The 144,179-nt window shown below is 44.4% G+C and overlaps 3 protein-coding genes across 7 annotated transcripts in view; 1 reads left to right on the forward strand and 2 right to left on the reverse strand.

Annotated features, from left to right (window-relative positions):
• Positions 1-2,188: 2,188 nt before the first annotated feature.
• Positions 2,189-65,425, reverse strand: JCAD (junctional cadherin 5 associated). 4 transcript variants are annotated; one of them, XM_074900060.1, is made up of 4 exons: positions 31,987-32,080; positions 19,204-19,340; positions 8,582-12,234; positions 2,189-4,665 (listed from the first exon to the last, which is right to left on the reverse strand). In XM_074900060.1, the coding sequence occupies exons 2-4, from the start codon at positions 19,278-19,280 to the stop codon at positions 4,631-4,633; spliced, it is 3,765 nt and encodes a 1,254-aa protein (XP_074756161.1). In that variant the 5' UTR covers positions 19,281-19,340; positions 31,987-32,080; the 3' UTR covers positions 2,189-4,630. The 4 variants fall into 4 exon arrangements, with proteins under 4 accessions (XP_074756161.1, XP_074756160.1, XP_074756159.1 ...); XM_074900059.1 differs by having other exon boundaries at positions 18,982-19,340; XM_074900058.1 differs by lacking the exons at positions 2,189-4,665; positions 31,987-32,080 and adding an exon at positions 65,317-65,425 and having other exon boundaries at positions 8,405-12,234; positions 18,982-19,340.
• A 49,282-nt stretch (positions 65,426-114,707) lies between these two features.
• On the reverse strand, positions 114,708-130,467 carry MTPAP (mitochondrial poly(A) polymerase). The gene is made up of 9 exons (XM_074900061.1): positions 130,272-130,467; positions 127,748-127,920; positions 126,959-127,192; positions 126,418-126,642; positions 121,007-121,218; positions 118,807-119,033; positions 117,537-117,629; positions 117,348-117,421; positions 114,708-115,604 (listed from the first exon to the last, which is right to left on the reverse strand). The coding sequence occupies exons 1-9, from the start codon at positions 130,456-130,458 to the stop codon at positions 115,266-115,268; spliced, it is 1,764 nt and encodes a 587-aa protein (XP_074756162.1). The 5' UTR covers positions 130,459-130,467; the 3' UTR covers positions 114,708-115,265.
• Positions 130,468-135,778: 5,311 nt separating this feature from the next.
• The window catches only part of MAP3K8 (mitogen-activated protein kinase kinase kinase 8), a 16,924-nt gene continuing 8,523 nt past the window's right edge, over positions 135,779-144,179 (forward strand). Inside the window, exons 1-4 of one of the 2 annotated variants that reach the window (XM_074897961.1) lie at positions 135,779-135,899; positions 136,816-137,176; positions 139,922-140,086; positions 141,597-141,858. In XM_074897961.1, coding sequence (XP_074754062.1) covers positions 135,865-135,899; positions 136,816-137,176; positions 139,922-140,086; positions 141,597-141,858 — 823 coding nt within the window. In that variant the 5' untranslated portion in view covers positions 135,779-135,864. The remainder of the gene's footprint in view (positions 135,900-136,815; positions 137,177-139,921; positions 140,087-141,596; positions 141,859-144,179) is intronic. The other variant, XM_074897962.1, reaches the window with a different exon arrangement.

Consider the following 144,179-nt stretch of genomic DNA (forward strand, 5'->3'; position numbering starts at 1 on the left):
TGTAAACAGCTTTTTAGTCCCCAGAGGAAGGTGTAGCTGAACATTTTCATGAAAGTTTGAGTAAGAGAATTAAATCACAATTTCCCAACTTCTTTAATGAATTCAATGATATAGTCATCATCTCATGAAATCTTCAGCCTGATCCTTTGTTGGGATTGTGCAGAAGAAACTTTGTGTACTCCACTTGTAGTTAAATCTCACTCCAGTAATTTAGGACTACAGCCTTGAGGTTTACTGCCAGTGGAGGGAAATTAGGGGATGGTTTGAACCTCAACCAAGAAAACAGCAATATCCTCCAAAAGGACAGCTTTACAGAAAACATTCAAAAAGCTGACAAGCTGTCAATCCTTTCCACTCCTTTTTACACTGTTTTCTCTCTCTTCTTTGAACTGATGGTTCCTGTCAAGTAAAGATTCACTTCTCACATATTCTTGCCTCTGTCAGATCTTGAACCTGGACAAAAGCGCCCGCTTTGCAATTGCAAGAACTTCTGCCATTTAAAATGTAAGAGCATTTCACTTCTACTTTTCTCCCAAGCACTCCGTTGGTTTTTCCTTTGAAAAGGGACAGTGAAGAAAATATCAGTATTGCAACCCAAAGAGAAGGTCAGTACTATAAGGCTAATATTCAGCCGGCTGTGCATGTGGCAAACACAACAGAACATTGACCCTAGATAGTAATATTGATTTATGATATTACACAAACAAGCATTTTACTAAATTCTAGTATTTATATGTAAATAAGTTTGATGGGTTTGGTTATTTTTTTTATTTTTTTATAAAGGGTGACAGATTAATTCTGCTACTTTACCACTTAAAGCATATGTTGTCCTACATGTTTTTCAAGAGTTATTGGATGTTTCAGTATACAGACTATTTGCTCCCAACATCAGGAGCTGCGTCAAGGAAACTCAATGGTTTCGATATGTGATGCAGTTTGCAGTAAGACTAACCTGCTGTGAAACCTGCTGTGGGATGAAACCAACAGTCCTCTTACGCCTAGGGAGGGTCTCTTGAGTTAGTAGCTGACAAGTGATGCTTAGGTTTCCCGCCTTTGCTCCCCCATGCCCCCCGTTGAGCTGTGCTGCCTGTGCGACCTGGCACACACCCTGAAGAGCTCTTCCCAGACCACGCTTCGGGCGAGTTCCAAACGCCTCTCGCTGGGAGGCAGGAGCGGGGTCCGGAAACAGCGATTCCTCGTGGAAACAAACTTCGCGGTCGTGCTGTGGGGAACCGCGGGAGGGAGCGCTTCCCCGCCCGGCCGCCACCGACCGCTTCTCGCCGCCCGCCGCCCGCTTGCCTTTCTTCGCCCTCACGGGCGAGCCACGCTGCACTCGGGCCACGCCGTAGCCCCGGAGCTCAGGGGTGACTCTTGTCGCTCAGATGGAAGAGCGTGAAACTTTGGGTTCGTTGATTGTCTTCCTGGCACATGAGCACTGCCACCAGCTGCTGTTCTGTCACTGACCCCTTAGGCTGACAGTCCACGCTCGAGTCCGACCGGGTAAATGGACGGAGGTGGCAGGTCCCATTTAGCTATCCATATCCTTAGGAGTTCCCCTATTAAGCTTTTTTTTTTTTTTTTTTTTTTTTTTAATGTATAAACCAGGGACGGGTTTTTACATGAATTTCTGGGAGTGCTCATGACACCAGTATCTTCCCAACCAAGCCCTTTGATAACCCGCCATCCAAGCCCCGCTTCCCCAGCTGCAGCAGAACAGTGACAGCACGAGCGGGGTACCCAACAGCTTGTGACAGCGGGATTTCTGAGGTTCTAGCTCTGCTCTTCCTCTTGAGAAGAAAGATACATGCACAGTTCATGACCGCTGCCCTGCAGTCCCAGGACCGCATTGCAGGAGGCGCTGGAAACCGACGGCCCCGTCCTCCTCCGCAGCACGGCTCAGCCCTCAGCTCCTGCCAGGACCAGAGACGGCAGCTGCCATGACAGTTTTATGCACCCATTGAGACAGGCACTGAAACTCACCGTTTCCTGTTTTTTAACTACATCTGGTGTAAAAGAAGCTTTCTGTTGACTCCTGTTTGCTACTGGCAAAAGGTTTCTGGAAAGGTGTTCAGCTGTGGTACCATCCAGCGCATACCGACAGCTGACATTCTAATTATGGCACCGGTACTGTAGAAACACTGAGAACACATCACTCATAAAAGTGTACTCCATGTATTTCTTAGTTGTCTGTACCATAGTATCAAATGAAACAACCAGTGTTGTCAGAGGAATACATTTTTTTTATAGCAGTACTAACTCTAGTCTTTTATTCACTGGTCCGTCACATACTACTGCAAAACAAACCTTACTAACTTTCTGGGGTTTAATTTCTCATTCCTAGCCAATCAAACCTTGCCTGCAATATTGCTTCTTCCTTTTTAATTAAAAAAAAAATAAATCTTGGCTGTTTATGTATATTGGAAAAGTAATTACTTGACATGACTGATGAAACAGACGTTGCAGCATCGATTAATCCCCTCCCCATCAGAAGAAAATAAAACACACAGAAAACTCTTGTTCCACAGAGACATGAAATGAAGGTAGCAGGACTGGTTATATGGGACAATTTTCAGTTCTCCAGAAATCAGGCATACTAGGAAGTGGGATGATGAGAGCTGAAGCAATTCTTTTTAAGAATTGGCTTTTTTATGGGCAGAATTGGGATGGGGGGCAAAACATGTTTTGTGGCTATTTACTAGCCCCCAGATGTCCTAGATAGTGATGAAGAAAGGTGGCTATACTGAGTGGTGGGAACAGTTTGTCAACAAGAATGCACAAGAGTTAATAAAATAAATTATACACCACATTTTCTTTCCAAACAAGCTTTAAATATTCCATATGTAACAGAAACGTGTGTTACAGACAAGAACTTCTTGTTGCCAAAACACAGGATGAGTGTTTTTCCCCATCGTTCTTTCCAAATTACAGACTTAGGAAAAAATATTTCAACAAATTAGAAGATTAAAAAAAAAAAATGCTAAAAAACAGAAAAGGCCAGTAGAATAGAGCAGTGAAGTACATGAACAAGTCATCAGAAGAATGTTAGTACACAGGTACTTACAAAAAAATACACAGGAGTGAACATAAAGTCTTTAAAGACACAGATTATGCAGGCTAATTCAGTATCAAAGAGCAGAATGCATAGGCTTTATTATAAACTCTGTAACTCATGCATTTGTGTGTGCAGATAAAATATACTTAAAGCCATGTATTTAAATGCCATCAAGAAGACACTTGAACTCCTCCCCAGCAACATCAGTTGAATTCAAGGAAGAATTAAACCCAGTTTTGTTTATTTTTATACATTGGCCTAATCCAAACCCATAATCTGTAAAAGGGAACAAAGTAAAAGAGAGAAACCAGGTATTTTTCTGAGCTGCTCAGAGTCACCGGGACAAAGATCTAAACCCACTTTGTGGTAATCGCTGTCACTGAAATGTAATGGCAGCAACACCAGTCCGGACAGTTCTCAGCTGTGTTTCAGAAAACGGCTCCAGGAAGAACGATCCAACGGTTGAGTGGGGAAAAAATAGAAATTAACCCTGTAGTACATACATACATACATACATACATACATACATAGATGGCTCTTTTCAGAACAAAATAAGGTAGCACTACTGAGTATGTGGCAATATGGAGTGTGCATTAAGATATACAAGTGAAATCTGCTCAGGGCACCTTCACTCAGAGGGATAAGTTTTCTTAAAATATAATAATAATAATAATACTTCTTTATACTTGCCACTTGTTAGCAATTGTTTACATCGTAGAAAAATAGATAGTATTCTGTAACAAGAAATATAGTTACTTTGTTAAAATGGGCTATTTTAAACCAGCTACTATTCTTTCATATAAAGAATTTCTAAACAGCAAAACAAAAATAGGTAATACTGAAGTGCAAAACAGCCAGTGGTATACTTTGCATTGGTTTGAAACACTAGTTGCCAGCTACTATAAGTACACATTCTGTACACTGTACTAGAAAAGTCTTCCATCTTTTAGAAGCTTTGGGGGTTTTGCTTTTCTTCTCTCTAGGTGGCAAGTAAGCATTTAATCCGAGTAAATTCAAACTCTGGAAGTCAGAAATAATTTCACAATCAGTCTTCGCTACCATTCTCTCACATTCCTTCCCCCATGTAGTGCAGCAGCACTTTCTACTTAGGGCCAAAATCCCTTAAGTTAAACAAAGTTTAGACTGTAGATACTTAGAAGTGTAGCTTATAAATTCACATTCTTTGAAAAATCATTTCACTAATCTCCCACATTTACATTTACACCAAAGAGAAAGCTCAAAAGCCCCACTTCATGCATTTCATCATCTGTGCTGGAGACTGAAATAGAGTTCAGATAAAACCTCTTTGCCAACAGTAGGTATTAAGTCTTAACGCTACAAAGCCAGATGGTTCCAATGTAGAAGTCAGATTTTTCTGTGGTCTCTGCAACAGTTTCAGATACAAATAGCTAATTCCTAGTGGCAGTGGTAAAGGCATTATCAGTACACCATGAACACCACAAATGGAGGCAATTTCCAAACATCAAAGAACAAAAAACAAACAAAAGCACCCAGAAAAAAAATCAGTGGAACATTCTTAGTAGAGCAGAGATATCTCTATTCTCCTCTTCACTCATCTCACACCTTTTCAACTTTAGTGGGGTCATACATATCTGAAAAAAACCAATAAAACACTATTAATAATGTATCCTGAAATCTATTTAACATTGCTAGCTGTACAAATGAGACATCTTTTCCCTAGTTTTTATTTAAAAAAGCAGCTAATACTGGACTTACAGCCTTAAAGGTACATACTACAGTCCTGACCCAAATTCTGTATTTACATTCATGTAATTTGGGAGCAGCTTGGATCACATGCATGGAGATAGAATTTGGGAAGCTGTGGGTAGGTAGGAACAAGCACAGTGAAGGCTAAGTGATTACTCCTACTTTTCAGATGCTTTGACAGGGAGAGAAAGACATAAGATTTGCCCCCCTCTTGTACTGAACATGAGGGACAAGTAAATGCTTTAAGCATCCTAGCAGGGTGTTTAAGGCTGGCCGATGAAGTGATGATGCCATCCAGACATCAGGATCTTTTAATTCGATTGCAAATCTTTGGTTTCAGATTAATTCAACAGAATACAGGAAAGCACAGGTGCTTTGCATCCCTATGGTTAGACTGTCTCACTTCCGTCTGCAAAACAGCAGCTCACGTTTTGAACATTATTCATTAAAGCACTGGACTGACTCTTCATTTCCAGCCTACCCCTTGTCAGTTCACAGGATAGACCACACTTTTTTCTTTTCCTGAAGCCTCAAGGACAGTCTTCTATCAGATTTATCGCATTTACCCCAACATTGGCCATGAAGTGAGCAGATAGGATTTGCAATGAAGGGGCTTTGCCTTGTGAGATCTGCCTGCCCTGTGCCATCATGCACTTGTCTGACTTACCCTAGGCTCTGTGGGATGCACGGTCATGGTGTGGAGGAGACAGGGCTACCTACGGAGGTGTCTGTAGGCACACAGGGGCCTGGACAAACCGAAACTGCAGCCCATGCTACCCTGTGCTACTTGCTGCTCTTATGCAACCTGGGTATCTGTGCTAACCTTAAATGTCTCTCCCGTAGACTGTACTCCCACAGCACTTGTATTAAACAGTTGAGCATGAAAATACTTGTACACATAAATATCACACTTTAGAGTAAAACGTTCACCCTCCGGACTTCTATGTTGATGTGAGTGAATGTCTTCATTCAAACAAGCATAAAAATCCTCAGAGGGAAATTTTTACTCCTGTGTGCAAATGTCCATTTGCAGCATCCAGACTCATATGAAGAGAGGACTGGCTAGGAAAGAACTTCTGGATTTGGCCCCAGTGGGTGGATTCCTGGTGCAGGATCCTTTATTGCTTGTCTTGCTCACTCTCCTCAAACTGCTAGGCCAGCCAAGAAAGGAGTCTGTGCCAGCAACACTTATGTTTTCAGAACTGCTTATCACTTTTCAGCTTCTTCTGGTATTTCCAAACTTCAAGAACAGACACCACATGAATGCAAAAAAATCAAGAGGAAAAAAGTTTTTGAGAGCTAGTGCACTCCAGGATAACACTGCATCTTTCTAAGCTTAAAGCACTGATGGTGTTGGAAGATGCTTCTAAAGCAGTAACATTTTTTCAATTGTAAATAATTTTCCATCTAAACCACTAGAACGTACAAAAATTCTGAACTGTTCTGTGTGAGGTTTGCCTAAGAATAAAAATGGATTCACGTTTCAGCAGTCTGATTTTCCTAAGGCCAGACACACACTAACAGAAGTCCTCACAAAATTGCAGATGCTCACTGTTTCAGGGAGTGTCGGGGGGAGAAAGTCAGGCCACAAGACATGGAGCCTCTGTGTGGCTCAGTTTATTCCTTGAAAACTTACCCACACCCTCAGCACCTAAACCAAGGACATAAGGGCCAGACTGCCAGGCTATATCACATTTCTGGGGGGACAAACATTGGACTTCTAGCTCTGATAGAGAAATGTTTAAGATGATTTGGAATGCTCTCTACAGAAACAAAGCCAGATCAGCAGCCTCATGGAAGCAGGCTTCAAACAGCAAAGGAGAGAAGACATCCAGTGCATTTGGAGACATTCTTCTAATGGCAATATTTGCATAGTAAGATCAGCTTGTTGCACTGAGTTTCGACAGAGCTCTTACTCTGAGGGATGACTGTTCATCTGCCAAGCTGCATTATACATGTGAAAACCTGTTTCTGCTAAGGCCTCTAGCCTCTGCGACGGGCCCAGTCTGCAATTATAAGACTAACATCACCCTACCTCACCCCAAATAGAATGGCCTTTAGCAATATTTACTCTTTAAAAGCAACAAGTACAGTGGTTTTCCAGGACTCTCATTTTGGCTTTCAATGGTACCAGTGAGCTAGTCTGGAAGTTAGAGTTAACAGAGGAAGAGACAATATCAGGCCTTTCTACAAACATGAATCTTCAGTCCTACCCCATTAAGGTAAGGTGAAGCTCTTGTGCCATCAACAAATTGGGGTCTCTTTGGATTGGAAGAAGTCAGTGGAGGAGATGCCTTCCTGCCCCGTGTGAGTGCATGTTACCCTGCGGTACTGGATGTGTGCAGCAGGAAGGGACATCCACGCCTTCCAGACGTGGGGAGGGCTGTTATGTCTGCAAGGCAACCGCTGCAGTAGAAACACACTGCAGAACACAAGCCTGGCATTGTCAGCAAGAGGGATAAATTTAGACCTAATTTACTACAGAATAACTCTCCAATAAAACACACACAATCTGTTTTGATACATCCCTGAAGTCATGTCACCACAACAGTTATTTTCTTCACTCCAGCAGAAATCCCAAGGGAGGAAAGCATATGAAATGCATGTGGGGCATACTAGACCTGATGGGTACAAGAAAGCTGAATTAGCCTGTTTGGAAAATCTGGTCTAGAGCAATACAGTTCAGAGCAGAAAGAGACACAGAGCTGTGGGATACAGAAAAAGACATGAAGGGAAAGGCTGCAAAACTACAGGAGGCAATACTTAGAACTCGTATTTCTCTTCAGATGGAAATATATAAATCCACTTTAAAGTATACTCCATTTAATTTCAGTCCCTCTGTACTGGAAAACTGTGAACAGATTTATATCAATGAGGTTTAATGAGTAACCTGCACATATTTCAAGGTAGTGTCAGCTGGTACAGAGAGAATGGAAAAAGGAAGGAGGAGATTAATATTAATTTAACAACTTTCACACCATATATTTGCTCACTCCAATTAATTTAATGGACTAGACAGGTGGTCTGGGAGATTTATCCCTTTACACAGATCTATGGCAACAACTGATTTTTAGTTGTTCAACACAATGCTGTATAAAAACTCTTTCAGAGATAGAACAGCTGATGTTACTTTGGGGTTGCATATGGACTACACAAGCTTATTCACTTTTGAGAGATGAGGAACACACACACACAAAAAAAAGATGTTCACTGAAGAAGTCAACTTTTCATTTGACCTGGGGATAACAGTTATTCTCAACATCTGATCTGGAAAATATTCATGAGAGAGCGCAAGCATTTTCCAGGTCCCTTAATGCAGCCATTTCCCAGAGGCTTCACAGAAGAACATCAGATGTTTATTTTTAGTTTCTTCTGAACTCTGATATACTACATGTCTACTTAAGTATTAGAAAGGAAAAAATGCATATTCAGGGAGAGGCTATGATTAAATCACCACGTGTTCCCAAATGCTGGCACTAGAGTGACTATCTTTGAACTCTGCTGTTTGAAGCTGGCAGTTCCCTGAAACAATCAGACAGATAAGACCTCAGGGAGCACTCCAGTCTCTGTGAATGAGTTTCAGCACCACAAGTGAATTTTGCAGTAACTTCTGAAATGGGATCAGAGAACACTCATGTTATCTCTTCCACAAGGAGAGCAAAGGGGGTGGCAACCAGATGGGGGTAGTGCCACCTACAGCCTGTTACTATTTGAGTAGCAGTATGTGGGCATAAGCAAACTGATCATGCCCATGACATAAGGAAACAGTACTCATATGGATCTCCAATAATAGGGTCTTACCTAAAGAAAAATCTCTGTTGATCTTCTTCTTGTCCATTCCACCTAAATATCCGTTTTCACTGAGAGAGATAACACGCTTTGAAACAGCCCCTGAGCTTGCCAGTTTGCTTCCTCTTTCCTCTTGTACCCTCAACATCTTCTCCTCATCCACCTCCTCTCCCGAGTCTGCGCTCTTAATGCTCAGACGTCTCATCCGGGACACAGAGTCAACTTCTTTCATTCGCACTAAGCGATCCATGGCAGTCCGGCTAGGTGGAGAAGTGAGCTTGCCTTGGAGTGTCTCTATCACTTTTGAGGTGCTTCTCACTTTCTTTTCTGAATGCTGATATACAGATGACTTGCAAACCAAGTTTTGGTCCTCACCTTGGCTGGGACTCGAAGGTTGTTCAACAACTTGCTTATTTACCCGTGTTTTAGCGCTGGCTTCCTGGGGAGTGGTCTGGCATTCATCAGGGTATAAAGATCGGCCTCCCACTTTGACAAACAGAGCACTCTCTGTCCAGCCGCACTTTCGTCTGCCTTCATAAGAACTCTCTTTTTTTCCTTCTTTGTCACTTATTCTGCTCCCCACTGATGACTCAAAGTCCTGGGTACCATTTGCAGGGCTAGTGCCTGGGTGAGGCCCAACACGGTCATCTGGAAGGAGAGACTCCACTGCTATATCTATACCTAAAATTCTTGCAGCTCTTGCCTGCAATGACTCATTCACAGGGATTTCCACTGCATTTGCATTTGAAGAGTGATCAGAATTGTTAGCACCAGGTCCTGGGGCTACATCAAGTCCCACTGACCTCAAATCTGGCTCAGAGCGCCCTTGGTTCCTCTTCGTTAGTGACAAGCGTACTACTGAGCCTCTCTCTAATACAGTATCATTTGTGGGAGTCGCACCTTTGCTCAGTTTAACGAAGTCTAGGTAATTTTGGTCTTCGCTCATCTCCTGCAAGACAGGGTTATTGAAAGGATTACTGTGACACAAACTGCTTGGGCTACTGGACAAAACTCTCTTGAGAGGCCCCACTCGAACTGGCTGATTGCTTGTTCTGCTCTTGGCTTCCCCTGTCCTCATTTCTGTTATCAGACTTCCATCTGCTGGCCTGACTCCTTCACTGCTCCCTCCTGGCTGCGAGAAGCCTCCAGAGACAATGCAGCCTGGCTCACCACCTCGCTCCATCTCCATGCTCCAACTTTCAGACTTACTTTTAACTCTTCCTGACTTAAATACAGGCACCTCTGGCACAACTATTTCCAATTTCCCACCGTGTTTTGGCTCCTGGTTCAACTTCTCACTTCTGGATGCCCTCCTCTGTGTAAGGGCACCTGCCTGTGGAGAAGCCGCAGCACTTTCCAAATCTTCTTCACTGCTTGTGCTCTCCTCCTGCCCTTGCAGCTCCTTGTTAAAACTTTCTAGCTCACTTATTGCATCCCAGGGACGGCGACTTACAGGCTTCAACAGGAACTGCCCAAACAGCTCTTTACTGTTGCAGGGAGCGCCTGCTTCTCCCTTAACTACATCCCCCTTGGAAAGAAGGCCTGTTTCCCTCTCCTGGGCAGGCACGTGCTGGCTCTGGTGGGGTTTTGGGGAGGGGGCCTGAAGGACTGAGGTAGCAGTCCTGGAAAACGCACTGTTGCTAGACTGGCTGAGGTACATCTGACCCTTCATGCCGTAAGCGCTCTGTCTGCAGCTTCTCTCCTCAGGAGGTAACCCTGTCTGTTTTGACCCCATTGTGGATGTTGTACATCCTGGGAGCTTTGGAGACAGCAGTTTGTTACTATTGGGCTGCCCAGGCTTTGTACCATGGAAAAATTGTGGGCTTTTAGGTTCCTCGGTGAAACTGGTCTGTGTCTGCTGGTCTTTGTACTGATCACCTGGCCAGGAGCCAGAGTATTTGAGCTCTCTGTGTTTTGTAGGCTGAATAAATCTGAGGTCATTCATTTGTTTGAACTCTTCTGGTCTCCACAGCTCTTGTTTTTGTAACTCATTTTTATTGGTCATGCTTCCTGTAAGCGCTTGTAACTCCAAGTCTGTTGAAGACATACTTAAGAGACTTTGTTCTTGCAAAGCCCCATTGTTATCAAACCCATTCTTATCAGGGCTCTGGGTTATGTTGTTGTTCCTATCTGTATCTGGCAGATTGGATTCTGATTTAACTGGGATAGAGACCAAACAAAATATAGTTTCATTCATTTTTTTCTTTGAACTCTTTTTGCTCTGCATCCCGGTTCCAGGTTCAAACTTTTTCACTTTTGTAACAGTCTCACAGGTGCTGTCCATATGTGAATTTCTTACAGAAAGTTTGCCTTTTGTGTACTCAGAGCTGGCTTCATTATGGGGGCTGTGACTAATTGTGCTACAACTGTCTCTTTGGTCCGGCAAGGCACAATTTTCCTGATCTCGGATGGATGGTGCCAACCATCTGTTGCTATGGGTGGAGCTGTCAGAAGTTCTTTCTCCCTTTGCAGAATTGGACAAGTTTGATGCATCCAAAAAGGCACTGTTGTACTGTACTTCAAGATCTCTCCCTTGCAAAGCACCAGAACTGGGATTACATGCATTTTCAGTGTATTTAGCATTGTCCTGCAGACCTTCCGGTGGTGCAATTTTAATATGTCGTATCCGAGGATCATCAAAGGGAATATACTGAACAGAACGCAGGTAGTCAGCAGGGCGCCTTGCGTGGCTTTGTTTCCCGTGAGGAAGATGGTTCTCTTTGCAACGGTCACCTGCTGCTTCAAAAGTATTCATGCCTGGTTGTTGGCAGGGGACAACCCGCTCTGCAGGACCCTGCTGGCCGCTGCTGGCGTGCGTGTTGGTGTTAGGCACTTCACTGAGGGGATGTGGGGTGACGTTTTGGTGAGGTGGGGATTTGTAAGAAGGTGGAGGTACGTAGACTGGGGGCTCCAAACCAGAGTCTTGAATGCAAGCATCTTGCCTTGGCTCAGTTACTTTGGCTAAGTAGGAGATGGGTTCATCTTTCTGGTAGTGGTCCTGGAAAGCCGTGGTTTCCGCAGGTGCCCTGGTCTGCCGCTGCAGTTCATAGGACGGAGGCTTGAGAGGTCTCCCATACTTGGGTTTCACCAGGGGAAGGAAATGGCCTCCCGTTTCATGGTGCTTCGCTGGTTCCACACTCAGTCTGTTTGGGGGATAGGAAGGGGTTTTAGACACACTGAGAGAGTTGTTACTGTTGGTCAGAGAGGGCATTTCCACACACCTCATGCTCTCGGGTGAAAGGACCCTTGGCAACGACTGTGATTTCCCCTTGTTGTGGGTGCTCAGTACATTGTCTCCCAGGGTCAGTGAATACAGCTCTTGAAGCAGCTTCTCCCTGTCACCCTCGGACATTTGCCTCCCAACCTTTTTTGGCTGGTTCCAGCTTTCCATTCCCAAACTTTGCCACTTGCAGTCACCGGGCATTTCACAACTCTCCTGCAAGCCACTTCTTCTGACGTACCCTGCACCTGTCCCCACCTTCAGCTGATTCTCTTTGGGGTGCCGGGGTGCCCCCAGGGCTGCAGCCGGGCCTTTCATTTCCACACCGGCTTTCTGGGAATAGCCCAGGAGCACACTGAAGTCCTGTCCTCGTCTTCTCCAATAGGCGAGATCTTTATCAGTCTTGGGCTGGGAAGACCGTGCTAATTGAGGCCTGTCATAAACCCTGAAAAAGAAATGCAGTGTCACAGCCAGTTTGCACAGATGCCCTTTTCTTTCTCTTATGGGTAAGGCCATTAGGATGTCAAATGTTGAGTTATGCCAATTGGGTTTGTGCAATCTATTTGCAACCAGATGACTTTATGATTTTAATGAGAGGATTTAAAAGTCAGTCATTAACATGAGTAAAGGAAGGGACTGATGATCTACTGGCATGTTATTAGCTATGCAAAGCTGTTAGAAAGAGAAACAAATGCACACAGTTACATGCTGTGCAAACATGCACAGCCCTCCTCGATGGACACCAGAAAACCAGAAATGATTGTGTTGAACTTATTTCTGCACTATGCTTCACCAAAATCTGTAGATGTCAAGGGGACTACTGTGGTACATAATTTTAACAGGAATCCAGAAAGCAGAGGTAGGGAGAATGGGTAGAGGGCTATTTCATAAGATATGTTCTGTAAGAAACATGATTTGCATCCAAGTATAAGAGCTGAAATTAAACATGTAATTTCCAGTGTTGATTCTTGTTCATCTTTCTGAGGGAACAAATTCTTCAAAGTGCTTTGTATGAAATGATACATGCCACAACAATGGTGATGTATCAGCACACTTCTGATTAAGATGGAACCAATATTTAAAATCTAAACCACCTCAAAAGTAGTATAAAATTCTGATACAAAAGAGGGATTAACTCCAGCAATCTATTACTGAAATATGAGAGACATTAGACATTTTATTGTGGATTAGAAATTCAGAACACAGATTTACATGAACAGAATAGTCTCTTTGTGTGTTCTGAACAGAGTGTAAACTGTTTTATGTCTTACTGCAGAACAAAATTGGCACCCTTTTACATAAATAATTAATCTTCTACTTGAACTGTATTCTGCTATTCTTGTACCTAAGGTGTCCAACAATGTAACTGCTTTTACACTATGTGGCTGCCACCAGCATAGGACTGGAAAGAAAAATCGAAATTGACAGAAATAGGACAAGTATGAGGGTAGAACCCAAGAATTTCTTTCTCTTCCCTCCACCCGGAGGTATATAAAGAATGTAATTTGCCTCTTTTTTACTAAAAACAATGATCTAGTAGTTTATGAAAACATAATACAATTCAAAATTCAGAACGAAAATTAAGCAATCCAGGTCCACAGCAATCTTCTTTTACGTATATAAACTTCATCCAATGACTATAAAAGTTTAAAAACCAAACTGGGAGAAGGAGCATCTTGTTCATATTAATTCAGCTGGATTAAGATTTAACATCTGAACAAAATGTTCTGCCTCTGAAGCACAAAGTACAGTTCAATTGCTGAACCCCAGGAAGTAACAGACGTCTTCATTAATCAGTGAGATATAACAGGAAACCTTCTATATTGGAAAGTCGATTGCAGTAACAACGGACATTTCCATGTGTCTCTGCATGTAGAAACATGCAGCTGAACAAATGCTGCTGCCTTCTGAGATTATCAAATCTACCTTTTCATCTCACCCCCATGCTACTATGGCACCATTTGTATATGTGTTTACAAAACAAGGTGAGAAACAGGGTCTAGCAATAGTGAGGAGGGAATAGGCAGATTGGTCTTTCTGTTTGATTTTATCATCATAAAAGGGTCTACAGAAATCGCAGGAAGTACAGAGTCACAGATTCCAAGATCAGAAGAGACTGTTACAATTATTTAGTCTGACATCTCACTCAGTGCAGGCCATCAGACTTCCCCGATATGATTCCTGCTTCAGTGGTAGCAAGTCTTATAGAAAAGCATCTAAAAAACTTGATCTTTAAATTTCCAGAGATGTTGTTGCAATGCTTATCCACGGTTAAAAAAAAATCCAAAGTAAACCCAGATTCTTATCAACCCAAACATAAAAACATTAGGGGAAGGAGGTATGGTAGACAATAATATTGAGATTTGAAACAATTGCAACTGACAGCACAGGAGTGGAATGGGCTGTCTGTTTTAGATGACTTAATAGGAAAGCAGGAATAGGGAAGGAAGCGTTACTGGACTATGTCCTAGGAAACCACTAAAACAGAAGAATTTTGGTTAGTTTGCTTTTTTAAAAACAAACAAAACCCAAGCTCAGGCACTCATTAAAGTAAATTAGCCTGAAGTTAAGACAGCTTCAGTTACAGAAAGGATGTTCCTCCATTTATTAAAAGCTGTTTAAAAGATTAAATTTATTTTTAAAGATTAGAAGATTAATAACTAGGCTCCAGTAATGAACTTCAGAACATGACACAAACCGCCATGTAATCTGTGCTATGTCATCATTGCAATGCGAGTGTAGAAAAGACATTTAAAAGGAGGTATTTATAGGCTTTTAAAAGTGATCTTTTCTTTGATCTTTTCACAAGATGGACAATATCAGTCTCTTCAGCTCCCGGCTCAGGCGCTAGAGGTGGTTACCCAAACAGCCTGTATTGTTGGCCTGTAAACCTCTGGAGAGGATGGCACTGCACTGCGCAGTGGGAAGAGGATGCCTCACGGTCTCCCTAAGGATCCTCCAGCTTAGCTCCAGTCCGAAGACTTCTCTGCTCCCAAGGATGGAGAGTAGCTCCTGCACACCAGCACGCAGCAGGCAGGGCAGGCAGGCAGGCACGGCAGCAGGGCAGCGCAGCACTGCTTGGGGCCAGAACTTCAGTAGAGAGTGTCTCCTTCTGGGATACATGACACTTTTGGGTCTTGCAGTCAATGAAGTGGTGGGAAGGGGAAGCATCCAAGAGCCACCCCAACTGGAAAATGTCTCACTACAGCCTCAGCAATGCTACATCTCTGGATGACAAATGCCAGTCATGCTGCTGTCTTTGTGTCCATGACATATTATCAATGAAGAGACCACACAGTCCCTCTTGGCAGCAGCTAGTTTCTGACTGTGCCACTATGCAGTTCTGTCTCACTCCATGATGCGCCGGTACTGACACACTAAGAAATGCACACCCAGACACAGCAGCTTGCAAGTGCTTCACAGATGGGAGGGGGGACAAGAATGGAGCCGTCCCTTGGGACCAACCAGGAATATTTAAGTGCCAGGGACATAGTGGTCCCATGGGACCAAGGAGGTAGATTTTAACATTATGAACTCTTTTCTAACAGGCCTGCTTCTAATAAATATCACATTTGCTGTCATAAAGTTGAATGTTTGAATAGATTCTATATAAAATTAATCTAATTAAAACTGCTTAAAAACCCCAACTATTGCTAGCTTTCTATGCATTTTAGACTTTTACAAGAAATCAGTCCACCCTGCACTGGCTGCATGGCCACATTTCAGTGGAGCTCAGTGTAGCTCAATCACTCTCAGGGCTATGGGTTGAAGCTGCCCGGTTGCCCTAGGGTGACTCGACCATCATGTGACGCACATAAAGGGCCAAGAAGTGAAGGGGTGTGGCACAGGCTTCAAAGTCAAAGCCCTGCAGAACAAGGCCACTGAAGGGCTATCCAGGGAGTTTCTGTCCCTGTTTCTGGCTGACAGTGTGCAAACCGTAGGTGTTAGGTGCCCAGTAGCTCAGGGTGTGTGAGCTGCAGGCACCAGGACAGACACTGTGCCCAACGAGAAGGCACTGTTAAGAAATTTCCAGCATTTGGCAGCAAGGGGGGAAAATTTTCGGAGGGCTGTTCTGGACACTGGCAGTTTCTGTTCTATTTTGGGATCCTATCCTCACATCCACTTTTCCAAGCCCCAATGTTGGGAAACACCAGTACAGTACATTTTTCTAATTTTTCCAGCAGGTGATCTCATCAATGATGTTATCTATTTATCTCTAAATTTGCTAGCTACCAACATAGTTCCTCCCACACAAAGAGCTAAGCAAAGTACCTCTTCTCTCCACTCAGAAGAGAAGCAGTAGGGAGTTGTCCTTCTGTGAACCCTCTCATCTCTACCTATACGGTCAGCTTTCCCATTTTCTTTGCCTCATCTCCCCTTCCACACCTCCACTGTGTGGCCTCCTAATGCTCAGTTAAGCAAGGACAGCCAGGACAGTCCTCCCACCATCTGCTCACCCACGCTTTTCCTGAAGAACAACGGAATGGGACAAAACATCACTTCCCCACTCTGCTGGGGCGTCACTCCCTCCCTGCAAGCAGCAGCAGCGGGTGGTGTGATGTGCCCACATGCAGTTGCTGTGAAGCCTCTCTCTCCTCCTCCTCAGCAAGGTTTGATCAGCAGAACAAGCCTAGTGAGTGGAGACAACAGCATCGTCCTCCGCTGTCATGAAACACCCTGAGTCCTGCAAACCTGTTTGAGAAGGCAGCAATGAGGTGGGCAACATCACTCACTTCTGTGGTGTTTGGAAGGTGATTAGACCTACACCAGTGGTCTGAACAAGAGTGTGGTGTAGATAATTCCCTGGCTCAGGATCCTGAGTCATGCTCCGAATTGCCGTGGAGCTGGTCAATGTCTGTGAAGGTAGTTGGGGCACACACTGCCTCTTGTGGCCCTCTCCTGCTACTGTGCTGCACTGGGAAGGCAGTATCAGGACATGGCTGCAGGAAGCCTGTGATGCCCAAAGAGCAGCATCTTTGTGCTGGATCTTGCTGGGTGGTTGTCCCCTCTTTGGGCCCAAATGGTTCCCAAATCTCTGCAGCATGCAGATCTTTCCTAGTCTGAGAACCAAGAACCTATTTCCTACACAGTCCAGAAACCAGACAGCAAGATCATAATCCCTGGTGGAGTTCGCTACGGCCCACCTGTAACAGGCCCAAAGACTCCAAAGCGGGCCATCACAAAAGTCTTCTCTTCAGTTTTCACATTTGCACAGCAGCCCCACGCATCAGATGCTTCCCCAGGGCAGGGGAGCGTCTCTGGAGGGGGACTCGTCACCCTGGCGCTCAGCAGCTGAAACACAGGTGCTGCAGCACTGCAGCTGCAGGCAGCCTTCCCGGATGTGGCCCAGAGTGCTCGCTCCTCCCTTCCTGTACCGGCAGGGCCACGGCAGTGTGGCGCTCTGCACCACAGGTACTCTGCACACCCAGGGATGGCAGGAAAGGGACAGCTGATAACAGAGGTTTTCCCTTGTTCATAGCTGCTAGGGCCTCGCAAGAGTTCCCAGTAGGCTCACTGGGAATCAGAGTCTGCTGTAACAATAAGAGTAAGAAAAGATTTCTATTTTTATGAAAGTGCAACAAAGCCATTTCCAGGGCTGTGTTCCCTATTTTGTGTGGAAAAGCCACTTTTTAAACCCAGGGTATAATATTTAACTATGCTATAAACTGACAGGTTCCATCCCTTGCATTTTGACATGTTAGAAGAGGACATTTAAACTGTCAGAGAGCATTATTTTGTATTTAGTCAACACCATTGGTTACACATACCTCTGCCACGTCAGAGATGTGGGGCAGATGTGCGAGGCCCTGCGGATGCACCTGGAGGAGCAGGAGGCAGGGAGGCAGTGATCTTACACATCACCATGGACCCACGCAGGCTTTGCCTTACAGGGCTTCCAACCTTGCACAGCCATATCTTCTTCACACCAGTTTTTCTCCACACTACAAACTCAGCTCCAAGGCGAAGGGCCACCTTCCTTGGCATATCTGCACATTCTCTTCCCCTGCTTCAAAACCTTTTTATCTTTCCTCACTCTATTGCTGTCCAGTTTATATCAGCCAAAACACACCATGACAGATACTCCTTATTACCTTTAAACCTGTGTCCTCTCCTTCCTTCTCCAGAAGGGATCGTTCCACCTGGGGACCTTGACTGTGGCTGGGACTTGCTGCCCTATGACAGCTTTACAGGGCTTACATCTCTTCCTGCCCATTATACTAGCTGGCAGCTGGGAGCCATTCCTGCTCCAGGCATCCAGGTTTGCAAGGGGAAGAGATATGAAGGGAAAGAGCAGCCAAGCCTGGCAGCCTGGGGACACATGCCTTTGCTGTGTGTTACAGAAGGTCTTCGTAAGAGGACAAGCTCCCAAGGCGACAGCGTTTTGCCCTGCTTTCAGTTTCAAGCCCATTCGGCAGGAGGAAGGGGCTTTTCCTCATAAACCCTCGTCACCCTTGGGCTGGCTTCCAGTCTTGCTCTAGCCCCTTTCCTTTGTTCATCTGGAGCACTCAAATAGCCGCAGAACAATGGCCGAGCAGCGGTGTGTACACACAGCTCTTCCTGCCCAGCCTGCCCCAGTCCCAGCACGCACGTACTCCGTGTTAAGCAAGCCACGGTTGTACAAGCACGTTTTATGGAGTGACGGCAAGAGCTTCCACTGGCTTGGAGCTGTTTTAAAAAGAAACTCACAGGCACCTTCTCATGTTTACTCCATGAAAGCAGCCTTAAAAAAACAGTTAAGTCCTCAGTACATGTAGGAACATTCACCAAGAGCTGCACATGGCTGAATCAACAGCAAAAAACAGGGTGTGTATGTGGCAGAAGAAGCTGGGTTCCATTTTTTTTTAAACTTAAGAAAAGGAAGAGCTTTTGCACCTTTTTTTTACTGTACTTGGACTGAGCGTTTCTAAGCCCATCAGGAGGGACTTTCTGATACAGACCACAATCAGTAAATGAAATTTTCCCACACTTGGCCACTTCCCATCACCCCAGTATTCTCAAAGGCCTTGCTCTAGCAGAAGGTGAATGGATGTGCCACTGCTTTGTGTGGACTTGCAGAGCATGGAAGTGGTCACTAGTATGGGAGGAGAAAAAGATCACAGGAAGATGGCATCAAGGGTTAGGGTCATGCTTAGTTATCTGTCAGGACCAAAAGGAAGAGAAAGCAAAGCCATGGCATGATGCTGAAACTTACCCCCCTTCTGAAGTATGAAAAGTGGACAAACCCTGAAGGTCATGGTGGTAACCAGGACCTGCTTGCCTCCCTTGGCTCCCATGGCTGCTTTCAGTGCTGCTCGAGTTGGTTTTCACCAGAGGTTTCTTGCTGTAAGCCCCAGCTCTCGATTCTGCCTCAAACCCATTCAGCGTTCTCTGAGCCGATCTGTTCCCCGTGATTTCATGCCGGTATCCATCATACCTGTTCTCATATGAAACAGTGGGATTTTTTGACAATTTGTATCCATGAGAAATCAGGAGATCCTCAACACTGAACATGTTGTGCTGGTTCCACTCACAGCTGTGCCCTCAGAAAGCTCCTTCCAGCAGGACCCATCACTGAAAAACAAAACCAAAAACAAAGAGAAGGCCGCTTTAAACAAGGAAAGGTATCTTCAGTCAGTTGGTAGGCTGCTGAAGCTAAAAGTCTCATCTGCTGGCCTCAGTCTTGCACCCTTATAATAAAATAGATGAAGCAAAGTGTGTACAGATGCTGCTGAATCTTGTGCTGACCTTCCCCAGACAATACACCTCCACGCACTCAGCCAAGCAGCAGATGCCACACTGCTGCTGACTCAGTCTGTTCCACTGAAGAATTTACTGGTGATTGCAGCTTTCAGATTTCACTAAGTGATCTCAAAAAAATCTTTGCACTGGAGGTAAGCCCACAATTTGATTCAAGCATTTCCTTAAAAAGAAATTTTTCTCCAGTCATAGAGAGGTGTGCTCTGTATTACGTTTTAAGTTGCTGCAGGAGGAGGAGGCGGATTACAGGGCAATATGCCTCTCCCTACAGCTCTGCATATTCCAATTAAGAAAAAATGTTCACATGAACAAGAACAAAATATGCATGAGAACAAAAATGAGTTATGAAACCACATGAAAAACCCAGGTCATATCATGCAATACCCCAGCTAAACAGTCTTTTTTACAGATTACCTTCTTTTCAGCCTGCACTGGCCTGCTCAAAATCAGTAGTTCTCAACTAGAATAATACAAAACCTTAGACTTCAAGTACGGTCTATTTTTACACCATACTTCTACTGCGTAAAGTGACTGGAAACAACCTGAGATGACCACGTCTATTGTGTCTCAATGATTTCCAAGACATGGGGCAGTCAAGATTTTTCTTCCCAGTGACAACCCTCAGTTCTGCACTGACTAGAGCAAAGATCCAGTAAACTGAGTTAGTTGGCTGGACACAATCTCTATTGTTTATACCACTCTTGCAGCTTATCATGGCAATTACAGAATACCCATTCTTCCAGAGTTTTAAAACACATGGAAGGTAATGATCTATTCTGTAGGTTGTGCACAAAAATGGGCCCTTTCTGTTACATTCCTCCTTGCTTGAACTGTGTTACCAGAAGAAAGAAACAAAAACAAAGGTGGATAAAAAAGAATGGAAACACACAGAAACAGTACGTAAAACATAAACCACTCAAGATTATTTTCTCTGCAATCAGAGCTCACTTAACATGACTGGTGAGTACTGTGTGCCCTCAGTAGCAGCAGGTCTACCTGAGGGACAGGAGCCCAGCACTGGCAGCTACTCAAAAGGAGATTGTTTCTGCAGAGATTGTGACAAGCAAGTGTATTTTATATACTGGTCTCTAATGCTCTTCTTGGTCAAGAAGAATGAGACAACTCTGTTCCTTCCTATTTCAATAACTTACTTGAGATGGAGCAACTACTGAGATGGCTGCTGTGTGTTTATCAGTACTAAATCTCTCAGGCTGCGTATACACAGAAGCTGATGGGTTGCCTTAGAATATAAACCAGTTTCTGTGGTGCAGCACTCCATCTATTAGGGCCACTTTTTGCCTATCCATTTTCTGCTCCCGCCCTGTCTCCTGGATGCTCTGCAGACTGCAGAGCCGGTCCAGCCAGCCACTCTGGGCCAGCCTGATGCGCAGCTCCCGGGCACACAGGGCCCCTCCAGCGGCCCCTGCCCTGCACTGCCCACAGCGGTCACGGCACTCGCCCAAAGACAGCCCACAATGTGGAAAAACATGCACAATTTTAATGCAGAACCACAATTTAACTGGTAACCTGGAACGCTGCAGAAGTGGCTTTTCAGCCTGAGAGCCTGCTGAGCGCTGAAACCAGTTTGTCTCTAGAGCTTAATGAATCTCTTCCCTTTTCACACATGTAACACTACACACCCTTTAAAAACAGAGAAATAAAGCTCTGTGCTGAAGATATTTTAGGAGTATCCCTTGCTAGAACAGGACTCCAAATTCCCAGTAAGTGCTCTGAGTAAGTGAGCCAGCAGTAACTACAAGCAGGCAGAAAGCAGGGAGGAGTGGGACCCTTCCCTCTTGGAAGGAAGGGAAGGCTTCATGGGTTATTTTTGAATGCTGACCTAAAAGGCTGATTTTCCATCCACCCACCACGCCAGACTGTGCAAGGAGCCAGGTACGAGCAGAGCAAGGGGAACAGCTGGCTGCTAGAGCTGTTCAGCTTCTAACAAGATCCAATGTGACTACCATAAACAGCAGAAAGCCCATCGGAGCGCTTGCAGGTGCAAGGAAGAAATGTGCTTTTCCTGCTATTATTGTCAGGCTGGCTTGGAGCACAGCTTAACCCCCTCTCTGCTGCCTGCTGCAGCCAAGGCGCCATCAGAGACACAAAGGGGAGTGGGCAAGAAACCTCCAGCCCATGGGGTTTACTCTGATCCTCCTTGTGGCACCAGTGGTGAGGAGCAATGGGGTGGAAATGCACTGCGAGGGTCTGGTGTGACCATCTCCTCCTGCTCTGCAAACTTAATCACATCTGGAAGGGAAAACCCCACAGTGCTACAGGTGGCAGGAAGGCCCAGCTGAGAGCAGGATGCTATCACTGTGCCCATCACAGCTTCACATTGGGAACAAACAAGGTGCAGAAGCCTGAACCCGCTGCCTGCCGCAGTGCCCTCAGCACCAAACCCCCCAACAAGCTCTCCCCAGACCGACCACATGGAGAAATGCTCCATGCCCATGCCACAAGCTCCCAGGAGCCAGTAGCAGTGGTGGCGGGTGGGAGCTCTCAGGACACACGCCCCTGCACGACACCAACCATGTCAGCACCCAACGTCCACAGAGACACTGGCCAGCTGTCCAAACCTGGCTGCAACGCTGGGATGCTCTTCCCACCCTCCCTTAGATAAATAAATCTAAAAAACAAAATCAAAGGAATAGATTGGCAGGAGTAACAAAACCGTTGCTGCAACGCTGTCTTGTAAATAATCTGTCAGACTGGGCCAAAGAGTAAAGGCAGTGCAGAGCTTCTAATTTGAAGGAAGATCAACAACACTGGAAAACAGTTTGTTTTTCCAGCATTCATTTGTTTTGTTTGCCAATGACATCAGTGCTTTCTGATAGGGTTTGCTTCCTGAGGATGCCTGCTATCTTGCCAGCGTTTCCGACTTGTCCCTGTCAGCCGGTATAACTCTGCATTACACTGGAAACAGAGGCCAAACTTGTCTCTGGAAATTTCTCAGCAGCACTCTTCAGATGGAAAGAAACCAGTGCAGGCTGAATGGCGGAAATTGGCATCAGCCCTCATGTACACAGACACAATGGGGACCCACAGCCTCGGTGAGCAGGACACAATGGGACCACCAGACGGAAACATCATCACAGCACCTCGTCTCGGGGTGCTCTGTCCAAGAGCAGGGATCTCATCACTGGCCCTGAGAAAAGCCCAAAGCACTGCTGAAAGACACCCTTACGAAATCTGGTCCTAGAGTTTCCTCTGAGCTGCTTCTGGAGCCCATCTTGGTGGGGGAAACACACTGGTTTCTGTTGATGGTCTGCCTTTATCTGCAGTTTTTTTCAGTGGCAGGGGTTTCCAAGGCTTATTATTTTGGGGTGGGGTACCATCACCTCCCATACTGTGACCAGTACCAGTGATGATGAATGTCAACACTTGCAGCAGTGGCAGAAGCAGCTCATACCTCCATCCTCTGACACGGCTTGCATGCCACTGAATCCTCCCTGCATGGTTTCGAGCAGCCCATTGGCATGTTCCTTCCTTCAGCTCTAGTTCCAGAGAGCATCCTGGCACAGCACCCACGTATTGGGTGGGAGACCAGAAGTGACAGAGAATTTAGCCCTGGCTGCCCTCTGTTACATCTCACCCACCCTCTGCTACTTGAAATAAAATGGAAGGTGGCAACCCTTTAACTGTTTGAATACAAACCCTGAAGTCCTTGTGTGTGATTCATCCTGCCCACCTCTGCAGAACTATTTATAATATTTTTGTAAGTGATTCTGTACAACTTTATAGAAAAGAAAACATCAAAGGAACATGATCCATATTGCAAAATGATGCATACAAATATCATGAATTGCCAAAATCAAGACACCTTGCATGGATGCACAAGTTGCTGCAGTCTGTAATTACATGACTTCAGGCTACTGTATTCTACAGGACTCCTGCCTCAGTTGATGGGCAGGCTAGGTGATGCTAGTCTTCCTGGGCTTTATCTACAGCAGCTATCCAAACACTGTTCTGAAGACAGAGTTACTAACAGGCATCTGAATTACAAAGCCTATTATCTAGATGGGTCATACATTAAACTGGCTTATCTTCACTCACTTCTGGGTGACATTATTCCCATTTTATATCAGACGTGTGCCAGACAGAAGTATTTATGCAGACAGACTAAAGTGAAAACAACCCTCTCCATTCTAGGCGCCCAGTGTGAAGTGCCTATAACATGCTTTTTTTTAAAGCACTTATTCTTAAAAGTGAACTAGGTACACTCAAAGGAACTGCTGCAAGAACCTAGTGACTATGTACATCAACCCAAGTGTGGCAAATCAGCTGTCCACACAATGAAGAGTGGATGAGCCAAAAAATTGGTTGCAGTAATTTGTCTACCGCGCTCTCCTCCATCCCTCTGCCCATCTCATCCAGCACCAACACTTTTGTCCAGGCAGGCCCATATCCCTCCCACCTCTATTAACTCCTCAACATTGTGCACTCCAGCGCCTTCATTTCCCACTTCCCACACCGACCTGTCCTTCTTGCCACCCCCCAGCGTCCCTTCCCTGCCTTCCCATCTCCTGGTCCCACCAGTCCTCTTCCCACACAGCCCACCACTGTGCTAGCCATCCTGCCTTGCCCTCCTGTACCCCTTACAGATTCTCCTGACCTGTCCTCAGTTAGTGTCCATCACCCCAATTTCCTCCTTCCCACCCTGATGACCAGCTTCTGTCCCATCTACATTTCCAGCAGAAGCACCTCTGTGCCCCCTCTCTGCTCCCAGGGCTGAGACCCCATCTCACCTGTGCCTGGAAAAAGCAGGACTCATCTATTACAGGGTCAATCTAGCTCCACTGCCGCAGCCCTGGGCAGGGGCACCACGCTGGAGCTAGGTGGGCAGGCTCTGCTCACACATCCATCAGAGTGGCTAGGGCACAAGAGCTGTCCCTGCGCAGCGCTGGGTCACGAGAGGGCTGCTTGGAACCAGAGGCTGGGGGGTGCTGATGGATGGGAGGGAAAAATCTTTGGAAAACAGAGCAGCTAGAAACAGAGACAAGTCTGCTGAGAACATGCGTAGATGTCTTCAAGCCTTGTCACCCTAGATCCTGTTCCTGCACATGATGGCACCACAGCTCTCAATCAAATATCTGGAGGATTTATTTTCTTTCCACTTTTTAATGTGGGCAAAACAACATTCCTTCTGTCCTCCCTCCTCCCTCCTAATTTTTCTTGGAAATGGTTGAATTGGTTTAGCTGACGATATTAAAATAAATTTAGCTTGAGAGAGACACAACCTGAAAGTCTCAGATCAAGTGATAAAAGCCTGACAGACTACAGCAATGGAAAACAGGTTCTTGTAGTAGAAGTTTTAATACTAGATGGAACTACTCACTCAGTCGAAATATAACCCTGAGCTACATCCCAGCAAAATATCTAAGTCTTTGGCCCTTGTAATTGCCTCTGTTTTCTCACTCTGCTTTTGCATGTGTGCATATGAGACAGCTTAACAAAATAAACACATTAAATGAGGCTTTTACCTTGATCATTTAATCTTTTTTGGGACAATAAAGTCAAATGGCAGGCTGCTGTGCTGCTGTGCATGCAGCCACCCGGTCATGCCATGCCCCTGCCCTCCACGGTGGAAACAACCACTCCCACATTCAGTGGTTTGCAGACACACACTCCATTGGGAAAGTTAAAATCCATGTGCTTGAAGAGCCTTCAGCAGTAATGTTCACTATGATCAAATATTAGAATTTAACTCAAAGACAGTCTAGAAGACAGGAAAAAAGAGATTAGAGAATACTAATGTAAGCCTTGGCAGGGCTTAATTAAGTGGAGGCTAGGAGTAAGGAAGGAGTAGGGAACTAGCCAGGGCAGCCTCCAAGCCATGGGTAAATACCTCCTAGAAATTCCCAAAGGATGGGTGAAGGGCAAACATATTATCTAACTTCAAACAAAAGTGAGAAGGAGACAGATCTGAGGTATTATAGACCAAACAGCCTGGCTTTGATATCAACTCAGACAAATTATTATTCAACCCACTTGTAAATACTTGTAACAGGTGTTGATTTATCGCAGCGTGGAAGGCAGCAAGCGTACAATCCAGGAGGAGAAGTGGCCTTTCCAGCTCCCTGCTGCCCACCCTGCACTGCAGCTGCATCCACTCCCACATGGTAAAGCCATGAGAAAACAGAAAACACAGACTTGTCAGGAACAAATTAAATCTAATCAATTTACTTTTCTTCTTTGACGGAGTTGGGAGCATAGTGACTAGGGAGGAAAAAACAGTAGAAGTTGCACATTGGAACGAGGAAAGGTTTTGATGGAATGGATGCATGTGATAGTCTTATATGCAAACCAGGTGAATACAACTGAGGTATAATTTACTCTAGGTGGGTATACAAATGTTTTGAATCTGAACTCAAGGAATAGCTAGTAAATTCAATGTCAACCTGAAAAGACACATAAGGGCTATGCCTGGGGTCTTGCTCTATTCGGTTATTTCCATTAATGACTTGTAAATTAGAATAAAGATTACAATTACAAATCTGTAGGGAGTGCTGCAAGCATTTTCAGGGATTACAATTAGAATAAAATCTTAATAAATTAGAGACCCAGTCTGAAACGAATGACTGAGATTCAATAACAGGCAGGTGTAAAACACCATGTTGAAGAAGAAGGATGCAATGCAAAACTGAAGCGGTATGGCAAAACAGTCTCTGGGGCTAGAGCTGCAAAGAGAGAAGACATCAGGAGTAGTGCAGGGCTTGGTACACACAGGTGAATATGCCTGGAGATATACTAAGAGGAGCATCACATGTCAGGCTCTTTACTCCTCTCAGCCCTATATCCAGTTCTGGGCCCTAGCTCAAGCAAGATGCTGCTCCCTGTCACTTGCTCACAAGAACTATAAAAAGTTTAGGAAGTGCGACCCCTGGAGAAGAGGGTACAAGAAGTGGGCTTGTTTAGTTGAAGGAAAAGGGAGGAGGAATAAAGGTGAGAGAACGAGAGATTATAAGTTTTAAATATGTCACACTGCTAAAATGCAGTGATAATCATGTCCTGCTCCCTGCGGATGTGAAAAACTGAATGGACTGGCTTAGCACGCAGTGAGGGAGATTCAGGTTAGATATTAGGAGGAACTGTCTAGCTATGATGATAGTCAACCACCGGTTACACTGGAACGCTGTGAATCTCCGTAAGTACAGGTTTTCAAGAATAGGCTAAATGAAGATCTATCAGGAATGGTGCAGATGAAGCAGATCCTGCCTCAGAACCAAGAGATTTGGGATGGAAACTAAACATCTCCATCCCCCCAAAAAAGGTATTGTTTTGTTGGCATGCCCTACACATTTCCAAGAAAATCAAAACTCTTCTGTAAAAGATTCCCAGTCTTGTAAATAACCACCTCACCTGAATTACAATGTGGCTTTTCCCCTGCTACACCTGTCCAAAGTAGAACGACCACTTTATCACAAAATTCCACCAATGACCTAGCTTGCACACCCTTTTCCTGACATCCTCTGCATTGCGGGCAAGAGTGAGGGGGTGCCAAGGGCAGGCAGGCCCGGCAAGGTGGCAAGCACCACTTAGTAGGAATAGAAACTTTGTTTCTCTTCCAGGGATGGGAGGTACAGAGAGACTGAGACACAAGAGACACACTATATATTGAAGGATCCTGAGCAGAGAAGAGGCAGTAGACGAGTTGAGTGGAGGCACAAGAAGGGAGTCCTGACCAAAGGACTCTCATCAGATCATTTGCCTGTGCGCCAGGCAAAGCTTCAAGAAAGTTCCCATTACAGCCAACACCATACTGAGGGCTTCAAAGCCGCTAGTGCTAAATGCATAATCATCTCTGCTGAATACATGGGAAGATGACATGCCACAGTCATTGCTGGAAGATAAGCCAACTTTATGTTGGCTCTGCATGTCTTCCCAGGCCAATCTCTCCCATTCATCTCACAGAAATTAAAAAGAAATCTGTGAATTTTTGTGTTTAAACCTCATTACCTGTGGGCAGGAGATTTCACATTTTTTCTCTAACACAGAGATTCACAGACAGTGAAAATTACAGCTCACATCCTCTTTTCATTCTTTGAGCAAAACATCCTCACTGAAATCACCAAGGAACTGTGCCAGAGAATAAATTAAAGATACAACGTGTCTCCAATAAAATTAGGAAGTGGAGAAGAGGAGCGAGTCTTAAAGAGTTCATTTAACTCTCAGAAGGTAGTTATTCCTGTCTTACATGTCACCAGTGCAAACGCATCAGCAAACCCACTGTGGCATGAGAGAGAGCACAGAGCATCTCCTGGGGGAGACCTTAACGAGTGACAGCTGCTCTCCAGGGGTTGCCAGCCCCATTTGTTAGGAGGTTTCAGGTCATGTTTCAAAGTTTGCCCCCTCAGATTTGCCAAGAAAAAACTGGTAGAGAGATAGACTTTTTTAAAGTAAAGTGGATATTTGAGTACTGGGTTCACACAGTTCTGAAATACGTGTCTGACAGTGCATGAATGAGAGTTTGTATCCAAAATAAGGTTGATTTTTAAATCTGCCAATAAGGTTGATTCTTAAATTTCCCATGGACCAATCTAGCCCCAACTCAGCACTGATTTGCTGAAACTCATAAGCATCCAAACAGAAGTAAACACATAAAAGGGAGAGAGGAAACGCCCAAGCATGCAAAGATACTGCTGTGCCTATTAGCTGGTTTTGAAAATGTCAACGGCCTGCTTCCACAGATGACAGAGCAGCACATTACTCCACTGAAATTGGTCCAGAATTTTTTTAGAGAAGGAGCAATTGTTAAAGAGCACTCACTCCTACTCTGTCCTCCAGATATAACCAGTCCTTAGACCAATTGGCAGCATATGGTGTATTTCCTCAAATGACAGCTTTTGTTTGTCACAACAGGAGAACAAAATAGTACATTTATTAAACAAAACGTAATTAGCCAACTCTTTCCCTCCTAAAAAGGAACTGCAGAAGAGGATATTTTTTAGGACTTGGACAAATGTTTCCATGCTGTTTACGACATTTTTGTACGGAGCAATCCACTCTGGTGGAACAAAACATATGGAACCAGACTTGTTGCTCCTATCTTGAAATCAAGATGTTAAACCACCTATGGGCAAAGTGCTAATAAGCTACTCCCATGCTAGGACTACATGGATCATTATTATTGCTTGCATTTTTTTTAGCAGAAAAGCTCTCCATCTGTACAAACCAAAAAAGAAAGGATCTCAAAAATAACTGTATTATATCTCTCAAAATGCAAATTTTTAATAAGGGATCTATCACATAGTTGAACTTCTTTGAGGTGACAGTGACATGACTTATAAAGCCTGGGCTCTGTGATCAAAAGGATTACACACATTAGCATCCTACTAATCACAGCAGGACAGGCCAGCCCATCAGGCCAGGACTCACGGAGGAAAGATCCGTAAACAAACACTCTCCTGCTCACAAACGTGGCTGGGAGCAGAGGAGTTCCAAGGTTGGTGTGGTCTTCTCCTCTTTCAAAGAGATAAGGATTGTGCCTGCTGGAGTAAGTAAATTCTCAGCACAGTCTTACACATCTGTTTGTTTACTCATTTTCAGACATTACCATCCTCTCCTGTGTTGTTATCCCTTTTATATTACCCTTGTATGTATAATCAAATGCCCTCTCTTCTGGATTGACCCTCTGCTTCTTCCTGTATTATAGACGTCTTTGATCTTTCTTTCTTGCATCTGTGTGTCCTGCCTTGTAGTCTCAGCAGGATTTCCCCCCGACCCCTTGCTCTACCAGAAACTAAACGCCAAAGTAGCATTTGTGTGCATTAGCGTAGACAAAAATAAGACAGACACTCAAGAAGCCTAAACACAAGTGCTGCTGTGCTGCTGAGGCACTGCGTGCTGGGCAGGGCTGCCTGCCGGTGAGGTAAACCCAGGCTGTGAAAGGTGGCCCAGCTCCTGAGCATGGATGAGCCCCCCGGACCAACAAGATGAGCAGCCATCATCATGATGGGGGAAGAGGGATCCTCCTAAAATTTCACATACTTGGTGACTTGAACGGCACCCTTGGCCTTTCAAAAAGCAGAACTCCGCCTTTAACTTTTTAAAAATTTTTTTTTACTAGCTCAGATTTCAAACCCCCTTCCCTTGCCCCACCATTTGAGATGGTCCAAGTTATGGCTGACAAATTCTATTAATATCCTAACTGTAATACACTTGGGTGACAAAGAGGCTGCTGCTAATTTTTGTTCTCTGCAGGCACTGCCAATAGCAGAAGAACTGATGGTTATCTCTAGGTAGATGTGAAAAGATGCCATCAGTTAACATGATCGCATCATGACTGCTGAAAGGCTGACCAACCCCTTCCTTCATAGCTGGAATTGGTGAGTAAGCTTCCCCAGCAAGCCTGAGTCCACTGGCTCTTCAAACAAAACACAATAACAAGGTTGCAGAAAGTGAGATAACCCTTTCCACTCAAGAAGTGGAAAACAACATCTGTTAAAAAACAAATAAACCGGTGTAATGGCTTCAGCAAGAGACCCAGAGGATTTTAGAGATGCAACTCGTGGCTTGGTCAACACATTGTGAACAGCAAATTACAAGAGAACAATTGTTTCATACCAAGCTCTCCCACCCCTGAACTCCCTCAAGGTTAATTAGGATGGCCTCTGGCCAAATTAATTAGAAGATTTGGGCAGGACTTTGCTATGCGCTTGTAACTAGTTCCAAGGTGACCGAGAAGTTCAGAAATGCCTCACCTTCCAAATAAAGCCTGCTTGGCAAAAACCAAGCTCACATGTGCCATGTCATTTCTCCGACAATCAGGAGAAACACTTAAAAGTAATCTTTCTCTAACTAACGGCTAAGGCAGAAGAATTTTCTGCATCCTTCCCACCGAACAATATGCCCTTGTTTATTTTCTGTGTGCTTTTTAGGTCATAAGAGGCCAGTGAAATTATGCATCTAAAGAACAATATACTACTGTAATATGCCACTTGATACACACAGCCCAGCAGAGTCTGACAGATCCATCTTTTCCAAGAGCTGGTGAATATATGCAGGTGAAATCCTGATCACCATAGGAAGAGAGGATGAAGAAGAGGGCCCAGCCTTAGAGACAACAGACTAAATTGGTGTTTTAGTTGGGGTTATAACATTCCCCGGTGGCACAGTTTAGGAGAACATCCTTCCTTGAGGGGGATAGCCCTGCTCTGCTTCTCAACCCTGCAGCAGCAACCTGCCTTGACCTCCTTCAGACTCCTGCTGCCCTCAGCATCCTTGACAAAGGGAACAGCTGGCAGGACCACACTTTTTTCCTCCAAGTAGTACCATGGTGAGTGGTAGAACTGCAAGAGCATAGTAGGATAGGGCAGATCTAGACCCTGTGATTACAAACAGCGCTGGCACAAATTGAGGCTTTCGCAGTGGCTGCATCTCTGAACTGCAGAGCCCTCCTCTGTCATTAATCTGATATTCTTTAGTTTGAAGCTGGAAGGTTGCTATTTTCCATGTGTCTGTTACCCACAAACAGCAACAGCGTTTCTGGGCAGAATTGAAACTTCTAAAATAACAAAGAGAAAATGCTTCAGCTCATGCAAAAAAAGTGTAGCTGAATACTTCTTGGCAGGACACAATTCTCATTGTCACTAGCCAAGATTTAATGTCTTGACTGTGTGGATCAGACTGACTACTCGGAACAGTTATATCGTATTTTCACTTAAAGACATGGGCTGGAGTAACTTAACATGTAGGGTCCATGCCACAAAAAAAGCCATTATTCTCAACTCTTGACAAAAAAGAAAGGGAAAAAAACCCCAACCAACAAATCCTTAATAGATGCAAGAGTCCTTTGGCACAGATCCAGCGGCAGACTAAGGCCATAATTTGTAATTCTGAGGCAATTATGAAATGACATAACAGCACAGATCTCCTTCTGACAGAATAGCTTTCTTCTTTTTTGGTCTCCTTCGCCACAGCACATGCTTTAAAACAACCATCAAAAAGGAAATAACCCGAAAGCTCTATTTGACTGGTGTGTAAATAGCGGAATAATATTAAACACCAAGAGGGGCGGCAGTTGGGTGTTTCAGACCCTGATGCCACATCCTGGTCGGTGTCGACGGGAGCCGGCACCGAGTCGCAGCCGGTGCCCACGTCCCGAGCTCCGGGACCAGCGAAATCAAGGTGAGCGGCTCCCACCAACTTCCCTGGGGCTCCTGCTCTAGGCGAGCTCCCCAGGGGACCCGGACCCTGCGGAGGGGCTCGGGATGTCGGCAGAGAGCCCCTCGACGGACGACGGCGTGGGGAGCACCGAGCAGGTGCAAAGCGGCCGGAGACGGGAAGGGCACCCCGAAGGAACTGTGTGTGCCCCCCGGGGTACCGTGGGACATCTCCGAGACACCCCTTCGCTTCGTTTCTTCTTCTCTCCCCCCCCCCACCCCCCCCGCCTCCCTTCCTACTCCGTTCCCGCTCCTCCTGCTGCCCACTACCCTCTCCACGACCTGCCGGGACTCACCTCTCCGGGCGGCCGCCGCAAGACCCTCGGGGGGCGGCTGGGGCCGCCGCGCTCAGCGGCAGCCGGGAGGCGCCGAGCCCGCGGCGGGGCGGGGGGGGGCGGGACGGGGAGAAGGGGGGGGGGCGGGCGGGGCGGGACGCCCCGCCTGCCCCCCCCCTTCTCCCCGTCCCGCCCCTCCCCGCCGGCGAGGAGCATCCCAGCCGAGAAAAGCTTCGGTTTCTCCACCGAAAAGATTACAGGACTTTTTTCTTTCCCCCCCCCCCCTCCCGTCCCCACCCGTCCCCGTCCCCTTTCTTTTTTTTGTTGTGGTTTGTTGTTTTTTTTTTTCTTCTCTTTTCCACCCCGTCCCCTCACAGAGCCGTCCTGGTACAGCCCGGATGACCGGGGACATCACCCCGCACACAGGGTGGGGGCTAGGGCAGCAGCGCATCAGCCCCCCCACCCGCCGAGCCACGCTTACGGCCTGGGGACACATTGTCCTCAGCGAGCCGCAGGCACCGGCCCTTTGCAGGCATTACACGCTGCCCTCCCAGCCCAGAATCCCGCCATCCTCCTTTAACTCATCTCTGTAAACATATTTCCTTGCACACCGGGGAGCTGGTGTCCTGCACCGACGGTGAAAGGGGTGTGAGGCGCTTGCAAGCTAAAAAAGCCGTGTCTTGGAAAGTCTGGTTAGCTTCAAGCGCCAAAGCCTGCTCCCTGGGCGCTTAGCTGCAAAGCCGGGTCGGGGACATGTCCGACACTGTGGATCCTTCCGGAAAGATAACCCAGGAGGGCCTGCCCCAAGAACCTTTCCCGGCAGCTGCAGCCCTGCCAGGAACACACTTTTACAGGGACCAGGTTGTTTTCCCTGAAAAGTTAAGCAGGCACCTCCTGCCCCCTCTCTCCACAGCTGAGCTCAGCGCATGGCTTGACCAAGAAGAAAGACATTTCTCAGCACAAGGAAAATCTGCAGAAGGGAAGACCAGGGTCCATCAAGGATGGAGAGAGACCAAAGGAGACCCCTTCAAAGCTCACTGCATCTGCGGGCAGCCAGCCGCACGCCCAAAGGGCTTGTCCTCGCCATGGTTTTCGCTGTGACATCCATAAGCATTTTTGAAGTGTTGCTGGTTGCCTACTCCTCCACCTCTCCCCTCCCCGACATTTATTCAGCCTCTAGAAACAGGTGAATAATTTGCAAATCTGTTTTGGTTTAATGACACTCTTAAAAGGGTATGTTTGTGAATCATTTACTTCAGCAATTGCTTGGGCCCAACAACTGCTCGCCATGTCTTAATTGACTTTTACTGTAGGCTATCAAAGTGCTTTACACGTGTTCATAAATTGAGTCCTATTGAATACGTTCTAGTTAATAGCAGGAAAACAAGAGCAGTGAAGTTATGCAATGAGTCCAAGGTCAGGGGAGAAGTCTGCAGGAGAGCCCAGAACTGAGTACAGGTTTCCCGGTGCCCCGGTTTTGTAGGGTTCTGGGAATAATTGTCATTGACCTGCTTTTCTACGGGCATTTCCTTTTGTCTTCCAGCAGCGAGCCTCTGAGCCTGCAGCTGCTGACACACGAAGCATATACCAAGGGCAATGCCACCAGCAGCCAAGGGACCTCCAGCAGGACCCTGTGCAGGGACCTCACACCCCATCCCTGCAGGGTACCTGTGGAGTTCTCTGTGGCTTTGCTGGGTGGGAAACCCCTGTATTTCCCATGGTAAAGCCTTGTAATTGACACAGTCAATCACAAAAAAGTTTAGGTTCTGTTTCAAAGCAGCTTCTTGTGGGTGTGGTAATAGCACGGGTTTCCATCAAGGAAGCTGTGCTGGCACAAGTTACTGTTTATTATTTAAATATCTTGACTCTGATAGTCAAACTGGGAGTTGTGGGTGTCTTTTAATACATGTCCCTACTGTCTTGTATGAAAAAAATTCCAGGATTATTTTCTCATTTGCATGGCTGCAGCTCTGAGCTGTTTGCTGTCCTTGGTTGTAGGAGACAGTCCTGTTTACATCCCTCCTTCCTGAGCCAAAAAGCTTTTGCTCCCTGTTGGGTGGTTACGATGCACCGCACAGAGCAGGTCCTCGCTGCCAGAGCTCTCAGCTCTCCGTTGGGAAAGCTGCTGCGGCACTGGCTTTAGGGGATGGGAAGAGGTGGGGGACAGGCTAGAGCTATCACTCCAGTGAAGGAAATCTGGATCATTTACTGAACAATGTCAAGATGAAGGGAAGGGATATCTTTTTGTCTTCAGGAGGACATAGCCTGCAGAGAGTACAATAAAAGTGCAGAGGACAGCATGCCTCAGAGCTGCCTCTCTGAACCTGGGGGTATTTTTTGTTATACCTCTTCTGAGAGCACTTTTTGAGTTGCAAAGGGAGGTGCAGCCCTTGGAAGGAGGCACTTCTGCAGATTTATTTGGAGTCCTGCAGTTACTGAAGATTTCTCCCGAGTGAAGTCAAAAGGCCTCGAGTTGAGAAACAGAGCTTTCCTCCTAAAAAAAAGAAGACAACCACCCATGCTTCTAGCTCTTCTGTTGCAGAGGAGAGCCTGAAAACCTGAGCTGAACACAGCTCCATGATCAGACACCAGGAAGAAAATTGCATGATTTTTGAGACAATCTGAGGGATCTCTCAGGCTGGATTCACAATAAACGACCATAACAGGTGGCAGCCCCAAGCTGTGTCCGTGTGGGGTTGCCTACGGGGCTGGTGTGACACATGAAGCCGTTAGTTTGTGGCTTGGGAAGTGCGGGTGCTGTGATCCTTGGTGGCTGAGTGGCTTTCAGGTACTCCCATTGCTCCCTCTGCATCTTGCCTTCTGCCTATTAGAGAGTAAACTCTTTAGGCAGATGTTGCTTCTAATGTTGCCTTAGCTCAGTGCCCAGATCGATGGGGTTGTGGTCTGAGGTGGCTACTTCAATGCAGACTGTGACTGTCAGGAGAAGGGCAAAGAGGAAGAAAAACAGAGGAGGCAGGAAAATAATTCTGCTTTTTGATGGTCAGAGTATGTGCACAACTGATGGAACATTGTTCCTCTGCAAAGCCCATGTTCCTGCAGCCACCTGGGAAAATCTCCCTCTTCTGGCTCTTTCCACAGAAGGGGACCATAGCTGGCCATTCTTCAGTTTAGAGCTCCAGCTTCTAAAAGGTTGGAAGAACTAAATGTGGCTGCGAAAGAAGCGTACAAATAGGGCCTGCAGAAGAGAAAAGAGTGCTAAAGTGTCTTCTTTACCATGAAGGACTCCTGAGATGAGTGAAAATCAGTGTGATGGGGCCAGGTGGCATGTTGGGGCAACAGAGGAGAGAGGCGTTATTGCTCCTCTGCTTTGCATGTCTTGCAGGGGGCAAGGAGAAGGACAAAGAGACCATGAATAAAAGCTGACAGTGACTGTGTGTGGCAAAGGTAGGCATCTGGACAGGAGCATGGGGGGGCTGCCCAAACCCAGCAAGCAGTAAAGCCGTCCCCAGTGTCGCAGCGGTCAGCTTCAGCTCAGCATCCCGTGAGACACAGTAGAGCGGGTCCACGTGCCTGGGCAAGTGGGAAACGCCATGGCTCGGCTCCTCGGTGGACAGAAAGCAGCGCCTGTAAGTCTGAGTGAGTGGCCATTATGGACAGAACTAGTGGAAAACAGAAACACACAAACACGAGGGAGACAGGCCAGATGGGGGAAATACAGATGAATTAATGCACAGGGAAGGGAAAAGGAAAAACACACAGGCGTGCTGCACACCAGCCAGCTCTTCAGCAACAGCCCTGCTGTGTGCCATTGCTGTGATGAGTGAATGGGAAGTCCTGCTCTGCTCAGGGCGAGTTATTGCTGCTTTATGCCTTTATAATTCTCTCTGGCCTCAAAACCTCCCTGATCGGGACTCCTCTGTTTATGTTTTATGTCCCATCAGCAGTGTTGCTGCTCAGAGCTTTCCTGCCATTTCTACTGTGCTTGTTGCAGGCTTGGAGTCTCATTTTTGGAGGTGATCCTGCATTAGTGGTTTTTACATTGAAATCAAGCAGATTTCTTCATAATTTGGTGTGGTTTGAAGTGACTAGGTGCATTAATTATTCCCTAAAAGACTATAACAATTTTTGTCTTAGGTCCAGTTGCCGGGAATGTATTTAGGAACATATGCTGAAATCACCACATACCTGAAGTTTACCATAACTAACTAGCCACAGATGTGCTATTAAACCTGTGCTTATTTTTTCATCTTGTCCATCCTATATGGCATGTTACAGCCATGATATATTAAACTTTCTTAGAACAGATGCTAGTCATAAACAAAACAGCTATTACCCGTTTGCAAGAAAACATGTCACATTACCCATCCCGCCAGTAATCACCTGTTTATAGAATTGGCACCTCTTTTTAGTTTGGAACAGAGGATCTTCAGATATTTTATTGCTACATCAAGGGAAACACTAAGCATTGCTGTGGAAAGGGGATGTTTTCGTTTCCCTGTTCTTTGGTGCTCCTTTAGCTGTATTTTGACCTGCTATTTGAAGATTCAATTCTTAAACTACTTTGTCACTTCCTAAGCATCCCAAAAAAGCAGATAGGATGGGTGTGTGTTGAATCAATGGAAATAGTTCAGGATGCTGGGTGGTGACCATTCTGGAAGGATGATTTAATACACAGCAGTTGGTGTCTGTGCAAAGTGTTGGGCCACAGGCTGCTGGGGAGGAGTAATAGTGCACTGATGGAGAATATTTTCCTTTAGATATAAGGACTCAGCTACCATGTCTGTTAGATATACCTCAGAGTCCTAAAGTATTACACATGGATGCGTGCTGGCGGGAGGAAAAAATGGGGGAAAAAAGCTAAAAAATAAAAGACTAGTTAACACAGTGGAAGTGTACACCCATATTGTGTGTGTTTCTGAAGACTGTGAAGACTGCCAAAAGGCTAAGAGGTGTGGCACACAAATTACCCTTCAGAATTTAGCTGGTTTACATTTGGGAAAACTAGGTGGTGCTTCCAAAACTTTTGAAGTGCTAAATATTGTTAAAATAATCCTTACAGCTCTTTCATTCAAGGACTTGGCTCAGGGTACTCAGCAAATATTAATGAGTTTCTCATCATAACACCCAGGAGAGATGGGAAGTTATCACAGTAATTACCCCTGTTGCCCGGCTGAGGAACAGAACAGTTAGACCTCATTTTTCAGGGGAGTTTCCTGACCAAAATATTTTTACAGTTGTTCAGCTGAAAAGCTCTTGAGACGTGTTACGAGTTCCAGCTGGCCTCCCAGCAAGGTGTTGAGATTGGGGAGGGAGAGGGTCATTCCCAAAGGTAGAGGAAGATGAAAGGGGAATAGTTAAGCAGTAGTGAAGCCTATTGGTGTTGGATCTCTTCTTTTTCCTGGTTTAAAATTTGGATGCTTACTACTCTAGAGAAGGCTAATCCCTGCATTCACTCACTAAAGTAATATAAATTTGATGCATTATGTAAAAGGGTACACTAATAGTAGAATACAGATGTTATCACAGCTTCATTGATCTGTACGAGGGTACGTATGGAGGCTGAGCTGTGACTGCCACATCATCATTCCTGCCATCCATGCCAGTGGTATGAGCTTAGCTCTCACAGGCACTGGGAAGTGAGGTCATGGCTGAGAGGTGTGCAGCCGGGAAGTGGTCTTCTTCCAAGCACAGGAAAGGTTTTAGCTTGATTTCTCTAATCAGAAAGAAAGGTTTAGCAAGAGCTGTGGATCCCATTAATAGATATCACTGTATGGACTAGTAGAAAACACTTCAAATAAGGTAGAAGAAGATCAGGCCCTGGTCAGATCTCGTGTATTACCACAGATGTTGATCTCCAGGAAAATGCCCACTTCACCATTACTTGTGAGTGCTCAGCATCTCCCAGGCAACACTCAGCAGCCCATCAGGTCGTGTCTGATGTCCAGCAGTAGGATCCACCGTGTCATCCCACCAGATTTCTAGCTATACCTCAGCACTGTCCACCTGTGACTCCAGATTTATTGTGGCAAGTTCACATACTCACCTGTTGGAGTTACAGTGAAGGATGAGAGCAAACTCGGGTTGCCCACAGGCATTACCTAGAAATTCTTTGCCTTTTTCATGAAATTAATTGCAAATCTACTTTGAAAAAAAAAAAAAAAAAAACAAAACACAACAGACTTCATCTTCAAAACAGCTGCAAACATATTCTTAGTAATATAGATAATTTAACATGAAGACACATAGTATGTGCTGGGCAGCTCTTTATCTGGGAGAACAGAGTCTGAAATAGTGAGGGACCTGGGGGAGGAGATGCACAAGAGGCAGGGTGATAGAGGTATGTGGAGTAATGTAGAAACAGGAGAGGTGGTTTGGGAATGTCTCCTCCCTTTCCTGAACATATATGTATAAACAATTACTGGAAGATGGCAAATACAGTACTGATAAAAGGACTCTTTACTTATTTCCACTGATAGAGCTAGGCTGTGAAAATCACTTCTGTAAGATAGAACTGAATGAGGTTTACAAGGAACAAGCAAAAATATATATGGATGGTAAAAGAACCTATAGTTAGAGCAGCAAATATCAAGAAATAGAGTCTGGAGGGGTTACTCTCTTCAAAGCTTTGGCCAGACTGTAATTATCGAGAAAATAAAGGAAACATGCCCTGGAGCAGGTTAGCCCCTTCCCCCAGCCTTGGTCACTGCCAGTTAGAGAGTCATGGAGGTGCTGAGGGACCTATGCACACCCAGGCAGGGGCATGCAGGGGGAGGGGGAGTCCTGTAGTCCTCCTGCTTGCCTTTAGAAGGTAGGAGATAAACACAGCTTCAAAACTGATAGGCTATCCTTCCCACAGCACTTGTACTTTGAACAGCGTGGCTTTGGGTCCTGCTCACACCGAGCCTCTGCAGCAAGCCCTTCACCAGGGAGTGAAGGTTCACTCTGTTAGAGGGGAGCATCACGTAAATGGTGCTTTTTAATACAAAACCACAGAACACAATAAAAAGGCTCTTTTTTATAAATGTTCTGTGACATTGTTCATATTAATTCTATTAGGATTTAAGTAATAGCTATTTAACTATTAATAACTAAATAACCAATTTCAGCTTTTAGCTGAAATATTAATTTTTAAATCTTATGCTTAAATCTTAGCTGAAATATTAATTTTTAAATCTTATGTTTCAAAAGGCAGCACTGCTTTTTCTGATACGCTGTCTCCGTCCTGTAGATCTACATGAGCTGGTTTTATGAGATCAAGGGGAAAAAACTATAGTATGTTGTTTGGGTTTTTCTGTAAGAAAAGTTGAGCACAGTAGCAAAGGCAAAGCATGAAGAAAGGTCTGTCTGTAACAGGAGTGCTCAAAAAGTTCATCAGGTTTGCAAGACCCCTTCATGCCAGCGTGTTCCCGCAAAAAGCCTCACCCAAAAAGCTGAAATTACAGTCCCTCTCTGTTAAAAGAGAAAAAATGTGAGAATGGCTTGTAATTTTTGAACCAGAAAGCTATGTTTATCTTCCAAAGAACAGCCCTGTGAAGATGTGACTGTCATCCGGGGTTAAAGAGCAGGCAGGAAGCCCACAGAGGGATCGTCCCTCAGCGGCTCAACACCCAGCACCAGGCATCTGTCTCCTCGGGTGAGGGGATGCTCCTGTTATCTAGCTGATATATACCAGAGTGTCACGGCTTTCCATATCCAAACACATCTTGACACTGGAGATTACACAGATCCCAGAGCTCTGGAGTGAGGCCAGGGACGTGCACCCGCCCCGGAGCAGCTCACCGCCACAGGAGCAGGCAGAGGCAGTGTGGAGAATCGTTATCAGAGACCAATGACATGTCACGACCATCTCGAACAGGCCAGGGGGTCAAAGGATTATGACTCAAATCCATTCTTCATAGCAAAATCTTTTCCAAATGCCTGACTTAAGGCTATGAAATCACACAGGGAGTGTGCTGTTATCTGGGGGTGGTACAGACCCACCTCTGCTTCCAGCAGGAATCCAAAAAAAGAAAAATATATCCACGTTGCACAGAGTTATGCTCGCCAAGCTGCTTTCCGTCCCCCTCACACCTGCTGGTGGACAGGTTTAGAGGAGTGAGTGGGGATGTGTCTTAAGGCCCACAGTTATAAACTTGCCTTGTGTATGTATATTTTAGTCTTTAATTTAACTCTTATTTGTTCTCATATTATTTTACAGCAGATGCTGCTGTCATCCCCATTTCTTACCTGCTGAACACTGGAATTGCTTTTGGAGGGATTGGAGAGGAGACATATTTTTTTGAAAACTATTTTTTGCCAGGAACTTCTCTGAGCAGCATTATGGAAACATGGTTTTGCTCGATAACCTTTTAAGTTACTGCAGCTGTGCAAGTCATTGAAATTATTAATTATCTTGTAGAAGTTGATACTGATATTACAAAGAAATCTTGCTTGAAAGGCAGAGAGAGATCCAAGCTCTTACACCAACATGCTTTTCTTGTCAAGCCGAATTCTTCCATTTCCCTCCTTCTATCCAGGCACCAAAATAATAGAAGACTTTTATTAGGCAAAGCCCCATTCAGATTAATCAGAAGGTGTCCATGTGCATTTTACTAGATTATTTTGTCCTGAGGCCACCTTCTGTACAATTTATACAGCCCCCAATTCACTAGAGGTCTTCCAGATTCATCAGTGGAAATTACACCTCTACCTCACCGTATTCTCTGTGCTTCAGATCAGAAACAGCCACCATGGAAGCCTTAATTTATCACATCCTTTCTTTCACTGGCTCAAGCTTTACCCCTGATATTTGGGCCTATTGCAGCATTGCGATACAGAAGTGTCATGCAGGCTTTCCTTAGGAGCCAGGCTCTTTAAAGACTGGGGTGATGCAGGACACTTATACCATGCAGACTCTTTAATCACATCACCACCCTGCCCAAACCCAGTCATCCCCACAGACAAGTCCCTACTCTGAGGGTCCCGCATACCCCTGCCCAGATGGGGTGGGACCTCACAAGATCCCCCTTCATATCATAAAGTCATGAACCTAGAAGGACATCATTCAAGCTGCGTTGGAATGTCTTGTCTGTCCTCAGGAAGGCTCTGGGAGAAAAGCAGCCAGCCAGACAGCCTCTGAATGAACAGCTGTTTGAAAGGAGATTAAACCTTCACCCGCATGTGCAACTTATAGTCAGGTAGATGACAACAGAGAAGCCAAGCTGCATCCACTCCAAGAGAAAAGTTAAAATACAAATGAGTCTTCTTACTTCAGCTCTGCCTTTTGTTGTGCCCTGCAGGCAGTGTACACCTGTGACCGTGTATCTTCCAGAGTACGCTTGCCTAAAGTGAAAAATGGCAGATGCAACCTTTTAATTCCCATCATTTCTAGAAGAGCCTCTTTTTTCCTATTCAACGCGAAATTAGTGGCCATGAGCAGCACCACAAACCGTGTAGGTACTTGACACTTCTCAGAAGGGAAGCTGAAGAGTGAGTTGCGAAGCTCAGAGCCTAGCCTGCCTCCTTACAAGTGGCCACTCCATATTTAAGGAAAGAGGTAAACAATGACTCAAGAAATAGCAATACTACTTTAAGATGCTATCCTCCTCTACCTGCCAGGAGCCACCTTCCTCTTCAACAATGTCAGATGCAGGGACAGTGGAAGCTGCAAACCTGTTTCAACATCAGGTCGGTGGTACTAGCCCAGCTAGGTTTCTAGAGTTCACTAGGCTGATGGTTTTGCAGTGAAGCCAGTGAGGAAAGCTTTGCTGAGGGGTGTTTCCTTGTAGAAGTGATGCAGGAAACAGCTTGGGGCAATGACACCATAACCCAGTACAGCTGTTTCTGCAGTGATCATTTGTTCACATCCTAGAATGCATTAAAAGAGCAGCTTGGAGCATTTCTGTTGCTGCTTATCCTCTGACTGGGCTGTTGTTAATGCAACACTCACTCAATGAAGTGTTTGGGATGAGGTCCAAAAAAGCACTTAGGTGCCTAAATCCAAGACAGCAATTCACAGCTGCATAAGGGTTTAGGTTCCCCCTTTTGTATGTCCCTTCCCAGAACCTGTTTAAAAACCTGGACTTCTGCAATGGGGTGACTCTAGGTGCTGCCATACTAGCTGGTCTTGGCCACCAGCCTCTTGTCTTTCTGCCATCCAGCGCTGCAGATGAGGTGGCCGTGTTCGGAGTCACTCAGGTGATCTGTGGCTATGTCCTGAGCTCTGAATTCAGCAACCACAGCTGCTCTTGCCCAGACTGTGGCCAGTGCTGCTCTTCTCCGTTGGTACAGCCACCATGGAGGCAGTGCTGCTGTGGCTCTTTGCAGCCAGAGTCACAATGAGCATGGCACAAGGGTGACTTGATGCTGATGAGGGAAGAGACTGCCACTAGCCTGGCTTGAGTACATTTTTCCCCATGTAGCTCTCCCCTTCTCCCGCTCCCTAAAAGGGGTCCAGGATAGAAGTGATGAACATACTCATCACAGAAAACAGATGCTCCCTCTTCCACTGCCCTTGCTCTACTGATGGCCTGACATGGAATGGTGAAGGCAGGGGGACTCTGCAGTCTGGTAGTTGCTGCATGTGTGGAAGCTGGCTGGGTCGTGGGATTCAGGCTCAAAGCCATTCATACTGCCACCCATCAATAAAGCTGTACAGGAACGTCTTAAAGTCATTCCTAACACGGTATAAAATTCCTCCAATAACCAACTCTTTAGCTACATTGCAGAGTATATCTGTCCATGTGCCTCTTTCCCCAAGATAGAGCTCAAAATAGTTACGGAAATCTCGTTATTGAACTCCAGTGACTTACAAGGACTGAGAGGCACTGTGTAGTTCCTCTTCTGCCACAGCTTATTCACCCTGCTCCTTGAAAAGCCAATTACTTCCCAGGAAGCTCTTGGGGTGGATGATGAACTGAGGCACGTGTGCTGGGAACTTGTTAGTTTGGATGGCAGCACCCCTTCTCACAGCCTGAGCATCTGTTTGGGTGATCTTTCAATTGTGTTCATGTGTCTTGTCATAAGATCATTAAGCTTTGCCTGGTTTCTCCGCTTGTCTGATAAAGCAGTTAAGGGTCCGTGTAACAGGCACTTGCACTTTTCAAATATATGTCTCAGGTAGGACTCTACACATGCAAGCTGTTTTTCTCATTAGGCCCTTCAGTTACTGCAGTTTACCTAAATCCATGCTGGACTGTAAAAGACTTAATCGATGTAACACATTCTCTTCTGATGATGTCAGGGAGCCACTATACCAATCTAACAGATGAGCTGATCTGATAGCCAGTAAATTTGGGATGACAAGCAGGGTTTATCATCTGAAACCAGATGCCGTCAACACCCTTTAGTCCTGCAAAAATGCTCTAATTCTTCATAAAGCTATTACTGAGACAAGTAAGGAAAACATGAGATCTGAGTTCCTTCCTGCTCCAGCCTTCTGCCTCTGGCTCCTCTTCCTACAATCAGGAAGAGAGACTGATGTGGAAGCATGTTTCTGAAATGATTTCAAAGTTCAGATTTGGTGTCTTCTCTGCCTACACGTGTCCTCAACAGGAAAACTGCAGAGCAGAAGAAGAGGGAAGATGAGGGCTACTGTGGGATGGAAAATGAATCGTCTGTAGGTCTGTCCATGCATGCGTATCTGGCTGGGCCCTGTACTCCAGCCATGCTGTGATCTGTATTTCAAAGGGACCATCATTCCTTCTCAAATTACTGGTGCTGGCAGAGCAGAAGAGCTGGCAAGTGAGCTTTCAGGAATGTCTTTATCCTTCACAATCCATATGAAATAGCTCCAAGTAGTAATATTCTCAGAGAGCCAGATACACAGATTTTGCAAAGGTTGGAAGCAGCAAAGCACACTATTAATAAAACAGTCGCAGTGCTCTTGGATTTGTTCAGATTGTGATAATTATAAACAGAAGGTTTCTTTTGTCTAGGTCAAAGTCTCTGTTGCTTCAAGTTTAGAGATATCAGAGGCAGCTGGGTAAGAGGGCTTCGTTCAGTGGACAGCAGTATCTGATCCAACAAGCTCCATGAATCTTCTTTGGTAACTTCAGTGGAACAGCGAAAAGGAGAACTTGTCTGAGAACCCACTCTCTTATCCACTGTTAACACTATTGTAGCTCAGAGTAGCTTACCAAAGGTGTCTTGGCTTAGAGAAAAAAAAAAAAAGTGGGTATTTCTGCATATGTACAAACACATCCATGACTGTATACAATAGTAAAAGCTAGTATTACATCAATTATCATATTTATTATTTTAGTAATGCTGGCTCATTTTAACAGGATGCCTTCAACAGGGAGAAATAAAGGACATCTCAAAATACTAGGCACCAGATAAAAAAAAAGAAGCTACTTGTGTCTTTTTTTGTCCTCAACCAAATGTTATGAAACAAAGTGGATGCCTTCTGGCAGTATAAGCCTGCTTAGGAGGGGAGATTTTGCTCTGATAGTCAATAAATTTTCCCTACACATTTTCAAAAGGCAAGTCTCAATAGCCACCATTAAGAATCAAAGTCTTTATTCTCAGGAGGCCAAAGCACCCACTATTTCACCTCATTTGCAATTTAACAGGTTTACCATTTACACTGTGGTGTCTCTTTTAAAGGAGATCCCAGTAGAATTAACCAATATTAGATTTCAGGTGCAGCAGGAAAATGTGCAACGAAGCATATTTATGCTAGAGACAGACTTTTGTGCCTAGGTACACTGCAATGGATATTGCTGAAAAGGGCAGCTTTTCTGCAAAGTTCTCTTAGATCCCCCTCAGCAGGAAACAATTATCTGTAATACCAATTTCCTGCAGAATTTCACAAATCCTTCCCTACAGGGATTTCACCTTTCGTTTTTTTCCCCTGCACAGGACAGAAAATCTAGCTGCAGTGGTACAAAATCAGACATGAGTCTTTTTTTTTTTTTTTTCATTTTCTAGTAGCTGAAGGGAATAATCTCATCTTTGACTAGAAGGAGATGGGCAAACAGGGTAAGGGTTTGTTACCTGAGTCCCAAGATAACCTCTGGGCGTCAGTACCCACCTCACCCATTTCATGGTGTGATGCCCAAAAGGAGAGGGGTGAAGGGTGCAGTGGTGGGGTCCTTGCTCTGGGGGCACTCATGCCTTTGCAGCAGAAGAGGTGCAAATCCAGGCATGCTGGGGCCTGAAAACATCCATGGGAAGGAGCATTGCCATACCGGTGCCTGCCAGGAGGAGCCCGTCGCAACACCTGCCATCCCACTGTGTGTCCTCTGAAGGCCACAGCATCCCCTGACTGAGGGAACTGAGGCTGAGCTCCTGGATGCCTTGAACTGTCTTCTTTGTCCTTCAGCAGCAACAGTATGGGGTTATGAGGAGGATTACAGCCGCAGCAACCGGGAGTTTCACACTTTTTCTGCATTTCTTGCCTTTGTCCCTGACCCCTCTCCCAAAGTGAGGTATCTCACCGCACAGTTTCCTGATGGCATGGGTACAGCCCTGCCTGTGCAGGCAGGCCCAGACCCAACCCATGGAGTGTGTGAGGGTCTGCCTTCTACCGTGATGGAAAGAAACTCTGAGCCCAACGTGGGGGTGCTCAGACCCTGTACTGGGCAGCACATGCCTAAGGAAAGAGAATGTGTGGGATGCTCCAGGGAGGTGGATGTACAGCCACAGCGGGGACTTCTCTCTTGGAGGAGTTCGGCACATTCAGAGCTAGTGTATACCAAGGTTTCCTTGTAGAATCCACCTTCTTCCACATCTACAGAAATTTGTGGGGAGGGGGTGGAGAAGGCCTTTGGCTATGTGATTAGGGATGCAGGTAGGATGACCCCAGGAATGCAGGTCAGTCCATTTTGGTGTTCCCAGTACCTGGCAGCCCAGCAGCAGGGGCACCTGACCTGCTGCCTGACAAGTACAAATGACCAGTTAGATGTTTTAGCTGCATTTCCCACTGAGAGGAGGCCTCTGAGGTTGTGCTGCCTGTCCATCTGTCCCCAGCAGCATGCAGCTCTGCCAGACACATTCACCCAGTCCTGACAGGGGAGGTGTTTCAAGGTGATGAAGTCCCCACAGGTTTGGGATATGCAATGAGCTGGGGCTGCGCACCAGTGACCCTCTGCCCAGGCAAGCCCTGGCCACTGGGGAGGGCAGTGGCCAAGGCAGTGTGAAGGGCCAGACTCTGCAGGAAACCAGCCTCACAGGCTCCTATGAGCAACTCCATCGCTGTTTGCTCCTGTCCAGCCCAAGCTGTTTATTTACTCCAGCCCAGATGACCTGACATTCAGGTAAGCTGGATCTGATTTTCTGGCTGAGGGAGCCCTCAGATCTTTATTGTTTCCAAATAGATTTCATCACGAAAAGCACAGTGCCCTCTGAGGCCTGATCTTCAGTGCCGACAGCAGAAAGCACCAAGCATGCCCAGCTGCTGGCTAAAGTGCACTCAGATCTTTGCTAAGTCCTGGCTGAGAAATGGGAGCAGCCCCTGGACACAGCACTGGGGGTCTGACCTGGGGTGCTCCATCAGTGCCTGTGGGTTACCAGGGGCGCAGCTTCTCTGCTGCATGGTTGGCACCCATGGGGTGTTCACCCCTTTCCAAAATGCAGGCTGTGCCAGGGGGCCATTGGTGGTGAGGTCCTGGTGTCACTCAGGTGAAGCAATTTGGCAAGTCATGTGGGAAAGGCAAGAAGCACCTGGGGACCTTGGGAGGCTTTGAGGGTAAAAGACAGAGGGACAAACAGGGGAAAAAAAAAATAGAAAAAAAAAAAAAGAATAGAAAAGACCCTTTTTGATATTTTTCAAGTTGTTAGGCCTGGTACCAGGGATGGAAATGAAATCCAAATTTCTCAAGGTATTTTGTTTTCAAAAATTGGAAACTTAAACTACAGGTGTCATTTTTTAAATCCACTGGAAAAAACTTGTTGAAAAGCAAGCTTTTCCTGCAATGATGACTTAAGAAACCAGTAACAAAATCCCTTATTTTGTGAGGAAAGTTTTTAAGTCACAAAAGTCTGAGTAGCATCCCCACTGCAGATGCTTTAACACGTGCCCATAGCATGTATATGGGGCTGTGATTTGCTCTTCTTTGAAGTGTCTTCGTTGTCGGCCTTGAAGCTGTAGGAGAGCTGCCGTGTTTTCGCCTCAGCAGAGGGGGGATACAAAGTACAGTTTTACTGTCCAAGAAGTGTGAGTACAACTGTGGAGGCACACAGACCCGCAATACTGAAATTAAAGCTATGGAGCAATTCTGCAGTGATGTTAATATCATTTGATGTTCATCCCTGATTATTCATTTGTATTAATGGTGCTAGAATACTCTAGCAATTTTTATCAAAAAAAAAGTTTATTTCCCACTTGAGATTTCAGAGGAATGGGGTAAAAGTGTAATTTACATCATAATCAAGGTCTCCAATGAAAGTGCAGGATCTGGATAAATTAGCCACAACCTGGCAAGAGTGGGAATATATATCAGAAGTTTGTCCACTTAATTTTGGAGTCCAGGTGATCACAAAATATTTGCTTTATAGAAGACAGAAGAGCAACATCCAAGGGGAATAAGTTTGTTATGGTGAGCTCTGTACACCAGAAGGTCCTGCTGAAGTGGTCACAGGGAAAAATGAGAATAATCATAGGCTGCTCTCCCCTCCCGTGGCAGGGGGGTGGTGGTGGTAGGACAGGTTGTGGGGGATTGTGAAGATTTGACAAGCATGGGGGTGAGGCACGTGGAGCTGAGCCTGCCTGGGAGAGGGGGGAAGCTGTTAAGACTCCCTGGGAGCTGGTGATCCTTCCCAGGCTGCAGCTCTCCAAGCATGGAGGCTCCACCTTGCCCTTGCCCTCACCCCACCGAAATCTGGGAAGGGGGTTTGTGGCACCACGTGTCAGCACCTTTATAGAGCATTTCTACTTTTCAGACTCAGTGTTTAGTTCCTATTTTTAGTTGGATTCATTTGGATTTAGTTGGATTTGATTCAGTTGCAGCATAGCCATGATGTCCCATGACATGCCACAACATTTAGAAATTCAACAACACTCCAAGTCCTTCATTGAGTAGGAGAATTCCTGGTTATTTCCGAGTGCAATACGAGAAGCAGGGATCCTGTCCTTCCTCCGCAATATGTCCTTGAGGAGGATGTAATTACTGAATTGGGTTTTGTAGTCTTTCTGCTGGGTGTGCTCTGACTGACAGCCTGGGCCAACCCGCACTTCTCTCCATAATAGTGGAAGCTTATTTGCCTGCAGTGCCAATAAAAATAAATCATCTGGTTGCCTTATGCTCTGTGTGGATGAAAACAGTCATCAGTGGCCTGTGTACTTCTATGCTAACTTTACGCCCACAGCATTCTTTTTTTTAAAATCAAATTGCAGGATTTTGAAGAGGCTACTATGTACTGAAGAAGAACAGAGGGCTGAGGCTCAGCGTGACCGAATGATGAGATTACAATACATTCATTGTTCACTTTAAATAATGGTTTTTCAAATTAGGTTTGCATGTATGAGTGTAATGTTCTCATTGACTAGAGTGATGCACAATAGACCACCCACAATTTGGAAGAGCGCTATGAGTTTGTCCCTCTGTGGGCAGGCATCACTTAGTTTTCCATCCCCATTCTGTCAATATATCTTCAGCTTGGCCTTAATTGTTTCTTCTAGATGAGCTGGAAGAATAGCTGGATCACATAATTTTCCGTGGTGGCCTCATATGCAGTTAAAAGATTATTTCAAGTTGAGAGTCCTCAAAGTCTGGAGAGTTGAGACCTGTACCATTGATCCAAAATACAACTTCAGCATTTTCCACTCACTCAGTGTGGGAGTAAATCAGGATTTATTCTTCTAAAGTCAGAGATTTACATAACTTTAAAGCAGGAATAAGTGAACAGGCCTCATCTGTCAAGTGGGAACCATGTAACAGGTTTGGGGTTTTTTTATGATATACTGGGGGTCTCAGCTTCTCTGCAGTAGTTTTGCCATTTGTCCCTATTACCAGTCCCCCTACTTTCATAAAACGAGTGAGCAAGCAGCTGAATACAATGCAGTTCGTGGAGGAATCACTCCCACTCAGGTTGCACTGAGATAAAATGGTGTAACCTGAAGCCACCGAGGGCACAACCCCCAGCTGTATTTCCATCTGGAACATATGTCCTTCCCCCTTCCCCCAGCACTTGTAGGGGAGATGCTTGGACAGGTTGTTATTTATGTCAGCGCAAACTGGTGGTACCAGGCATGTTTCCACAGTGGTGAAGGAAAGTATTAGCGCCGGCATCGTTGTGCAGCATATGTATGTGATGAGATAATAGACATCTGGCACTGAGTGGCTACTAGGGCTGTAAATCCCTTGTTTTGTAGTTTTGTGCAGAAAAGCTACCTCCAGCACAGTATACGACTATAGTCTGGAGTAATAAAGACTGTGTTGGTCCTTACAAAGCACTGAGCTGTGTAATGCTGCTTTCGAGTCCCCGGCTTAACACGTGTGCCTGAACGCCCCCAAGGACACTGGTGCCTGAAGAAGGACTCAGAGAGCTCTCAGGTGTCTGTGGGCTTGCTTGTAAATCCCTAAGTTTGCTTTGCTTCCTCACACCCCAGCATTTTGGCTGGGCCAAGCAGCGCAGCATTTCCCCTCGGGCTGGATGTCTCCCACGTGAGATTCTGCATGCAACGCATGCTGCCTGGCCGAGTCTTCCTGTGTGAGCACCCACAATCGCAGCCCAGGCACCCCATGCCACCTCCCTGTCCCACATCACTGGTGGCAACTCGCTGTTCAAGATGCGGGCTGTGCTCACTGTTTTCTGGGCCTGAACAGACATGAATGTCACATCTGCCACTTCTGGGACAAGAGAGATGAGCGTTCAGGTTCTTGCTCCAGGTGCAGGTTGTGCATGGCATCCAATTTAGGATACGTGCCATATAACCTGTGTTATTAACCGAAGGTTAACGTATAATTAATCTTATTCCAAATGGAGGGGATTACAAATGCCATTAATATTCACCACTGTTGAGAAGCACAGAGTAAACAAGTCATTAGAGAGCTCTGTGTCTATGGCAAACCCACTGCAGAACATACAGCATGTTCAATTCTGTGATGGGGCATTGCCAGGTCAAAATCCCTCGGGATGGGTATGGGACCAAATTCAACTCTCTCTTACACTGCCCTACAGCTAAACTCACTTCAGTTTGCATCTCTGTGGCTTTATGTGGTAAACTGGTGGGATATTAGATCTCCAGTACCAAGAATAGGAATGAAGTGTCTGATTCCAGTGCATGATATTCTGCAAATATCTGAGTAGCCAGATCTGAATAAAAAAAGAAATCAAATAGAGGGATGTGGAAAAATGTCTTTATGCCTATAAAAGGATCACTTCAAAACCACAGGATTTTGTATAGGAACCTTTTTCCTTAAATAGTAGAAACAGTCGCTGGGTGCATTCCATCAGTGTGAAAAAGGGGGTTAGAGGAGAGCTGCCATGTCCAGCAGCAGTTTCCTCTCTTTCTGTCTCTCCCTTTCCTTCCCCCACCACACATGTACCTTGTCTTAGCCCCAGAAACTGTGCTTGTTGCAAGCATGAAAACAGTGTAATTGCAACATATATTTATGCACATGGATATAATCAAACTCATATATATATATGCTGTGCAGTTAAAGAGGAACTGCATGGTGGTTTTTTTCTCCATTCTTCAGGAAACACCTTTCTGTCCCATTTTCCCACTGAAATAAACAAAACTTGGCAGTGGCTTTTGCTGGGTAGCTAAAACGGCAGCGCAGGCTTCTACTGCAGGCTCACACCTGCAGCCTGTTCCTGCCCACCACTGCCCAGAAGGGAGGGGAATAAAATCCAAAGCTCTTCGGCAGCGCCCATATGAGGGCAGTGGGCCAAATCCTGCTACACAAAACCCTGCTGACATCATGGGGATTAGAGAGGCTGCTAATCAGGGCAGCAGGATTTGTGTCAATCTTCTACTTAGGATGCAATGTCAAGTCCTGCAGTAGTCAGTGTGGGGTGGCTGGGGCTGCAAAGGGAGTGGGTCACCCCAGGGGTGAGCAGCCATGGGGGTTGGTGCTGGGCTCTGGGGTGCCCTGTGTGTGCTGCCGTGGGGAGGAGCAAGAATGTGGGACCAGATCTCCCAGAGTACCCCAGAGTACCCTGGTGCCTCATGGGCTACGAGTCCTGCCGCTGCCCTTTCTAGCTCAGGGCTCCCAAGCCAGCAGAGGACAGGATGGGGGAGAAGATTTCTGTGACTCTGGGGTTCAGTGGCTCCTTTGCATCGGGTTTGTCAGAGGGTGGGATGGGGAAAGGAGTCAAAAGCTTTCCATCTTCAAACTGGAGACAGATTCAGTCCAGACTGAAACTTTTTTCTGGGGGCTGTCTAGAAATCAGGGTGGTGTTTTCAGTACTTTATAAGAGGAGTCTCATGTGTTCACATTAATATGATGAAAATGTCATGCAGAAGGGTCCCTGGGGACTCAAGCTGACTCCAGTCCATCCCTCCACCCCATGCCTAGGTCAGTCCTTACAGATGTCTGGATAACCTGCTCTTAAAAACCTCTAATAACAGAACATTCACAGTCTCCTGAGACAAAGTATTTCAGCGTTTTGCTACTCTTACTATCAAGAACATTTCTTAAATCTTTCTTAACTCCCTGCCAGCCAGACCCAGTACACATTCTCATTGAAATTTTAGCACGTGGCTGCTCTCTACAGCAGGGACAGAGAGCAGTTTATTTACTTTCTTTTTGCTTGGACCCTTATGTGCCTGAAAGTCATTATTTCTCCCTTCAGACATCTTCTTTACTCAAACTCAGTTTATTTAACCTACCTTTCTGCACATACTCGTATATACCTTTCTTGAGAAATAGCATCTCCATCCATAAAAAAATCTCTAGGTGAAGTCTCACACTAACAGGGGTTGTTGAACAGAGGGAAGGGAGATGTCTGGCATGCTGTATTTCTGTTTATGTACTCCACAATGGAGTCTGCGGGATTTTTTTTTGCAACAGTATGATATTATAGGTACGCAGTCAGCCGTCACAACTGCTCCTTGGAGATGACCAACAGCCCAGGCAGCTAGCCCCAGCCTGGCTCAGGGATGCTGGGGAGAGGTGTGCATTCATCCCTCCCAAAATGCATCTTAAGGCTTTTCAGCCCCCATCTCCAGTTTGTCATTACTGCAACCTGCAGCCAGCGCAACACTTGCCATATCTGCAACAAGCACATTGCTCTATTTTCCCATTGCACAAGCTGTCAATGAAAATGCTTGTTAGTTCTGGAATGAAGGGAGACCCCCAGGGTACTATTCAAAGCACTCCCCTAGTCAACAGAGGACAGGTGTCAACAGTATTGACACCTTCCACATACAATTTTGTAAAGGCTTCACCCTTCCCATAAAAGTTTCCCTCCAACTCCATTTCTGTTGCTTGGTCATGAAAGGGATAACACTGTCAGGGTTGGTAAGAAACCAGGAGGAAAGTGTGCTGGGGTGAGAGTGTACCCACTGCAGTCAAAGCCTGGGGAGGCACAGCAGTCAGCACTTGCAGCATGGGGGATGTGGGAGCTGCAGCCTGTGCTGCACCGCACTGAGCAGAGAAGCAGGGAGAAGCCACCCAGAGCACGGGCCCTGCTGTGAGAAAGCTCTGTAGGACCCAGTTTTGGGGTCCCACCAGGCCAAATACAGGCTGGCACAGACAGGGCTTCAAATGGGTCAGGGGCCCTGCTGCAGCAGGGCAAAATGTGTGAGGGGGTGGGAAGCATGAGTTAGGAGCAAGGTGCCTCCCTTTCAGTGCATACAACTCTGTTCTTCTACTGTAATAAATATTAGCATCCTCACAGCGTAAGAGCCATGCATATGGCTGACCACCTCCAGAATGGCTTTGTTACTACTTCAGGGACTCTTGCATCTTTTCCCAAGTCCTACCCTCTGCAGAGGGCACAGACCTTGTGCTGCACACACACAAGTTTCTAGTAAAGTTGTTAGTGCAATTAGAAAAGGACAAAAAGTACCTCTGATGCAATTGCTCAATCTCCTTTTCAAAGAGCAACACATAATACAGCTGGAGACAGACTGCTGGAGAAAGCGTGCTCTATGTACTGGTCTAGCAAACACCTCAGAACATTTTTTAATGTGACCTGGCAGCAGACCAGGGTAAATGGCATGTTCTTTCTCCAGTGCTTTGGCCCAAAGTGTGTATTTTGGAGGCTTAAAAGAACAGTCAGTCAATTAAATGTGATAAACGAGGCCATTTGTCACCAGCATTTTAGTTTTTCTTTTAAAGTATAAAATGAGATAATGAGCAGGGCTTGAAGAAATCCTTTGTGGTGTTGAGAGCCAAGGGCACATGATATACAGAACGGATTTTCTGCCTCTCCCATCATGAGAATGCGATCTGACAATACTCCCCCTCATGACACAGAAATCAGAGACAATGTTAAGAGGGGGGAAAAAATCACTAATGGATGAAAAAACAGTGACATGTTGCAATGAAGATAAGAAAAGAAATGCACTTAGTTAAGGGCAAATCTACCCCCATTGCAAACTTCCCATTGTAGGTCAATAGGAACGCTAACACAGAGATAGCTGCATAGTATCTTTAGCTTACAAAAAAGCCTCAAGTAGCGTAATTACCAACACATGAGCTACTCAGAAATAAGTCAGCAGGGTATTCATCCAGGGGCAGGCAGTGGTTGATGGAAAAGTTGGATCACCCTTCCCCCAGCATGGGAGAGGGGACATCACTGTGATGGGCTATTGGACCTGTGGGATCCTGCACAGTATGGGAGTGCCGGGGCTCTGGGGCTCCAGGTGGTGGGAGGATATTCCTCCTGTAACGTCCACAGGTACATACAGCACACTGGGACACTCTGTTCGTTGACAGCCACGTAGGCAATGCAGTCCAGGTATGCAGTCCATAAGAGTGATGTCACTTAGGTGGTGTCCACGTTAGTGTGGGTTAGTATCCATGGCAGGAGGCTAGAGCTGCATCTGGATCCAGAGCTGGACTGTTTTCAGCTCTCCTTTGAAAAATAGCATATTTCTTTTTGGCAGGTACCCTGAATATGTTTCTTTCTGTGCACTGTCCTTTTCTGTCATATGTCTAGGAAATAGGAAACATTTACTTCAACGTGTGAAACCTCTCTGCAACTGGGGGACATGAACATATTGACTATATTGACTGCATTTCACATTGGCGTGTGTGCCACTGGGTCAATGGTACTTCCGCACCCTTTTCCCATCTCCCCTCTGTGTCTACCCACTTGTGCTACCACAATAAGAAATTACTCTTTTTTTAAACGTGTTTTCTCAATCAGTCATCAGTTTATATTGAAAACATTGAGGCAGGAGTACCAGTAAGTATGGCTGCACACAAACATGAACAGATATGAGAACCACTGACAGTTTGTCTCTACAACCTATGCTTTATTTATGTCTCTACTGTGCTGTCTTGGCAGTATTTGATCTAGTCCTGGGATGAAAACCCTGCCTTCTTGCAAACATGGACAGCCTCACACAAGTCTCTGACATTAAATAAGTAGTGCACACAGTGCACGGAAACATATATTTTAAGAAAACCACTCAGATGCAGCAGCAACAGGAGGTTTCGAATTAACTCAAAAGACAAAAAATTAAAATCTTATTAAAGGAATTGCATGAAAGGAGGTCCCAGTCAGGTACCAAATGAGTAAACACCAAACATGCTGTTTAGCCAATGACTCAGCATCAGGTTAGCCTCAAGTCAATGACTCTTCAGCTGATAATGAACTTTTTAATATGGCCTTCGATGGGGCTCTGCATGGAGGACTGCCCTCCTCAGCACCCCAGCGACCCAATGCCAGCTGCACCCGTGTGGAGGTTTCCAACACTCATGGTGGCTATCACATTAGTGAGGTCTGTGCCCAAGGGGATTTTTCAGATGATGTTTCAACAACAGGACAAGATCCTGTGCTGTATAAAACTGGTAAGAGTGGTCTGTCTGTGCCTGCCTCCCCTGGAAGCAGGGTCAGCCCCAGCCCACGGGTTTCCCCGGCTATGGCTTGCTGAAAGGGTGGGATAATCCTGCTGAAGCCCTTGGTGGGCTGCCTGTTTCCTCTCCTTCCAACTCGCTTGCTTCCAAAACAAATTCCTGTTGCAAAGGCTCAGGTCCTTTCAACTCTGCATTCCTGCCTGTAACACGATCCCTTTTGAAAAGGAGGTGAATTGGTACAACTCAGTGAACTCAAAAGGAAAAAGATCCCAAATAATTGTTGGAAATGATTGGAAAGAAATATCTCATAAAACAACATCCTAAGCCAAACAGAGAGCTGAATGTGTCAGAAGCAGTTAGCTGCAAGATGGTGTGTTTTCAAAAGCGCGGTAACTTACCACGGGCAGGCAGTTCGAGGTGTGGGAGTCGATGCCAACGCCTTTCCCCTCCTCACACGCAAAGCCTGTGGGACTGCTGCCTGCACTGCGAGGCGGTTGTGTAAAGGTGCTGCCACCATCCATTTCACCAACAGTGTGAGAGACCCACCACTTCGATCTCTAGCTATGGCCTAAGGAGTGAACACTCCATAGTTTGCTGGCATCCGTCTCATTTGTCTGGGTTAAGCAAGAAGGATGTGGAGAAGGAGGGGGAGGCTTTGACTCCCATAAGTTCAAATTTACAGCATCAGGAAGATAGTTTCTTTGCAAACACTTTCCATTGTTTTCTTCCTCCTGTTATCTCTACAGAAAGTTCAGCATATTTAAGACTTCATTAGTCTCCCTTAGGGAGGCTTGTTTTCAGATCCCTTCTCAACCCGCTTTGGAGCAGGGTCATCAAAGACAAGGCAAATCTGGTCCTCTGTTCACTTGGATCCACTTGGAGCTGGTCTGGACAGTTGGAGCTTGCCATGGTGTTCACAGTTGTTTGGAATATTTACTTATCTGAATGACATGAGAGTTATTTAATAGGTTATGTAGTCTGCAGTTTTGTGTAAACAATTTACAGTGTCATGATTGATGCTGGGTGCCGTTTGGAGGCAGGACTGACTGATATACTGGGCTTTGGTTTGGAGAGTTCGGCCCCAGGACTGGGCAGTATTGTACCTAATAAATAACAACAGTTAATCATTTGGACTCACGCTGTTTCAGTGCTCATAAAGCCACACAAGCATGGCCATATTAAACCAATGCTTCTTTGAGCAGATCTTAGCCATGCAAACATCGGAGTGCTCAGTACAGCGGTCACAGTGCCCAGCTCTGCTCTTGGCCCATGCCTATGCTGGCCACAGCCCTCCAGCACTTACTGGGCAGGAGGAAGTGGCTAGTTTTGTGGGTAGGACAGCCAGCACAGATGTGGGGCATTGCACTTCAAGCTCCTTCTTCACATCTAGGAGGGTGGAGGTTGGGAGGTGAGTGTCACTGTGTCCAGGAGGCAGCTCCATCTCCAGGAAGAGTAGAGTGAAATGAATGGGCTTGCTTCTTCTGGCACAGCTTCAGGTCATGATACACAGGTGGGTTTCCTCAGTCTTGCATTTTTCAGTGTCTTACCTCAGGTTTCCAAGGGCTTCCAGGGATGGGATTTCTGCTGCAGTACTTTGGGTCACACCACCAAAGTCCTTTTTTTGGTTGCAGACCTTCCATTACAGGAGTGCAGGATCACGAGAAAAGACTGTCCCTTGGTGGAAGATGTGTTCCCACCTCCAGTGGAGCCACACAGAACTGTGAATGCTGTGGCTCATGGGTGCATGAAGCCCAGCTGGTGAGCCAGCTGGGTGTAGGTAAGCACAAGCCCCCATAGGACACCAGAGCAGGAAAGAGAGGGCATGGACTAATGTCAGACTGAGAGGAAGTCAGAGATTTTGGTTCAGTTCAAACAGGAAAGAAGTTTTTTCAGTTCTGAAACATCAAAATGTTTTGTTTCTGGAATTAGGTGACCTGGACATGTCTGAAACAAGATTTTCAGTACCATGCAGCTCTGTCAGATTTTCTGAAATTTGACTTTTATCCTGATTGTGTACAAAGACAAGGGTATGACTCTCAGAATTTCCCATGAAATGGAAACACTGGGCCCAGTGCAGCCATGTGCAATGCAGAAGCTATGCAAGAGCTACTGCTGAAGGGCAAAAGCTTGGAAGGAGAGGAAGAAAAAGCCCTTTCTTCCTACCAAACATCTGCTCAGATCGACTAGTACAGGCAAGAAATAATAAAAAAAAAAAAATAGGAACTTTATTCTGGAAATACTCTTTCAGACACATTCACTGTCAAAGGTCTACAGCAGATGCTGTGAATAAAGAACAGGAGGAAATTAAAAGGAGGGAATTGACCCTAACACTGACACAAAATGGCTGGGTGGATGCAAGCTGGATGAAGTCTCCACATACCCACACAGAGAAAATGTGCTTCCTCTGAACAGAGCAAAGTAATGAAGTATTGATTTGAAATCATTGAACTCTGAGACTACATCCATGTTACTAACAATGGCCTTGTCTGATGGAGAGAGAAGTAGAAGAAGGTCTTTCCAGTTCAGACTGGAAAAAGGAGAAGGATGTCTGAGGCAGACTTTCCACATATGGCATTCACCATGGGAGAAAAGTAATACTCAATGCCCTCCTGATGTTCAAAACTGTTTCTGCAATCATCCTCAGCCACCAGAAAAGGCTAATCGATCCCCCAGCTTCACCAATATCATTTGCTCTTGAAAGGACATATCTTTTCCTTTAGTCTGTTGAAATTTTCACTCAGAACAAGAAATATCTTGAGCAAAATGCAGCCTGCCTCTTTGTCCTAAGGGACCCTTCAGAGACTCACTGCACTTAGCAAAGCAAGTGGAGGTTTCAGGAGGACCCAAGGGACAGCAAGCTGATGACACCACTCTCAGTCTCCATGGAAATATGCCTTGATGTAACTAACGATAAAGAACTGGGACAAGAATAAAAATGATTCAGAGAAGCTCTGGTACTTCTCCTCTGTTTAGCTCTCGTGATTAAACCCACACAGAGCCTAGAACAGGGAGATGAGCCTCAATTACAACTAAGGAATGGCATAATGAATTATCTCCTTTGCACTTACTTTAGCTGGTGAGTAATCCAATTTCTACCCAAATCCATGCTGACTATGGAGATCTTGCCAATATCTGATTCATCAAGATGCTGGAAGAATGTGGAATTAGAACTGTAGCTCTTTTCCACTTATTCTTAAACACTGATAATTCTGGGAAAACTTTTAAACAGATTTAACATTACTAGAACCAATACTTTGGTGAAAGTCCAGATTTAGCTAAAATTAAATACAACAAATGGCCTGATAAGTGAAGAGTTTGAATCCTCTCTTTTATGTCCAATAAAAAAAATCTTTTTATTTTGGATGGTGAGTCCTTCTTAGATTTGTGGATTCCAACTGAATAGTATAGAGCGTGTTTTATGTGTCTTGAAGGTCCTTTGCTCAGAAAATGCCCTGAACTGCAGGTTCTGAAGTTATAACTCAAATACTATTGAAAGGAATCATCAGCCTCCACCCCCACCATCCAGCAAGAGCTGCAGAGAGTTGTCATCCCTGTGTTTCCAAACTCAGCCATTGTGTATACATACTGGTAGGGAGAGACAGCTCTCACAGCAGCTTTCCTGCATCTGAAAGGAGCCTATTCCTGGAAGTTATGGGGTTGCTTTGTTCCCCGGACAGAAACTATATAACCGTTGAAACTCTGCCTTTCAACTTCGGGAGCTGCTGACAAAATTTGAGGTCTGGGTGTCTTAAGACATGTGGAGCAGGCACTGGATTTCTGAGCTGTGGGATCTGTAACTCCAGCAGAAAGAATTGCTGGCCCACAGCATGGCAGTCAGGCGGGAAAGCAGTTCAAATAAATTTTAAAAAAAGTTTGGGGTCTTTTATGAAAGGCAATCTTATACAACAGTTTATAAAGAGCTCAAGAGATGTTATTGTTTAAATAAATATTTAAGGGAGATTCCTCTAAATTTAAACACAGAGAGCTGTAGCATGTGGAAAGCAGCAGCGTTTGATTACATATGTGCAAGAGGCCAAAGCAAACCATTATGAACAACACCATTTCTACCTTGTGCCAAAGTGCAGCAGAGGTACAAATCCTGGCAGTCCAGCAGTGGATGTGCTGTGCAAGAAAGCCATTCTGCAAGACCGTTGGTGTTTTTTTATGACGAGATGGCTGGGCATAGAGGTAAGTGCAGGGTCTAGCCCCACAGGTGATAGCCTGCCTGGTGGCTAGTGGCCCAACATGCAGCAGCAGGACTGTGTGCCTGAGGAGAAGGGGACAAAGGTGGGTATGGCTGGTCATGCATGATCCATCACATGTGTTGGCTGGTCTTTGACACACAATCACAGCCTTGATACTAGGGGGCTGCACAATGCAACATGTGTTCACTTTAAAAGCCTGTTTGATTAGGCTGAGGCTCAGGGATGGAAACTCAGGTGAGAGTTTATTGTGCTCTGTGACTACAGATCTGGAGTCACCTTGTGCCATGAGCTTGGCGCATCCAAAGCTCAACGCAATGCACTGTCAGAGGTTTGATACATGGAGATGCTTTCTGGCCTCCAGGTAGAAAATGCCAAGAGCATAAACATCTAATCGGCAGTAGCAGAACAGAAGAAAAAACAACAGGAATTCACTGCTGAAAACATGCTAAAAGACTGTAAGCAGTGAACTTGGGGTTATTAGGAACCCATATGTGTCATAAATCCCGTACATAGTTTTGGACTATGGGATTCACAACAGTGTTATAAATTAATTGATAGAAAAGGACTTCAGGGAACCCACGATACTTGCCACAGGGTGGGAAACATGATTTTATGTCTGGGTAGGAGTTCCCCAAATGGTCTTCACCAGTGCAAAAGGCTAAAATGCTCATCTTCCTCACTATGGCCTAGTCTCCTTTTGAAAAACGAAAGACCTTTGCAGTATCAGAAATGAGTTTTTCTTTTCTGATATAACTGCATATTCACTCCCCTTCTGAATTTAAGTCACAAGCCAACAGAGCACCAAATAAATCACTTATCTAAAGTGTCCCTGAAATTGGAGAATTCTGTAAAGTTCACACAGTCCAGGTGACACAAATTTCATGGATGCATCTGAAGACATGGCAGATTCCCTGTATGAAGCAGGACATGATTTATATAGGAGAACACTGTTTGGATTATCAAGATGGTTGCTACAAAAGTAGCGTCTGTATCTTTGTAGGAGACGAAATCTGTGCATCCATTCATGAATAAATTTATTTTATGTTTCACCCTATCCCACATCACTGGACAGACGAATAACATGAAGACAAATTTATATCTGGGTTGCAACTGCAGGAAGGTAGCAGGCTTCTCTCAGGGCTGGGATCAATTTGGTTCTCTCCAGCCACAGTATCTGGGAACCTCAATGTTACTGTGCAACCACCTTCAGAAACCCAAGACGCTGACATGGCTCAGAACAGAAGACCTGGCCCACACAATCTGTGGAGACACCAAGGTCTGCACAGTAGGTCAAAGCAATCATTAGGAAAAAAAGCATTACTTTCCGAGACAAAATAGTTCATGATTCATGACTATTTGGAAACAAATGAGAAATAGGAATTACACAAAGGGCCCATTTTGTTCATTGAGGAACTGCAGAATTAACTGCATGTACTTTAGTTTCCAGTAAAGGCTAACTCCCAAGACACAGTGTTGTGATTGTTGAACTAGTTATGTCACACATACTGGTTTAATTCAGACCAAAACTGTCGGAAGAGCATTATGGGATATAGCCAGTAGCTAGCTGAGAATCGAGGTGGGATAGGAGCAGTGTCTGAGTCTCAAGTAGTTCAAGCAATGCATCAAACAATGAAGGTTTTGGGTTAGCACCCATGAGGTGACCTCATGCTTTCCCTAGTCTGTGTGCAGTGAAAGGAGCTGCCTGGACCAGCCAGGGTTGCAGATTAGGAGGTGGCAGCCCTTTCAGAACTGTGCAAGAAACCTTATGCACCGACCTGACTGCTTCATTCATGATGTTGCTCCCCACGTGTATTCATCACATCAAAGTTGTAACAGCAACAGCTTCATGGATTTATTTATTTTGTGACAACTTCCACGAGGACAGCCCCAATAAGCAACTCCAGTCCTTTGACTGTCATTCCCCACTCCACCCGTCCACTCTAATCTGGCACCAAAGTTTAGGACACTGTTTGCCACAGTGTCCAGACAAGCACTTTTTTGTTTTCTTCTGTGACATTTGGAGCAGAAGCCCGTAAGCACCCACCACTCCTTTTCCTTTTCTGTTTCAGTTGTCTTGCAAACCCCTTCTTAAAACTCCTTCTTGTGACATCCTTGACAAAAGCAAATCCATTGGTTTGCAGCAAGCATTGCCTGCCGGGCTGGCCAACACCATCTCACAGCTTCTTAGAACTCCTTCCTCTCTCAGAAGCTGTCTGTAGGCAGCTCTGGTCTTCTCACATTGTCAACTCCCGTTCTTCTGGTCTTTGTTTCTACACTGTCTCATACAGCTGAGTTCTAGGGTGTGTATGGGACTCCCAGGAGCTGATGAAGATAATGAAACTTCACTGTCTGGTTTTGTAGAAGCAGAGGTTGTACAGGATGCTCCATAACCCACAGCCATAAAAAAAGTGAAGGAAACCACCTCTCCCTGTCACTCCAGCAGGAGTGGAAACAAGCAGACTGCAGCTCCCTACCTTTCAATGTGGAAATCACATCAAGTGGCAAAATGGAAACCCTGACATTTCACCATCTGTCTGCAAATGTTGCATATGTATTGCATACAAAAATAGGCTGCAAGAATACTGTTAAGACTGAAAAACCCATGAGGCAAGAGTTGCCAGAATTAGGCCTCCCTTGTGCTATATGTTATGATACACTTGTTAATTAGATGATCTCACAGTATTTTGCCAGAGGTCTCGGCTTATCCCATGGTACAGGATGGACTGTCTTCACTGCAGAATATGTTATATAAAATTTGGGTTTTTCTTTATTGTTCAGTGTGGTCCTAGGCTGCATTTCCTACACAAGTTTTTACTCTGAATAAAAATGACTGATTTTCCCAACATTGGGAAAATTTCAGTGGCATACCTCCCTGTAATGTCTGGGTGCTTCACAAGTGTCTCTGAGCTCTGGTACCACTGTCAGAAGTGTGGAGGTGCTTTAGCTGCTTGAACAAACTGGAAACAGAGGGAAGAGACAGTGTGCAAGCAACCAGCTTGATTGCATCATCCATCATTTTATCAGCGGTCTGGCTTCCTAGCTGTCCTGCACTACTGTGGCCTTCTCTGCAGCAAGACCCATGTCCACATCCACCCTTGAAGGCTTTATGGGTCCCACAGCCCAGTGCTTCACAGTCATGAGCTGAGACCGGTAGGTGACCAACACACGTGGCTGGGGCTGTGCAAGAGTGTTCAGCATCAGGTGTCACTGGTCACGCTCAAGGAAGAGCTCCCATCAACTCCCATCCCAAGAGTGGACATTCAGTACCAGGGTCTTACGGTATGTGCAGACAGGGGAGGCACACTCCACAGCTACTGACTGAAGACTGGGAAAAGCCTCAGCAAGACCCAGCACAAAAGACCCTGCAGGGAGAGCGGGAATGAAGCCAGTTCTGCAAGGCAGCACTCACATTCCCAGAAAGGGACCATGGATGGGGCAGCTCAGGTTTCACGTCAGGCTCTGGCATGTCCAGACTCTCCCTATGGCTCACATCCTGACACATATTTCCCTGACTCCTCACCTGAACCAGGTACTCCCCATCCCAGTCACTTGCCATCCTTCAGCTGTAGCATGCCAGTATTGATTCTTCCCTTTGCCCAGTGTCCCTCTGGTCCCTGGCTTCCTCCTGGCTGTAACAGGAAGGTATCAAGAGTATTGTTCCCTGCCTGCCTTTCCATTGCCCAATCCTTCTGCCCTGAGCAGCATTACAGGGAGAGCCCAGCTTCATCCTCCTCCTGGAGCTGGGGATGGCTGTTGACAGGTAGCCCAGTCCCTGCAGAGCTGCATGGAGGCAGCAGGAGCAGCAGGAACTTGGTAGCACCAATTGGGAACACAGAGGTATTGGGGTTGGCACTGGCAGCTGCTGCGATGATGGGCTGAGCTCACTCATGTGGGAAGGAATCTCAGCAGATTTTGACTACTAGGCCCTAGCAAATCCCTAATAAGTTGCTATTTTTTCCCTTCAAAAGCTGTCACTAAGACAAATTGGAGGAGATTTACAAAGTAAAAAAAAAAGAAGTCGCAGTCCTAACACAAAGCTGCCAAATTTCAGATCTCTACTCCAAAGTACAGAGGGTTAAGAACTATCCAAGGAAAGGATCACCAGGTTCCCCCCTCATGTTTCTTCCTTTCTTTTTTTTCCAGTTGGACAATAGTGTCTTTTTCCCTATGCTCATTCTTGGAAATGGCTGAACAGTTTTGGCTGATATTTTCCAGGAAAGAACTGAGCCCAAGGCAGACAATCAAGTTGGAAGAACTCAGTCTAAATAGTTGAAGTTTGGCAAAGTTATAAGCCATATATATATATATATATATATATGTGGTCTTATAGCAGGACATATATGAGTAGCTTTAATCATAGGAGCTGCATGCAGTCCCACCTTTGATGCATTCAAAGTTATATTAACTGATGATTCTGTTCCATTCAAATGTGTCTTATCATGATTCAGATATGTCACCAGTAAAAAAAAAAAATCTTAATTCAGTCATTCCACTAAGTCTTCCCACACGCCTTCCTACTCAAACAGCTCTTCCCATCTAACAACTGGTCGTACAAAAACCCCACTTTTCCCTCACCTCCAGTATTTGCATTTAAGCTTCAGCTTCTTGGATAGAGGCAGCTGATGCTAAAATGGGATTGCTCTCTGAACTAATGTATTCAAAATTAATAAAAGAAATAAAGCAACACACTCCTCTGGCAGGTTCCCATGCATATTTTCCATAAAAGTTCATTTTTCCACAAGAACAAATTGTGAGTATGTGGGGGATTTGCACTGAATCTTGATACAGAGCTTAGGATTCTTGGCACTGTTTGGACATTAAAATGACATCAGCTCCACTTTCTATATTGAAATTTTATAGTTGCTGCCTGACCGCATTTCTTTGTTCTGCACATATTCTCTCTCCTCTGAGCTGCCTCTCTGCCACAGCGTGCTGTACATGAGCATCATGAAAAACTGTGTGTTTGTATTCCTTATAGCCCTGCTTGCCCCTCCCTGCACTGGGCACCCAAGGGATAAAGCTGCATTTCTTCCTCCAGGACAAAGCAACATTGTTGGCTCAAGGGATGAGGGCACCTTTGCCAGCCAAGAGGCTTCCCCACAGTGGGGCAGCTCTCTGCTGAAAGGGACCCAGCGTGCCAAGTAGGGTTCTCCTCTTTTCTCTGGAGGAGCAGAGGAGTGGAGTGCGTGCTACCGGGGATACAAAGCTGTGGGACAGTGGATACCAGGGGAGGTCAGTTATTGCAGGCAGAACACTGTGAAACCATCCTATCTCACTCAGGGAAGGGGGGTGGAAAGAAGAGAAGAGGAAAGGGAGCATCTCTGAGTGAGAGACAAGGCTTTCTCCAGCACTGGCAAGGTAGCACCTGAAGCAGTGCTTGTTTAGTGCTACCTTGACAGAGGGAGAGTATAAGTGCCCCCCCAACACACACACTGCCCCATGCCTCTGGACAGGGAGGGGCAGCATTTTTTTAAATTAAGCAAAAACCTGCGTAATGGTGTTTCTCTATCATTCAGCAGCATGACCCACTGTATATGAACACCATGCTGCAGGAGGACTGATTTGGTACTTGGGATCCCCTGTGAATCAGAGCATGGGAAAAAGCAAGAACGTTGGGGCTGGGAGAATTAACAGACTTTGGCACTGGGAGTACAGTTCTATGGCATTATGCTTGTTTCCTGGATTTCAACTAAAATAAGGATTCAAGGAAAAGATGATGCTTTCCTACATCCCCTGTGACTTGGAAAGCATAAAGAGCAAATAAAGGCAGTTAATTACCTGGCACGCCTCATCCAAACACTTCTGAAAGCACTGCTCTGCTCTTACTGTAAGAGTCACGCTGGAACAGCATTAGCATACACTCTGTAAACAGTCAGTGCCGTCCTCCGGCACAGCCTCAACCTCAGCCTCCCACATGGGGATTACGGTAGCTGGACAAACCCAGGAGGGACTATACCTGACAGTCAACAAAATGCCAGTTTTGCTTTAATCTGGCTTGATTGCAATAGCACTTCGATTTGTTATTTCTTACATGCTCAACCTCTCTAACGTGATGGAGAATTGCTGCTGCTTACTTCTCTGTGCAAGATTATCATTTCATCATTTCGCTGTCATATGGACATATCCACAAAAACAGATTAACAGTTAAAGACTGTGAAGCCATTTACCAAATGCTCTATAGGCAACAGCATTTTTACAATCACATCTGAAACAGCATTTTTGCAATCACATTTATATGCTCCTTTACAAGCACATGCAACCATATACAGAATGGAGAAAATCTTTACCTTGTATGCCCAGAGGATAGAGCCTGGTTTCCTCTCATGGATCAGAAGTAGGATGAAAAACAAACCCGAGAAAGACCGTTGAACAGACTCATCTGCTGACAGTTGTCTAAATCCCAAGCCTGCTCCCACTAGCAGCTCTAAGTTTGTGCTCTGAATACAGACTGTGTTATTTTAACCACAGGATTTCTAGTCATGGGGGAGGAGAGATGGATTAGGTACGTTTGCAATCTAATGCTTCACATTTACCTCAACTGAAATGAACTACTTTAAGCCTGATGTAAATAAGTACTGCTAAGATATAAATTTCAAGAACCCACTAACCAATTATGCTTAAACTAACATGCTAAATAACTGTGGAAAATTCCAGAGGAATAAGATAACATACTTTTGTGTTCTTTCTTAAATAAAAGGCATGTGTGGAATTTCATGCTAGATATTACAACAAGTGAGGGGCAGCAGATGAACTGCGCAGACCAACCTATGTAAGGTGCTGTACCTCGTAAAACAATATTCCTAACACCTGTTAGCATGGGTTTCGGCAGGCATCCCTGCAATTTGAGTTTTCATGGCTTGTAAAAAGTATAGACATGAAGGATTTGAATCTAACATTTTAAAAGAACAAATAAAGCTCTTTAAGGTAATAAAGCAAGATTTTAAAAGGCCACAAGGTCTGAGTTCTGCAGCAGCACAGACTTAAGCCTGCGGAACGAGTGCCATCTCAGGGGTGTGAGCTGGATACCCTCCCTGCAGCTCATGGATTGCTATGGAGATTGTTAAATGCAGGCAAGTATTGTGCCCAGGACACTGGTTTGGGGTTTTTGTTGTTTAATCCAGCTCAAACTCTCCTTCATTTCCTGGTTTGTGACACTTTGGTACCACAGCTGCTGTGGTTGCAAAGCATGGCTACAGTCCAGGCTTCCAGAGCCACCTCACAGCTGATGGAAAAGAGATCTATTAACTTTCTGAGAGGTACGATTTGTAAATAAAACACATTCTTAAACTTTGGGCTGAACTGAGGAAAACAATTTGGATGCAAAACACTAGAGGAACAGGGACAAATTCCAATTTGGCTTTGATGGCAGAGGCTTCAGGAACACAAGTTTAATTCCATTTTTAATAAAACCCGACTCTATAAATAACATCATCTTACACTTACATAACACTTTTCATCCCAAAGCATTCCCAAGTGCTTTGCAGATGTAATCAACCCATCTGAAAACTGTGGGCAGACCTCCCACGCTGGCATGAGGGATAGCAGCGCTGTCTGTGCTGGGCAGGAGGGAGGCAGAGGCGCATCCAGCAGCAGCTCAGCTGGCTCCTTGCCATCAGCAGGAGCTGGCAGCCAGCTGGGACAACACAGCCAGCACCCTGCTCCTGGGGTGCTGGCTGGGAGCACAGCATGTCACCTTGTGGGTCAGCCGGGTACCTCTGGCTGCAGGTGAGCTCACTCTGATGTACAGGTCTGGTACCTTTAATGACCAGCAGTGGTTAAGAACCTGTCACCCAGCTCAGTCTGTGGGTTCCCAGAGCAGACTGGGACTGGCGTCTCCAGAGAGCTCAGACTGCTTCCCAGAGCACAGGCTGAGCTGTCTGAGCTCCGCCTGATGCTTGGCTCAGCCTGGCTCACCTGAGCTTGCGTTTTTGCAGGGTAGGCAACTGGGATCCCAAGTATCTGTGCCACTGGGATCCCAAAGCATCTGTGCCATGGGCAGGGATATGCACCTGAGCTAGAAGCAAAATGTCCCCAAACCTCCCATCAACATGCCTTTGGCCCATCAACCAACTTCTTCCACCAGTTGCGCAGCTTGCTCCACCCCAGCTGGCTTTCTTTGTCATTGCTATAAGATCAACTCCACTGATGTTTCACAGCTACAGGTTCTACCTTATCCTTGCATGGGACCCCACAAGGAAACCAATCATGAGAAATGCTTCTGGAGCAGAGGCAGGTGTTGCTAGACCCCTCTTGAGGGAGGCTCCATCTGGAAGAGGTCTCCCAGTTTGCAGAGATACTGGTATGACTGGCACCAGACCTGTGCACCATCTTTGCAAGCTGCCAGAGAGGACTTTAGGAAGAAAATAACCCATCTCCTTTTTTTGTGCTCCCTGCTCCATCTGGATGGAGGATCTTTGCGTGCACAAAGGAAGTTTCTGTGCTTCAGAGGGCTATATATTTCATTTTTGCTTACCTGTCTTGATAGGAAACAGCAGGAGGGAAGCCAGCAGAAGCTGCTCTGCAGGTTGACCTGAAAAGAGTCTTTTTTTCCAGAGACACTAAAAAAAAAAAAGTGGGAGGGAAGAAAGCAAAAATAATTTTTAATTAAGCGAAAGCATTTGATCCTAACGCTTCGTTTGTTTTTTCTAGTTTATCTCTTAGGTCAGACTGTACTCAATTTACAAAGAAACAGCACTCTAAAAACAAACATAAAGTACATGAAGAACTGTATTTCTAAAATGTCAAGGCAAGACATTTCAGCATTCCACATTGCTGCTGTTTCTTTGGGATGCAGAGAAAAGTAGTAACAGAGGGATGGGTTTAGTGTTCGTTTCCTAGACAAGCCAACAAATTGAACCCAAATTCACAAACAGGTTCCTTCAAGCTCATATTTTTTAACAAAAAGCCATATCATTCTGTCTGAAACCTTTGCTGGATCTAGGCTCTGACGCAGCAGTCAGCATTTAGAAGTCGAACACCTGACTACTGAAGTTTGTTATTTTCCTTTTGTGCCTTGAGGCAGCCCAGACCTGCTCCCTGCCTGACATGTCCTCCTGCTGCAGAGCAAACCACAAATGTGCCTGCTGCCTCCAAAACAAAGTCAGCTCCACATAGTTTCCTAGAGCTCTTTCTCTCTTCATCCAACCCTAACATTACAGATCTTAGCTGGAATGGCTGTTTCCCAAGTGTAAACAGCAACAAATTATTCCCACTCTTTGAGAGGAACAATCCCTTTCAGCACCCTCTGTGTGATGCTGGATATTTCTGCACTGTAATCACACTGGGCTGAGGTCTGTAAGCGGTGGCGCTTCCCCACCTTCCACTAAACCCTGCAGAATAAAATACAGATCATGCTAGAACTATTTAGGGATTCAGTTTTGCATTTTAGTCAGTGCTTAGATGAATTGAGCAACAAATGAAAGGAAATGTGAATAAAAATGAACTGTACAATGAAGTACAATTTTGCAGCAGCAAGAACTTGCACAGTGGCTTCCCCTCCTGAGATAATACAATGGAGAAATCATAATAGACATTGTCAATGGGAAATTACATGTTAAAGAAACCTGAATAGTTGCCCATCTATTTTGTATTCTGTGGATTGCGAATCTCCCTTTTTTATAAAATGAACTGAGAATTAGAGATTAAAAGTTTCTATTTCTTTTGAATTACGGAACCACTTCTGAAAGTGATATTGCCAGTCCACACTGTTAAAAGATCTTCCATTAGGATTTGCACAAAAGCATATGATTGATCGATCTAGAAAACACAAGCTTTTGGGAAAACTGCCCATTGGGAATGGTAGCAAACCACATTTTCACACTTCTGCTCTGCAGTTTTGACATCTGGTACTTACTTCTGTTGTAAAAGAAAGCAAATGTTTTCTTTAATCAAAGTACTCCAGGAACTGAAGTTCTGAACCAGCCCCTCCTGATATCAAGTACCATAAGACACAAAATTGTGCTATCTGTAAAAACCAAAAAAAAAATCCAAGAAAAAAAGTGAACTTAAGCTGATGCATCTTGAATTATTTCCTTTTTGGATTGCAGTGCTTGTTTCTGTTCTATTTATTTCCAAAATTATGTCAATCGCATGCATTGGTGAACATAAAACAACAACCAATGTGATGAGCTAAAACCAAATAAGCTTACAGTTAATTGTAAATTAACCCAGGGATTTCCATCAATAAGTTTCGCTTTAAATCAAGCATGTGCAGCTCTCAGTTACAAGATAAAGTAGGTGTGCACCCAGTTTGGTTGATCCAGGCCCTGTTGGTTGGCACAGGAGTGGCACTGGCAGCCACTGACCTTACATAGGCATTGTTTCCCCTCTCCAAACCCGCCAGTCTTGCCCCTGCCATGAGGAAGTTGCACCTAACCCAGCAAGAAGCATCTCCCAGTTAGTGGCATTAGGACTCTGACCTCTGTTCAGGGTTATGTGGGAGACTGATCAATGCAGGCAGGCCCAGGCATCCACAGGAGGTGGCAGGTCCAGGGGACATGGACTGGTCCCAGAAGACCTAGGTCTGCTGAGCAAGAGCAGGGACATGATGGGGTGGGCTGACCACCGCAGCCAGGTCCTGCAGGCTTTGCCACGGCTCTGTCATGATGAACAAATTTAAATCAAACTCCTTCTCGAATGAGTACTTGTGGAGGAAGGTTTAATTTTCACAGCTTACCACTGCCCCAACAATCAACTTCATTTCACATGGTGGAAACCTCTGATGTTGCACTGAATGTTAGTATATGAGTACCAGGCAAAACCTAAAGTATAATATAAAATAACTGTAATAGTGCAGGCTCTTCTTACCCTGCGGTGGTGAATCTCAGGGAATTGCAGCACTCTGCAGAGGAGCAAAAGATTAAATGACGGAATAACCAGGGACAAGGCATGAACCAAGGACCTACTGGGACTTCAGTGGAGGTGACCTGCTGTGCTCACATGCTATAAGGAAAGCTGTGGTCACCTTCAAGCCTGGGGTACCTCACAGTTGTCCAAGGAAGGGTTCAGTGGCAGTGTCCAGGGCTGCCTTGGGACAAGGCAGTGATCTCTCCTTGTCCTTATCTTGACCCACAAAGCCTTTTGTTTTATTTTCTCCAGTTGAGAAGGGGAGCAACAGAGAAGCTTTGATGGGCACCTGGTGTCCAGCCAGGGTCAACCCACCACACCAGCAAGGGCTGTATGCTTTCCCACAGCAGTGATAGCTCATGTCTGCATGGACTGTGCCATTGTGCCCACAATGACGGCAGGTATATTTAGGATGCTGATTATTAATCCAGACTTGGAGCAACATGTTGCCAAGCTGTCCTTTAAATAACAAAAGTGTGAACAAGTAGCACAAGAGCATGGTGTGCCTCAGGAGGTCAGTGTGTAGCACTTCTGGTGACTTAAAAGGAAAGTATGGTCACAGTAATGCTCTCTACAGCCCACAGACTTCTTTCGGACCAACTTGTCCAGCTGCAAGGTGGCAGGATGAAGTCCCTGGTTTAGAGGGTGCATTCAACGACATGGGAGTAAATAACAGAGGTCCGTGTTCAGCTGGAGGGGTCAGGGCACATTGTGGAGAAAATGGAGAAACAGCAGGGTGAGAGGAAAGGAAGCTGGGGTTTTGGAGCAGGAACCTCAGAGGTCCTGGAATTAGAGGCTAATGAGGAAAATAGAGTTAGCAGAGCTCTTTGCTGAACTCAAGAAAATGTTGATATTCAGGCAAAGTGTGTGATGGTTCTTGTTAGGTAGTAACAGTGGTTCCTCTTTTCTCTCACACCTCTGATTGCAGGACCCCAGGGACCGCCGGCAGGTCCCTCCTGTTCACAGACAGTGAAATGAGCCACGTTAGTGGAAGGTGCCATCACAGTCCTGCTGTCTGGTGGTGGTTACGGCTTGTAACTCTATGCCATGAAAGCAAAATAGAGAGCCAGCCCCTGGGAAGGGAGCGGGTCTGGCTCACAGCTGCTCCTCCAGGAAAAGGACTAACTGCTGCTAATGAAAGTTACTTAGGGTGGGTCTGATGTGAATTAGAGTTCTGTCCTGTGGCCTCTGTGGCTCCTTGGATATTTTCATGTGACGATTCTTGACAATTTCAGCAAGGCAGGAGGCATCCAGGCAGCTGGGAGGACAGTAAGCCTATTTAATGCATCCAGAACTGCAAAATGCATCTCTAAGAAAGCCTCTGTTCTCATGCCTTGCCTTCAGCCACTTACCTGTAATTATTTCTGTTACAATTAGCCAAATGGCTTTCCAGGCTGCAGTGTGAAAGGCTGTCTGAAGGAAATGCTGAGCTAGAGATCCTACTGAATAAAAAGGTAGATCACGGATAAGAAACAGAAAGGGTGGCACCACACCAAGGCTTACCCCTTGCACTGCTTGCAGAGCAGCGTTTAAGTTTTGCCTTTCTTTTTTTGCAAGAAAAGTTATCCTGCATATGATATTATAAGACTTGGGGAAAGATGTTTCACCAACCTGCTCATAGACATTCATCCTCCAAGCCTTCATCATGCCTAGCAGCCTTGGAGGAATTTGTTCAAAAATTATTAAGTGTCCATGGAAGACCTAAGATCCTACTCATCCCCAAAGCCCTTTGCACTTCTCAGGGCAGGCAGGACAATGTGGGGCTGTCTCTACCTCTTCACAGTCATACCAGCCCTGAGGACATATCCTCATCAGGTCCTTCCCTAAAACTACCCAGCACATTGCAAGATGTGCTTTGAGCCTCTTTTTTTTTTTTGTTTAAAGCAAGACAGCTAAGCCAAGGACAAATCTTGCGCTTTCTAGACAAGTAAGGGGCCTGAATAATGTACTTAGTCTCAGAGACCAGGTTTTGATCCCCAGACATATTGCAGACTCCCTGTACCACTTTGGCAAGTCACTTTGTGATAGATTTTCATACACTTGGCACTAAAGCCAAGTCATTACAATAACTTTATAAGGCATGATCCCCAGAAGAGATCATTTCCTGTTGACCAGAGTTCTTTGGAAGAATTAGCCCATTATTTTATTTACTGAATGGGAGCTCAGCTCTTCTGAAAACCTGTTTGTGCTTGACAGCCCCAAGTTCTTAAGAAACTCTATCCCCACACCTCTCTGCCTCCATTCCCATCTGCATGTTGAAAGAAACCATCTTTCCTTGGAGCCCTTTGTCTGGCTTTTCTATTCCAAATATGAGCTCTTATTGATGAGACCTCTCTCACATGAGGTGTCCCAACCTCTCCAGCACAGCAGGGCATGAACCTCTGACACACACCTGCCTGCCCCTGTTACACAAATATACACCGTTGGTAACAGGAATCAAACTGCACAGACAAAGGATACTTAAAAAGGGAAACAAAGCATCATGTTAGATACCCCTTTGATGCACTTTAATCTGTTTTCTCTTGTAAGATCCTGGGTGTTTGGGACTTATTTCTGCTTTGTACACTTGGAGGATTAGAAGGCACATTTTCTGAGGAGGGCAGGGTAAATCCTCTTCATGTTTTTAATGACAATGATGAATAAGGGTGAGCGTGCTCTGTCTAGAGTGAGCATCAGAAGGAGAAAAACACCAGGATTTCTCAGGAAGTATAAAGAAACTGAGCTTAAGGTCCCAGCAAACTGAACCTTCCTCAGTTTTATGGCTGCAGTAATTCTGCTTGGGCTTTTTTCTGAAACTACTCTTTAGCACAGGATTTCTCAGACGCTAAAACTGTTCCTTCAAGCTATGAAAACTTACTCACAAGCAAAGCTACAAAAGTAGTTGTACTCAAATTATGCACTGCCCCTAGCAGATCAAAACTCATTCCTACCTGTTCATATTTCAGAAAATCAAGCTTCACACTGTCAATGTGGGTCACTCACTGGCAGTGCACAAACATTTAGAGGTGATGGAGAAAAACAAGGATATTTTTGGCAATTATCAGAACTGATAATCAGACTCAAATTTACACTATGATCAAAGGGCTCACAGCAACCTCTCCCACCAAAAATTACAGGAAAGAATGGTAAAATTAAGAATAACACAAAGGCTGGCAGATGAGCTTCCAACTCCATCCTTCACAGACACAACTTGCAGGGCTGACAGGGTGATATTTTTCAAATATTGAGTGCCTTGTAGAAAGCTCTAAGTGCCAGTGGCTCCTTCTAAAACCAAGTTATTTTGCACTTTATGGGCCAAAGACTGCTCTGAGTGCAGCTCTGCCTGCCCTGCAGACCGTGCTGTGGATGTGCCTGCACTAGCTGCTGGGGAGCTTATAATGAAGCAGCTGCTGATGGAGTCAGGGCCAGCCTGCCTCATGGCCAGCCATTTCCACCTGCCCACAGCAAGTCAGAAAACTCACAGGAGGCCACAAGTCTTCTTCTGGGCACTGGTCAGTTCAGTATGAAGAAAACATTGCAAAAAGATTAGCAACTACATCTACATTACGTGTTTCCATACAGCATGGGAGCCGCACTCCTGTTCTTGCCACCACACTGCTGTTGCAGTGAAAATTTTCAGTGCTTAATCACCATTCAAGATGTGGTCAGGGAGGACTCCTGGACCCTGATAGAGATGCAGAGAAATTTCCCACCAAAGGGTTTATGAAGACAGGAGTGGGAACATTTACTTGAGCAAAACCAGGGTGCAAATATCTTAGCTGCATGCATTACCCCCTCATACAGATGGTCCTGAGGTTGAAGCTGATTTTGATATACTTTAAGTAACAAAACTTGTAGGTCTCTCTCCTTACCACCCCCTTTGCAATGTATTTCAGAGCTCTACAAAAAAGCAATGTCAGACTGTGCTGGGCAGGGAGTGGCCTGGACATGGAGTCTTTAGATTATAGTGAATCTCTTCAAATCTGTTTAGGACAGGAGCAGTTTGAAGCTCTTACCCTCTGAGAACTACTTGGCAGCTCAAGTTAAATTAATCAGGCCAGGCTCCAGAAGATGTGACGTTGTCACAGCAGGGTTGGCAGCAGCCCTAGCTAGCATCCTGATCCTCATTTGCAGATGGGACGAAAGGAAACACTATTCTCTGTCCACAGCCACACAAGGAAATCAGTGAGATATCATATGCAGTTTTTTCTCAGAGCACAACTGGGTCTCTGGGCACAAAGCCAGACTGCTGTGCCCCACTGCTGCCTGGTGGCTCCCCTGCCCAGCTGTGAGCCAGCTGGGGCCTGAGAGCCACAGGGCAAGGAGGCTGCCAAAATTCAGGCCCACACAATATTTTTTCATTATTGGTCATGTTTGTCTCCTTGATCTCATTATATTTTTTTTTTCCTTTTTGTTTACCTCTTTGTTTGAAAGAGATATAGTTACACTTGTTATCAATACTCAGAAGCAAAACAGCTAACCAGCGATTATTCCCAATACATCTCTGTGTGTTGGTATTACAGAACAACAGAAGGTTTATAAACAGGTTATCTTTAAGGATTCTTATTTGGGTCAGGACAGAAAAATAATCTTCCATTCTGGAACTCATGAGATATGAAAAAGCTTAGGAAAGCTCTGCTGTGAGGAAGCAGAGGTGCCTGCCTGGTTTGCCTGCATGGACCCAGATCCCCTAGGAGGGTTGCCCAGAGGGGCCCTTAGGCAAAATCAGCTCCTGTTCACAGCCTTGCAACTGCCTGAGCTGCTGTGGAGATCTGGGGCCCTGGGGTGCGGAGGGGCTTTGTAGCCAGAGCCCTGGTGGCAAAACTGATGTGTTTTAACTCTCCTGGCTGCTGCAGTCTGTCAAAATCAACATATTCCTACAGAACATTCCCATTTTGACCAACTGGCATTGCTAAATGGGAAAAACATTCAGCTGGAAAATATCCAACAGGATCTAGTCCTCATGATGCGCTGCAGTGACATGCTATTTATGCACTGGAGGTTGGCGTAGCTTTCACAAGGAAATTATTCCAGGAGGAGCCTTAACAATGAACCACAGCCAGCGTCAATATATTAAGACAGCAAAAATCTGTGCGTTAGCAAACGCAGGAGGTGCCATGAATGTGAATGTCGCAAGTCCACATCAGCTGTTGTGGTAATGATGTTAACTGATCGATAACTCAAAGTCCCATGGAAACCAAGCTGCCTGAAATCAAACCCACTTCTTTTCTTTCCATTGAGACTTAACTGCTAAGCAAAATGGCAGAGAAAAAATTGCATGAACTACACACTCAGAGTCCCAACTTACTTTTTATTGCCCCTTCATGCCTCCTAAAGAAAGGCAACATAGTGTTGCCTGCATCAATCTGAAGATAAAAATTATTTCTGAATTTAGGAAACCAAAGATGAAAGCATTTTGTTTATCCTCATATCCTATGCATCTGTAGAAATGAGATTAATCAGAACACTGCTTTTCAATATGTCACAAAAACATGAGGTTCAGGCTCATTGAGTGAAATACTTCATTTACTCCATTTTATAGATAAAGAAACACAAACATGAGAGGTTTAATTGCTGGCTTTAAGACACTCTGTGGGTCACTGTCAGATTGATGACTCAGAGAGCAACTCTTGACTTGTGCCTGATTCACCTGACTCTTCACAGCAGAATAATTCAGGTGATATACCTGGTGTTGGTGGTCTCACCAATGCCTGCTCAAAATCATTGGTGAAAACCAAGTTCACAGAATTTGGCATCAAACTAAAGAAAGTCCCTGACACAGCCAGGATCTGAGCCCTGTTTTTCCAGTGACCCTGCTCTTTTCAGTTCCCCTTCTCCACCTGCTGCAGTCTTGTGCTGTTGTGGTGTGTTGTCCTTCTCATGCATTGCTCTCCCAACACCGATACCTTAAGGTCTGATAAAACTTAGGAGGGGCTGCTAAATTTTCAAGAAGCTAACTGGATCAAAATGTAAATCTTAAAAATGAAGGATAACCCTCCCCCTGCAAAAATGACAACACTGTGATGCTTGAGGGATTCTGTGTTTGCACCTTGTGTAACAGGCTCTGGTTCCTGCAGTAATCTGATTACTGAAAACACCTGAGTTTATTTAAGGAAATTGTTAGTAGCTGTCTTGTTTGAGCAGAAAAGCTCAAAAATATGAAACTGAGGGGATCAAAATCCAGGTGACATTAAAAAGCTAGAGAGTGATTTCTTTTAGCTCACCCTTCAGCTTGCCCTTGCTAATGAGATGCTCTCTCAGTTGTGAGACCTTCCTCTGCCTGTTGGGAAGCTCTCTGAGCCACAGGCCATGTGCACTTCTTCCATGAACTACAGTTAACACAATATATTAATCGTAAGTAAGCATCAGGCTGGACTGGCACCCTGCTGCTGGACTGGCTGTGCTGGAAGGGGCATGCACAGGCTGAGCTGAGGGGAGATGTCTGCACGAGCAATGAAGTGTGAGGTGTAAGGTGTGCAGCAGGAACACTTGCTTTGAACTCCACAGGAGCCCACTTGGTGAGGGTGGTGGGCACAGCACAGGAGTCCCACCCTCTCACCTGTGAGAAGGGTCTCTGATACAGGAGCATATATGCTGGATCCTCTTTTTTCCCCATTGCAGCCAGACAAAAAGAAATTGCTCTTTAATTTTCCCCTGGAGCATTTGCTTCTGCATGCTCAGCCAGTGGTCACTGTGGAGAAGAGCCAGCAGTAGATGCCGTGTAAGCGGATGTTGCCATTAGTGTGGTGTTCATCTTCAGAGCAGCGTGGTGCTTATGCTGCACTGGTGGCATGTTGTGTTTCTCATCAGGCTCCCTGCTGGGGTGTCTCTGTTGCACCATGCCTGCTGGGCACACATGGGGTGAAGGCAAGCTTGCCTTGGGAGCTGGTGGCCTTGCTGGGGAGGCTGCGCTGTGGGCAGGGAGGGGCTCAGCCAGGGTGCACAGAGGTTTCACGCCACCAGCTCCCGCTCAGGCTGTGCTGGCAAGGGGACTTTGCTGTGTCGCTTTCAGCTTCTACAGCTTCAGCATCCGCAGAAAGGCTGGTCTCATCAACCAGCAAGAACTTCACTACAGAGAAGATGAGAACCCTTAGTAATTTCCTTGCACTGATGCTTTTTTGCATGAGGTTTCCTTGTCTAAAGCTCAGCCCTCTGCTCTGGTCCCTCAGGAGCAGGGTTAGCTGACCTGCAGGGCATGCTCAAGGCATGCTTGCTTCCAGGGTTTTTTCTGGGGCGGTAGGGAGGGACATAACATAGGCAATCTGCAGCATGCCCAGCTAGGGGAACGCAGCATTAATAACACTAATTAGTTGCTGTGGGAGTGCTTGCAGCTATGGATGGAGACAGATGCTCCCATGCACTGGGATGCTGTGCATTCACCGTGCCTCTCCCTGGCTGAGCAGCTTAGATCCAGTCACAGCATCATGCCCCTCGAGCATCTCCTGCTGCTCGTGGGAGCAAGCCCTCCCAGGAGAGAAAAGGCTGGAGCAAGTGCCCTAAAAGCCAGAACTGGGAAGTGTCATGTCCCCTTTCAGCGTCCATTCATTAGTGGTTTTTGTTACCCCAGCCTCTGAGTACTTCCCAAACACTGACGTACATGTCCTCACCATCTTGCAGGTGAGGAGCTGATGAGAGCAAATGACTGGTTCAAAGTCATGCTGGGGGACTGTGCATGTGCCCCTGGCTGACCTGGGCTTCTCAAGCCTTCACCTGGTGCATTAGTGTAAATCTGTCCTTACTCTCTCCTACATATTTGAAGCATTATAAATTTAAACCCTTTAACTCCCCTGTCTCCTAGAGCAGTCAATTAGCAGTGATATTAAAAAAAAAAAACCCAAAAAACAAAAAAAAAGAATCCTCACAAATATGACCCAAGAAGTTTCCCCAGTTCAGAAGCAAATGCAACAAGGCTGATCAGCCAGAGGAAGGAGTCCAAAAAACCAAGTTGTCTTACTGGTCACATCTGTAGCTGATGAACAAAAGGGTGTTGGGCACCCCTGGGGAACCTGCTCCTGTGGGTCCCCAGCCCTTCGGGGAGTGGTCTTGGCTGGTTTCTGCTACTGCAGCCATACTGCAGGGTGGTTGTTTCTGTTTGAATGTCTATTGTTCCCCATTGACAAACTGATGTGTTTCCTTGAATATTTTATTTATTGATATTTAATAGAGAGTAATAGTTCTGAAAAACATAATTCCTCTTATGAAATCAGCTTTTTTAACTACAAATATATTTCAACATATAATTGGAAAATATCAATATAATAAAAATACTGTGTTTGAAAACTTATAACCACCACCATAACTTTGCTGAAAGAAGAACAGGTAGATATTTTTGGCCTGGCAGTTAGATTTATGGGGCTGTCTTGCAAGTCTGTATCTCGGATTTGCAGTGTGACAGTACTTTATGGGCAAAGTACTTGTGCCAGAACGGTGAAGGGACCACCACCAAACATAGTTTTTACTTGCTCATATTGGAGTGCTGACAAGAGAACAAGAAAGATTTTCTTTTCCCTTTCTTTCTCCTCCTAATTTAAACAGGAGGAAGCCATCCTAAAATGACTTCATTTCAGTGTTAAACTGGAAATTGTTTAAATTACTGCAGTGAGGAAAAAAACCAAAATAAGAGAGAAAGGACACCAGGGGAAAATGGAGCAGAAAGCAAGCAACATTTTTGTTTTGTTGGTGTAATGGCCAAATTACACATGTATGCTGTTAATAGGGCTTTTGGAGATAGAAAAGATCAATCCAGCCAGTCTGGTAATGTCAGTCCCTGAAGAGGCAGTTTTGGAAGGAGGGCTGGTGCCATGAAGGTGGGATGTACCCACCGGAGCAGGGTCACCTACTCCTCTGCCAGAGGAGGCACCGGAGAGGAGCTGTCTCACGTGCTTTGCAGGACCCCTTCCCATCACGAGGAGACTCTATGTCTGCATGTTGTCAGACACTCCCCTGAAAATAATGTGCTTTAATTTGTAGTTATTCATTAGCTGAAGGACAGCAGTGGATCGCAGGTGCCCTTAGTGCTATTCTGTTCAGAGATGCCAGAGCTCTGCTGGGGATCTAAGTCCTGCTAACAGCAATGGGAGTGAGCAGCAGCAGCTGATGGTGGTAACCTGGTTGCTCGTAGCTCATTCGTGACCGTCACCTGGCACAAGGAGGTTGGTACAGCTGGTTGTCACCATAGATAACCCCAGTCAATGAGGGGGAGGAGGCACTTGACCTTGGTGGCAGAAAGCCAGTCCTGTGGGACAAAGAACCATCTCCTCCTCATGCATATCCTCATCTGGATGGACACCAGACCATGCCAAAGCCTGGTGGGATCAAAGGTGGATTTGGTGGAAGGCAGCCCAGCAGCCAGATGTTCAGTCAGATAAAATGTGCTGCCAACCTGACCCCTTTACTCAAAAATGCTACCTTCAAACGAGGGCAATGCTTGTGTCCTTGCTGTAGATGAACCTGGGCTCTAACCCTAAGGTATGGTGGCCAACCCCAGATATCCAACGCTGACCTGTGGATTGGGAGTCTTCCCTGGCAAATGCTGAGGACCCTTCAGATCCTGGGAGGAGTCAACATGCAAGGGGTCCTTATGTATTTCAGACAGTGATTGAAGATTCATTTGTGAAGCTTTCAGAAGATGTCAGATAGTAGAAGCAACTTTATTCACCACTTATACTTTCAATGTGTCTTTCTGAACCTATGAGTTAGGAGCTGCTCTTGTCAAAGGCTTGGTTCTTGTGCGGCATGCAGCGCCACACTGTTAGAGGCACTGGATATTTTAACAGAGCAAAGAGACTTTTGGTAATTGTCTTCAGGCACTCAGAGGGTCTGAAATAGCTTGTTTTGTTTTTTAATATACTCTGGAGCACAAGAGTAAGATGGGGTGTTTATTGGGAGGGAGCTCAGGGTGCCCCTGGCTGGGCTGGGCAGGTTGGCCACAGTGTACTTAGCCCTGGCAGCCCCACGGGGGCTTCGCTGCCTCCCTGCACACAGGGACAGCAGAGACCAGTGCAACAGCTCACTTGCAGCATGGGATTCATGGCTTCAGCCAGGAACTGGGACTTTTACTGGCATAAGGACTGAAGGGACAAGGGCCTGTTTTGACAAGGGTGGTATTTAACAGCTGTCAAGTGTACTGACATGGAGGAGAAAAAAGTTACTTATGTAAAGTCATCAAAAAAATTGAATACAACTTAGCACTACTGCCTGGATTTCACTTCACTCTCTGCAGGGAAGATAGAAGAAAAAACTCAGTGTGCTCTCAGTTTTCTATTGAAATGGGCAGGTTTCCTTAGGAAAAACCTTTGACCTGCTAATAGCTAATACAGAAACACTCTACTTTCTCCAGCTTTTTAAAGCTGTTCTTCATCTCTCCTTTCTAGTTAGATATGCAAGAGGAATTGAGGAATATCCAGCTACAAAATGATTGCTTAAACCTGTTACAGCTCAGGACACTACAGCCTTGACTGAAGGAGATTTTGCAAAAATTTCCGTTCTAGCAAACAGATATGCAAGAGCTCACACATTGACAGAGAGGATGAAATTATTATTTCACTGGAGAGTGAACTTTACGTCTTTTTTTTTTTTTTTCCTCCATAAAATAAGAATTCAGCTAATCAAACCTGAAAAATAACAGGAAATCTCTGTTTAAAAAACCCAACAAATATACCTTTGGAGTTAATCATCTTCGAATCCTTCTAGAGAGACAGGCTTCCTAGAGGTCTTACCTTCATTACACAAACTCAACAAACCCCAGAATACCCATGTCAGGGAGGGCGATATTGAGTGCTACAGAAATGGTGTACAAGGTGTCAGACAATGGAACAGAGTGATTCTCATAAAGCCACCCTCAGCTCGTGCCTTGGGATGAATATAAACACTAATTGGAGAGGTGTTGCAAGACATACACCCGAGGATACACAACAAATTCATACAAAAGAGCCAAGAAAAGAGTGAAAAGGCTGCAGAAAGAAAGTGGATTTTGAAATAAAAGGGGGTGGGGGTGGGGATCAAGGCTACCAAGGCACAAGAGGCCATATGCAGTGGTTTCTGTTTGGGTAGTGGTACAGGGCATGCACAGGGAAAGGAGAAGAGAGAACGAAGTGAAGTTCATTTCAAAATAGGAAACATATCTCTCGGAAGGCCTTTGAGCCACCCAGAGAGCCAGGTTTGCTCTGTGTACTACCATGAGAGACAGTCCAGCTCCCCTGGAGGAAATTCTTATCTAGTAGCTGATTTTCAGTGTGACCTTGAACTGAAGTGTGTGAACCCTGGTCCAGAAGTTGTTTTTTCCAGTTTTTGGAAGTGTTGCAGTGGGAATAGCATTGAAACAGTCATGGACACTCAGAAAACCCCATCAGGAGACCTGGCATCTCCAGCTTTTACCAAGGCTTGGAAAACTGAGGTTTTATTCCCAGATCTGTCAGCTGACTGATGTGTGACACTGGGGAAGGTAATCCACCCATCTCTGCTTCACTTTCACCATATGTAAAATGGGAATAATCATCTTTTCTGCATTGCACTTTCAGTTTTACTAAAGAAACGAATAGATAAGAGTTTAGTATTAATTATTATTATCATTATTAATCAGGCAGTTAATTAGAGAACAGCCCAGATCTTAAGAGCCTTAAATCAAAATATACTGACTTCCTTTCCCTAAGCTGCCTAGCATCAGTGCTGCATGTACGTGATGCTGCAGAAATCCTGCTCTCCCTGTCAGTCTGGCCACAGGGCTCATGGACCCACTGCCTGTGAGCAGGCAACCACACGCTGGTCACATTGGGCATGGGGTTTCTTGAGGATGTGCCACTCTTGGTTCCCCTGGACAGAAGAAGATAAAGTCTGGTGTGCAGGGAACAGCTGCAAGTCCTAATGAAGGGCCTAATGAACAGCTCTACCCAACCCACTGACTGCAGGGACAGAGTAATGATGTGCTCTCACACTCTCCCTGCTGATGGGATTACTAGATAATCCAGTTAGCAGGCCATGAAAAGCCTTTCTCACAAACCAGCATGCATTGTCACCTACAAGATAACTTAGATACAGTTGTCTTTTTTTATGAAGGACTTACAAGGACAATCACAAACTGAAGTAATATAACTGACCTGACTGCTCTCAGTTTGGATTCAGCCTAAGGCTGCTGCATTATATTAGCATGGGTTAGCTGAAAAGAAAATGCCGTTGACAATTGGGATGGATTTGAATGGTCCTTCAATATATGCAGTTCAATGGAAAAATGAAAGAGCTTTTCCTTCACCTCTGTGAACTCTGCCTTAGAGACAGGCAGAGACAATTCTTGCAGAGGAACATTACCCATACTGATATTTGAGGTTTGCTCTTGATTCACCTGACACACCCTTTTCTGTCGGTGCCACTCTTTACAACCCTCACCAAAACCACCTGCCTTGTCTTGGTATCTTGGTGCCTGTAACGAGCATGTTCATGCTCTGCTCCATGTATCAGAGCAAAGATAATGGGTGTTTTTAAATGAGTCGTCTTGTAGCAACAGCTTCACTATCAATATTCTCCCCAGTTATTCGAGGAGGTATGATGTCTTTACACAAACATACATCAAGCCTTAAGGTTTATCTCTGAGGAAGACACGCATAATAGACTTGTACATAACAATGCAATTTACTTAGCAGATATTATCCTTCTTAAGGATTGCTTTGTATTTCAGGATCCATCATAATTACACACACAAGGAAATGACTGACAGACTAAAGGCTCAGAAGTACCAGATCTGTATTATGAGAAGGTGACTGGGGGAATGCATTTCCCCAGACTTGTGTTCAACAGTTCTTGCACTGGTGGAACCTTCCTTAGCAAGGGAAGGCGTATCACTGGTTGGGAACCCTTCCTTGCCTTCAAGAGTTTTGTCCAGAAGCTTGTTTGATTTCCTTTTAGCTTTACCCCAGTAGACATGTCTTTAAAACAAAACAATGCACCTTCCTATGGATCAGTGATGAAAAATATACAGAAAAAAATACCAACAAATAATTGCAGACAATGAAGGCTTTGTTTTCCTCTTAAAGGAAGTCTCTGCTATTGATGAACTGTGTAAAAGCAAAAGCTAAGACACATCTGAGGGAAAGTCAGTATGGGATGAAATGGTAGTAAAACTAATGGGGAAAAAGTTCAACAGAAGCATAGGGATTTCTGTCAAAACCAGACCAGGAAGAAAAAAAAAATCAGCAGTTCTGTGACAGTAATATTCTGTTATATTCATATAATCCAGTTCTCTCTTTGAAGCAATGTGAGTTTGCAAGCAGATCAGAGTTTCTCCCTGTCCACATGGGCATGGGTAGGAAGACAGCAGGGGTAGGCATGCCATATCCCCACGGCAGTGTTATGGGTCTGGAGACTGGGTGGGCCAGTTTGGACGTGGTCCCTGGTACAGCAGGTGCCCTCAGCCTGTCTTCTGCTGGGTTACAGAGCATAAGCTGGGTGTGGGTCAGGCTCAGCCAAGCCCCCTTTCCCTCGGAGTGGATGCTAAACCCCAGCAGTTAATAGGGCAGAAGCTGGCAATGCCAACTCATTGTCACCCCATCATGCAGGTGAAGGGGACACTTAAGTTCCTGGCTGTTCCCCATCTCTCACTAGGTCTTCAGCTCAGGTAGCTAAAATGAGCCCAACTGACAGCCTGTGGCCATACATCACATTTTATGTATTTAAATGGGAAAACCTAACAGATATCAGAGATGGGTTTTCTGAAAATCAAGGGTAATGGCTGTGGTGGAGGTTTGGGCTGGAGGGGACAGGGCTGAGGGTACAGGGCTGGAAAGGACAGCCCTCACTTTCCAGGCTGGGAAGGCAGCTATTGCTCGGCTGGATCTGCGCTGTTTGCTCTGAAGCACCTGAAGCTGCCCAGAGAGCTGGAGTGTCAGCAATCTCTCCAGGTGATCTTTCCAAATATGCAAACCATCCACTTACGGAGCATTTATTGTTTTTGTTGTGCCCCCTCCTGCTCTGCACTGTTGCTCAGCTGCATTGCCGTGGTGGCAATTCCAGTCCCTCATTTAGGCGCTGTATGTTTGCGTGCAGGCTGGGCTAAGGTGTAGGCAGGTACTCCTACTTGGGAAAGAAAAGGAAAACTTCTCATCCTCTCCTTGGCTGACAGGGGAATGACAGGCACTCTGGGGACTGTGCAGAGACCCAGACACACCCCCACAGCAAGCAAGGATCGCTTCGAATTTGCAGAAGCACCAAAACGTCCCAGGAGCTGATGAGAGGAAGGAAAATGGGATCTTCTTGTTTTGGCCTCAGTCAGTCTGTTTGATCTGCAGTGTCCTGGAGAAAAGGCTTCAGAGGGAACAGGCATTTTCAGATAAGCTGAAAGTACACATAAATGGTGCAGGCAAAAGGTTTCCAGGAAAAAGCTTCTCCAAAAGGAAGACCTGGAATAGAGCGGAGAGGGGAAATGGCAGTCGGGGGGAAGCAGGGAGGGAGGGATGCACCACCACTGCCCAGCGGCTCATGTGCCTGTCCCCAGGGGCAGGAGCAGCGCGGCCAAAGCTGGCACTGGTGTCGCTGCAGCTGCAGAGCCGCCTGCCTCTGCTGTGGGGCACGGGGAAAGCCAGATGTGCACCCGCTTTGCCGGCAGGAAGACGGTGTTTTCCTGCAGCAACCATCTTTCACACCGGTTAATCTCTGCTGAGGGCTCAGCCTGACAAACCGAGAAGCTTTTCCTTTAGTGACTATTCTCTCTGAGAGCTGAGGAAACTCTGCTCTGGCTTTGAGTCAGCAACGTCTCCCTTTCTATTTCATGTCTTTGGTGAATCACAATGTTTTGGACGAGGTGTTTTGGGTAGCATACTAGAGCTGTCTCGCAAGGGAAGAGGAGACGTGCCATGCCCTGGGAGCAGATTGTGCTTATTTGAGTGGCAGCCTCATTGCAAACATGGAGCTGCTAAATGGACCCTGGAGCTCTCCACGGGCACAGGCAGGGCAGCAAAAATAAACCCTGAAAGAATGATGATGATGATGCCTCACCCTTATCATGGGTAGGGAGCTTACCCTCCAGCTTGGGCTGCTGTGTAGTGGGATGTGGTGGGCTCTTGTGAATCATAGTAGCAATCACTGCAGGAAGGGTTTGGGAAACTGTAAAGGCTTGAGGAAGGATGGTGGGTGTAACTGGAAGGAGTGATAACTCTGCATTGTAAAACAGTGTTTGAGGCTCTCGGTATGGTTTTGGAGTTTGTCAGAGATGAGTTCAGAGGGCTGGGATCACGACTTACTTGGGTGGATCTCATCTGACCAAGCACAGATATATTTAAGTTTATTCTTTAGAGTCCTTTTGAAGTCAGTGCAGAAGCACCTTAGGGGTACAATTCTCCTTCTACTGAAGGAGAGGTCTAAAACAGGTGACAAAATACCAGTTTCCTGCAACTGAGTATAAAGAACCTGTGGTGACTTGCTCTGCTGGAGATATCCCCACTGCAGCTATCCAAAGGAAGGCAAAGCAAACCCCACTGTAAGTAATGCTAAAGAGAGAATAAATGTGATCAGGGAGGTCATCAATCTGGAACACAATGTGCAGTAAAATCTGGAGCTGGATGTCAGAGCATGGGAGTTTTAGATCAAAAGGAAGGTGCTTTAGGAATGACATTAACCAAACACAAGAATGGTTTAGCATGGGCTAGGGTGGATTTTCAAAACCCAGAAATTTTCCTATAATGCATTGTTAAACAGAAATACTCCGGTTCAAAGGCAAATTAATTTAGTGAAGCTCTGGCCTGAGCTTCCTGGGAAGTCAGAGAAATGTTTGCAACAGTCTCTTCTGATTCTGTACTGGGCAAATCTAAATGGCAAACCAAGGACAGGTTTCACCAGCTTTAGTACTTTTTTTTTTTTAGGTTTGCAAGTTGCTACACTACAATGATGAGAACTAGATCTGATAGGCATTAATAATGCTGAGCTCACCACGGCTCCATTTGCAGTATCTGCCACTCCTTCACCAGGGCTGCTAGAAAGAAAAATATTTCTTTGCTTGGACTGTCCAAGGCTGCGTCAGGAAAGCAATTATTTTGAAAGGGAAATGACTGAAATCATTCCGGGTTTTGCTCCATAGAACAAAACAGGACACAATTGAAACTGGGATGTTGTGGAAAGGCTGGGGAATGCTTATTTTCTTGACTGAACCACCACCACCTTTTTCCCAAGTAGGTAGTTACTGCTCATTCAGACACAAGAATGGCACAGAGCTGGACTGGGAAAAAGGCTGAAATCAACTTCACAGAAAGTTAGACAAGCATTTTTTTCCAGGCCAGACACTATAGGTGCATTGTTTAGGAAAGACTGAAGTGAAAAAGGTGCTTGAGCCAGGGCAGCAGCCAAGTGCAGCCTTCCCACAGCTCTGGCCGAGTTTGACTGGTCTCTGCCAAGGGAGAGCTCTGCATTGTACCTTGTGCCACTGTCACATCACATTAGTTAAGCCCTCCTAGAAAGGTTTAAAGAAAAAAACTTCCAGCTCTAATGTAAGCCATCTTCATCTCATCTTTTCTTGCTTAAAAGAAGAAAAAGAGAAAAAGAGAAGAAAAAGGTTTGTGGCAGCAGGGACATCCCTCCTTTAAACCCTTAATTTTAACAAACTGTGTATGAAAGATTTTTTTTGTGATCTCCCTTTTATTCTGCCTTTTGAAATATTTTTTTGGTCTGCTTGAGAAACACATTTCACAAATTCTCTTTTTTAACTTGCGTGCAAGTGTGTGTTCAAATATATGTACCTATGGCATAAAGTCTTCGGTTTGAATATGCTACCTGGGGCAGGAGTGGTGTTTTAGATCCAGTGTCTAGCAGGGGGAAATCCTCAGAGGCCTTTGGGAAGACTCCTGGGCTTCATTGTATACAGATTGATGCTGAAGTATCTTAGTAGGATGGGTTGTTCCCTCAGTGGCCAACTGGGAAAGTATCAGTCTACCACACTACACACACTCACTGTGTGAATGCTGCACAACCTTTCCTCATGTATACAGTCACTTTTTTCCTGCCCCTCTCCTTTTGGCTGTCTGTTTTTCCAGCCTCGTGTCTCCTCCTCCCACGTATCTCCAGGTCTCCCCAAGTGACACCCTCAATGCAGCACAGCTTCCCCAGACAGGTGCTCTGTCCCTGATGGCTAATCACTGTGCCTAATCTCCCACATGCAAATTCTTCAGTCACATTGTTATTTTGAGTCACTGAAGCTATATATTAAAAAGATCTGTTTAATCTTTAAGTCCCACCCCTTTTTCATATGTAAAGATCAAACCCCTTTTGAGAGGACACGCTAAATATTTAATGTTATACCACACTTGATCTTCACCAAAGGCCTCTGAGAAGGTATTTGTGAAATCCTAGGCTTAATCAATAGTTGCCCTTTTAATTTCTGCCTCTGCCCCCCGACCCTTGAGAAATAGCAGGTCAGTCCTTAGGAGGAAACAACTAAAGGGAAGCACCATGGTGTATGAAGAATGGAAAATATCCTGCAGGATATCTTCAGCATATGTAAGGTGTTGCTGTTTGCCATCTCCTCGTGCTCTCCGTGATGTGGTGCTTGGTACAACACTGGCACCCTGCGGGTGGGGGTCCCCAGCAGAGCCCCTGCCTATGGGTGGCCAGGGGACATCAAAAGGGACAGCAAGGAAACTGAAGAATCAACTACAAGAAGCAAAAGGGTTCAGCCCCAGTCTGGAAAGAAGAGTGCAGATGTAAGCGTGCTGGGAATAGCGTTATCCCAGAGATGAGATACAAGCACCACTGTCTGCTAGCTGCTGGGAGAGGGAGTTTCATAGTAATCTCAGCTCTGTTTCTTATCTCACTGATGCTAGAGCATTTATGCCCTTGCAGAGAGATAGCAGGATCCCTGCGCTGCTCCTCCTTCTCCCTGTGTAAGCCTGGAAGGACTGTGATGGCTTGTTTGTGATGGCTCAGGAGAAGGACTCTGCGTGGTGGCTGGAGGAAACCCTGCTCGCTCCCTCTGCAGCGGCACAGTCTCACCCGAGCTGGTGTGAAGGAGCCTGGAAAGCATTGCCACGATCAATAGCGAGGGTGAGGTGACAGAAGAACATCCCAGAGTCCCTGTGCTATCACATGCATCAGTAAGAGCTTTACCGCCAACCTGTGAGAGGCAACTCCACCACCCAAAAGTGCAACGAGAGATGAAATAGTAATTCAGGGAGATGTGCTTACCGAATCAGCCTGTCTAAAGAAATTCTGAGTTTAAGCAGCTTACATAAGAAATAAGATGTCAACACAGGGAGAATTTTCTGTGTGAATACTGTATGTCTGATTCCAGTTTTCTTGGCTGCACCTTTCTTAAGAAAAAGGGGTAAGTTTGAGGAAAGAGTTGCTTCTCCATGGACTGCAGCCCTGACCTGCGCAGAAGGAGAACCTTCTGGAAGATTTTGCTCTGTGTTCCGCACTGAGTAAAGAAGAGCCTACAAATGGTTTCTAACTGCTAATGAGAAATCCAGAAATCCCTGTAGTCAACAAACCATGGAGGTTATAGATGAGAAAAATCAGTAAAATTAGGTCAGTTGGAGCATCCCTGTGCCAGTGACAGAAAATCTTAAAGCTTTAAAGGGCTGGATTTAAAGCCGAACAGGCATACACATTTCAAAATACACAGGGGTTATAAGGGGTCTAAGTCACCCCTGAGCATCCCAATGCTAACATGTGCAGTCCTGCTGAGTTCTTGCATCATTTTTGGTGGCAATCAGGAACTCAGGAGATGGCATTTTGTTGCAAACATTCATTTGACCTCAGCAAGTCACTTACCCTTATGTTTTTTCCACTCTTATATGCAGAAGGGAGCTTATGTGAGAACCATTTTCAGCATTGTGAGATGCCTCAGTCTTACAGTTAATATAACTACCTGAGTAGTGAAGATACCTACTCTACTGACCTAGATAGTAGATGCAGATCAGCACAAAACTGTGTGAGGCAGGCCTGGGATACAACTTCTCAAATTCTTGTATCTTTTGGTCTTTTACTCATGGTAAATGTTGGCTCCACTGGAAAAGCTCATATTTGGAAAAAAACCTTCGGGGATCCTGTTCTCTGTAGTCCTGGGGAAGGCAAGGATACCAGGTTGTGAGCATAGGGAATACAAAGGGAATGAATCCTTCACTGTCTCTCCTGCTGTTTTAAGTGTCAGAGGAAGCAGGACTAGGAGTAAACTGAACATTTTCCAGCTCATCAGCTACTTCACCTCAAACCCCAGGGTTTTCAGGATTTCCAAGACTACTAAATTCAGAAGGAAGCAGACTTCTCAATGCTCTTGTTGTTGTGACAGACCTGTGGCCCTACTGCAAGTCATCAGAGGGAAGTTCATCAAGGATCAGCTGGATCTGTGTGGCACCAAAATTCAGAAGGATGATTCTGGGGCCCCACAGCAGCCTATTCCATTTGTTAGAGAAACAAATTCAAAAGCAGAATAGCCCCCAGGTGTAGCACAACCCCGAACAGCTGTGAGGAGGCACTTTCAGCCGTCCTGATCTCCTGATTTTGATGACCTTCACGTGATTTTCAGATTGTGTTTTGGTTTTTTAGGAAATAAGATCCTAGATGCTCTGAGAAATGTCAAGGGAAGGAAAGATTGGGATGTATTACCCTTGTGTTGATGTGCTGTTGCATCAGGCTCAGAGACAACAGCTTTCTTGCAGCTGTCTGGTGGGGCGAGAATTGATGCCTCCAGACATGAATGAAGTAATTTGGTTGTGCCGTCTGCCTTTTCATATGCACAGGGTGGCCTTGTGTTCCTCATGGGGTAAGGACACAGTGGTTAGGAAAGGAAATTTAGCCCCTTGCATGTGCACTGAAAATGCACTGAAAAGTGCACTCACTAACCCACTTAAATTGGACCATGCACCTTCCCTCAGACCTAGACCAGTTTTTCTTCATGGCCCCGTTCTGTGCGATGCTGAAGGACTGGCCACGACCAATCTTCACGGCTCATGGCATCCCTCCAGACAACACTGGCTTGGACCTTCCTCCTGCATCATTACCAGATCAGCATGTCTGGAGTGAAGCCATGAAGAGAAGTCATAGGATTTTGTTCATAGGCCTCTTTTTTTGAGCTTTCCTTCTAAACTCCTTTCCTTTTCTTTCCGCCTTCTGCCATGTCTCCATGTGCTAGAAAAGCCTCAGACTGGTGGTGCCTGGAATGATGTTACCCAGGCACAGACCTGGCAGATGCTTCTGCTGGTGCCAATCCAGTCTTCCTCCTCTCCTAGCATTCTCAGGGGACCATTTCACCATCCGCTCCCTCCAAAGTACAGGTTTCCACACATACTGCTGGTGCTAATAAGAAACATTATGGACTCTCCAGCAGAAATTATAATTATCCTCTGCAGCTGGGTGATGATTTTAATACCTTCTCAGTGGGAAACATGTCACTGGTTACTGAAAAGCAAACCTAACAAGCAGTAGAAATAACATCAGACAAGTCAACGTCCTCAGCTGGTAATGGGGGATAAATGTCAGATCTCCTACTGTATAAAGGAGGAACTATATAAAGCCCATGCATGGTCCCTAGTCTTTCAGGGGCAGCTTCAGAAAAGCATCCATCTGGGTGGCCATAAGAAAAGCATGCTCATGGTCCATGCCTTCTCCTGCCCAGCTGCTGTGGAGCTGCCTGCTCAGCACCCACCTGTCATGCACAAATGGGCATATCCAAAGGACTCCATCCATGTTGCTGCATCTCACCCACAGTGCAAGCCAGCAACACTGGGGTGGAGGGTGCCCTCGGGCACCTCCAGTGGGGATCAGTGGCCAGAGGTAACCTTCCTACAAGCATAATACTAGATTTCTTTGAATGAAGGCAAGGCTGGTGTGCATGTAACATCCCTGAGGATTAGTCTGTCCGGAACAGTACAAAGGTGAAAAACATTATGTCTCCATCAGATAAAAGGAAGGGATTGCTAGACTCAAGCTTGTTAATGTTTTCAACTCTTATGGGGGCAGAAATGTTAATCCCATACCAGTCTGGTGCTTAGGGGAAAAAATTGCTTTTTTATTTTGGATGACAACATCAAAAAGCCCAAAGTAAAATGAACAGATGAAAAGAAACATGATGGACTATAAAGAAGCATGCTGGGCTGTTTCAGATTTTTAACACTTGCCCATCACACACATTTTGATACCTGCCCTGTGTATATTTTGGATATTTTCAGTGCTCACATGCTAGCAGCTCATTTGCAGGGGAGCCAAGCCAGCGTGCCTGCTCAGGTGTGCACAGTGGTTTCCCAGGGCCATGTGGTGCCCAGATGCACAGTGCAGCCTCTCACCACCCTGCACACATGAGCATCCCTGTTAACAAAAGGCTCTGCTCACAGATACCTGTGGCTTTGAGCTGTGTTGTTTGTTGTGTTTTGTGTCTGCGAAAGCAGACAGCCTCAGCTAGTTTAGAAACACACCACTGCCCATGCTGGGACCAGCAGATGCTGGCTGCAACATGCCGGTGTTCTCTGGGCAGGAGACACCCAGGAGGGTCACTGCAGATGGGCACTTGTTCCCCGGCAGGCTTGGGACTACGCTCAAAGAGCAGGAGTGAAGCCACAGGACTGCATCCCTCTCTGGTTGAAATTTGGCTTTACTCCCGGCTGAGAGCCCCAGGCACTGAGCAACTGTTTGGAGCTGCAGGCAGAAAACAAAGGGACAGGTCAGCCCAGCTCGTTTCTCCTGCCTGTGCTGCTTGGCCAGGTGACTCCATCCTTTGCTCCAGTCAACAATGCAGGCACCTGCAAAGCACGGGGCTGCCATAGCCAAGCATAGCCTTTGTGCTGCTAGAGGTGGGATTACTTCAGAATGCTTTGATTAACAAAAGAAAATTAGCAAGAGGCGGCTTTTCCCAGCTGGGAGGGAGCATAGGAGGAAACGTGGCGGGTGACTCACACAATGCCAGCCCAACAATCGCAGGAACTTGCTGGAGAAAATGACTAAAATAGCCATGTGGGGCAGCCCTGGAGAGTCAGCTTCACATAAATAACCAGGACATACGAGCTGAACTGCACAAGGTGAGGGAGAGTGAGTGGGGAGGGGGAGAGGGGAGGTCTCAGAAGAGGATAGCAGAGGGCACAGCTGCCATTCCCTCCGGTGAAGGACCATCCATGGTGATGGCTGGAGGGGTCAGCAGCAGTGCTGAGGGGTGCAGGAGGGTCATGGTCTTCCTTAGCCTCCCTAGGACAGGCATTGCAGGTCACCTGTTGAGCTGGGACTAGGCAACGTCATTTGCTGTACCAAAAAACAGCCAAGCAAAGGTTTTCTTCTCCCTCTTCCCCTTTTGGAAAAACATAACCAGAAGCAGTTATATCAGTCTGATGACACCAGGAGGAAAGTATTTACCATGTTTCTGCTTGAGAAGAAAGGTACAGCCCCCATCCCTTCCCTGGCAGCGGAGGCAGAGCTGCCGTTCCCGGTGCCATGAGTCTAAAAAGCCCAGCTCCATCTGCTGCCACATGCCTGGGCCTCAGTCTCAAGAGCTTGAGCACCTTCATGCAAAGTACACAAGATTTTGCAGAGTTTATATTAAAATGGTAGCTCTAATAAACAATGTCCCTACAATATAAGCAAACAGAGGAACGCCACCACGCCATCCTTTGTTTTTGAACGAGGTTCTCCTTGTTGGCTATCGTTGAGATTAATTTGTTTCTTCATCACAGATATTCCCTATATAAAATATATAGTTTATTAGCTTTGATCTCCCCACATGCTGTACTCGAAGCTGATTCCAAGTTTTATATAGTTAAATACTACCACATGCTTCAAGAGCTCGGTACAGCCTTTTCTATAAACTAGCGTAAATCAGAGTAAGAATTTGAACTGCTTCTTGCCAAAATAGAGGGTGTGCCTCTTGCCCAAACTAAACTCTTTTATTCATCTCTGCTCTGCTCACAGTTAACCTGTAGTGTAGCAGCCTAGGTTTATACAATACCCATTACGTCCCATACAGGAACACTGCAGCCTTCCAATGACTGGGAAATGTAGAAGAAATATAACAGCCTCAATCACCAACAATCATGAAAGTTTTTCTGACCCCGGTTAATCCCACAGCATCCTGGTTATACTTGTGTATTTAAACACATGAAACCTTGGGAAAAAGTACGAAGGGGGCAAAAAAAAATCTGTAGGACATACAAGACAGCCAGCCTCTGGAAACTCACCCAGTCCTCCTCCACAAGGCTATTTCAAGTACAGGAATATCATTCATAACCATGACAGTCCAGTTCAATCCCAGAGCATCAAAAGTTCCAGTTCAGTCCCAGAGCATCAAAGGTTCTTGTCTTTGTGAAGAACTGCACCTTTCAGCATCTTTAGGAGGGGCTGAAGGAGAGGGCTGGTCTGAGCTACAAGGGTTTGTTCCTGCTGAATGCAGCCAGTCTGGTAGAAATGAGATTGAAGCAGAGCTCAGTTTGGTCCTCAGTTCCTGAAAGAGACATGCTAGGACTAAAATAAAGAGTACATTTCCAAGAGAGCAAGAAGGGAGCAGTTAAACATCCCACTGGAGGGGAAATTCCTGGGCAGCCTAGGAGTGACACGAAGACATGTAAACATGCCAGGAGACCAGTCTGTGGCTTTATTTCTGATGAGGGCTTGTTCCAAAATGGGTGATGCTCTCCATTGTGCTCAGCTGCTGCAGATGGCAAGAGCACTGGTCACTGGGATGTGGTGCAAAGCTGTGTGATTTGCCTCCATCCAGACACCCATGTGGAGCCTGGCATCGGGACCAAGGCATATGGAGCATGGTTGACACTGAAAATGGAGCAAGGCTCTTGGGAAACCCTCTTTTTTTGCTTTGGGTGAAGCTCACCTGCTTTGGAAAGTACAACACAGGAGACCACACTTTCCTGGAGAAAGCATAAAACACAAACCCATTGGAAATGAGGCATCAGTAGCTCCTGTGTTCACCAAAGGGCTTGTTTTACCATGAGCTTGTTTTCTTCCTGTGGCCTCCAAGGGCTGTGAGGGTGTCCAAGCTCTGTGCGTGGTCCCAAGCTCTGTGCGTGGTCCCTCGATGTTGCTGACAGCCATGAAGGCAGGGCTAGGCTTTCTAGGCTGATCATGCAGTTGCATTGCCCTGCTGCACTCAGGGTGACCCAGAAGGATTTCCTGACATTTCTCCAGACCTGTCCCAGTTTGGGACTGGATAACACCATTCTGATCCCCTAACAAATTAGTTTCTTGAAGTCCTCTCCTCCACAGAGGCCCGGAGCCCTGGAGGAGCTTGTTCTCACCCTGGAATGATGACAAGAAAAACAAGCACCTGAAGAGAGGAGGAGGACATGGATTGCTATGGTTTCAATCTGTGCTGCTCCCACACACTGATGGCTCTTTGGGGCAGTCTGAAAAATTCGCTTGATTAAAAAAACACAGAAACAATTAAGCACTTACTGCTGTTTACTTTTGCAATAGGAACAATTGATCCTTCTTCCTTCTGACTTTCACCTCTGACTGTTAATTCCTCGCTCTGCATACAGCCAAGCATAGTTCAGACAGGGGAAGCAGTAAGAGAGATTAAGATTCTGGACTTCAGTTAGAAATATAAATCAGCTTTCAAGTAGTCACATTTTTTGGCCTGACTAAAGGAAGTCATCTGTACAAATCAGGTTACAGTCACTTTTTTGTTGTAACTAGAAATATGCCAACTTCCTGGATGCTGGAACTTATCATTTCTTTGTTTTTTCATGACAGTGGGACCACATAGCTGTTAATGTTTGCAGAGAAGCTTAGAGCAGGGGAAAGAAAGAAACAACATAAAGGCACTGCTGTGACAGTGGCTGACGGCATGGCCAGGCACAGTATCCCTTGGTGACACATGAGAAAGAAGCTGAGCGGAGGATATAGCACAGAGTCCAAGGTTGTAAATGGAGCATGTTGGAAGGACAAAGAAGAAACCATGAGACACCATGATGCCCCTGACCCTTTGGGGGTTTTATTTTCATGGCCTTATTCTGTATTTCGCCACACTGGTCAGTGAAACATTTCACAACACTGGTGCTGGTGAGTTTCCTGGTGCTGGTGACCTCCAAATCCATCCCTCATCAGCTGGCATGTGGATCCCCGTGTGTCCCAGGACATCAGCTCATTACAGATTTGGAGCAAAGGGGCAACATACCACGTCAACACAACAAGCCCCAGTCCCAAGACCTGCTTGGGGGTCCCAGCGGCCTCCAGCATGGAGCCCCCATGCCCAGGGGCTGCACAGCTGCTGGCCACAGCTAGCCCAGCATCTCGCCTCACTTGCCAGCAGACAGTTACTTCACTTCTGTAAAATGGGTAAAAAAAGTAAACTATTTTCTCTGCTTGAACACACATTAAACAGATGCAGCTTTCTCCCTTTTGCTTGCTATTTCTTAATCTAAATCATTTCTCAGACATAGTTTATGCTACAGCCCAAGAAAGCAGTTGCATTGACACAGCTGAAGTGGGCAATAGGAATGACCACAGTCTGTTGGCAGAAAAAAATTCAGTGCCAAGCTTCCACCTCATGCATGAGAAAGACCAAGAGAGCCCAGAACGGCCTTTGGGATAATATCCGTGTGAGAGAGAGGCAGATAGAGTGATTAGAGGGTGATGGGAGACAAAAAACACATTTTCTTTTTCCGTTTCTACAAAATGAAGTTTTAATTTAAATGTTTCAAGACTATAGCAATGGGAGGGTAAGTGCATTGGGGTATAAAACATATGAAACATCTCAAGGCAAAGAATAGCTGAGAAATGCGCAGCAATAACAGAATTCAGTTTCACATCTGTTCTTAAATATGTAAACCAGCTAAAACTCCACTGGGCAGTTTCCAGTGCCAGATCTGGATGCATTGGACCTTATATTAAAACTTTTTTCTCTCTGTAACAAGCTACTGAAGTTTCAAAGCAAACTGTGTTGTCCTTCACTTTGGCTTCCCACTATTCTTTTGCTGCTCTGTGTCCCATTTGGCATTGACACTAGATGAGAAGCTATTTCACTAAAAGCTCTCTCCCCCTAAAGAGAGAGAGCATCTCCTGTAAACAAAGTGCCTACACAGCTCAGTGTCTTTGAAGACAGGAAAATGGTATATATTTTTTTTAAGCCTGGAATACAACCACCTTCTCACTGGCCATGTCAGCATGGCTGCCACTGACTGAGACTAAGGCTTTGTAAACAAAACCAAAAGATGTTGGGAAGATGCCTTTCTGTTGGCAGCATTGACATCACCTGCAGAGAGTTACCTCAGCCCAAATACCACAGGGCTGACGGCACCGCTTAGACGCCTTCGTTCACCTTGCAGCAGCATGTGCCTGGTCTCCAGCCATCCCTCTGGCAGCAGGCGCACGTGCAGGCACACCAGCGTGCCCACAGCATCCTTCACAAGCTGTCCAAACACGTGCAGACTCTTGGGTTTTGCAACTGTTAGCAGGCTTCTACGTTTTTATTGTGTTTCTGAATGGTTTGTGATTATTTCCCACTGGGGTCCAGAAGAATGGTGTATGATTATGGGTGTGATCATGATTTGTCCTGTATCATTAGGTAAGTGAAGGGATTGCATGGACAGGAGATCTGGGAGGTCAGATTTTGGGCAGTATGAGTTATCATGGAGAAATTTGGTTCTGGTGGCATTTGGAGGGTGACATGGGTCTGAAGAGAGAGCATATCACAGAGCAAAAAAAGCCAGGTAAGTTGTCCACTCTGACCTTTCCTCCATCTCCCCAAAGCAAACAAGCAATCTGTCACATGTCCTTGGAGAAATACGGATAAAAATACTGATGTGTGTGTCTATGGATCTACACAAATATTCTGCTTTTCTAGGCACCTTTGAATGAAATTTTTATTTCTCTTATACGGCAGTGAGGATATCTGGGGCCAAAAGCCTCACAGAACCAGGCTGCAAGAAGTGGCACATACTGTCATGTCTCTGCCCTTACATCTTCAATATCCACTATGGAAGAGGACAGCAGTGGTGCAACTGTCACTGCTCATCAGTGTCCTAGCACTGGGGAGAGCCACAGAGCACCGGAATTTAACTAATCGTCTCTGTCCATTGAGTGTGGTTGCAGAAAGTCAGACATGATCAACCTCAGAGCACAAGCAATTACTGCAGTGCTTCTCCTGTGTCATATCAGAGGCAAAGCAGAAGCTGTGTGTGGATACGTCCTGTTCCTCTGGAAGCAGCCCTGCAGAGCAACCTGGCTTACCATGGGGGGCTTTCCTGCCTACAGCTCTTCCGGGAGCAGACACTTGCATAGTCGATTTCGTTTCTGCCCCAGCAGTGTCCTCCACACCAGTTTCTGGTGCCTCACTGCACAGTCTGCATAGCAGGGCAAGCCTTGGCAGTGGGATTAACCCACTGGGTCCTGTAGAAATCACTCTTTGGTCATATGCAGATTAATAGAGAATGATACCATATAATTCATTTTCTGTTACATGTAGAAAAAAAAAGCAACCTTATGGGATGTATCCCATTTTCTAGCCAAGCCTATAGGTAGGATCTTCTCTCTCTCCAAGTTAAAACTATACACTCCAGAACATGACATTTAATTGAAATCTTTTAAGAATCATCTCAAACTGGCAGGGGCATCAGCTTGAAATCAGAGACCAGCACTTCTGCCTCTTTAAGGGATTAGCGTGCCCATTGTGTTGACTGTGTACTCAGCTTTAGACATCTGGTTTATGCCAAATTCAACCTGCTCTGGGCCTGAAAACATGGTCTGGGTGTGTAGGAACAAGTGGTAGATGAAGCCTGGCTCTCCATGCTCACTGTAAACGGGTGTCCCAGGGTTGAGGTATAAGTGCCTCAGTTTTTCTCCTTTTTTTGTCCTGGAGCAGTGGGTAATGTTTTCTTGGATAGAAAATCTTTCCAGATAGCGGTGTCCAAAATCCAACTGTCACACCATGGCTGAAACTGCAGAAGGATCCGGTCTCACTGAAAGAGCTGAGAAGGAAAAAAGTGTCAGCATGGGGCACAGCAGAAACTTTTGGCACCCAGATCAGGCAGAAAGATGGGGAGCAGACTGCTGGTCTGCTGGGTTGCTGGTGTGACTTGGGCACATGCAGAGAGAAACAGGGAGGGTGGCTGTGCTGGTTTTGGCTGGGATAGAGTTAATTTTCTTCATAGTAGATAGTATATTTTGGATTTGTGCTGGAAGCAGTGTTGATAACGCAGGGATGTTTTAGTTACTGCTGAGCAGTGCTTACAGAGCCAAGGCCTTTTCTGCCTCTCACCCCACCCAACCAGTGAGGAGACTGGGGTTGCACAAGGAGCTGGGAGGGGACACAACCCAGACAGTTGACCAAACTGACCTCCAGCTGACCAAAGGGATATCCCATACCGTATGATGTCATGCTCAGCATATAAAGCCGGGGGGGAGAAGAAGGAAGTGGAGGACATTAGGAGTGATGGCATTTGTCTTCCTCTGTCTGTGATGGAGCCCTGCTTTCCTGGAGATGGCTGAACACCTGCCTGCCGGTGGGAAGCAGTGAATGAATTCCTTGTTTTGCTTCACTTGTGCATGACTTTTGTTTTACCTATTAAAGTGTCTTTATCTCAACCCACAAGTATTTTCACTTTTACCCTTCCGATAGTCTCTTCCATCCCACTGGGGGAAAGTGAGCAAGCGGATGTGTGGGGCTTAGTTGATGGCTGGGGTTAAACCACGACAGGGGCTAACCCTTTCCACCAGCTGGCTGAGGGGCTCTGCAGACAGACAGGCAAAGGCCAGGCCGATATTTCTGAAAAAGCTGCAGTAGTATATTAATGCAGAGAGTATTCTTCTGCTTGAGGAGGCAAACATAAAAGGCAGATGAGTACTTTGGAGAAAATCTGTCATTTCAGAGTACGCCTGCTCCATAGAGGCGTGAGGACTGGCATGCTTGACAGCAACTGCTGGGAACTCTTCCCTGAGGCTGCCCAAGGCTTGTCAAGAGCACAACCAACTCATGCTGGGCTTGCTGTAGTGGGGTAGGTGGTCTCCTGTTTCATCCCAAGTGTGGGACAGCCAGGGCGAGGGTCCCTAGACCCAAAGGGGAGCAGCATGAGGGAGCAGCTCAGCAGCCTGTGCCACCTCTGATGGCTGTACAGCTAAAAGCTGCTCTTGCCTGACACTAGTGATTTTTAACATCATGAATCTTTCAGGAAAATTATGCAGTATTCTAAAGCACACCCTGGGTAGCAAGTTAAATTTGTATGTTTAAACTGAATCATTTCACCTTTTCACTGCAAAGATGCAGCAATGGTACCCCTTGTGAGGATTTGGTGATTTCAGTGCTGAGGCTGAGATCAGGTTATTGGAAAGACTTCACCAGAGCTCTCCTTCTCTGCAAAATTAAGCAGATTTTCAAGTATACACCACAAGGGTTTAACCGTGCAACCCCTGTGCACCTCAGAGCAGGAAATGGGAGTCTACAGAGAAGCTGCAAATACCATCTCCTCCCAAAGGCACTGAGGAAGGAGGAGGATTTAGAAATAAGGTGCTGGAGGTGAGTGGGAGGAAAAGGGAGGGAAGGAAGGTAGATCAGTAGAGGTTATAATTACATGGAAACATTGTTGTTGAGGTCATTTTTTCCTGGAGAATACTGTAGAACTGAATGGGGAAAAAATCCAGTATGCTGTGAGCACCGCAGAGAACTAACAGAAAATTGCATCCTTGCTATAAGATGCTATAGACTACCCTGAGACCAGGGGAAAAATGTAGCATAACAAAGACTTATGCTCAGTGGAAGTGGTCAGGTTAGGGAACATTTAAATAAGTTGGATGTATGCAGGCCCATGGGACCTCATGCGACACACCCACAAGTGCTGAGGGGCTGGCCAATGTTATTGAGAACCCACTCTATAATCTTCGAGAGGTCATGGCAGTCAGGAGAGATTCCTGAAGACTGAAAGAAAGCAAATGTTCCTCCTTCTTCAGGAAGGGCAATAAAAAGACTTGAGCAACTCTGGAAAAGAAGACCAATAGTATCCTGGACTGCATTAAAGTATTGCCAGCAGGTTGAGGGAGGTGATCCTTCCCCTCTACTCAGCACTGGTGAGGCCGCAGTTGGAGTGACGTGTCCACTTCTGGGCTCCCTAGTACAAGAGTGACATAGACTTAATGGAGAGAGTCCAGTGAAGGGTCGTGAAGATGATCAAGGCACTGAAGCATTTCTTAAAGAGGGGGGAGCTGGGACTGTTCAGCCTGGAGAAGAGAAGGTTCAGGGAGGATCTCACTGTTATGTACAAATACCTGATGGGAGGATTTAAGGGAGATGAAGCCAAGCTCTTTTCAGTGATGCCCAGTGACAGGACAAGAGACAATGGGCACAAGACAAAATGCAAGAAATTCTATTTAAATACAAGAAAAAAACTGCTTTTCTGTGAGAGTAGTCAAGTACTGGAGCAGGCTGCCAGACAACAGTCTGTGATTCCAATGTTACCCAGTTTCAAATTGTTACAATTTTTATCTGTTCATTCAATCGTTCATAAAATGACTTTTTTAGTGAATGACAGATGAGCTTTTTGTTGGTAAGAAGCATCTGATATACCGGACTTTATCACCTCTGAGCCCTAGCAGAAAAGTCTAAAGCTCTTCACAGGGATTAAACAATGCAGCTACTACATGTACCTAATGAGAATTAATGAGGGAAATGCCACAGAACAAATTATATCGTTATTCTTGTTCATGCTTACAAAAGTATGAACAAACCTTCTGGGAAGACTCCTTTTCAAATTCAGTTTTAGAGAAATCTGTAGAGGGATGGGAAAGTTTTCCCAGCTTGCCTAGGACTTCCACAAGGCCCTTTCTAATCAATAGTCTCATGCTCCAGCCTCAGGAGAGAAGGCCAGGCAGGTAGTTCAGAGCTTGCAAGGAGTGCTTTGATGGCTTTGATGTGTGCTCCTGTAGAAGCAGATATTCCATGTTAAAAATACAGATTTTTTGCACAGCAGCTCACGGCACCACACTGAGAGAAAGAAACTGAGCAGAGGGAGGGAGGGCTGATGCCACAAAGTCTGTGGCAGGCAGAACAGACGCATAATTTCATGCTGAAAGAAATCACCTCCTTATACGAGCTGCCTCTGTTATTCCTCCCAACACTATTGGTGGCATTTGTCTTTCTGGAGAGTGAGCCTACCACACAGAAAAAGTAATTTATCTTCTCCTTCTAGGAGATGTTTTTGCTGGCAGAGCCAGACACCTTCTTTGTTTTTCAAAGTTTTCCAAGCACTGTGGTTGAACATTTCTGAACACCCTCCAGTAAAGCCCATCAACACAGTTGTTGCCTGGCTGGGAGATGTGCTCGGATTCGTCAGCTGCTTGCACCTCAGCTGGTGCACTGCTGTGTACCCCAACAGCAGGACAACCTGCACCCCATGGTGCCACATGTAACTTCATGGAGCGGTGATGAGGAGGCTCGGCTGTGGTTCAGCTAAGCAGTAAATGTTTTCTGACAGGGAACAGCAGTGTGAAGTTCAGTCTTCTGTGCTGCACTGAAGTCATCCAAAATTATGATCTACAGCATCTCCCCACCCACTGAGTTGCTACTCCTGGGAGCAGACCACCCAATCTGTCTTTTTCAGCATATCGCAAGGCTACTGCAAGGCCAAGTCCATGTGTCATCCCTACACACTGTGGGATGGAGAGCTTTCCAATCCATTACCTTTGCCATCATCAGGGACTGGTTATAGTTAAACTCCATGCAGATAAAAGCTTTTTTCCTATTAATGCTGAGGATAAACTCAAAATCAAGACAGGAGGTGGTGTTTTGTGGTCTTCTGACTGTCAGGATCTGCCCTTCTCCCAGCTGCTGAATGTGCAGAAGAGGGACAACATTTGTCCAAGACATGGACTTAATACCAAAACGGTGCAAGGGATGCAGCTGTCCAGCACTGAATGAGCTGGCAGGTGAGAGAGGAGAGAGAGCAGGAATTATTTTTCTCCATAAAGAACCTACATGGAGTTATTCCCAGCACAATGGGGAGAGGAGAGTAAGGTTCAGAGGCAGGTGTGAGCAGGCCAGAGGAGGGGGAGGACAGCACACAGCCCAGACCCTGGCTTGTCTGCTTTTAGCACCGTGAAAAATCATGAAGCAAAAGGCACGAGGGGGTCGAGGGGCAGCACCTGCCCTGGGCTGCTGCCGGGCACCCGAGTTCCGGGGAGGCACCTACAGCAGAGCGACTCTGCGCGAGATGCTCTGCCCCTGGCCGCAGTGGAAGCCAAGGCTGCAGCCCACCGTTCAGCATGTCCCTACCTCCCTGCCCTGCTCCCGTAAAATGAGTGGCGGGTATGTACAGGGCGGTGGGGGCTCACAGTGGTGCTGCCAGCAGAGGCTGGATGGCAAGGGGCGGCAGGGGCAGCTGACATGCTAGCGTGGGCACTAGCTCCTGCACACCCCACACACTGGGTACAGACATGGCAACTGCCTGACATGGCACACAGGGCAGAACAGCAACGGTATGGGGAGGAACGAATGGCTGAGGACCCCGAGGACCTCAGCCCTGAGGGGAATTGTGCTCCAGCTTGTAAAGCACCGGTGTTGCAGATGGGTGATGGATAAATGGCCTGTTTATCCAGTGTGAAGCTAATTACTTACAAAGATTAAGCTTCACATTTACACACTGCAGTCTCACAAACCGCCCCTTCAAAGAACCTCTCTGAAAGGCAGAGGGGATTTCTCTCATGGGCTATTCCATGGTACATTCATGAAGCAATCATTCTCTATGATGGAAAAATTTTCTCCTGTTTTGAGCTGAAATGGATGATGAGGATGTTGAGGAAGTTAAATCACTGCAACCTGTTTCAAAATGCAGTTGCTTGTAGCCAGTTGGTCTCAGTGCAAGTCCAACAGCCATGACTGCTTTCAGGCTCTCTTAGGTTTGGTGCAGTACGGAGTCACTCACATGCTGACATCAACCATCCGCCTGCCCTTGCTCACTAGTTTTGAAATACAAATGACATTTCAAGCTGTGTAAATGCCTTAAAAGGAAGAAAACAGAAGTAGCACACTTTTCGTGCTGTCTGTGTAGGACAGGGACTTCTCCCTCCAGTGTTATATGGAGAAAACGTGCTTGCTTTGTAGCCCTAACAGGGTTGTGCAGCACAGAAACACTTCCATGGACTTTGCACAGGAGGTGGGCAAAGGAGGAAATCAGGCCCTTTCCATGTTAACAGATTTATTCACTTCCATGGGCCAGAATTCCCATCTCCAGAGAGAAATGGAGCACTTTGCTCAGCGTTTCAAAAATAGAGCAAAACCCAGGAGCATCACAGCAGTTTCCTCTCTCCCTTATTGGAAAGTTGGGGGTGATTTTTTCTGCCAACAGAAGGCAGAGCAGCTGGCTCCTCCATCCCTAGGGACTTTGGATGATTTGGGGAATGCCGCTGCCCAGGGGGTCCCCTGGGGAGGGGCAGCAGGGGAGGGTGCTGAGAAGGTCTCTGTGAGGCACGGCACATACCCTGAAACTTCCTGATGGAGCACAAGACATTTTAAAATTCCCTCACTGGATCTGCAGGTTGTTTGAGCATTGAAGCATAATTGCTGCCAGCTCCAAAATCATGTTGGATGAGGACAGAGCTTTCCACATGACCTCTTCTCAGCAGAAAAGCGAAAGCTGCAGGGTCGGTGCTATTGCGCAAGAAGGACTGGCTTACGCAGGGGGATTTCCCGGTGAGGAGTGCAGCTTGCTGAGCCCAACTCTGTGAGCAGCTCTCTGCGTCATGGGATGCTGTGTGGGCACCAGGCATGGTACAGCAATGGTGGGGGTGGTTGTCTTGGGAATAAAGCCCACATCAGTCTTTTTCTGCTTAAAACATAAGGAGAACATAAGTTATTAGAAACTGGTCTGGTATTTACTGCTGACAGGCTGCAAGAGCTCATAAAAGCTAAAGAAAACGAAGCTTGTAGCTTCCTGTGCTCATTAAACAGACAGAGGAGCAGGGGAACTGTGGGCTTTGTCTGGGTCACTTTTATGGCCCCTTTTCCGCGGGTGATCACTGCATGGCTGTGCACATGCCTGTGCCCACACAAGAGGGCAATGCAGGAGCAGGAACAAGGGGAGGGCAGCTCCCCCGGTGGCAGCCACAGCTGCAAGGGTGTGCCAAACTCACCTGAAGGGCTGTGCAACAAACTCACCTACAGGGTATGCCAAACTCAGCTAAAGGGTGCAAACCTCATCTGAAAGGGTGTGCAGAGCTGCTGCCTTTGAGCAGCTACAGCCAGAACTTGCTCACAAGTTTCTTTCCAGAGGCAGGGGAAAAATCTGACGGTCTCCAACATTTTCTTGTCTTAGCCTGTGCTGAGCCACCAGAGCACATATGTATTTTGCTGTTGACAGTTTTCACTAGAGTGGTGTGGCCACAGTCACTCCCTGGTATCCTAGAACTGCATGGGCTTAGACTACAGCAGAATTTAATGCAAATATTTTTCCTTTTACTGATTATGGGTAAATTCCCCTGCTCTACCTCCACTGATGATCTATGCCAAAAAAAAAGATTGAATTTGCTTTCTATCAGTGAGGTAAATACACTAAAAAAAGGCTTTCAGGTGACTTACAGGACTATTGTCACAGCTGATCCACATCAATAGTTTAACATCCTCAAGCTTGCTCTTGATTCAACATCTGACCTTGCTGGGGAGGAAAGCATTACATTCTCCCTGAGTTCTGAGAGAGTGGATTTGCAAATCTTCACACATTTTGCTCATTATAAACAGGCACTTGGTTCTGAAAATGGTGCCAGTAGGATAGGCTGTTATATCCCAACAAGAAGTTTCACATAGATGTGCATAAAATGCCTTAGAACTGTGAGGAAGGAATAAGAAAACTTTCATGAACAATTGAGAAATTCAGACTGGAATTCTGGGGAGGTTTTGAGCCTCTTCTCAGCAGCATCCTCGGTGCCAATGGGGAAAATCAAGGGGGAACCTCACTTGTCTTAATTTTTATAGGAATCAGACCAAACTCAACACTTTTTAAACGTAGCTTTATTTAAATGAATGCATTAAGTAGATGTATGTAAAAATAGCTTAATGCAACAGTAATTATTACACCATCCAAATCTAATTACAATCTTTAAGCCTGACAGTCAAAGTATGTGTGGTAAAATGTTATCAAAAGATGTTTTTCCATCCTATCATGCTATTCCTCATTCTGGTGTTACAGATATTTAAAAAGGAAGATGAGAGCATATCTCACAATCTATACTCCTTTTCCCCCTCACTTTTTTTCAGTAACAAACTGTGGTGTTAAACAAGGTTATAATACCTTGTCTGATTAAAAACATCACCATTATTTGAACATTTGAAATAGCTTTTATCACAGCATCAACTGAGCTATTTGTTGGATCAGTTGGATCAAGTTTCCAGACAACTTCCCATTCTTGCAGATATACACTGGCTCATTTACAGAAACAAAGACTGGACTGGAAGGGACGACTGGCTCACCAGACCTACTGGCCATTCATCACAGCGTGATGCTTCAACGGAAGACATGCTCTGTTTCTTATTCCCAACATAAACTGCTGTGTAATTGATTTTTCAGTGATTTTTTCAAAGATGCCCAAAAGCTTTGAGATTGGACATTGGAACCCTTTGAAAATTCAAGTTGCGTTTACATACAGATGCTTCTCTGTGTCAGAAATTGCTGTTCTGCTCTGTGTTTGCATGCATTTCACGTAAGAGTGCAGTAGCGGAAATCAAAATCCCCTTCCATTATTATTCTTTATGCCTTTATTCATAATGAAGAACAATCAAGATCCTCAGCTAGTGACTTCTGCTAAAAGCCATTAAGCTATAGATACTTAAACAAACTCTGGCTAGGGCTTCAGCCCTACTAGAAGAGAAATCTGACCTTTAGGCAGGTAGACAGAATTTCTCTGTCTTTTTTTAAATAAAGTCTCACCAGCAATTAAAAAAAAAAAATAGATTACATCTAATTATCATGATGAAGCTGAAATAAAAATATCAGTTACCACCCACTTCCCTTCTGAATTGTGATGCAACTTTAAATCTCTGATGGTACATATTGTTATTTCAAATTTATTATCACCTGACTTAGTATTTTTCCTGTACAAGACAGGTTTTCATAAGATAATTAACTGAACCCCAGAGAAAAGAATTGCTATAAATGGTTAGGACTGATGGAGGGAGGAGAACAGTCTCATAAAAGTCTACATGGTGCTAATAAACGTGCCAAGAAAAAGTATGATCATTAGACAGCATCATGTCCAGCCATCAGGATTTATTTCCTTCTTTCCAGAGGGGAAAAAAGGGTATATGATCTGATCTTGGAACACTGCCTCCAACTGCTTCAAAACTCTATTCAGGTCTCAAGGTGTGGAACAAAGAGAGTAAATTTTCCCTTGAATGTGTGCGATGTGGAACCTAAAAAAGTATGGCTTTGGCTGCAATGTTTGCCATAACATATTCGACTGATGTTGTAAGGCACTGCACATTTCTCCTACTGGTTTGAGAAGCAGCTGACAGTCAGTTTCAAGGAGATGCATCATGTGGGAAAGAGTTTTTCTCCCCGAAATAGAAAGGCACAATATGTGCCTCAGCTTCTCCTAGCTATAGAGCAGTATTAGCTGTAGTGCTGCTGTTTATGTAGACAATGGTAATAGAGGAGTGGAGGGACAAATCTAGAAACCTGGAGATAAAAGCTTGAGTTCTCATTTTCAATAACCAGAGGCTTTCCTGGAAGGAAGAGACATCTGGGAAGAGGTAGACTCCCATAAGAAGACATGTTGTCACGATGTGCAGTGGGGTGTCCAATAAAATGTTGTAATGTGTTACACAAAATTATGTCCTCAGCAACTTCATCTCCTGCCAATTTGCAAAGCCTGTGTTGATGGAATAGGCGAAACCCAAACTGACAGGTGAACAGGTTTCTGAAGCACTATTACAGATATTAAAAGGCACAGGGCTGCAAGAAAAGTCCTGAACTAACCAAGTTACCTGCCAATTTCCCCTGACTCTTAAGTATGTGAAATATCTACACGGACATAAACTGCTGTCAGGAATTCATGCTGGAACAGCATGACTGAGTATTTCTAATGACTTTCTCCTTGACACAGACTTTAATCACAGAGCTTGGGCAAAGAGTAAACGAGCTGTTTAATCTGAAAAATTAAACCTCCTCGTATACAGACAGTGTCCAGCTATGCCAGCTAGACAGCAAGTATTTGACAGCAAACTGTTTATAGCCTACCTCTGCCAGGGGAACAACTTAAGTAGTATCAGAATGGGGTTTTTCCTGTCATGCTTCCCATTCCCAGACTTCTTTGTAAAGTCTGCAAACAGAGATGCCAACATACCCCAGTCTGACCTACATAGCAAATAATTGGACTTGTGTTCCTGCTGCGTTATCACCAAAATGAATCATTGTTGCATCTCCTCAACGGCCTGGCAAGACGGAGAGTTTTCTGCTGGGAAGTGTCGGTTGAATCCTGCACCTACTGCTCTTATGACACCAACTGCATATTTTGTGTTTATCGCAGAAAAGAAAAACACCCAGCAGAAAAAGACTCAGCTTTACATTTTGCTCTTTGCCAGGACAAACATGGGAGCAAGTGAAGTACAACTCCTAAAGCTTTAGGTTATTAAACCCCAGGGAAGGGAAAAAAAAAAAAAAAAAAAAATCAGTTCATCAATCTTTTTTAAAAAACAGAATAAAGATGCTAGATAAAAATGTCTCCTCCTCCCCAACAACATAAATTGCACACATCTGAGGAACAGAAATAGCCATGCTATGACATCACTGTCCACTCTTTCTGCATCTGAGAAGAATTTTAGTGTTGTGTCCTGCTGTTATTGGACTCAGGAATTAAAAAACTTGCCGGGAATCAGGCATGGGGATAACAAACTGCTCTTTGCCTTCTCAGGCTTCACAAGTCCCTGGGTTGGTTTGGCAGTCAAAGATCCCCACTGAATCAGAAAGATTAACTCCAGGGCAAGGCATCCCTACTGGGAGCAAGCAGCTGGCAGTCATTAATATTTATAGTCTTCTGCTGCAACGGTGGGTGGGGCCTCAAAAAGTGTAGGAGATTTGGACTAGGTGTCTTTGAATCAAGTCTACATTAACCTATGTGATCTGAAGCTTCTCTCTTACGAACATTTGGAGCGTAAAATCCTATCACTTATGCCTAACTGCCACATACTTGTAACCCTATACATGTGGGATAAAATTAAATCAAGACAAACTGAGACGCCCATATTCCCCCTTTATAATTTGTAAGGATACAAGGCAAGCTTTTTGCCAGGGCAGGGTTCAGGAACTTTAGATATTCTGCTAGAAAAGAATTCTTCTCTCCCCTATTAGAGATATCTTCCAGACTTTGTCAGACATCCAAAATAAGATTTCTGCTCTCTTCATTAGAAACCATGATTTGTAAGTGACAGAGATGTACTCTTCACAGACCACCATCTACTTAAACAAATTATTAATCATAAAGTGATGCTGGAATGCAAGAAATGCTACATCTCCAACCATGACTCAACAGCAGTTGGTCTGACCTTTGTTTTACTTGGAAATCCCCAAAGTTTAAAACCTGTTGGGTGGAAGCTGGCTGACAACCTAGTTGGTTTTCTCATTGTTTTGTTTTCTTGCTTTTTTCACGAGCTCTTTAGACTTAGTTCCCTGGACACTGAGATCAACAGTTCAAAACCATTGCTCTACAAAATGCATCCTTGTTTCAGTATACAACAAACCTCTGCCCACATCTGAGGAAGGAAAGCGTCAGATAATTTATTCTTTATCTCACCAAAGACTTCAACAGCACAATGGAACTGCAATGAGCTGAACAAATACAGAAGAGATTTTTTAACTTTATCTTCTAGAAGAAATATAAAATTAATTGCTGCAAAACATTTCAAAGATTGAAAATATTGTCTACAGTAAAAGGGGGAACTAAAAGCGTACAGCCTAAGTGGGAGAAGCGTGAAAGTCTGTTGCTATCTGTAAGCATTTGCATTTTTGGGATAACTGAAAGTGATAATATTCCACATTCCTAAGCCAACTGCAATGCAAACCCTCTTAAACATATGGATTTTAGTGCAGAACTGTAACAGCCAAGGTCTTTAGTGTCTCAACAAAACAGATCATAGTCATTTCAAATGAGACCTTACTTTGCAAGTTCAGGTGTCAAGCAATTACAGCAAACCCTCTTTTGATACGTGACCAAAGACAATTTTCAAAAGGAAGAAGTATGAATCACCTTCAGATCCACAGAGCAATTCTCTAGATTGTATTTTTGGAGTCACAAAATCTCTGAATGGAGTCAGTAATGCTCCTTTTTTATTTACTGCAGTGGCTAAATACTTACCCTCCCATGTATTGGATATTGTAATTTCCATTCAGTATGCTCTCCCAAATCCCATCCTTTTATAAAAAAGTAGTGTGCCACTGGGAGGACTACAGAAAATTAAGAGAGGAAAATTGGTTCAAAGAGACAAGGCAGTGCTCCTTGTTACTGCTGGATTGTTACACGTATTGCTTTCCACTGTACAATTATTTTTGATAATTAATGTAATAGTAATTATCATTTATACAATTACTTGAAATGCGAAGCCTTTATGTATTCTCCTAGTTCTTTCTCTCATTCTGAAAATCTTTAGCAGTAGCTCTTAGAGAAGGACTTTAGAAAACCAAACTTAAGATGTAAATATTCAGAGAGAATTTAAATAATGCTTTTCAACCTAACAATCCAGCTTCTAACATATGTACCTTTTCTCTTCAGGAAAGCAGAATCTTGCCTGTGTCAAACATGAGAAAAAGCAATACAGAATTACGGGAATTGTTCCATCCTGTGGAGTCAGCAACACAAATGGGAGGCTATGCCTTAGTAATTTGTGGGGCTTTTACCTCCCCCGTCGGGCTGCAAGGATAATACCTAGAAGACACATTCTGGGAGTTGTTCCATGCAAGATTCCTGTACAGGGCTGCACTGTTTACATTGACTACAAATCTGTATGCACAAAAGAGCTCAGCATGGGAACAAAACCCTATCTCTGAAGTCTTTCTGTGAAATGAATTGAACATAGTTTTCCCCATAACAACAGGGAAAACCAGAAATAATTTTGAAGGGTAAAGAATCTCTAAAAAAATTTGCAGGGAACTTCTACTTTCTAATACTACATAGACTATGTTAAACAAGTCTCTTAAATGAACAGACTTCCTAAAAATACATCTCAGTATAGGTGAAGCCCATGAAGTCCAGCTAACTGATCCCTCTACGGGCCCTGGAAAAGGCAGGATGGAGACTCAATCTACACAAGAAACCAAGAAGTTAAAAAAACTTACATTGGGATGTGAGAGCCACATGTTAAAAACTACCCATTTCTTGAATGCAGCTGTATTCACTATTGCTCCACAAAATACTAGGGGTCAAATGAAATATTATTTTTTACAGATCAGATGGGGAGGGGGAAAAGAAGCAGGAAGGTACTGCAAAAGAAAGCAAAACAACCTTCTACTTAAAGAAAGTATGAGAAACAGGTCTGCAGAAGCAGTGGATCAAGATTTTCAACTAAGAAGATTTATGGAGGAAGAGGTTTTATCTCCAGGCACAGGTTAGCCTTGTATAAACCCTAACCCTTGTTTTAAACAAACTGACCCCAAATTACCCATGACATTTAGACTAGAAGAGAACCTTGGTGGTAGTTTTGTGATAAGCAAGACAAAGCATTTGGAAGGGAGAACTTTCCAGTGAACATGATGATTTAATTTTGAAAAGCCTCCTAATTTTGATTTATCAGATCCCCAAAGCATCCCAGGTTGGAAATCATAAACTTGCTTCAGTTGAACTTGGCATAGACCTTTAACTAGTTTGTTGGCAAAATTATTTAAATAAAGGTTGTCTGTCTTTCCATTTTCCAAAGGTACAAAATTGTGTCAAGTAAAAAGATAGCCTGTACCCCCCTGAGAGCATAAAGTGAACTGAGAAATAAATTTCCAAGAACAAAGACATACTGTTGTAAGAACACATTTCTTCAACGACCACAGGCCCAGCATGAGCATGGAGTACAGCTATGCTGCACCTGAGAGCCCAGCTGGTCTGGACCCAGAAGTAACAGAGCACCAGCAATGTGCCAAATCTAAGCTGACAAGCTCTGCTGGGCAACAGAGTCCAAGGACAAGGTGCTGCATCTCCAGGACATTTTGCCTCCACACCTGCACGAGTGTCTCTGTGTGGTGTTATGTGCTCCTCTGCGGATGCACCAGTACAGCTGAGGCTAGCTCAGATGTTTCCATCATGCTCCCCTGTGGCAGCACAAATGTATTTTCTGCTGCTTTTCTGCGATGCCAATCTGGTACTCACAAGCTCTTATTTTCCTGCAGATCCTTTTATAAACTGATTTTCGGCAGGATTTGAATGTCACGGGGCCTCTGTAAGCTGGATAAGAGCAGTGGCCATATCAAGGCTTTCAGCTAGGAACAATATAAGGGAGGACAATTATAACCCACAGTTAAGCAAGGCAGCGGTGAACACGGATTGAGAGGAAAGGATACAGGGGGATTGGAACAAGAGGGACCTCAAGAACAATAAAATAGGATGAACATGCACCCACCTCAAATGTACAGATGCAAATGTGTGGCAGCCTGGGGAACAAGCAGGAGGAACTAGAGCTCCTTGCACTGTTCCTACAGCACTGTTGGAATAACAGGTATGGTGGGAGAGCTTGTATGTGGTGGGAACACCATGATGGATGGATACAAGTTCCTCAGGAGAGACTGCAAAGGAAGAAGGAAAGACTGAGGAGGCTCTTTATATGAAGGAGCAGCTTTGTGATGGATGGCAGTCTGATTGAGAGCATGGGTCAGGATCAGAAAAGAAGACAGCAAGAGTGCAGTGTACTACAGACCAGCCCATTAGGGTGATGAGGACAGTCGAGCACCGGAACAGGTTGTCAGGAGGGACCGTGCAGTCACCATCCTTGGAGATTTTCAACGACTGACTAGATGGAGCCCTGAGGAACCTGGCCTGATCTCACAGCTGACCTCACTTGAAGAAGACGCTGGACCAGAGATCTCTTCTCTGAATTATACTGTGATCCAAAGTCTGAAGGACAGAATCCCAGGCAGGAACTGTAGTTTTGAAATTATGCAGAGGAATAGAGCATCTGCTACCAGCCAAGCAGTCTGTTTTGTGACTGTGTCTCAGCCACAAGCATCACACACAGATGCTCACCCAGCAGCCCACTGTAGACCAAGGCTGCAGATTCCCAGGAAGCTCCAGTGAAATGATGGAGCAGTGTCAGTTGCATCAGAACCCATTCCTGCAACTCTTGTGAGCATCAAACATCTAGAAAAAAAATAATTCTGGCAACAAATGTTAACTCAATGTTAATGTCCCAAATAACATTTTCTCAGGCCAAGGAACTTTTAAACATTTTCAGTTTCCCTGACCATTTAAGAGACAGGGAATGTGAGACTACACTAAGAAATATTCCCAGTGAGGGGAAGGGGCAGGGGGGGCAAAAATGTGTTTAATCCAGTGATGTTCTTTACATGTGTCCTTCCCAACAATCCTACCCTACAATACAACATATCAGCGCCAAGTTTGAGAAGTAACTAAAACTTACTGCTTCAGCCTTGCCAAGACATTGTTTACATGGTTTTGGATGTTATGAATAAGCTCTCAAGTCCAGACTGTCACCACAGTCCTTTCTTGACAAATATCCAACACTTGTTTTTACTGGCAAAATCATATTGATTGTTTCCAACCATCTTCAGTGTGATAAGGCTGCTGCCCTCATGAAATTATAATCACACCATTTCTCTTGATTTGCTATATACACCCCCTTTAAGTCTTGGTCCTCCTCTTCTGTCTGGTTCTCTTTCCACAGCTGGCCTCAGTTCCACCAGCATCACACAGCTCTTCTCCCAGACACAGTTCATACTCTCAGGAAGCTTACGATCAGCTCTCCAGCCCCAGTGAGCAGACTCCTCCACGAAAGCTGGCAGTCAGGCTTATTTGTATCATCAACGATAGCTGCTCCTCGAAGTCTCCAGGGTTTCACTCAGCAGCTGGCCTCCAGTGCCCTGGACTTGCAGACATCTGAAACAATCACCTGTGCACCTCCACTGCTACAGCACTCCTTGAGGCTTCTTTCTTTTCTTTTTTCAGAAATTGGCCTGCAGCCATGACAAGGGTTCAAACTATTCCCAAAAGGGACAGGCAGTCTAAACAGAAAAGCGATGCTGAAAGGTGCAGCATGTACAGTAACCATGTTCTGCCCTGCCTTTTAAGGAATACTAAGCAGCTTGAACACCAATACACATTTACAAATAAAGCACATGCTTCAGTGTGGCTTAACTATACAGCCAAATTACAAAGTTTATTGGTATTTGTCTACAAGTGTCCTGTGTCTAGGTGTCAAAATTCTTGCAAACTCTTTCCTATCTATGTCAGATTGAACCCCTGTGAATATAATACAAGTAGGTATACACTGCCACAGTTCTGCTGTATGCTTCTGTCCCTGATAAGCCGTTTTCTTTTACGGCACTACAGTATTACCCACTTTGTTTAGCTGGGGAAAAAAAAAAAAAAAGTCACAAGTGATTGAGTACTGACCTAATCTTCAAAACGCTTCATTACTGGGGAAACAGCAGAAAATGTATCTCCAGGTTCTGTTAAGATTAAGGTAGCAACAGACTCCTTACAGCATCAGTGCAAAGCCTGCTGTCAAAGGCTTTGGGTTAGCACCAATAACAAGTCAGAATAAACTTCATACCAGCCTCCAAAAAGAAGTTCACACACTAGCACCACGATTTAGGCATAAAACTAAGCTTGAAATTCAAGGCTCAATCTCGAAGAAGTTAATACAAGAAAAAATTCCTGTGACCACCATAATGACTATGCAAGTTATTATTTGAGAACACATTTATGAATCAGAAATGGACACATATTAAATTCCAAATAAACTAATATGGAATTGATCTGTAACAGGGTCTTCTCGCCACTCAAGGTCTAACCCTTTAGTCTGCCAACTGCTGGAAAGTACTTTTCCTTGCCCAATTTTTACAAGTACTTTGAAAGTGTGCATTATTGCCCACAGTAATTCCAAACACCTCAGGGAAAAGAGAAAACACACTTTTTAACTGTTTAGACTACACCATTATAAAGAGAGTCTACACATGTACCACTGCAACATTAAAGAATCTAAAAATACTAAAATAAAACAGTAGTTGTCAACATCTATATTACATCTGTATGATAATCTCCGAGTTACAGTACTTTCTTGTATGGCATTTCTGTTAAGAATAAAGACAAGTCTGTAAGCTCGTTATCACTGTTTAGTTTGAATGCAGAAGTGGCTCTCAAACTTAATAGGTGTAATATTCACAAACATACCTGGAAAACCTATCTAACATTTGCCTGCGCTTCATTTGCCATTCTGACTGACTGACTTCCTTCCCTCCCCTCTCCCCACTTCTCTCTTTTGTGGCAGATGGACAGAAAACTCAATGCTTTAAGTCCATGAGAAGCACTGACTCTCGCTGGCCCAACTGATCTGGGAGGGGGACAATCACCATTCTGCTGAATACCTGAAAAACAAGGCAAGATGGAACAGGACAGCATGATAGACAATTCCCTATGGATCTCTAGAAGGGACAGATCCCTCTGCGAGGGATAGCAAGAAGGCGGCTTTGGTGTTGCCTAGTAGGCAGCAACTTTGAGGAGAGCGATGAGGCAAGAAGGGCATGCAAAAGCCCCACCTGAACCTGAAATACAGGTTTAAAGTGAAGGTAAAGGCAAAATAAGAAACATGAGTGTGTATACAAGTGTGGGTGGGAACCAGTTCTATGGGTATGGAAAACAAAAGAGAGATGACTGAAAAAATTTGAGACCAGGTGGTAAACATGAGAGCAAAACCACTTTTCCAACATAAAACAGTTGCACTACCCTTAGAGAGCAATGCTTTATGAAACTGCAAACCTTACTATCTAATTCCATTCTCTTTATTTTGTCTTGGCAATATCTACATGAATGGAAAAGAACTGCAAAAATAGATACATGCACTTTGGTTTTAGTGGCTTCCAGAACATGACTGGAATGGAAGCAATGGTTCTGACATTCACCTTCTTTTAAACGGTGGTTTCACTGAAAGGAGGTTGTTTCTTGAGCTTTTATTTAGCATATCATTTGTATATTAGCCAACAGAATTCCCAAAGGCTTTTCCCATGCTGCTCCTGTCTGTCTTTTTTTTTTTTAGAGTGCTCAACTGAAGGCTACTTCCAAAACGTATCTGTAAAACTTGCATTTGAATGCTCTTCACTCATAAAACAGATGGAAAAGTGAAGAGTAAGGAGGAGAAAAATGTACAGAAAGAAAGCAGACCTGTACAAAAAGTATCACAATGGAAAACAGAGGTCATTTGACTCTCCATTTCACCATAATAGAAATATTAAAAGTAATGTTATTAAAAATAATGTTCTTCAGACAGTGTGTCACATTCAATTCCTAAAACAGAATATCAGCTACCGTGTTTCTGTGCTGAAAGTCACTTTTCCACTGCTTTCTGTAGACTGTTTGCACTATTTAACTTTAAAGAGTCCAAAAGGTTTCTGATTGTTTCACTTCCTATTCCTTTCACCCTGTTCTTCATCTTGCTGGGATTACTTTTTCCAAATGGTATCAGTAGGGCTGCCAGTCCCCAAGGCTCTTTACTGATCATTCGCTGAGTTTTATCTTCTTTCTGTAAAATCCAGGCAGTTTCCCTGGCCATAGCTACAAATTTCTCCAGCTGTGGCTGATTAACATTCTTGCTGATATTAAGGTCTTGTTCAAAGGGATTCCAGATATAAAGAGGAGACGACTCAGGTTTATTTACTTCCTTTCCCTGCAGACAGTGGAAAGAAAAAGCCGAAGTTGCATTTGTGCATTATAGGGTGAGCAAATAACAAAACACTTGAGTTATTACATTAGCATTAGAAGTATTTTGACCTAGTACAGAACTTTTTGAAAAAAAAAAAATAGTCATTATTAATCAAGTTAATTTTCCAGTCAACTTGACTGTACGACCCCTGCTCTGTGAATTCTTAGTGGTGTTTTTTCTTGCTACATTCAGCTTAGATTTCCTTCAAGGCAAAGAACACACAACTACAGCTTAGCCTGTCTTTTTGGCCATTCTCCCATTTGCTTTTCCACAAACCTCAGACCTCACTCACTGCAGCCTCCTACTCCTACCTCCATTTGTGTATGGGCAGCACGAGTGTGTCATATTAACCTGCACAGCCTAGCTTGATAAACTGCTACAAGCACTTAAACTGTTCAAACCATTCGTCTCACAGTGCTCATTAAGAGCTAGTATAACAAAACAAGATTACTGTCTTGGCTTAAATTCCTCCCAGTTCAAGTCTGTCTTTTAACTACAGAGCTATTCAGGTCACGGTCCACTATTGGACACTTGGTATAGTACAGTGCAAGTTGTTGACAACTATGTAATTTGCTATTTAAATGCACTTCCATCTCAATGCTTATCAGTGCTACTTAGCTGACCTGCTCTGTATTGCAGAACCTCTGCAAGCCTTCTACTGCAAGCTCTAGCAGGCACCTACCAGCTACTGCTAGTCCAGGATGTGTCCACATACATGCTACCTACTTTTGCTCCAGGGCCAAGAGGACTGACTAGTTAAACAGAAAAAAAAAAAAATCAGCAGCACAGGCATCGCCCCTGACTAGCTCAGGCTCCACACGTATATATTTTTGCTTGCCTTTTTCAAGGCTTAATGGCAAACAAAAGTTCTCCTGCTTAATGAATCAGTTTTTAGGATCAACCTGCAGTGACAAAAAGAGCTCTTATGCCAATAACCCACAGTGCCCAAGTAGGAAACAAAACACAAACACGTGTCCACACGGTGACATGGCACTGAAACCCCCCCACCTGGTAAGCAGCCCAGCAGGAACAGGTGCAAGTTAAGGCAGTTACATTTATATATATTTCTATTACACTTGCATGCACACACATCAATAAATAGCATGACTTAAACATATAAAGTGTGGTAGTACAGATCTCTTGGCAAGCATAGATATCACGTTATCCGCCATGCTTTCTGAGTTGTAAGTACACTTACCGTAGGCCGATGTAAACTACAGTAGGAAACTCAAATGCCAAAAGCAAATTTCAGAACTCAGTTATAAGTTTTAATGCAGACATTGTTTGGTTCTGGACTCCCAACTTTAAATGCAAAGGCTCTTGGCATAGAGAGCTTGTCATAGACTTTTTCTATGACATACATGGTGACATTTTAAAAAGTTTTCCTCTCACAGAAGAAAAGCAGCTTCTACTTTTTAAAACCACCACTTTTATCACAGAGTTGTCAGAAAAAATCAGAGTCTGTGCTTTCCAACACCTCCAAGTAATGACACTGTAATGTTCTTAATGGTGCTGTAAGTGATTAGGCTCCAAGAGAAAAAACTCTCTTCCTTCACAGGAATGACTCAGTTTCTGGATACAACCAATTTAAATATACTTTGTATATCCCATTAAAAATGACAGAAATTGTTGCTTAGCATATGTAGTTTCTCAAATGTCAGACAGGGAAATTCAATTGATAATGATGAGAGATTAAAATTAATTTACCTTTCGAAGATTTATGGAATTCTTTCTGAAATCAAAGTTTCCAAAATATTCAAAAAACTCCCCCAACAATACATCTAAGGGAAAAAAAAAAAAAACAACAACACAATAGCCATCAGTAAAATTAATGGAAAGTTTATTATCAACATGCTCATAAAAATTAAAAACCAAAGTTGATGGAAATTTACCTACCAAGTGTTTCTGTATTTTCTGTAGGTTTAATCCTGCTTAAATCACTAACAAATGAGCAATCATATCCTCCAATTACATGCATGTCTTTGTCATCTGAAATAAAAATCAGAGGCATATTTTGAAGTGATAAACAATAAAGTGCCATTGTATTTAATAAAATTCAGGTAACAGACATTACTGAATTCAGTGAATTCTATCATATTAAGTAAATCAAATTAGGAGTTCACAAAGTGAAATTTCAGGTTAAGATTCAACTTAAGTGGGTAGAGGTTTAGAAGAAAAAAGGTCTATAGACAAGCAAAGGAAAAGAAGCATGAATAAATGGCATATTTTCAAAAGCCTACAGGAATAAGGTATATGATATCTTTGTATCTGTGAAGTTACTTCTTTTAAGTAACAAATCTGTTATTTCTGCATACAGAGCTTTATTATATACTGAACAGCACAAATCTCTGAGGTTAATACCTATAAGATGGTTTCAAAAAAGTTAGACCCAAAGTGTCCACCATATTTTTTTTTTTAATTAAGAGAATTAGGAATATTCCTGTAAAATTTCAGAACCAGTGTTTTGGTTTATGTTTAAAATTTCTACAGAATTCTGATGGAAATGCTTGAACTGATTTTAAAGCAACTGAACACAGATCTTTTTCTCCACTCAAAGTTTCCAAGGAAGCATGTCAATAAGCAGAAGGCATGAGTGAGGAATTGAGAACTTGAGGTGTCATACTCTATGCTTTCATTAGATTTACTGAAGATAACACACCCTAAAAGGTATGCATGAAACAGCCAGAACAGCTTGTTTGCAGAGATATAAGAATTGTTTGCAGATGGCCTGAACAGTCTCAAGGATATTACAAATTTTGAGGGAAAAAAATAGCCTCTTCTAAACATTTGGTTTCTATAAAACAATACACATCGTATCAATCTGCACAAAAACCTTAACAACTGCAGAGACATTTGAGACCTTACAAGTCTTCTAAAAACCAAAATACAAAATAAAGAAAAAACAGCCAGCATGGGAGCATTAGCAAATGAATGACTTTTAATTATCTCTAAGTAGAATTTAGTATTATACTGAAAAATGATTTGCCTTTAAAAATGCATTATTTTCACCCCAAAAAATCCTGAAGTAAAACTTGAATATTCCCTCAAACTGCCCTCATGCAATATGCATTAGTATTTGAGAGCATAAAGAAGTTTTGTTTATTCATCACTTTAGAGAAAACAAATGGGAAAGTCACTCAATGAATACATGAACAGCTGTCCTTACCTGCCAGTACTTTAAGTTGGTCTAGTGTTGGAATGATAGGTGGTGATCTCCTTTGCAGAAAAAACATGACCATCATGGTCAGAGAGAAGTTTGTAATCCAGGTACCAGGAGCACTATTTGTAAGTCCGTGAACACGGGCCCAACACCGTACACTGAACACTAGCGCTCTTACACGGGAATCCAGACAGCCATAGATATACAGGAGTTCTGAACTTTTTATAGCAATGCTGAAGAAGAAATGAAAAGTAAAAGACAAGTAAATAATGAGAAAATAGTCAAGTACCAGATGCAGTGTTCATTGCTCAGCCCTAGAGCATCAGTTATAAGGGAAGAGGGTATCCATAAAAAAGAAACATTTAACTTCATTTAAAAAAAAAAAATAGAAGAGAATGCCTGAAATTGTCCAGGATTAGATACCTGGTAGTTTTCCATAACAAGAATACAGTGATGGGTAAATAATAATGCTGCATTTGCACTGTATCCCGTTTCCTTGTTCCACATCACAGTGGAAGAAGAAAAAAACAAAATCAAAAAACCGTCATCAAGTACCCACAAGTGAAACTATGCAGAATCAAGGTGAAAAAACACCTTAGCTACAATCGCCTTTGAGGTACATTAGACAATATCTCTATCCTAATATACAATAAAAAAACAACTAGAACTTCTTTTACAACTTTAATCTAAAAAGTAATAAAATAATGCACTGAAAAATACATAAAGTGCAGCGACACAATGAAATCTTCAAAACAAGTCAGTTTGGTAATTTTTAAATTCCTGATGTTTGGTCCTGCTGAAAAACAACTACTTCAGAAGGATAAAGGTTTTCAGATGGATCAGTTTTACAGGCTTCATCCTATGGTCGTACAAACATTCATGTAGTGTACAAATGGGAGGGCAAAAAGCAGGAAAAAAAAAAAAAAAATAGAAGCACAGTTTGAGAGCAAAACTTACTCTGGGGTCAGTTTTACTCTAAAGTGCTTGTTGAACCACAGATGCAAGGGTTTTTACTCCTAATCTTGCACTGAATTTTTCTAAAAATCCACCATGGCATTTTTTGGGGAAGTTTACCATGTCAAAGTTTTGTTAACACCTGGACTTCTAAAGTTTCCACTGTGAAGTGCTTCCTTGTGTCCACAGAGGTTGTTATTACTCCAGATGATAACAAGACAACACACACAGCCCCAACCAGGCAAACTGTCAGCAGAGAATTACAAGGAAGTTTGCACAGAACTACATGCTGACTTTCGCTGTAGCCACATGTACAAAAGTAGTTTTATTGTAAGACATTTGCTCAGTACTGCCTTAACAACTCCTGCATATTCTGAAACAGAATTTTGGGTAATTCAGAAAATTCAGTCTAGGTTCTGATGGTATCTAATGTAGACAAATCACGAAATCTGCACTCAAAGTTGTATCAAAAGTATTCTGGAAGATAATCACTCATGTTTTACTATTCCCTAACAACAATGAAAACCTCATTTTTGATTATGTACCCCTATGCCAGGCCTATGGATGTATACTAGATTAAGATGGGTATTTCTTAATAAAATAAGTGACAGCAAAATAAATGATATGCTTTACTATCATCCAAATGAGAGCAAGCTGGAAGAGGAGAAAGATGCCAAGAGAGGTATTTTTAAGAAGCCTGCTCCCTCTATTGGGCACTGTTGTGAAAGGTCCTAAACGACAGTAACACTTTAGACTCCATTTTCTGATGCAGTGAGTTAGTTTAGCATTCAGGATACCTTGTCAGCAAACAGGTGGGTGCAGACCCTTATGAATTAAAAAGGACACCAAAATAACTACAAGGCAAATCACTGAATATTAACACAATGGAGATGCTTAATCTGAAAAGCAATCAAAAGAAAGCTGTGCATATACCCATACCCATGAAGGGAAGTAATGACTAACGAACACTGCCTTCTTCCTTATAAGCTACTATACTGTAGTATATACTACTGTATAGAGTGGTTTTCAAGTCTTCAGTTTCAGCTAGCAAGCATTTCCTATGCTGGAGAAAGATATCTTAAGCACATTAAAACCTAAGCTCTAGAAGTCAAAAATACCCCTTTTACTTTCAGAGCCAATATTCACATTTGTTAAGAACACACAAAGGAGTAGACTAAACAGTTTTCATTACAGGTTTTCAGAACATAAGTACATCAGTATTCTTCATAAACTTTTTAAAACCAGGTCTCACCTGTTGCTCACTGACAGATCACACTGGAATCCTGTTGGTTGATGGGAAAATTTCACCAGAGGGCAGCGAGCATTGAGTATCTTCTGCACGCTCACACATCCAGGGCCAAAATTATCGAGGCAATCACCAATCACAGAAAGAATTTTCTGATTTGCTAATCTTTCAGATGGTAATCTTTTCATCTGATACTCCATTTCGAAGGGACCTTTTTTCTAAAACAAAATTTTAAAAGTAAACTGTTAGCTCTAGAACGAAAGAGACATTTAAGAATACTTTTGAAAGACTACACCAGTTTGCAAAGAAGTCTGTACAGTGAGAGACTGAAAGACGAGAATTATTCAAAGCAGCCCACAGAACTTTAAAGATGTAAAAACATACTGCTTTCTCTTCTACATTCTTTTCCACTGATTCAATTTTTCCAGGTTAATGGTGATCAACTTACTGTAAAGTTACTTGTTCGGATGAGGGTATAATACTACTACATCCCACTATTGCCTAAAACAAGTAATTCTGGAATTCCCAAGAGAGAGTATATCCTCTGACTAAAAAATACAATTAAATTTAAAAGTAAGAGAGGCAAAACACAACCAAACTACCATTAATTTCAAACCACCAGTAATTCCATTTCAATTCCTCAAAGAACAATGTGTTATTAGACATAGCAGTCTTTTTCATTTAAAAAAAAATAAATAAAAATTATAGCATGCAAATTGCTTAATCCATCAAAATAAAGGTAAATTTCTGTCAGACTTAAAATAATCGCATCACAGTTTTTATGACAAATAAAAAAACCCATGGAGATGTATTTTGACAACATCAGACATGAATTTTCCTGCAGATCTCTGAATTGTCATCTTTGTAGTTTTGTGTTGGTTTAGGCCCTGCTGGGACCGGAGACCACGTTGCCATTGTCCCTCTCCCACCCTTGGACACAAGTAGGGCACAAACCCCGGGTTAAAATAAAAAGATATTTAATACAACAGTGTAATAAGCAATCTGAACAACAACAGTAGCAATGGTAACAACAGTAAACAGTAATAACAGTAAATAAGACAAAAGATATACAGAGAGATACTGTAATGGATACAGACAGCCCTGTGCTTCCCACGACCAAAGCCACAAAGGAAGAAAATTCCCGCGCTCCTGCATCCGGACCTGATGTCAGCATGGTATGAATAACCCAGCTGGAGATCCCTTCCCCCTTCTCTGCTGGGGAAACTTAACCCTATCCTAGCTGAACCAGGACAAGTTTATACCTCAATAAAATAACTGCATACCTATGAAATCTTTGTTCTCTTTATAGTCTCTCTACATTTTTAAGCCTCAACTAATTTTGCTTGTTAATCCAGTACCCGACACTGACTTACCCTCCCCCTTGGAACATGTCATGGGGGAATGCATACTATACAAACAGCACTATGCAGTGACCTGACTAGTCCTCTGAGACTCAGAGGAGGTTACTTTTGTTGTCATCAGGCTAGCTAGCACAAAGAAAACTCAGAGACATGAGAAACAATTCAGAAGTTATGGACCTTGCAGCCTTTCCCATGGCTGAATTTCTGAGATGCTCTAGCAATCACTGAGGCTCTCCTCTCACCAACACCTCTCCAGGCAGCACGGGTGTTGGAATATATACTAGGAGAGAGGTCCCCAATCCTATCTGGCCATGTAGCCGCATGCTACAGCAGGGCTGGCTCACAGTGAAAGGAGCCTGTAACTATCAACACTGAGGTAGGTAACAGGAAAGAAAAAGATGGGGACTCAGCTGACATGTAGGTGTGGTGGTATTCAGACCTTTATGTTTGTGACAAAAACCACAACAGGCTTTCCCAGACAGCAGTTCAATCTCTCTCAAAAGCTGAATGAAGACTTTTTTGTAATGATAAAACAGACACTCTTAATAATTGATAGGACCTCCATACGTAGCTTTGGGGGATAAAGTACTGATACACTTGCCCCAACACAGTGGTTCTCCCCCTGTTCTTGCCATGTTGCTCAGAACAGCAAATGTAGGTACTACTTTGGGGTAAATTGATATAGTACCCTCAGCAAGAAGCATTAACTGTTTTAACACAAAAACTGTAACTCTAAAAAATATCACAGAACTCTGTTTTAAGTCATTCACTAATCTCCCAAACTCCTCACGTGTTAAAAACACCCTATCTGTGGTCAAACACCGTACAGATAATCCACTCTTTGTAAAGAATGCTCCCACTTTTGCTGCTTTTTTTATTTCACAGCTAGTAATCAGTTTACCATAAGACTCAAAAAACGTTACTTAATGTAAATAGGTGCTGAAATGCCTGGTCATCCTCCACTGCTGGTACCTCCTGAAACACTGCAGTAGTAAAGAAATCAGAAGATACCCTTTCCACTGCAGCTGTATCATCTTGTAACTAAAGCTACCTCCCCCCGTCTTCACTTGTTCTAAGACAGTCAATTTATGTATACTAGCAACACAGTTTGCCAGGGAGGATATCATTATCCCTGTAAATCACACTGCCAACTACATGAGACTTTTGCTTTCCTCTGAAGTATTGTCTATTGCCTATCATAGGAGATGCACCCAACATCTTGTTTCCCTACTGTATTGGGTTTACATGGCAAGGTTTTGGTAGTGAGGAGCTGCAGGCCATGGAGAGGAGCAGGTTTTCTGGCAGGACCTGTAACCCTGTGGGGAACCCACACTGGAGCAGCCTGTTCCTGAAGGACTGTACCCTATAGGAAGGACCCACGCTAGAGCAGTTCTTTGAAGAGCTGGGGCCTGCAAGAGAGATCCCATGCTGGAGCAGGGGAGCAGTATGAGGAGGAAGGATCGGCAGAGACAAAGCTTTATGAACTGACTGCAACCCCCATTCCCCATCCCCCTGGGCCGCCTAAGGGGAGGATATAGAAGTGCTGGGAGTGAAGTTGAGCCCGGGAAAAAGAGGGTGGTGCTGAGGTCATTTTGGGTTTTTAATTTCTCACTATCCTACTCTGTTATTAACTGGCAATTAAATTGATCTTCCCCAAGTTGAGTCTGTTTCGCCTGTGACTGTAATTGGCAAGTCACCTCCCTGTCCTTACCTCGACCCACAATCTTTTTCACCTTATTTTCTCTGCTCATCCTGCTGAGGAGGGGGGAGCGAGAGAGCAACTGGATGGGCAGCTGGAGGCCAGCCAAGGTTAACCCACCACACCTACAAAGCACAAAGCTCTCTAGGTGCTAGCATCTTAGTCTCCCATTTTGACTTGATTTGAGACACAAGAGTTGCACTAAAGGTTTCTACACTTCTTCACAGGACAATGCTCTAATGTATCTTGATGCAGCAGACATGCCCATGTTTTAATGCTTCAATATTTCAACAAAACCAAGAAGATCATCAACTTTAGTGTGTAAAGACACGTAAGGCAAGAGCCTCACTGAACCACACAGAGATAAAGTATGGCACACAGCCTATTAACCTATCATGTAACCAGAAAATTATGCTCAGATAGTAGCCCCACTGGCTTTTGCTGCAGCATCCCCATAGTAATGTCTGTCAACCATCCACAAATAATCACAACTGCTAGTAACCCCGCCCATCATCGAGTAACTCTGAAGTTCCTAACAGCACTTTTATTTCTACAGAGGATGAATACTAAATAAAACAGCTAGTTATAAAACATAGTTTGAAAACAGATGTTTTATACTTGAAAGCTTTTTCCTTCAAAATTTAAGCGGTAACTACTGTTTAAATGTGAAGGGTTCCTAGATTTTAACACTTCTCACATATGCATGATGCTTCCACTCTTCAGCCAACATACTTGCTTTCATTGTGTTTGATCACTGCAATACTACTAAAAAGTATATAAATTTGAAGGGGTATTTCTTTAGAAGTGACTTACATGGAAATATACAAATTGTACAGAAAAGCTAAGGGAATTTTCAGTCCTCAAAAGCTGAAGCCCATTGCCTTTATTTTTTGCTTTTAAGGAAAACAAAGCTAGTTTTTCCCAAACTGTCACCATACAAATAAAAGTTTTCAGAACGCCACAATCACATACTTAATTACCCATTCAGAATCCATGAAGAATCCCAACTTCTCCACAGGGCATTTCTGATCCAACTCTCCTTTCTTCCTATCTTGATTCTCATCTCTCTCTTTCATATTTTGTTCTCCGATCCGAAAGGATATTTACACCGTTCACAGTCAAGAAACAGCAGCAAGGGATAAGATCCTTCCAAAAACGCCTTGTGTGATCCCTTCCCATTCTTCATGTCGACATGCACGTGGACTGAGACACAACCTACTCTAAATAACAGTTATGATTTGAAGTTGCTCAGATACCAACACTAAACATGTGAACTTGGTTACACAGTGCAGATTTCCAAATCATCGCATGGGTAAAGCCATATTAAGATGAAATTTAATATGTGCATTGAAAAAAACAATATTGTTGACTGAATATTGCTTACTGGCAGTCTTGTAACCCTCCGGCTTCTCAAGATAGTGATGCAAATTCTGTACTTCCGTCAGCAAAGCAAGTGAGTGTATTTCAGTTTCAAGCCTCTTACACTTGCTTAGTAAACACCACTTGTATTGGTGCTTACTGTTGTATTATCAGTGAGACATCTGAATAATTATGAAGTATCTTATGAAAACTCTGACAACTGAAAGTATCTGCATTGATCTGGCTCAGTTCCTGTTTTGCTCCTGGGGGCCAGTTCCCAAAACAACTACAGTCCACATACACTAGCTTATCCTCAGGTTCCTTTCAGAAGTAAGCTAACTAATTCCCTTCACAATGAAAGTCAGGTGATGTTAACATGGTAATTTCCTCTGAACAGACAACACAAATATGAACATGTCTGCCACCTATAACTATGCACCAATACTATCCCACGCTTTAAACTTTCACACCTCCACACACTCTTATGTGTGCATATACGCATATAAATATGCACACCTGTACACAATTCAGTAACTTTTCTGTAGCATTGTCAATTCTTTAAACTAAGGAAAAGAACCTGACAATCCGCCCAAAATGCATATGCACACACAGGCATAAAATTATGAAAATGAAAGCCAAGCTTTAAAACAGCGTAGATGAAGCCCAGCAGCTCCAGAGAAGAAAACGCAACAGTAAGATGAGAAGGTCTGACACTGCTGAATCAATTTTGGAGGATGAGGGTTTTTTTCACAGTGAAATTCGCCCTAACAGTACAAAGTCTAAGTAAACGCCAAGTAATTTTCTTCCTATTGTAAGGAAGATCTCTTTCATGACACATCCATCTTTTGAAAGTCTTCAAATGCAGACATTCAAATAAACTTATTCAGAGTCTATAGTACAAACTCATATAAAACCTAAATATAAATAAACTGATTCCAGCAAACGAGCTGCACTGTTGAAGAAATCCAACAAACTGAAGATACACAGAATAATCTTACCATTTTTGTAACACGCTTTTGTGTGTCATGGAAGTCCAGAAACATGTCCACATCACATCCCAATTTGCCAAAGGTGTTGACTGAAGAGCCAAATGGCCTTACCACGCTGTCTGGAAAATACGCACGTGCGAAATCCCGAACCAGAGAACAGGCCAGAAATCGGAGCCTGATATTTTCCTCTGTAAGCTGATACTCATTCAGTAGAATGTACATCTGACTGCTTATCTAGTTAAGAAAATAAACACTGTAAAAATACAACGACCCATCTTCTATCTATTAATGTATATTTTTACCTACTTAATATGATTGCAATTAGATTTTTTTTGATCTCAAACAGGTTTATTTCATGCAGAAAAAAATATTTTGTCAATTAAAATTACTGATTTCATCTGTTTCAATGTAGGAGAACCATTCATACAAAATTCTAACAGGGGTTATTTTTTTTTAATAAATTGCTTTAAAAGTTGCATATGACCACTTGCAAATCTGAAACGGACATGACTCATTTTAAATTGAGAGAGACGCAGAAACCTCTACTTACACTGTCTGCATGACAAAGCTTTTGAATAAGGTCTTTCACTGGAATGTGAGACTGAGGAGAGAGGTGAACTGGTGTCTCTTCAGCAGCTTGACCCACTGGGTTTTTCAGCATGAAAGTAAAAATTCTAGATTTAAATGGGACAACATGACGCTCTACAGCACTTGGGATTCCAATAGCATCCTGCAATGAGGCTATACTCGTCTTTTCCGAAAATTCTATTAAAGCATGGATACCCTAAAACATTAAGAATGGAAATAGACAGGGTTAGATAAATGCATACAAGCTTGAACTGAATGTACTGATATTATTCAGATGTTCCTGGGAGCATTAAGACAGTTTAATATGACAGTCCTGAAGATGAATGCTAGGTTCTGTACCTCAAGACTTTTTAGACAGCTTTTCACAAGAAATCAAAAATATTTAAGACATGCTATTCTTGGCAGTGAGCACTAAACATAAAAATTGTAAAATGTATTTATCTTCACAACTGTAATGCTCAAGAAACACATAAAAAAGAGTTAGCTCTATTGTTAGAACAGTGAACAGTGCTATGTAAAAGTTTAGAAGGTTTAGTGCAAAACAGGTTGCTAGCTAGCCCTTTGAGGTGTGCTTAGCTGAGATGAATAAAAATCTGTTGCTCTGCAACTTCCAAACATTAGCAAAGATATAAACTAATTTAATATACTAATTATTTATATTTGCTTAACTTTCATGTATGAGGCCTTGACCAAATGCTAGCATTTCTTTTTGTCTAAGTCTAGATTTTAGTTTATATTGTTAAACACTTACACGATTTTCAAACAAGAAATGACTCTTAATGTTTCCATGACTGGATAAATACTGCAATAATTTCTTTTCGTTAAGTTTTGGTGGGCACTTAATTAAAACAGTCCGTTCTGCTTGCTCCAATTGTTCTGTTTGGACCTCAGTGAATGTCTTCTTTCTGATATTGACTTCAGCATCTGTGAGAAGAAATAAGCATCAAGGCTTTTCTACATAAACAAATTTTAAAATTATTTTTGTAGACTAATATCTCTTCCTCTGGATTGAACAACTGAACAAAGGTTTCTCCTCGTTCTCTAAGAGGGTTACGTCATAAGCGAAAACAATCAAGAATGAATGAAAGACACAAACATGCCTCTCACAAATACATACATTTGTAAGAACAAGGAATAGGAAATGTATGAAGAAATACTGACTTCTCTGGATGCCACAGGAAACTTGATGATACAAGGAATCTTCACTCTTCTTTGATTTGCTGTTCACCATCAAAAAACTCAGCACACACACAGTCCGACTCTGCATACAAGTCTGAAAACACCAGCTAGGGTATGAGGCGGAGCTAGACCTTTGGCAAGCTGCACTGAAAAGATAGTTTCTCTCAGCTACCACAAAACCAGCACTTTCACCTTTGGAACAATTCAACACTTGCTTATTTTCACAACTCACCACCTTCTTTTACAGTAAACTCCTACTCAAAATTTTTGTTTAATACTATACTTTCATCTACTCTACTACAATAAACCCACATATCAGTCACATCTTACCACACTACTGGCAATCTATATTGTTGCTGACAGACTACAGAATTAACATGGAAATGAGACATGCTGGAACATCCAGAAACACAGAAACTTTCTTCTTGATTGCATACAGGAAAAGGGGCCATGTCCCAGATTTGAAATCATAATCACTTCCCTGCATAACTCTCAAACTAATCCATTGACCACATCACATTAGCAAAGCCTGTGAAGCTGTTACCTGTTAATACCGCCATTTATAATTCAGACTGGGAAGCTGGAGAACATGCAGTTCTCTGCAGCTACTACCTGCTAACGGAGATTCAGCTGAGAGCTCTTCATTCTATATTTTTGATTTTGAGGAACCCATGGGATATTGTGGCCTCAAGAAAATCTTCTAATGACATTTGCTAGCATTATCTTCTTAAAAACACTTTCATTTTACAAGTTTATGGAACTCTCACACAGGCTTGTAAGTAATAACCTAAGTACTTGTTTGAACAGCTTGGTTTTATATAATATTTTTTATTAGACCAAAGAAGCACTTTATGAAGATGATAAATATCCTGTTTTCCGAAGGGGCAAAGAAGTGTGAAGTCACTGAGATGCAGAAAGAACAAGTCCCGTGGATGAGTGCCACAGTCAGGAGATGAACCCCCATCTTCTCACTCCCACAGTTCTCTGCATTAGGCCTGAGCAGCTATGTGATTCTTGCCTAACTTACTACCTGTACATGCTTAGTTACTCTAGTGGAAGACATGCCCTGACGTCTCTTCCCAGCTCTGCTGCCATTTGCACAGTCCAAGCATAGCACAGGTGCAGATGATCATATCCAAATGGTGGTTGTGAGCATTTTAGATGAGTGCGAGGCAGTCCACTTTGCTTTCTTCCTCTGTTCCATACAACATTTCCAGTTAGTGCCAGAGGTTCACAATTAGTTGATAAGAGGTATACACCAGTACCGCTGCTGAAAGAAACAGCCCCATCCTCCACATGGGGCCCTCTGTACACAGATGCTAATGCAAGCATTCGCATAGCCACATAGGAAACCAGGTGAGACTAATGATCAAACGCATAAATCAAAACAAGAATGATTAACTGAAATCTGGAACTGTTCCTTAATCCAGTCTGTTGCACATTTGTCAGTACAAGGATATGAACAACAAAAGACTGCTGGTTTTGTGAAACTGTGATAATACAGCCTAATCTTCTCCTCCCTTTATAAAGAGGTTGCTACCTAAAGTTTTTCAAGCTCTGAAACATGACCATAAGCGGAAGCACAGGCCTCAGGCTCACAAATGCATTAACTGTGAGTTACATAGTACACCCAAGCTACAACACATCAACAACGTGCTCAGTATTTCTTGGCTTGTCCTACAGACACGGCAACAAGCAAACGTCTCCTATGTCTTTTTACGGGGGCCTCTGGGGAATAGCCACTGTCACTTACCTTACCTCTAGCTGGTACCTACGTTTAATAAACCAAGCCCCAGACAAAGACAGCAGATTCTGGCCCCCTAGACTGCGGCCGGGAAGGCACGGGCAGATCTCGCTGTCATTGGGATGCCCCCGGCAGGGGCTCCCCGAGCCCTGAAGGGCAGCAGCACATCACGCCCGGGACGCCGGTAATGCCCATGTGCCTCTCCCGGAGCCGAATCGCCCGCCGCAAACATAACAAGCGGCCACCCCGCCCTCGCCTGACCTCATCCACAACCCCCGAGAGAAACAACCGTGCCGCTCCGGCCCCACACACCAGCCCGGCCCTGAAGGAAACATGGCGCGGCGACCCCTACCTTCACCCGCCTCCTCGGCGCCGGCTACCTGCGGCGCTCTTTGCACCGCGGCGCCGGAGGAGCCGAGCCGGGCCTGCCCGCGGCCCGCGCAGGCACCGGCTGCCGCCGCCGGGACGGGGAGGCGCAGGCGGCCCCGCAGCAGGGGCAGGGGCAGGGACAGCGCCCGCCTGCCCGCGCGGTGCGCCATTACCGGGCCGGGCCGCACCGCGCCGGCAGCAGCCTCTGCGCAGGCGCCGCCCGCCGCCTTCGACGGCGGCCGGCGAGGCTCAGCCTTCTTCCGTCCGGCGGGGGGCCGCTCCTGGCTTACTGAGCCCCGCCTGGGTTTACGTGCACGACCTTTCCCAGGACGGGACAGGCTGTTGTTGCCGCCGGGGCGTGTGAGAGTAGGTAGCTGTCTGCTCTGGCACGAGGGAGCAAACCTACCTGGCCAGGCCAGGCCTAAGGCACATGGGTGCAGGCAGCTGCCTGCTGGTGCGAGGGGCACGCAGCAGCCTAGGCCTCCTGTGGGCCCAGGTGCCAGGGCCTGTGGTCTCCCCTCACATGAGCCCCACCAGCCACGGGCAGGAGGGTGAAGGTGGGTGTGGAGGTGAACCTGAAGGGGCCGATGGCCAAGGTGATGGGGGACAAATGTAGATTTTAGCAGACTGACTGTTTAAGAAGGGGAAATAAGACGTTTGTTTGGTCCCATGCCAGGGATGCGACAGTGGAGTTACTGTTGAGAAGGCAGCACACGTGTTCTGTGGGATCAGGAATGCCGTGATTGGGGCACAGAGCTGCAGGATGCTAGGGAAGTAGTCACTGACCTACAGCACAGTTCACCAGGTATGGGCTGGAGAAGATGTCATTTTATTTAGTATTTAAAAGCAGTCGTTTATGTAAAACTTGTGGGTGCATCTGTAGTGTATGTTAGGGGCCATGTGGCTACTCCTGTGTGAGTGGGTGTTCACTACAGAGCTACACTCATGGTAGCTTCCTAGTAAGTCAGGGTCTGTAAGTAATTGCTGTGACCTAATTCTCTTAGTTTTGTATCCTAGGATGATCTTGAAGACAGAGAAGATTGCCTTTAAAATACTGCGTTTCAATTTATACCTTACGTATGCATGCCACAGAGCAGAAACTTGTGTTTCCTCCATCTCTCCATGGTGAGTTTCCTCTGGAATCCTATGACTTACCCTTCCTAAATTCATTGATGTGGAGAGTGAGAAACTCCTCCTCTTCTCCCCTTTGAAGCTGGTCTAAAAAAGGAAGATGGTTTCATTAAAATTAATTGTGGGTTTAGGAAAACTAATAACCCAAGCAAGTTCCTGAAAGAGGATACCTAAGGTATCCTAGCGTGAGAGCTGCTACAGGTTAAGGATGTGTTACTCAGCTGTAACCTCACACTTTCAAGGTGCTGCCAATTCCGCCCTCTCCTAGACCTGGCCTCTTCCCTTTCTACGTCTCCTGTAGCTTACCTTCTTCCTCAATCCCCTTCATGTCCTTCCTGTGCTTTTTCTTCCTTTAATCATCTTCAACTTTCTTGCTTTTTTTTTGCAGATGTTTCTTAGCAAATGCACAGAGTAGTGCAGTTGAACAAGGTCAAACTCAACAAGTAAAGAGGTTTGCTAATGTATTTATCATCTGTATATTCTGGAGAAGCTGCCATGTGTGAACAGAGGTTAAACCTGCTAGCAGCGTTCCACATGATCAGTTATGATACTAAGGAAAACAAAATCAGGTAGCAAGTCTGTCTGAATCCCTGCCTACTTCAGAATGTCATTTGTGCTATACTTTGGAAGATTTTGAACAACGTAAGAGAGGCAGCAAGTGTAATCCCTTTAAACAAGGGAGTCAGCGTGTCTGGATAATATAAACAGAAAAGGAGTTGTATGTACTAATAATAAACTGGAGCCTAAGGTGTGCGTTTGTCCTGAAACTATAATGAAAGTTTTGCCATTGATTTCAGTAAGCAAATAGTCATTATAGTGCAGGTAATAAAGAGAAAATACAGCTTGTGTCTCACGAGACCTTGAGACAGGTTCAATTCATCAGCTCCTAGTGCTGTGGCAAGTGGTTTTGGCGATCAAGAGGTGCCGCTTCTCTCCTTAACAACTACTTCTCTGAAGAGGAGCTACAGGGCAGTGCAGTCCTGCGAGAGTGACTGCCTTTTGGATGAGAAACAAAACGCAGTCCTGCCCAATTTTAGCAATTACCAAACTGACGCTACTGCCTCCTGGAGTATTTTAATTCCACAGCCACTAACATCGTTGGCCTGAATTCCACCCGAGCTTCCGCTGAAGTTTTACTCGGGTAACGCTTAAACTGAGCGTGTGCAGGAGGCTGTTGGGAAGGGGCTCCCCGACGCCCCCCGGCAGTGGCAGGCCGTGCCCGCCACGGAAGGTCACCGCCCGCGACGTGCGGGCGGCAGCGCCGGAGCCGCGCTTGGCCCCGGCCGGCCCCGCTCCGCGCCCGCGGCAGGGCGGCGCTGGCTCCCGCCTTCCAGGAAACCGAAATAGAAACGGCGGCCGGACCGCCCCGGGCCGAGAGCGGGCGGCGCTACCTGCGCCCTTCCCCGCCCCCCGGGAGTCTCCCGCGGGACCCGGGCGAAGGGCCCCGGTGCTGGCTGAGGGCGGGCGGGCGGCGCGGCCTCTCCCGGCGCCCCGCAGGTAAGCGGCAGGGGGAGCGGGGCTGGGGAGGGGACGGGAGGGCGGCAGCGCTGGGCAGAGGCGCCCGGAGAGCCCCGACGGGACGGGACGGGGCTGTGCTGCGCTGCCGTCCCGCTCGCCCCCCACGCAGCCGGGGATGGGGGTGCGGGGACGGGGCGTCGAGCTGGGCTGGTTTCCGCCTGCCCTCGGCCTCCGGGTCAGCATCGCCGCTGCCGCCGGAGTCGTTTGATCTCCAGCACCTGTGCTGAGCCCCGGGGGGCTGCGGGGCGGGAAGGGGGCACCCAAACGCCTCCCTGCTGGACAGGAACTTTCTGTCTCTGTCAGTTCTAGGAGATGTTTCTTCTTGTTTCTTTTTCCTCAAGTGAAAAATCTGAAATGACGTGGGAATTGAGATTGTTGGTATTTCTCGTCCCTTAACAGCAGAACTTTTTTTTTCCAAAGGGATTGTGTTTTTTAAGGTCTGTCGACAACTTTTCTTAAAAGGACTTTTTTTCATCACTGGTGGACAATTACTCGCCACTTAGCCCTGAAAATTATTCCCTAAAAGCAGTAAACAAATCTTTATTATAGGTTTATGATTGTGTTGAGTCAGTCTGCAGTTTTTGGTTAGGTATGGGGGTTTTTGTTGTTATTGGTTGGGTTTTTTTAAACTTGTTTTGTTGGGGTTTTTTTTGTTTTGTTGATGCTTGACACAAAAAAATCCCACAGGGGGTCAGAAGCCTTGTATCCAGTTACTCTTATTTTAGTATGGTAGATACAAAGATGCTCTCAAGCAGCACACTTCTGAGAAGAAGGCGTTTAAGGAAAAGCTACTCGTGATAAATAGCGAAATAGACTCTTGGCTTGCAAGTTACTCATGTGACGATGTTGAAATAATAGCAGAACTGGAGAAAAGAGTTTTGTGCTTTAGCAACTGACTTAAGTGCTTACACTTAGTTTTATTTTTCCACTGTAAGTAAAACCAGTTTTTTTAACTGATAACCTAAGGACAGCATACACAGTAATGTAATTTCTTTTGGTACCTGGATTGTATAGAATGATTTAGAACATTACTTGAGTGCCCACCACAGATATGAATACAGGATTTGGGGGATAAAAAGGAAGAATGAATTCCCTATTGGCAAATGCGCACCATTTTTGTCAGTGATGGAAATATAACACTTTGGGAATACTTTTTGGAAATTGATGCGTAATTTAAAAATCACCTTTACATACTCTAGATGCTGCTCTCATGTAAACATTTAGTGTTTAGAGTTTGCTAGATATAGGGAAAAATGAAGGGTCTGCAGCCTTTCTCAAACACTAAAAGCACAGAACTGAGAATGTGCAGGTTATAGTAACTTTTTCTTGTTCAGAGCTTTTTGGGTAGTAGCGAAACTCTTGAAGATACTAGTATTGTGCTATAGGTTGGGAATATTTTGAAGAACAGAGCAGGGCTGGCACTTATGGAAAACTGCATTTTGTCTAAACTATACAGATGCTTTATGCATGAAAACGTTATCAAAGAGTGAATTACGTTAATCATGGTACGTATTTGTCTTTTTCCACAAAAGGCTAGAGCATCTAGGGGCTCATGTTTTTCTTCAGAAAGTCCCTCAGGACTTGTTTCTAACTTTACCTGACTACGCATGCAATCTCTCGGTTCCTTTTATGACTGGACTGTTTCTTTTCTCTCCACCCCCACTAATTCAGCACCAAAAAACCCGATCAATAGAAGTCCTGCTGTGGGAAAAATAGAAGTCTCATTTATAATAAAGAGTAAACATTTTCAGGCTTTGTTAACAGCCTTTAACTTCAGCACAGAGGAGGAAGGTGGGATGCTAGGGGTTAGAAAACACCGCTAGCATCTTTTATTTCTTATGTAGGTTGGAAAAACCTGACCTCTCAGCACTGTGGATACAAAGCCTGGGTGCTCCCCGCTTGAGTGGTGCTAGTGACTGCAAGGTGTCCTACCCTGCTGCCCTAATGTTAGGGGTGCCGTCAGGCTGACTTGAGGCTGGGTGAACTGGTGTAGAGTGCTGCTGAAAGTTGCAGTGTCCATCCTGGGGAGGTGGGGGAGCAGGGTGCTGCTCTGCCACCATCACCCCAGGGGTTTGCAAAGGAACGCGTTGCATCACAGACACTCCCCTTGCCTTTTCCTATGCTGCATCTGCTGAGCTGTCACGTCCTGCTTTTCGCACTCGCAACACATGGTCTGAGTTTCTTTGCCAAGTCAGCTGCGTCATTTTACTCGGTTTTCTTCAGTGTAAGAGCTGACGTAAATATTCTAACCCATGAGAAATATGTGCCACAAAGCTTCCACGTCCTTGCAGGGAGGGTAAGAAAAGATAAAGATCATAACCAGAAACTGTACCTGGGTAAATGGCATTGTTTCAGGGCCTCAGAGGATTGAGTCTGCTACTTGTCCGTGAGATAAATAGGTTGTGCTTGCCTTTTTTTTTTTTTTTAAGTATCTTTTTGTCTGGTTGTTATCTTTTGCCGAAAATAGTTGGTTGTAGTGGATTATGCAAAAGGGAAATGAGAACTAGATAGGGTGTGCTCTACTCAGTTCTGCTAGAGGAAAAGATCTTTCTCTTTGCTATTAGCAATGCCATGAGGCAGGGAGAATAAAACTCAGGACCTAACCATGGAAAAAATATTTTGCACTACTACTTGGAAATCTGGATGATCATACAGTAGCTTGATTCCTTTTTGAGCTGTCATCTTTTTCTGCAGAAAAATCCCCTGTTATCTCAGTCTTGTGATTACTAGTTTTTCTTTCCATGAAGCCTATGAAGCAAATGATCATATGAGTGTAAACCAGTCCTTCTGCTTGAGCTGGTATGCCATGCCTTTATTTGTTTTGCTTTTTTTAATAGACTGCTACCGAACGCTGTGAAATTATCATTGGTGGTAAATACGGGTTCAAGAAACATGACGACTTTAGGGATTATATTGAGACGTTTTTGATGGTTTTGTGTGATGTAACCAAGATAAATACAAGGTAAGTGCTCCAGACATTTACGTGTTGAAAACTATTTGTGTAAGTATTTTAATGACTGACCACGTGTATGTTTCTAACTTAAATATTCAAATTAAATTCTCTCTGGCTTAAAGTAGGAACCTGGGGTGGGAAGGGACTTTTTGGGATGTTGAACCCAGTCTTGTAATGAAAGTCCACTTCAACAAAATGGTCAAGATTTATCTTAAAAAGTTATTGTTAGGACTAGTGAGCTCAGAATAAACTGCTGGAAATGGCTTCAAAAACTCACTGGTTTATGATAACTCAATTTCTGACTTCTGAAACTGGTGAAAATTTCAGTTCATCTACTTCTGATCAGTTATTTGCAAAAAAGATCAGTTGTATCTCAGGTGGTGACTGACTTGTGCTTTGTAGAGTGATGCTAATAGATGCTTATTGCTAGTGGAATGATCTTGTTCCATGACCACCTTCCCTTTCTGGGCACATCACATAAATTGCTTATAAAAACTTGGGGATAAACTAATTGAGTACCTTTATATTTCTCTTTGTCATTCATTTCCAAATAATGAATTCCTTCATTTGTATTGAGGGTGCTCCTTCATTTTTGCATATCTAGAAACTTGTTCATGCTTCCTTACTGTGCCAGTTCCTCTAATGAAAAGCTTTATCAAAGTAAGTTATCAAAGTAAATTCCTTCATGACAGGGGAGGTTCACTAATAATTTCTAAATAAAATTTCACTAGAAAAGACTTCTTCTCTATTTCTTCTCCACTCAGTCTACTAATTATGATTTTCTTCGTAATACAAATTCATAATTTTAAATCTAACTGTATAATGATGAGCTCTCTGTCACCCTGATCACTTCTTTTCATCTTACTTTGCTAAAACAAATTTAGGTGAAAAGTGTTTTCAGGTTTGTTTATTTCTTTTTTTCCAGGAGTGGTTTTGCAAAGTGGACAGTAATGGAGTATATGAGCACGGGTAGTGATAGCAAAGAGGAGATTGACTTGTTGCTAACTAATTTAAATATGTCTGAGGTGATAGACATCATGGAAAACCTTTATCCAGGTGGAGACCTTGCAGTCTATGAAGACAGCTTAATTACAATGTGTGAAGAGGCAAATCAAAATGAAGAACGTGCGGAATCTTTATTATTTTGTGAAAGGGAGGTTTCTTTGATGTCCTCCGTCAAATACGGGACTGTGGAAGACCTGCTTGCTTTTGCAAATCAGGTGTCTAACACTGCCAAACAATTTAAAGGATGCAGACAGCAAGAATCTGGAATCCTCTTGAATATGGTATGTCTCTTTTATTTTTTACTTGAAAATTAGTAGACCTTAGGAGTTAGAAACTTTTAATGAATCTAAATAAAGATCACCCCCAGTTCTGGGAGAAACGGTCATGCTGTTGTTCCATGTGCAAACCTGGGACTGGAGGGCATCTCTGAGGTCATCGAGTCTAGCCCTTGCAGTGTCAGGCAGCTGTGGAGAAGGGTCTGTTGTTCAGAAAGATCCACTCTATGTTGCCTCCCAGTATTCCTGGAGATTAGAAAACATTTGCCCACATTGAATACAAACTTGAGACATGCAGTAAAAAAGCAAAAGCTACAACTATGATATGGCTTACAGGTTACCCTTGCAGATAAGGGTTTTCCAGTGCCTTGTGTTCATGCAGTAAAAAGTTCATTATGCAAAACTCCCAAATAAAAGGTCTGGGATCTATTTTGGTTTAGTTACTGAATTCACTCTATCTGCACAAAATGTAGAAATTAGTAATGTAAGGAAAAAAAGCATATAGTATCAACTGTGACTTTCAGAATTACAGTATTATGTAATATCACACATTGCTAAATTCACATATAGATGCATTGTTTAGAGATATGTTCATTTTTTTCTTAATGATTTGTGTTCTGTACAAATTAGTGATACCGGACTTCTATTTAAAATGAGTTGCTTTGGAAACAATCAATTATGAGATGGAAGTTTATTCATACACATGCATGCTCTACATCCGTCGTCTTAAATATCTTGCATGTAATGTGTTTATATGTGAACATTGTCTTGAGGCTTGCTGGTTACTAAGGTGTGAAAGAGCACAGGGTATTGCTTTATTCCAACGTGGCGGGAGCATTACACTATTGCAAAACAGTCACTTTTAAACTCTGTAACACTGAAATGACACTAATATTAAATGTTTCCTATACTTAGGATAGACACTGCTCTACATACTCGTGGTTATTTTGCTTGCATATTGTTTCTACAGATGCATGCAATTGGTATGAACCAAGTACTATTAGGTGCATGTGATCCCATTAAGCAATTGAGGATTGGAGGCAGGGCATTACCTGTACATGCATTTCAGCAGGTGCATCTACATTGTAAATGTCTGCGGCATTTTAGTTAGGATTGGGAGTGTCTGTGATTGCCTGGTGACCCTCGCTGACTGCACCGTGGCTTGTGTCACGAAGGGTCTTGGAGCACCCAAACTGGATTTCTTTCAGTTGAAACTAAACTGGAGCATGTGTTACAGCCACAAACAAGCATTCACTCACCAGGACCAGACCAGGAATTAGTCCTGAAAGCCTCCTGAAAGTGTGAGTAGTGTGGTGTTTGTTGCTCTCTTGCTCTGCAAATCCACGTCACCCAGTCTGTGTTACTTCTAGGATAGGTGTAACCCATGTGGGATATCTAGTCTCAGCCTCTTGGAAGTGAGCAGGCAGGATGAATGGATTGCTAGTCTTTACCTTGGTTCTGCTAAGTAGAGGAGAGGCTCATCCTGCATATCAAGCAAGATACTTTTAATAAAAAAGACACACACCCCTCAACAGCTATGAATTTACAATCCTCAAAAATTAAGAACTTTGAAGGATTAACTTATTTCACATAGATACAAGTCACAAATGACAGTTTGAGCAGTCAAGAAGTTACTTCCCTATTTGAGAAACATGAAGATGGTTAAAGCACAGAAAGATCGTGTGTGTAACATCTTAAAAAGTAATCTACACCAATTAATCTTCCTAATATGCTGTTATCTTAAAAAGGGTAGCTGAAGAGCTCAGTGTATGAGGCCATGTGACAGACATAGTGATAGATATCCTTGATCTGCTTTTACATATCTTCAAGAATCTTGATAAAGTAGCAGTAAACAGGTTAATGATATTCCAGATGCTGGCAATACTATATATCCCCAAATGAATTAGAAGCATATTCACAGGAAACATTACTAATTCTTTAGCTGAGAGAATATTAAGAGACTGAAAAAATATCATCAAACCTCAAGCAGTACTCACATGGCTGTAGTTATCATTTTGGTCTCTCTCTGTCATGTACAGAGGGAGGGACCTGTTTTGGCGGAAGATTTAGAGCAAGATACTGACTTAGACACTGAAGGGCTTCCTGGAGGAACCCTCCTCAACTTGTGGATGGTATAGAGAACCAAAGCTCCCAGCATTACCCACCTAAGCAGACAGTGTGAATCCTGCTTTTTTTTTTTGAACTACAGTATAAAACTAGAAGGTGTCTGCTAAAATCACAACAGACTTCTTTGACCTTTTACTAAGCAACAGAAACTCTGATACAAGACAGAAAATTAAAATGTGTTCCCCTAGCAGTACATGTGATATTAGGAAATGCTGAAACTCTTGCTCACATCATATAAGATAGCCTGTGAGTAACAGGTATGTGGCATAACAAGTTAGCAGATTACAGGAAGGCCAAACATGTGCAGGTAAACCTAATAACAAGAGGTGGATAATTTCATTAACCCAGCCGCTGTTGTTGTTGTTTCAAGAGAATTAATTGCAACTTACACTTTGTAAGTTAGTCACTGGAGAGAAACGTGGATGCCTGGGCTGTGAATGAATGCCACACCTCACATGCTGTTCCCATTTGGTGTTTCTAAATAAAGACTGCTGAACAGATTGCATGTATCATGCACATATATGAGTGATATTTTTTTTTTTCCACTACATGTGTAAAATTAATTAGGCTTGAAGTAGTTTTAACTTCATTGTGATTTTTTTTTTTTTCAATTTAACTCCACAGATCACACCCAAGAATGGGCGCTATCAAATTGATTCGGATGTGCTCCTGTTTCCGTGGAAGCTGACTTACAGGAACATTGGCTCTGATTTTATTCCTCGGGGAGCTTTTGGGAAGGTGTACTTAGCCCAAGATAGAGAAACCAAGAAACGAATGGCATGCAAACTGGTATGTTCGTTCAGTAGTTTTATTTCTGAGCAAATATTGTATGACATAGTACATACAGTATATTTTCAAATATGTCTGCATCAAATTCCACTGTTAGGCTGATGATTGTCTTGGTTTTGTTGTCCTACACAAGGTAGGAAAAATGCACATTTTTAACTGCTAACTTACTGTATTTTTTTGGCTCTGAAACTGCAAAAGTTTCAGCATTTTGAAAGTATCTAGAAGTGTGTGTAACTGCTGTGGGCAGACATGCTGTGGTGCAGGGGTAGAAGAATTTCTACTTGTCCCTCACAGTGGTAAAATATCAGCATGAGATCACATCCCTGCTGAAGGTGATAGCAAAACCCTGTTGCTGCTGATGGTTTTAGGATCTCTTCCTTCTACTGTGGTCTTCAGACATAAGTTTTCTTTACTCCAGTGCCATTAATGTCCCTGAGAGCTCAGCTTATCTGCAACTCTCATTATGTTTTGGGCACTGACTGAGCATAAGGTTGTGAGATGTCTCAAGAAAACTGCTGAGCACCTCCTGTTTTTATACAAGCCAATGTTTTCTCTCAACTTTACCTTTCAACATACTGGTCTGAATTGAGTAGTAAATATTTAGGGCCAGCAAAAGCTCATCTGGGACACTGCTTTATATCCCCCCACTCATGAATAAGCACCTGCATTACTTGTGTGTGAAAGAGTTGGGAAGGCTGTTGTATATCTTTCCCTTGCAGGCAGTGTATCCACATGGAGACAGATGTAGTTTGCCACTCCTGCATAACCAACTGCAGAATCAAAGTTTCCTAATGTTTCTGAAAATACAAACAGTATTTCTTATTGCAGTAAAAATATTGGCCTCTTATTTGATTAATTGCCACAAGTCTCAGGGAAGGAGAATATAAAGAGCAGTGGTAGCCTTTCTGTGTGTAAGCAACCACTGCTTTTTATTGTCTTGGCAATCTGCCGCCAGTACTTTTTAAAGAAATATAGTGCTGCTGGGTGCTCACTGTAAAGCAGGTTTAATTTCTTGTAAGTCATAAAACAGTGCTGGTAAGGATTGAATCGAGGTCAGTAATTGTCCTGAGCATGGTTAGTCAGTAGACTGTGCTGAGCACTACAAGTGCTGATCCACACATCAGACAGGTGTATAGTTCTGGTAGAGCAGATGAGACTGCACAAAGCTAATGGAAAAAGCAGCGTGGTTTAATCTCCTTCACCAGGAAGTTTGCACAGTCTTTTGCGTAACCACCGGATTTTGACGGGAATAACTGTTGCTACATTGCTTTTTCTGGAAGATTGCACTTTTTATTTGGGCATGATTCCAAAAGCTCTCTCATCTTTAAACAGGATGTATCTCAACTGGAAAGGAAGAACAAGTCGCAGGATCAAACTAAAGCTCTGTATTTTAACAAGTGGATAGGAGTGCTTTGCTTCCTTCTTCCATTTTAATCTATAGGATAACAGTGTTAATATGGATAACTTGTTTCTTGAGCTGCTTTTCTGTGATTTTGTTTCAATGTCCTAGGTCCCAGTGGAACAGTTCAAACCATCGGATGTTGAAATACAAGCATGTTTCCGTCATGAAAACATTGCTGAATTATACGGTGCAATTTTGTGGGATGAGACGATCCATCTTTTTATGGAAGCTGGAGAGGGAGGCTCTGTCATGGAAAAGCTGGAGAGTTGTGGTCCTATGAGAGAATTTGAAATCATTTGGGTGACAAAGCATATTTTGAAAGGACTTGACTTTCTCCACTCCAAGAGGATTATCCACCATGATATCAAACGTATGTGTGTGTAATTCTTGGGGTGCTTTCTGGTCCAGGCTGGGCTGGAGCTCTGATGGAGAGCCTGGGATTGAGCTGGGGTGTGTAGCCTCGCATCTCTGGGAAGGAGGGTCGAGTAATGCTCAAAAAATGACAAGGTTCTGGAGATAATAATTATTTACACTATTTATTAATTCACTTCAGTGGAGGGGATGATTCAGAAGTCATAGTTCATTTTCCTTTCTTCTGCAACTCAATTTGAAATAAAACCCTAAAGAAAATGAGCAAAATAATCAGTCTGTGTTAAGCCAGAAGGTTTCCTCTTTCATGCAGATTCGTCCTGAGTTCTCCCATGCCCACATTCCTCTTGCACCTTCTTTTAGGTTATGTTTCTGCATGGCTGTTCCTCTGTTTGAGACACTTTGAAACTAACTACATAATTTTTACTGTTTTTTTTCTTTAAACAATTACTGCAAATTTTAGTATATATTTGCTTTTCAAAGGCTCTGGGTATTAACATGTATAAATAATCAAACATATTGTTATTAAACCTAAATTAAATAATATTAAATTGCGTTAAAATTTAATTTTAATGCATTACGTTTAATTCAATATTAAATACTGTTTCTTCCAGCACCACCTTCCCCTGCAGACAGATAAATTCTGCCTTTCTAGTAATAGTGCTTCTGATGAAGATGTATCTCTTCTGCGAGTTAATTTTTGCTAAACCTGAAGGTTTAAAATAGAAATATTCAAACTGAAGTGCTACAATAAATAGTTGACAGAAGACAATTATCAGGAATTGCTAAATTTTTATCTTGGTTTTGAATTTTTTCTTATTTAATGTGAGTCAGTACTTTAGATGTAAGCCTTTGAGATTGACAACTATAAAACTGCTTAGTTTTTCCCTTAGTTGTGCTTTCTCGCTTGTGGTAAGAGTCTTTCCTATGGGTTTATTATAATTGCCAGTAACAATGACATTAATTAAAATATTTAAAAAACAAACAGCCAAAACTCAACGCATGACATCCAGATAGTGGATAGAAGAACCGGCCCATTTTGAATGTGGTGAATGTGAGTGTGTTTTGCTTTTTCCAGCCTTTTTTCTGCGTTACTGGGTGCAGGGCAGGAGGTGAGGTGGAAGCTGTCTGGGGCCAGTGGCCGCCAGGCCTGGAGACATCTGGGTGCAAACCCCCATTCAGGGGGGTGAGCTGGATAACCCAGGCCTTTAATGGCAGCTGTGCCCACTGCCTGACAAGGCAGCCTCCATTCGAGGGAGCCGAGGTGTGTGTTTTCCCTTGCCAGGCAGAATCGATAGAAAAGGCTGTTTTCCCAAACATCTGTTGATTTCTTCCTCCCTGCATCAGCTGCTCTTGAGTCTCTGTTCTGCTGACCAGGAGGAGATGGGGATTTTACTGAGAGGAAGACTGCCCTGAGCCACAAAGGGGAGGAGGACTTTCTGTTGGCTCTGAAGAGCAGCTCAGTGCTGGCACTCATTTTAATCCCTGGTTGAAAAGCAGTTAAATCTAAGGTTATTTGGTGGGGGGAGCTTTAGTCCAAAACCATCTGAAGCTGGAGCTGGGTACAGTCACAAACGGTTAGCAGAGCCTGCTGTGCTTGTGACAGTGTGACACTCTGCACTGCCTTTATTTGGTGTTTAAAATCTGTATCTTCAAAGATATCCCTAAAACTATAAATTTATTCATAAAGTTTTGTAGCACTGGTAAGGAGGCAGGTATGCAAAGGGGATTGCTCCAGGAACAGTACCACTGAAATCAAGCCTGTGTCTTCCCACTGGATGGTCATGGTGGGCACTGTTGAGAGAGAAAATGACCCAGTTTCCTCTGGGAGAAAATGTGTTTCTGTTGTGTAACTTGGAGACTTCTTTTGTCCACGTCTTCTAAAACAGAAAACAAGAATTTCTCAAGGCTTACACAGAGCACTGCCTTCATAAATTTTTGATTGGAAATACAACTGCAATGAAAGCCTCTGAGTACAAAGTTGTGCCCTAGGCAGAGTTTTATGAAGGAAAGTGAATTAAGCTCCTAGATATTGCTGCAATTCGGTGGAAGTTTGGAATTTTTGCTGTTTTGTATTACTTTTGCAGCCATATTCTGTCCTCTTTTGTCACACTGAGCCACTTTCACTGACCTGTGCATGAGACTGGTGTGACTGCTGTAGAGGGGCCCCAATTCCCCTCTACTTCTGTCTTCATTTGGATCATTAGTGTAGAGAGGCCTCTTGGTAACCAACAGTTACAGCCAGACCTGCGCAGCATGCTGTCTACCTTGGAGGCTGTTAAACATCTTCAGAGCAAGCCTTGCTGTGCTGAGGTGTCTATC

This window comes from Athene noctua, chromosome 2 (genome assembly GCF_965140245.1).
Source record: "Athene noctua chromosome 2, bAthNoc1.hap1.1, whole genome shotgun sequence".
Taxonomy (NCBI): domain Eukaryota; kingdom Metazoa; phylum Chordata; class Aves; order Strigiformes; family Strigidae; genus Athene; species Athene noctua.

What these genes read in the sequence shown, in the direction of transcription:
- MTPAP (XM_074900061.1), bottom strand. Translation starts at nt 130,458, where the DNA reads ATGGCGCACCGCGCGGGCAGGCGGGCGCTGTCCCTGCCCCTGCCCCTG. An exon ending in CGCCGAGGAGGCGGGTGAAG is followed by an intron (nt 127,921 to 130,271) that starts GTAGGGGTCGCC and finishes TTCTTCTCACAG; the next exon opens with ATGCTGAAGTCAATATCAGA. An exon ending in ATTTCTTGTTTGAAAATCGT is followed by an intron (nt 127,193 to 127,747) that starts GTAAGTGTTTAA and finishes TTAATGTTTTAG; the next exon opens with GGTATCCATGCTTTAATAGA.
- JCAD (XM_074900058.1), bottom strand. Translation starts at nt 19,280, where the DNA reads ATGTTCAGTGTTGAGGATCTCCTGATTTCTCATGGATACAAATTGTCA. An exon ending in TTTCATACTTCAGAAGGGGG is followed by an intron (nt 12,235 to 18,981) that starts GTAAGTTTCAGC and finishes TTTCTTTTTCAG; the next exon opens with GGTTTATGACAGGCCTCAAT.